This window comes from Mesoplodon bidens (genome assembly GCF_964165515.1).
Source record: "Mesoplodon bidens genome assembly, chromosome: 11".
NCBI lineage: Eukaryota > Metazoa > Chordata > Mammalia > Artiodactyla > Ziphiidae > Mesoplodon > Mesoplodon bidens.
In genome coordinates this window covers 68,012,511-68,154,627 of record NC_138167.1, presented here as the reverse complement: position 1 = coordinate 68,154,627, position 142,117 = coordinate 68,012,511, and the positions used below count along the sequence as shown (strand labels likewise).

At 54.6% G+C, this 142,117-nt stretch overlaps 2 protein-coding genes across 4 annotated transcripts; both read right to left on the bottom strand.

The window, feature by feature from the left end:
* Positions 1-72,061: 72,061 nt before the first annotated feature.
* Positions 72,062-87,304, bottom strand: MFNG (MFNG O-fucosylpeptide 3-beta-N-acetylglucosaminyltransferase). 3 transcript variants are annotated; one of them, XM_081248793.1, is made up of 8 exons: positions 86,841-87,304; positions 82,867-82,915; positions 82,354-82,456; positions 81,777-81,930; positions 78,579-78,664; positions 76,537-76,702; positions 74,701-74,786; positions 72,062-73,024 (listed from the first exon to the last, which is right to left on the bottom strand). In XM_081248793.1, exons 1-8 carry the CDS (start codon positions 87,093-87,095, stop codon positions 72,958-72,960), a joined length of 966 nt encoding a protein of 321 aa, XP_081104919.1. In that variant the 5' UTR covers positions 87,096-87,304; the 3' UTR covers positions 72,062-72,957. The 3 variants fall into 3 exon arrangements, with proteins under 3 accessions (XP_081104919.1, XP_081104920.1, XP_081104921.1); XM_081248794.1 differs by having other exon boundaries at positions 82,857-82,915; positions 86,841-87,077; XM_081248795.1 differs by lacking the exon at positions 76,537-76,702.
* A 2,867-nt stretch (positions 87,305-90,171) lies between these two features.
* CARD10 (caspase recruitment domain family member 10) lies at positions 90,172-115,875 on the bottom strand. Its single transcript, XM_081248692.1, has 21 exons — positions 115,788-115,875; positions 115,365-115,616; positions 114,363-114,500; positions 112,553-112,878; positions 108,423-108,614; positions 107,319-107,474; positions 106,442-106,567; positions 105,130-105,321; positions 103,827-103,961; positions 103,366-103,481; positions 102,546-102,574; positions 101,973-102,096; positions 96,420-96,579; positions 95,872-95,980; positions 94,973-95,216; positions 94,740-94,809; positions 93,606-93,708; positions 92,269-92,427; positions 92,060-92,175; positions 91,468-91,580; positions 90,172-91,217 (listed from the first exon to the last, which is right to left on the bottom strand). Exons 2-21 carry the CDS (start codon positions 115,597-115,599, stop codon positions 90,980-90,982), a joined length of 3,081 nt encoding a protein of 1,026 aa, XP_081104818.1. The 5' UTR covers positions 115,600-115,616; positions 115,788-115,875; the 3' UTR covers positions 90,172-90,979.
* Between the last annotated feature and the right edge of the window lie 26,242 nt (positions 115,876-142,117).

Here is a 142,117-nt window from a genome sequence, read left to right as displayed (position 1 = left end):
CCTGCATAAAATCAGGCAAAGGACAGTCTCTAAGCACCTCCTGGGTTTGTCAAAGTTGGCCCCGTCCCATCCTCTGCAAACTCCTTCGACCCTTCCCTGCACTTATGCGGCTTTCTTGGACTCACGTGACCCTCTGTTCTCCACAAAACAGGAACCAGTCCTCTCTGTAGTTTTCCTTATCCTCCCCCACCAGCAGCCTCTCTCACACCTGGTCCTGGGCCTGGGCTTTGTAGCCAGCATCATCTGTCCCTGAGCTAAGCTGGCTTGGCAGACCATATGTCCCAAATCAGAGAGGCTAACTGATGCTCGGGGCCAGCAAGGGTGGCCTCCAGCTACCACACAACAATAATGACGACACAACAACAATAATCATAATAGCGCCCATCATTTCCGGAGCACATACCATGCCCCAGGGCTTGGGCGAAGTCCTGGACTGCCTCATCCTGCTTAGAACCCCCTCCGCTTTACAGATGGGAAAACCAAGGCCAGTGAGGTCAAGGCCATCTCTCCAGCTCCTCACCGCCACTCAGGTCAGCTGGAGGTGGGCCACTCGGCCACCACCTGGCCCTGGCTCCATCCTTCCCTGACTGGTTCCTCTATACGCCAATTCCTGCCTAACGGGCTGCAGGCAACACAGAATGGACCCCCATTCCCTGGCAGATGCCCTGATCAATCTCCATCCTGCCTGGCACAGAGCAGAGGCCGTGAACGAAACGTGAGGATGCCGCCCCACCGCCCTCCCCCTCTGCTCCACGGGCATCTCTGTCGGGGGCTGCTTGCGGGGCTGCTGACGGGGCCGCTGCCTCGTACAAATGCTGGGCCTGAGGCTTCACTCCCTGGCTGTGGGACTGTGGGCCCCTTACCAAACCTCTCTGTGCCTCGGTCTCATTATCTGAATCACACCTGACTCCACCCTCTTCCTCATTCCTCATCTCCAATCCACCTTGACGCCTGCCCGAGCCACACATCTGTGTGCCCAAGCCACTGACAGCCTTCGTCTGGATGGCAACACTGCCTTCCAGCATCTCCAAGTGTCCCCTGGGTTCCTCCCCTACCCTCTGCTTAGCTGCCAGAGAGCCTCTCAAAATAGCCTGCTTATTGTGGACCCACTGAGGGCCCTCCCTTAAAGCCCTTCCAGAAAATTCCGTGGCTCCAGGCTGAAGCCAAAAGTCCTCCTAAAGGTCAAGGCCCTATGAGGCCTGGCCCAACCGCCCACTCCAGACCCTCCCTCCTGCGTTCCTCCCAAGGCAGCTCTCCACTCCGCCACAGTGACTCTGCTGTCTCTTGCCGGACCCTGTGATGGTGTCTGCCCCTCCCACATGGCCCGGCCGGTGAGCATAGGGTGTTTTCCGCTGCAGCTCCAGCACCACCCCCCCAACAGTGAGCCCAGCAGTGCTGTGGGCTGAACGAACACCTCTGTCAAGTCAAGACGGCAAACCCACGGGGCTGCATCAGTGTCAACAGGGAACCCGGAAGACCCGGTGAAGGCCTCACCACTCTTTTTGGTCTGCATGCAGACACAGCCCCCACTCAACAGGATGACGAGGTAAATGTCATCAGACCCATTTCTCAAGTGAGAAAACGAGGTTCAGAAAGACAAAGTGGGCTCCTGGGTCACCACTAGTAAGTGCTGGGGCCAGGATCAACCCCTGCTGCCTGGGCCTGAGCACCAGACACTAACTACTACACGCCAGACCTTAGTGAGGTTTTACATTAACTCATTCAACCCTCTCCACAGCCCTGCGAGACGGGCATGATTATATACCCATTTGAGAGATGAAGAAACTGCGGCCCAGAGCAGTGAAGCCACTCACCCAAGGGCACACAGCTAGGAAGTGGAAGAGCCTGGGACACACCAAGTTGTGGCCGTGGAGCTAGTCTGTTCCTCCAGCTCTGCTCAAATCTCCCCAGGCCTCCGCTGCCAGAGCTGCCCTGGGTGAGAAGCCCATTGTGGCTCCCTCACCAGCCCCGGCTCCATGGCAGCAAGGACTTGAGCTACGCCCTTCCCTTTCGAGCCCTGGATCCCTCATCTGGAAGAGGGTGACAAGACAACCCAGGTGTCCCTTCATCAGCGGCACATGATCCACACGCCTCAGGGCCTACAACGCACCAGGCCCTGAGCTGGCAAAAACAGTCTCTGGCCCGCAGGGGATCACCGGGGGGTGGGGGACCCCAGGTGGGAAGGGGCAGGAGCCTCATTCAGGGTTCAGGGGCAACAGGGTGCAAGTGCCTGCCTGCTGTCACCAAAAGCACCACAAAGCCAACAGGAGGCCAGAAGAGAAGCTGATGGTTTAACCGGGAGGGCTCAGGACCTCTGAGGGCTTGCTGCCACCCAAGGGGGTCAGGGATCCCCAAAGCGGCTGCACCCTGCCAACTAGACATTCCATATCTAATGAGCACCTGCTGTGTGTCTGGACTAGGATGGCACACAGTGGAAGAAACAAAGATGGGCAAGGAAGTCACGGGCCAGTAGGGGACCCACTGGCAAAGGGAGACCCAGCACCCATGCCCTGGGGATTTCTGCTATTTAAGGAAACCCTCCTGCATTTGCAGGAAAACAAAACAGAGAACCAGCCTCTAATTTCTCTCATGAAGAATCTGAATTTTCACAAATTAGGGTTGCTCAAAGTGGGGTAACACTCGTGGATTTCCAGGTGCTTCCTGACTGCACTCTCAGTGTGAGTGCTGAGGGTTTGGGGACCATGGCCAGGGTCCACTCTCCGCCCCAGGCCCCATCTTAGGGGCCTGCACGCAGAAGGTGCTCAGTAATTCTGGCCAAGCAAACTGTTAGTGTATAATTTCCGGACCCCGGTATCAAAGCTACTGCATGGGGGGACCCCCCAGTTCACCTCCCTCATCTACTTTCAGACCCTCTGGGGTACTTGAGAGAAGGTCAGAGCTGGCAGCCCCCTCAGCACATCTGAGCCTCTGACATGTAACAGGTGAGGAACCTGAGTCCAGCGAGGTAAGAGTGTTGCCCAAGACTCACGACCATATCCTTTCTCCTTCCAGGCCACCGCTTCCTGCTCCGGCCCCCCAAATGCTGCTGCCCCTCCAGGCTCTGTCCTCAACCCACCTGAGTGTGCCCCCTCTTCCAGGGTAGCCTCAGGCGTGCCCTTGGTCGCCCAGATCCTGGGCCTTTGCTTGCCGGATGCCTCCCCAGGGGCCCTCAGAGGCCCCAGGCTCAGTTGGCCCAGGTCATCTTCTCACCCAAGCCCACTCCTGCCCACAACTCCTCTTGGTCAAGGTCACCACCACCCTGTCTGCTTGCCCAGACCACAGATCCCACCTTCATCAGTTCCTCCCGCTCCTGCAGGAAGAGGATGATGAGACCAGCCACCGAGTCCGCCCCTTCGTCCTCAGAACATCTCCCGTTTGTCCTCTGCTCCCCACCTCGCCAGGATCAGCCACCGTCATCACTCGCCCGGTTGCCCGTCATGGCCTCCGTCTCCTCCAGCCCCTCCACAGAGAGGCCAGAGGGAGTCTTGCACAGGGCAGCCCTGATGCCTCCTCTCCTGCTCTGAATCTTTCTGGGGGTTCCCTGCAGCCCAAGGACAGAAGCTAAGCTCCTTCCTGGCATGCAAAGCTTCTGTGAAGTGGGTCCATACCTTCCCCACCTTCTACCCCAGCCACGTGGCCCTCCTCAGGTTCCCTGCCCACCCACCCCAACTGACATACGTCCTTCCTTCTCCCTGCCACTTGCCACCAGCACTGTGAACCCCTACCAGCTTCAGCTCAGGAATCACCTCCTCCAGGAAGCCTGCCCTGAACCCCAGGCCTGGCTTCATCATTCCACAGCACCCCCAGGCTCACCAGCTCCAAGTGGTGTCCCCCTGAACAGTCACCATTTTCCCTCCTGAGGGCCAAGACGGCACCACATGTCCCTCTGTGCCCCCAGTACCAACAAGAGGCCTGGCACAGAGGAGGTGCCTGGGGCATAGGGAATTGAAAAAGCACAAGAACCACACAGCCCCCAGGCATGTCGTGCCCAGCTGGCCTCTGCCCCCACCCGCCTGCCCACCTCCCCACTCGCTGAGTGGGCCCATTACTACCACTGATGACAACAGGGCCTCCCAGCTCTTTATCATCAATAATATGACCACTAGGGCCTTGACCAGTGCTGAGGTTCCCATGTCCACCCTGACCTCAGCCCGCTCAGGGCAGTGTGGTCAGGCAGGGGCGGAGGAACACGGAAAGGGAGGGAATGTGAATGGAGCCCCTACTGGGAGCCTCACCTGGGCCAGGGGGCTGACGTAGCTGAACTTGAAGGAGGCCCAGAGGCTCTTATCTGGGCACATGGGGCCTCTGTTTACAGATGAGGAGACTGAGGCTCCGAGGGCAAGCAGCTGATCTGGGGCCTCAAGGCCAGTGGCAGCCGAGTTAGGGATCAGAACCTGACTCCTGCCTACTCTCCTTTCACCTGATCCAGGGGCTTTCGAAGCCGAAGGAGGGGAGCAATTTTTCACCCAGTGTCCAGGGCTGTTACAGGCATTCCAGGAGGCCACAGGCACTGAGGACACAGCATCCAGACCGGGGTCCCGAACAACCTGGATTCAGACCCTTGCTCTGTACCCCTCCAGCTGTGTGGCCTCAGGCAGGCTGAAGGGCTTCTCTGAGCCGATTCCTCATCTGTCCCCGGGGATGGGAGGCTGCCCTGCGGGCCTGCTGTGAATGTTAAATGAGACTGAAATGACCACAGCCAGTAACTACAGAGCATCTCCCAGGCTGGGCAGCAAGTGGATTAACTCCCCTAAGCCTCGCAATGACCCCGCAAGAGTCAGGTTCTAACAATATCCCCATTTTACAGACCACGAAATGAAGGCACAGAGGACCTACCTGAAGCCTTGCAGCTGTACGTGTGGAGCTGGGCATGCAGCCCTGGGCAGAGAATGATCGCCCCGGGGCGGGGGCGGGGGAGAGGTCCTCCTTCAAAGGCATCCTGAATAGACTGGCCTCTCCCACCTCCACTGCAGCCACCTGCTGTGTCCTCCTCCCACCCCCACAGAAAGGAACCCTCTCACCATCTCCAGCCCGGATCAAATGCCACCTCTTCCACCGAGCCTTCCCTGAGCTCTGCCACACTCCCTCCACTCCAGGCCAGCCGGTAAAGCTCCCCGGACCAGATGAGTGCTGCAGTCTCCTAAGGAGACGCCCGGACGACCCTGCCTCTGCCCAGCCTCTGCACAGCTGCCGGAGGAAACTTCCCGAAGCAGGCTCATGGGGCACGGCTCTGCTTGGAAGCCTCCGGTGCCTCCCTAGTCCTTATCCCGCATTCAAGATCGGGCTTGGCCCCGTCTCTGCAAATCTGCCCTCAAACACGCCTCCTGTAATGAGGGTACAGTCAGAACAAACGGCGCCCCACTCCGCACACACATGCCCCTCCCACCGCCCTGCTCTGGGCCACCCTGTCCTGGGACTCCTCCCTTACTTGGGTCTCTCCCTCGACCCCTCCTCTACCACCACCAGCCTCCCAGCCCTCAACCCGACCCCAGAACAGAGAACCTCTGAGAACTCCCCTCCCCGGTTCCTCAGCTCTTGCCACTCCCTCGGTCCTGGATGGCATCATGTGCAGCCCTGTTTCTAAAGCCCCGGCATGAGCCCTGCTGCTGGAAGACGCACAGCCTGGACTCCTTCCCCGGCCTGCAGGGAGCTCACAGGCCTTGCCCTCCTCCCCAGACTCCTGCGTCCTCCTTCCCCAAGCTCAGGCCCTAGCACGGGAGCGTCTCACCCTTCTCACCCAATACCTCTGGCCTTTCCCCTTGAAATTCCCACAACCTGGTATGCCCTACCCGCCCCCCCTCCTCCTGAATGCTACTCCTCAGACTCAAAGCTGCCTCCTACAGGAAGCCCTCCAGCCCACCCAGGCATCAGTCAGCCTACTCTGCCTTCCCTTTGGCTGTGGGATCCCTGAAGGTAGGGACTGTTCTCATTCACCCCCAATCCCCCAGAACCCTGCACGATGCTTGGCCCACACCAGATGCTTGAGAACTGTCTGCCGAAAAAACACGCTGCTTCTCTCCTGAGCCTTCCCAGAGCTCCTGGCGGCAGAGGGAACAAGTTCATTAGCCAAGCGCGACCAGTGTGAATCCACCCGCTTCTCCCCACCTCCACTGGCCCCCAGCTGCACACCTGAACTACTGCAGCAGCCATCACCTTCCTCCCTGCTGACATGCTCACCTGCCTGCTGACTCCCATCACGTCTGAATAAAATCCACAACCCTGGGCTTCCCTGGTGGCACAGTGGTTGAGAGTCTGCCTGCCGATGCAGGGGACACGGGTTCGTGCCCCGGTCCAGGAGGATCCCACATGCCGCGGAGCAGCTGGGCCCGTGAGCCATGGCCGCTGAGCCTGAGCATCCGGAGCCTGTGCTCCGCAATGGGAGAGGCCGCAGCAGTGAGAGGCCCGCGTACCGCAAAAAAAAAAAAAAAAAAAATCCACAGCCCTCCCTGACTTCACGTCTTCACCTCTCTCCTCACTCACGTGCTCCAGCCCCACGAAAGGCCACCTTGCTCCTCTTGGGTGAATGAAAGAATAAGGATTTGCAGCTTCCTGATCCTTGACCCTCACTGTGTCTGCCTTTTGAATGCAGCCTCTAAGACCTTGGAGGGCAGGACTCCATCTTACTCCTTTTAAGAATCTCCATACCCAGCACAGAGAAGGAGTTCAAAAGTTTCCATGAAAAAAACAAATGAATGAGTGCTGGGTTCAAATCCTGACGCTCCTGCCTGGGCGCTTTCCGCATCGGGGTCCTTGCCTTGCCTTCTTCACAGGGTGGGGAAGCGGGAAAGGGACCGTGGAGATCAAAAGGTAGAGATCAAATGATGGCAGCAGCCTGAAAGTGTTTTAAAACCACAAATCACTACACGCCTGGAAGGGACTTTTCATTCCAAAGCAGTGAAAACAAGGCTGAGGTTAAGTATTTCACCCACTCATTCACTTAGTACCATTTCTCAAGCCCTGGGGCAGGAGCAGGGCCTCGCAGTGACCAAGACACAGGTGGCTCAGCCCTGAGGAAGTTCACAGCTCAAAAGTAGTAGTGCAGGAGACCAGTTATTTGGGGCAGAAAGTGGGGGTGTCGTGGGGCTTCAAGAAAAGGTGGCCAAGGCCTGCTAGGGGTATCCGGGAAGGCCTCCTAGAGAAAGGATCAGCCAGCTCTCAGTTCATCCAGCTCCACCGGAAACAAAGGGACCCAAAGAGCCATGTCAACTAGCAAAGGGGGCAGACCACCCCCACAAGCCAATGTCATCTCAGACGAGCATGTACTACTACTGTCCCCATTTCACAGATGAGGAAACTGAGGCCCAGAGAGCTAAAGTTGGGTCCCCCAGCTCTTGGGCAGCAAAGCTGGTGGTCTCTGGGCCTCCCGAACCTTCTGCAGCCCCTGGAGAGGCTGGAAACCGTATCTAGAACATTCAGCTTCTGAACGAAGGGCCAAGCCGCTCTGATGGCATCCAGGTCAGCTGCCCCCAAACACAGCAAGGACAGCCACAGCTGCAGAAGGCTAATGCCAGGCACACAGTAGGCCATCGGGAAACAGTTGGATCTGAAGAAATCACAGGAAATAGCCAAAACAAATCTTCCTTACGCGGGAGCAGCTTCCTGTGGGCTGAGGGTCATCTGCCCTGGAAGGCTGGTGAGGTTCCAGGTACAACACTGGGCCCAGGGAACCCACCCTTTAATGCATGCAAATGAACAGCATAAATTTCTGCTTACTTAACTTCACAAATGTTAACAAGCTCACAAAAAATAAGTTATTCTTCCTCAGCTCCACGACACCTTTCATTTGTTTAATTCCGTTTTCCTCCCTCTCCCAGCCTCCTGTGAGAGAAACAAAAAGCCACAGATTTGGGTGCTTCTGTGCCAAGTGGGTCTGCCCCCCACCCCCACCACTCTGCCCCTATGAGGCCGGAGGGGAAAACCCCCAATAAGGAATCCAAAGTTCCAGGGCAGGCCCTGCTCCCTCCCCCACAGCTGTGTGACCTTGGGATCTGACTTAACCTCTCTGGTTTAACTGGCTCATCCACAAAGTAGGAATTGCACTTGCGCCCTGCGGCCCTCCGGTTCCATTGGTGTGAGGATCAAACATGGTAATCCGAGTGAAGCGTTGAGTTTGCTCCTGGCACAGAGCAAGCCCTCAATAAATGTTAGCCCTTGTTCTTATGTAAAGAAGAGTTAAATATCCCCCTCCCAGTTAATCCATTTGTACAGCTTGCCTTCTGGGGCAAGCTGGCAGCTCCAAGTGCAGCCCACAGATCACTTCTGTTGGCAGTCTCACTACTGATACAAATCCGAGTTTGATGCCATTAGGCAGAGGCTGAGCGCTGTCGTTTACCACAGCCCCACCTCACCCTATTGCCTTCCTCTGCCCGGATGCACACTTTTCGTGATCCGGCCCCTGTGGGCATCTGAGTTTGCCACCCCTAGTTTTCGCTTCTCAAAAGCTTTTAGGGACTTCCCTGGTGGTGCAGTGGTTAAGAATCCGCCTGCCAGAACACTCTATGACATAAATCACAGCAAGATCCTTTTTGACCCACCTCCTAGAGTAATGGAAATAAAAACAAAACTAAACAAATGGGACCTAATGAAACTTAAAAGCTTTTGCACAGCAAAGGAAACCATAAACAAGATGAAAAGACAGCCCTCAGAATGGGAGAAAATATTTGCAAACGAAGCAACTGACAAAGGATTAATCTCCAAAATATACAAGCAGCTCATGCAGCTCAGTATCAAAAAAAACAAATAACCCAATCCAAAAATGGGCAGAAGACCTAAATAGACATTTCTCCAAAGAAGACTTATAGATGGCCAACAAACACATGAAAAGATGCACAACATCACTAATCATTAGAGAAATGCAAATCAAAACCCCAATGAGGTATCACCTCACACAGGTCAGAATGGCCATCATCAAAAAATCTACAAACAATAAATGCTGGAGAGGGTGTGGAGAAAAGCGAACCCTCTTGCACTGTTGGTGGGAATGTAACTTGATACATCCACTATGGAGAACAGTATGGAGGTTCCTTTAAAAACTAAAAATAGAACTATCATATGACCCAGCAATCCCACTACTGGGCATATACCCTGAGAAAACCATGATTCAGAAAGATACATCTACCACATTGCATTGCAGCAATGTTCATTGCAGCACTATTTGCAATAGCCAGGACATGGAAGCAACCTAAATGTCCATCAACAGATGAAAGGATAAAGAAGATGTGGCACATATATACAATGGAATATTACTCAGCCGTAAAAATGAACGAAATTGAGTTATTTGTAGTGATGTGGATGGACCTAGAGGCTGTCATACAGAGTGAAACAAGTCAGAAAGAGAAAAACAAATACCGTATGCTAACACATATATATGAAATCTAGGAAAATGGTACTGATGAACCTAGTGGTAGGGCACGAATAAAGATGCAGACTTTGAAAAGAGATTTGAGGACACAGTGGGGAAGGGGAGGCTGAGACATAGTGATAGAGTAGCACTGACATACATACACCAAAGGTAAAATGGATGGCTGGTAGGAAGCTGCTGCACAGGACAGGGAGATCAGCTCGGTGCTTTCTGACCACCTAGAGGGGTGGGATAGGGAGGGTGGGAGGGAGGCTCAAGAGAGAGGGGATATGGGGATATGTGTGTGCTTACAGCTGATTCACTTTGCTGTACGGCAGAAACTAACAACATTGTGAAGCAATTATACTCCAATAAAGATGTATGAAAAAAAATAAAGAATCTGCCTGCCAATCCAGGGGACATGGGTTCAATCCCTGGTCCGGGAAGATCCCACATGCTGCGGAGCAACTAATCCCATGCCACAACTACTGAACCCCGTGCACCTAGAGCCCATGCTCTGCAACAAGAGAAGCCACTGCAGTACGTGCACAGCAACGAAGAGCAGCCCCTGCTCGCCACAACTAAAGCCTGCGCGCAGCAGCAAAGACCCAACGCAGCCAAAATAAATAAATAAATAGATTAAAAAAATTTTAAACACTTTTTTTAAAAAAAAGCTTTTACAACAGGTGTTATCATTGATTGCATCATTAGGCCCAGCTCACAGATGAGGAAACTGAGGCTCAGGAGGGGCAGCAACTTACCCACAGTGCCTGAGGAAGGGGCTGTGGAGCCAAGGAGAGTTCCATCACCAGTCCTGGCCATTTCCTCTCCAGAGCCCCTGCCCCACCATGCCAGCTTGAGAGACACCTCCCTGGCACACAGAGGAGCAAATGGCCTATTAGACAGATGATGGGAGACCCAGCACTCAGCCTCCACAGGCTTAGGACCAGGTGGGAGGTTGAGCAGGAGCCAGGGCCTGCCCTGGGCCTCGTCCCAGCTCACTGCTGAGCTTGCCAAGTTCGGCAGAGTCCAGCACGGGGGACTCCAAAAGATGGGGGTTGGGGGTGAGAGCTGGCATTTTCCTCTCAGGTTCCCTCTATATCCTCCACCTTGACTGCACCGCCAGGAATGGCCCTGGCCAGACACTGCACCTCGTCTGCCCACACTGGCCCCCTTCTGCTAGCACAAAGCCTAAAAAGCCATGACCCCAACCTGCTTCAGTCAGAGTTACCACCAGCTACACCCCCATGATCTCCCATTTCACAGAAGAGGAAACTGAGGCCCAGGCAAGAGAAGCACATTCCCTACGGTTAAAACAGAAGGAGACTCAAGCTCCGGCTTTCAAAGACCTGGCTTGTGCTACCCTCCAGCCAGCACCAGCCAGCAAGATCCAGAAAACAGGGCCACGCTAGAAAGGTCAGCCCCTGAAGCACCAGCTACAACTGCCACCACCACTGCACCCCACGCCGGCCTTGATTTCCCCATCTGCAATGCCATACAGCTGAGCCTGACACGGTGAGCTGGTCCTAGAGAGAAGAGTGGTAGGGCTGGGAGCCTCAACGACCCAACAATGTGGCCATGGTCACGAGCCTCGACTTCCCCGAGAAGAAGGTGGGACTACTGTCCCCTGTACTCCCCACAGCCCCTCTCACAGGGCACCCCCTGGCCTGCGGCCAGCAGTGGCACAGAAGCAACCGGGTGGTTAGCACAGACTGAAGACTATGCAGGGGGCTTTCCACGGCTCCCTAGGTGGGGGCTCTTATGCCCATTTTTCAGACAAGGAATTGGAAGCACAGAGATGCTAAGTAACTTGCTCAGGGTCACCCAGGAAGAGACAGAGTGGGGTGGACTGGTGGACAGACCAACAGACAAGGATGGAGAACACGACCCTGGTTGCTGGTGTTCAGCCAGAGGGGTGCAGGCTCAGAGGATGAGAGGAAAGTTGAGATGGAGGAGGGGGAACTGAGTCAGAACCTGTGGCCAGGGGAGGTGGCCTCATTACTGCCGTCAACTGCAGCTGTAACGGTTCCCGTCACTGGACACCTGCCCTGCACACCCACTGCTGGTCTCAATGGTATTGCCAGTTCAGGCCACTTTCATCCTTCCTCTCTCACACATCTCTCAAATACCCCCGTGGTGCCCCTCCCCAGGTAAGTCGAGTCATAGCGTGGTTCCCAGTGGTTCAGGGCCTTGTCCACGCTCCCACCAAGCCAAGAGTGGCTGAGTGGGTTCTTGAACCCAGTTCTTAGATATCCCTACCCTCTCTGTCCTCGACTTTGGAAGAGTCTCCAAGGACACCAGGGCACCGCCAGCTGCTGGTGGGGGAGAGGGTGGGGCCAAAGCCTTGAGGGGTGGGGCCAAGAGAGGCAGGGGCGGGGCCTGGCAGGCGCGGGGGCGGGCTGGACAGAGAAGACCGGATCCCAGTTGCCCGGGCAACAGGATTAATTAATTCCAACTCTGGCTCCATCTGTGCCTTGGCTGGATGGGTGGTTTGGGCTCTCGGGTGTTTGTTCTGAAGGAAGGGGAGAGAAGCTGGAGGAGCCGGGGAGGCTGTGATCTCGGGGGGCTAGCGAGGGACTGACACCCCACCCCCAACGTTCACATGTAGCATCTCCACCCCCTACAGGAAGAGACAGGCTCCGGCCTCCAGAGACAATCTCGGACCTCTTCTCCCAAGGAGCCAGCAGCTCATCCCAGCCCAAACACCGCCTGGCTCAGACAGCAGACAACAGAGCCTGCACTGTGCGCACACGTGCACACACACACGCGTACAGACGGGGGAGAACACGGGCTCCATGGCGAGCGACTTGGGTTCAGATGCCAGCTTAGCTTTTTGAGTCTCAGCTTCCCCATCTGCAAAATGAGCAACACTGCTCCCCTCAAAGGGTTCTTAGGAGAATTAGAAGGCTGTCCCCAGTGCAGGGGCACCTGAGGGGTCTCATCTATCCTGGGGTCAAGGAACGTTCTGCTGAGGGTGATCCTGGTGATCAAACTGCCTACGCAGTACCCAGAAGACAGCACTTTTGAGAGACTGGAACGAGGCCAAGAGACAGGATAATGCTATGTGAGAGGCCCAGGGAGAGGGAGCCCAGAGGCAGGAGCCCCATGGCTGGGCCAAGTCCAGCAGGTCCCAGAAGCCAGGCTGATTCTGACTGGTACAACTACCAATCAAGTATCATAACTATACAACGCTGCAATTCTATGGCCTCCTCACTTAAAAAGCCAGAATCACCTGTATCATAAATAACCCAGTCTCCTGGATTTCAGCCCCAGGACAACGGGGAGCAGTGACATGCTAGGGAGCCCAGGACAACAGAAGGGTGCAGAATGAATTGGAGGGGGTGAGAGCTGGCCTTTGAGGAGGCTGCTGCAATGGTCCAGGCTCTCGATGGTGACTCAATGCAGGTGAGGGCAGCAGGGTGGACAGGTGATGGGACAAGAACAGGACTTGGTGACCTACAGGATGAAGATGGGAGACCAGGGGTGGAGTTCAGGGATGACTTCCAGGTCCAGATGGGTGGCCGAATGACGGTAGCGCCCACCCTGGAACAGGGAGCCTCAGGGAAGGAGCAAATGGGCTGATATGCAGGAGGAGAGAGGAAGAGTCCTACGTTGGACAAGTTGAGATTTCAGGGCCAGAGGGACACCCCAAAAGACATGTCCAGTCATCAGGTGGCCACACCCAATGCCCAACAGCCAGAGTCAGGGCACAGTGGAGGATGGAGACTTAGGCATCCCCACACACGGCTGATAAGAGGAGCCAGGGAAGTGGAGGCTCAGGCCAGGAGGATCACCCCTGAGGAATGGACATAGCTGGGAAGAGATGCTTGTGCTCAGGAGCCTGCCGCACGGCTGCACTTGGACCCAGACCACCTGGGTTCAAATCCCGGCCCCTTCACCTCACCAGCTGTGAGATCCTGGGTAAGTCATTTCACCTCTCCGAGCCTCAACTTCCCCACCTGTAAAATGGATATAAAAGTAATACCTACCCCACAGGATATTATGAGGGGGGCCGTCCCCCTGGACCCCTCGGCTAAGCCCCAGAGACACAGGTTCTCCAGGAACCGGCCCTTGCAGGAAGGGTGCAGGCCACTAACCTTTGTTGAGCACCTGCCATGTGCCAGGCACCTCCCAGGGGTTATACACCACATGGAGTGTCAGTCAAGGAGGAAGGGCCTGGAGTCAGATGGCTCCCGGCTAAATCCTGGGTCCCCGACTTACTAACCGGGACTGGGGCAGGCTCCTTACCTCCCAGCTCCTTGGCTTCTGTGAATGTGAAATGGGGTAATAAGGGTGTCTACCCACAGCTCCCGGGATTGCTGTGAGCATGAAATATGAAAACATGTGGAGCATTTGTCACCTGCCTGGCACACAGCAAGCACTAAACAAGTCATCACTGTTGCCATTATTACAGCTGTTGTTATTCCTCCTCCCAACAACCTGAGAAGGTGGATGGACTGATCCCCATGTAACCGATGAGAAGGACAAAGCCTCAACAACCCTGGTGTCCAGGACCTGGCCTGGCCACCATCTGGTCACAGGTTCCCCTTTCTCCCAGCCCAAATGGCTCCCTCAGCCCAGGGCAGGGCCTCGGGAGACCACCGGGGTCTGAACCCTGCCCTGGCCACTCCGACCTTAGATTAGTCACCTAGCCTCTCTGAGCCTTAGATTCCTCCCCTAAGAAATGAGGGTCCCATACCTGCACCATCGTCTGAGGACTGAGCAAGGCAATACGCAAACGGCATCCAGCCCAGGGAATGCACATAGCAGATGCTCAATAAATGACAGCAGCTATGATTAGTGATTGGATGTGAAGACCTGAGGGAATGAGCGAATGCAGACGAGCGCTCACAGTGGCGTCCCAGGTATGATGCCCTCCCAGAGCCATGCAACCACACCCCCAGAGGGCTGCAGCCTGGGGACCTGCCCGCGGGCGCGCCTGCCCTGGCATTCCTCCACCAGGCCGCCCCCGCCTGCGTGCCCCCCACCCTGCCACCCTCTGCAGAGGCACACAGCCACGCGTGCCCCCACCCAGCCCTGGGACCAACCCAGCAGCCCCTCCCCCTCCCCCACTCTACATCTGCTCAATTAGAGAAACTGGGGAGTGAGGAAAACAAAGACTTAACTTCTGAGCTAATCAGCCTGCCTTATACTAATTACCATCCTCCTGTACATTAGGGCAGACTTCCTGGGGGAGGCGGAGGGGGAGCCTGGTCCCCAGGAATGACACCCCTTCCCCCAAAGCCTGAGACAGCCCAGTGACGGGGGCAGGGATCAGGCTTGGGCAGGTGGGCTATCAAGGTGGAACTGGGTGGATGTGGCCAGAAGAAGGGGACACAGAGAATCCATTGGGCATAGAGCAAGGAATGCACCTGGGGCGGGGGGTGGGGGGCGGGATTCACTTGGGCAGGTTGCACCCTCCCAGGTTCCCCTTCCAGGACCCCTGCCCCTTCCTGGGGGCAGCCTCAGGCTGTGGGGGAGGCCCCAGAGCAGGTGCTTCAGTAGGTGTCCAGCCCAGGGCCTTGGCAGAGAGATGGACAGATGGACACTTTTAAACTACAAAATTGAGCAATGATCAGCGTGAAGCTTCTGAATCATGGCGTAGAGTGTGTGCATTTGTGTGTGTGTGTGCATGGGTGCCTGTGTGTGTTGCATATGTTCACAAATGCACAGAGGGCTCAGGGCTGGGAGCCAGGAGGCCTGGCTTCAGTGCCCGGCTCGGCCCTGGGCAGCTCTCCACCCCTCTGAAATTCAGACTTTCCCATGACAGAGTCGGAGGGGATGTTTCCTAAGGTCGCTTATTCCTCAACCAATGCTTATTGAGCACCTCCTGTGTACGCACGAGGCTCTGTGCTGGGGACACAGGTTCAGCTGTGAATGGACAGACAAGGTCCCAGTCCTCATGGCTTCCACTGTGGTGGACGAGCCAGGAAACAAGCCACGAAGTCGCACGTAAGCTGGTCAACAGACCAGCAAAAATGCCCTGCAGGGCATGGACCCTGCAGGATGTGGGCCAGTGTGGCCGGGACAGGGCCACTGTAGGCAGGGCTGTTGCTGCATTTCTTGGAAAAGGCCCCACCCACCAATGAAATTTCAGATAATCTGAACTCACTGTGGGTCCCAGTGCAAATCCCTTCCCCACTCCGGGCCTCAGTTTCCCACTTGCAACAAGGAGGGAGCAGGGTGAGACGGTATCCAGGGCTCATCCCAGCCCCCACACGCAAGGCTGCTCAGCTGCTTCTCCACTGTGCATGTGTGTGTGTGTGTCCCAGCCCCGAGCCCAGCTGCACAGCGGGCGCACCAGATGGACAGGTGTCCCCAGTGATGAGGGAGGCTGGCAGTATCCCTTCAGAGTCACCCTCTCCTAATCACAGGCTCCCAGGGGCACACACTGCCCTCTGCTGGCATGGGGCACCCCTTAAGCTGCCTCCCTCTCACCCTGCCATGGGGCCATCACAGCTGCCCACCACATGCTGAGTGCCCCGCACACCACATTGCACCAAATTCTCACAACAGCCCTGCCGGGCAGGTACTGTTACCCTGTTTTACACATGGGGAGACTGAGGCTCAGCTAGGTCAAGTGACTTAGTAGGTGACAAGATAGGGACTCAAATCTGGCCTGATCCCAAGCTGCCACACCTACTGTGTGCCAAGACCACCTTCCTGGACCACCGTCAAGGCTCAGACCAAGGCTGGCCCAGGCCCGGGCCAAGCACCACCCTCCACAGACTACCACGGGCATGCAACACAGCAAGGTGGCTTGGACAGCCCAGGGAGCCAGATGGCCCAGGTTCAAATACCAATCACATCACTGACTCACTGTGTGGCTGTGGGCAGGATCCTTAACCCCTCAGCGCCTTGGTTTCCCCATCTGTAAAATGGGGATAATGATATTTTGTTGGATTGTTGTGAGGATTTAATTTCTGTAAAGCTCTTAGAACAGTGCCTGGCACTTGGTAAGTGTTATACAGATGTTGTTAAATAGAAGGAATAAATGACTCCTTTTGATTCTACGGGCCGCCTGGGAACTGGGTCCCACAGAGGGTTAAGGGTAGAGCTGACACTCAAACCCTGAGCCCAGGTCTCTCCCGACAGCAGCGAGGTGCCTCCACCTCAAGCGAGAGAACAAAGAAGCCCTGGGACTGACCAGACTCAGGCCCCAGGGGGTGAGAGTGCAGGTTGGGGGCCAGGCCTCCGGACCCTGCCGCAGCCTCCTGTACCTCCTCCTTCTGTGGTGGTCACTCACCCCCCCTCCCCCACCCCCAGCTCCAGAAGGCATCAGGCACTCTTGTGCCACTCAGGGGCCCTGGGCATCCAGGTGGTGAAGCAGCTCCCCTTGGCACCGATGGCCCAAGGCCCTCTGGTCCTGGGACCCAGAAAGTGGGGATGGCACGGGGCAGCAGGACCCCCCAGCACTGCTACAGCCATCCCGGTCCCCAGCCTCCTGCTCCAGGGAGAGCCAGGGGCTTCCCGGCCCAGGCCCCCCACACCCCACCCCTCCCCAGGCCCCAGGGAGTCCCACAGGCAGGAATCCCATCCAGAATGGGGGTCCCGCCTAAAACCCTCAGCCCAGAGCTGCAAGGGGAGCCCAGACGTCCACACTCAGCCCCGGCATGAGACGCCCACAAACAAGCCCACCCCTGGCACAGGGCGGCCCGTCTGGGTCAGAGGGGTGAGGATTTGAAGTTGTGCACTACTGGTGAAAATGGAAAAACTGGGGCCAAGCCAGCCTTCCACAACACAGACACAGCCATGCGGGGAGACCCCAGGCCGAGGTGGGTGAGGATGGGCCCCATTGTGCCCTGGGGGAGGTGCCTGAAGAGCAGAGTCAGGGCCTCCTGGGTAGAGGCCATGAAGCAAATCACATGGGGAAGAAAACATGGCGTACAGGTGTCCGCCGGTGCCCAGAAACATGGGGCAGGGCCCCCAGTGACAGGGAAGGGGCAGCAGCCTATCCCTCTCTGTTTTACACACAGAGAGCATGTGTCAGGCCCCTAGTTAGAAAGGGGGTGCACACCCTCCAACACACAACAAACACACAAAACCACCCGGGGCACGTGTGCTCACACCCACGCACGCCTGGCTTTAGTCCATCCACCTCCCTCAGGTGGCTGAGGGAGAGACACGAAGGCTGCCATAAACAGACGGGGCCAGGCTGTTTGCGGGGGTGGCACAGGCCAGAGGGTGGGCAGAGGGAGACAGAGGCAGAGCTAAGAAAGCTCAGCCCAGGCCCCGGGTGACCCTGTCCAGACAGAGCCACTTCAGCCCGGCCCAGGGGCCATGGAAAGTGAGAGTGCCTGAGCTAGAAGCTACCAGAACACATTCTACTTTCAGCCCAGCCAGTCAGGGCAGGGTAACCCTGGGCCAGGACCTTTCTGGGCATCAGCCTGCCAGTGAGCACAGACCCTGCTGGCTGGGACTCTCCAGTGCTCTGGGGTCCTGATTCCCCATCAAAGCCCAGCTCCCAGACTTCCCTGGGGGCACAGTGGTTAAGAATCTGCCCGCCAACACAGGGGACACCGGTTCGATCACTGGTCTGGGAAGATCCCACATGCCGCGGAGCAACTAAGCCCATGCGCCACAACTACTGAGCCTGCGCTCTAGAGCCCACAACCACTGAGCCTGTGCTCTACAGCCCGCGAACCACAACTACTGAGCCCATGTGCCACAATGACTGAGCCCACATGCCACAACTACTGAGCCTGAACGCCTAGAGCCCATGCTCTGCAACAAGAGAAGCCCCCGCTCGCTGCAGCTGGAGAAAGCCCACGTGCAGCAACAAAGACCCAACGCAGCCAAAAATAAAATAAAATTAATTAATTAATTATTTTTTTAAAAAGCCCAGCTCCCAACCCTCCCCAAGTCCCTCAGCATCTGCAGCTGCCCTGGAGGCCCAGATGGTCCCCGAGGACAGCCCCCACCCCAAGCTCCCTCCTGAATCCAGGACGGAGCTTCTGGGTCAGCTGCCATCTCAACCAAGCTGGGAACTCCGTCTCCAAAGCCCCTTCCCTGCCAGCAACCTCAGCACCAAATCAGAGGGGAAGAGCAGGGCAGTTACAGGAGACAGTAGGTACCAACACGCATCTGTACAGAAGGAGCAGATGGATGCTGCCTTCCTGTATCCTCTCACTTAATCCTCATGAAGGCCCTTGATCCCATTTTATAGATGAAGACACTGAGGTTCAGAAAATGATTTGCTCAGAGCCAGGCAGCAAAGGGATGAATGAGCTGGGATGGAACCCACGCTGCCTACTCCGAAATTCATTGGCTCTTTCCACAGCATCTCGTTCAGCAGGCACTGGGGAGAGTGGGAAGAGCCACAGTGGCAGACAGCCCCACATTTCCTGGCCCAGCACCCCAGGCTTTGGGATTCCATAAGCCACAGCCTGTCCACAACAGCCTAAAAGGTGGTGGCTGGAATGGCCATGAAGCGCTGCCTGCCTGCTCCCACCACCAGAAGCAGAGTCAGCATTTATTGAGCACTCACTGTATGCCAGGTGCAGTGCAAGCACTTTATAGTTTCCACCTTATGAGGTGGGTACTATTTTTATTCCCATTCTACAGATGAGGATACTGAGGCACTTGTTATGGGCAGAATCAGGAGTTGACTCCAGGCCTGGGCCCACATGCTTGACCACTGTGTCACCCCCTTTTACAGCCCCAGGAGTTTGTCTGCTCTGACCTGCTGTCCCCAAGCCAGCACCCCAGAGTGTCTGGCAGAGGCAGGAAAGGCCTTGCTCCCCGAAGCTCTGCCTAGCTCCAGGGCCCCTGAGCCACCATCGTCTGGGGTACCTGTTCTGCTTTGCTGACCCCTCTCTGTGGTCTGTCTCCTGCTAGGATGCTCAGGGTCCTTGGCTGGCCCCAACTCCACCCTTGAGGGCCAGAGAGAGTGAGGGACTTGGCAGGGTCACACAGCAAGTTGGAGGCAAGAAGGAGCCCTTGTCTCCACCTCACAGCTCAGCCCAGAGTCTGCCCTCCCTCCTATGCCGGTAAAGATCGAAGCTGGGTTAGTTGAGCTGTGACCCCAGGTGGAGGCAGGGGGTGGGGGAATGGGCTTTCGTCAGCTTCTGGAACTCCTCAGGCCTTACTAACCATGCAGCCCCCAACAGCCCTGTGGGCCTACTGTCTACAGGTGCTCCTCCCTCCAAGCCTATCTCATCCCATCCCCTCCAGGTGCCCAGCAGTGTCCCCATTTCACAGGTAAGCAAACTGAGATTCAGGTGCACATGACCACTCAGAATCAGGATCTAACCCACCGGGCCTTGCTTCCAACCACAGAACAGGCTCTCCTGTAGGTGCTGCCTTGAATCCAACCCCTTCCCAGTTCTCAGGGACTGCCTCTTCCAGGAAGGCTTCCCAGAACTCAGGGAGACTCCACTCAGTGGTACCATCCTCTCCTCCTGCACTCAGGAAGCAGATGGAGCCCAGAACACCCACAGTGCCTCCGCCCTCAGACTGGGGCTCCTGGGAGTCGAGGCTCTATCTCCCCTCAGACTGGGCACTCCCTGGAGTCAGGGCTGTGTCTCCCTCAACAAGGATCCTGATGGCACGGTCTCTCCCCACTTCCCCTAACACCTGGGGCTCCATCAGGACAGAGCGACATGCTCTCCTTCCTGCAGACCAGGAGTCATGAGAGTGGGACTCCCACCCCCCTCCTCCTGCACCTCCATCCACACAGCCCCCCGCCCAAGACTCTGCCCCAGGCAGGACCCCAGGCCACACCCCAGCCCCCTCCTCTCACTCCCTCCTGGCCCTCCTCCAGGCCTGGCCCGTACCAGGCAGGCTACCCCCGCCCCGTCCCTGTCCATGAATCCCACCTCTGTTGGCCACCACAGACCCCCCTTTCTCCTCCCCAAACAAATGGGGTCTTGAGTGAGACACTGGGATAACCGCACACAAGGCCAGATCTATTCCCGGGGCTAGTGAGTCTGCCAGCAGTTGGGGTGGGGGGAGCCAGGCTGGTGGGAGTGGTCTGCCCATCCGCAACCCCTCAAGGTCCAGCCTCTGAAATCGGGGCCACTCTAAGCTCCATCCTGGCGGGGCTGAGACCAATAGCTCACTCCCTGGGTAACCCCAGAGCAGACCCATCCCGGGCACCTCCATCACTCTCTCCCCTCTTCTGAGACAGAGAAGACAGGAGCCTCCGAGCCTAGGTCCAAATCCCTGCTCCGTGCCCCATGGAGAATTTCCCCAAGCCTGAGTCTGGTCATTTGTAAAATGGGCATAACAACTATACTCTGCAGGGGCTGCTGTGACTGTGAAGGGGATACAAATAGGAATGGCTCTGGTGCATAGTATGTGCTCAATTAAAACCTTCTCTCTCCTCTCTGATCTTCTCTCTTTCTTTAAGGGAGGTGGGGGTGGGGTAGGACAAGAGAGCCCAGGCTGCTAGGGCAGAAAATGGCCTGTCCCAGGCACTTAAAATGTCCCCTGTTCAGAAGTCAAAATATCAAATTCCTCAGGGCCAGCAGTGAGGCCCTTGGGATCAGGGTGATTCAGCAGACTCCGTTCTTTCAACCCTGGGGAGGGGGACTTGAAGCCAAGGCTGCAAATCAAAGGTCAAAGCCCACTGCCTCCCAGAAGCCAGCCCAGATCAGCCAAGATAGTATCCCCATTTTATAGACATGTAAACTGAGACACAGAGTGGTTAAGTAATTTGCCTAAGGCCACACAGGTAGTGAGCAGCTGAACTGATTTCTTTTGACAATTCTGGCTGCTAACAAAAGGTTTTCCTTCAGGCAGGAGCCTTCCCTACTTAAAAGCTTTTCTGTGATTCTGCCTCTGTGTTCAGAATAAAGTCTAAACTCTCTAACCTAAAATGCAAAGCTTCCCAGCAAGGCGGTGTAGCGCAGCAGGAAAAGCACTTGACCCGGAATCAGCCCAATCTGGGGTCAAATGCCAGGTCTGCCACCTAATTCCAGCTTCATGTTCACAGGCAGTTTACCAGGCTTCCCTAGAGCCACTTTCCACATGTGTAAAATGGGAATGATGAGATGACTTCCCAGGGTAGCTGGCAGGGTTAGCCCACACCTTCACCACATATTTATTGAGCATTTACTATGTGCCAGACCCCATTCAAGGCCCTTAGGATGGAGCAGGGAACAAGACGGAAAAAGCTCCTGCCTTCACAGAGCTGATACTCTAAGCTCTCACAGTAGGAGGGTGGGTAATAAACAAGCAAACAAACAAAATAGCACAGCTTGTGGTAGGGGCTAGAAGGAAACAGAGAGAGGGAAGAACGAGAGCAATGAACAGTGTGGTCAGGGAGGGCCTCCCTGAGGAGGTGACAATGAGACAGAACAGGAGACAGCCACGCACACCACAAGCCTGCGGAGCTGCAACAGGCACAGAAGGAACGGCCACTCCTGTAGAAGGAACAGCAAGTGCAAAGGCTGGGGAATTCAATGACACCTGGAGCATGTGGGAAAATGCCTGGCCCGTAGCAGAAAATCACTAAACAGCAGGTATTGGTATTACTGCTACAAGCCCCTTAAGCTCCTTGCATCTTGCTTTCTTTCCTCTTCTGGAAAATGAGATGCTGTGAGGATTCAAGGGAATCCTAGGTCTCTTCCACTTACCTGAATTCATTTAAAGTACCCCTTGCTCTTGGGACTTCCCTGGTGGCGCAGTGGTTAAGAATCCGCTTGCCAATGCAGGGGACACGAGTTTGAGCCCTGGCCCGGGAAGATCCCACATGCCACGGAGCAGCTAAGCCCATGAGCCACAACTACTGAGCCTGCACTCTAGAGCCCGCGAGCCATAGCTGCTGAAGCCCACGTACCTAGAGCCCATGCTCCGCAACAAGAGAAGCCACCGCAATGAGAAGCCCGCGCACCATAACAAAGAGTATGCCTGTTCGCCACAACTAGAGAAAGCCTGCGCACAGCAACGAAGACCCATTGCAGCCAAAAATAAATTAGTTAATTTTTTAAAGATAAAATTAAAATTGGGCCTCCCTTGTGGCGCAGTGGTTGAGAGTCCGCCTGCCGATGCAGGGGATACGGGTTCGTGCCCCGGTCCGGGAGGATCCCATATGCCGCGGAGCGGCTGGGCCCGTGAGCCATGGCCGCTGAGGCTGCGCGTCCGGAGCCTGTGCTCCGCAACGGGAGAGGCCACAGCAGTGAGAGGCCCGCATACCACAAAAAAAAAAAAAAAAAAAAAAAAAAAAAAAAAAATTAAAATTAAAATCTAACTTTAAAAAAATATATATATATATATATAAAATTTAAAAAACAAAGTAACCCTTGTTCCATTATTATTCCTCCCATTTTGCAGGTGGGGAAACTGAGGCTCCCAAGATCCCACAGCCCATAAAGGGCAACGTTAGGATGTGAACCTGGGTCTTGTAATCCCAAACTCTGTGCTCCTGCCAGCCTTCTGTGGTCTCACTGTACTTACAGTGATCAGAACCTCCTTCTCTCTATCCTAAGACAGCTCTGTTAGAAAGTCTCTTGTGATGAACTGAGGTCTGTGCCTGGTTGGTCCCACTTCTGCCATTTGGTACCACCCAGGACGGCTCTCTCTCTCCTCTTACCCAAGTTGGCCAGAAAGGTGAGAAGGCTGACAGGTTAGAGAGAGCAGCTGCCGCTGCAGGAAACACCTCCCCAGGCACCAGGCCCAGTGCTTTAACTTCATTCCCCTGCCTCACATTGGCAAGGTGAGGTAGGGATTCTTATCATACCCATTATACAGATGAAGAAACTGAGGTCCAAGGACTTCCCTGGTGGTCCAGTGGTTAAGAATCTGTCTTGCAATGCAGGGGACACCGTTCGATCCCTGGTCAGGGAACTAAGATCCCACATGCTGCAGGGCAACTAAGCCTGTGTGCCACAATTAGAGAGCCCCTGCACCGCAACTAATCACCCTGCACACCACAACTAGAGAGAAGCCTGCGCGCTGCAACGAAGAGCTCACGTGCTGCACCGAAAAATCTTGGGTGCCGCAGCTAAGACCCAATGCAGCCAAAAAATAAATAATTAAATATGTGTATGTGTGTATATATATATATTTTTTAATTATTAAAAAAAAGAAACTGAGGTCCAGAAAGGTAGAGAAACGTGCCTAGGGCCATCCACCTAGACAGTGGCAGAGGCAGGATCTGAACTCAGGTCTCTGTCACTCAAAAGACATCCTGCTTGTCACTCCCCAAACCCCTAAAAAGTCCCTATTTGGATATCCTTTTCAGTCCCTTGCCTGGCTCGTCCCCTGGTGGTGCCAAGGTTGACAGAACAGACTTCTCCTGATACTCCCAGGGTACCACCAGCCAGGGCTGGCTGAGCTGGCAGAACACTGGGCCCTTGGGAGGAAGCCAGGAGGCTGGGGGCTCAGGCACAGCTCAGGGGACAAGGCCCACATGATTAAAGTGCACACCCAGGCCCCTGGAGCAAGCAGGCAGGGAGCACCGGACAGGGAGCCAGCCACACCTGGTTCCGTCCTGGCTCCATGACCAAGGTGCTGCATGACCCTCCTCCTCTCCAAGCCCCGCCTCCTGCTTCCTTGATATCAGGTCAATACCTCCACTGCTCAGTGAACACAGGAAAGGACAAAATGAGGCAAATCTCTGGTGAGAAGGCACCTTGTCCACCCCAGACATGTCAGAAAATCATTTCTTAAAGAAATTACGATGATGGTGGTAGTTACCGCTTACTGAGAGTCTACCAGGTGCCAGGAGCCAGAGCATCCAGATATTATCCCAAGTGACAGCAACCTCGAGAGGCATGTGCATCATCTCCATTTTACAGAAGGGGAAACTGAGGCACAGAGTCGTACAGCTGTAAGTGACAGAGCCAAGGTTCAAACCCGGAACTCTGTGCTCTTCCACGCTGCCTCCTACTGTTACTAAAATGAAATGAATACCTGGGGACTGAGGGAAGAGAGACAACTCTGAATGGCGGGAGGCGGGGTGGGGGGGCCCGGAATCCTGGGGGAGGAGTTAGGCCTGGTGAGTTGAATATCTGGGGAAGGAGGCACCCAGGGTCAAATCCCAGGCCCAGCACATGAATGCTGTGTGACCTTGGGCAAGTCACTTCCCCTATCTGATACCTCAAAGGCAGGCATCAATGCCAGGCTTCCCAGAGCTCAGCAAACACGAAGGATGGGGACGAAGTCATGTGGGGACAAGGAGGGAACATGCGTCCAGATGGGGGACTAGTATGCTCCAAGTCCCCGAGGAGGGAGAGGGCTCAAGGAACAGAGGCAGGAGAGCTTGGCCACGAAGTGGGAGGGAAGGATGGGCAACAGAAGGCCACGGGAGGAGGGATGCCAGTGGTGCAGCAGGGGCCCCAGTCTGGCCCGGACAGGGCAGGATGTGCAACGTAAGTGGGGAGCACAGCTCAGACCCACCCAGTGTGCCTCACTGCCCCCACCAAAGAACCCTGCTTCAGCCTGTGCCAGCAATACCAAGTCCACAGCAGTAGCCCCTCCCCCATCACCCCCCCATCCTCCATGGAGCACCCACCACAAGCCCCCTCTAGAGCACCCATCACCAGCCCTTCCCCAGGGAACCCCAACACCTTGGCAGCCACGGCCCCTCCACATGAGGACCACCACATCTTAGAAACGGCATCTCCCTCTCTTAGCAACCACCAACAGCAAGCCCAGACAGCCAGCCTCCTCCCTCCGTTTCCTCCTCTCTCCATGGAGACCACAATGCCACAGAGGCGGCTCCCTCGCCAAGGCAACGGCAACCACCGTCACTCAGCGCCCCGCCTGGACAACAGCTCCCTCCACGTGGCCACCACCAACACAGCCACAGTGACAGTGACAGCCTCAGCCTCTCCTCTCCAGGGCAGCCACCAGCCCCAGCCTGGACAGCTCCTGCCGGCGGCCTGCCTGCGGCCTCCTAGTGTCAGACTGCTCCCCTGCCTCCTCCCAAATTCAATGACACTGGATCAGGCCTGGTATTGACTCTGCCGGCACTTCCCCTGCTCCCAGCTCACTCCCGGCCCCTCCGTCTGCCCCTCTCTATGTGGAAAGGCCCCCATCCGAGACAGAAGGGGCCATGTTCTTCCAGGGCATCCCCTGGAGGCTGGTCCCGCCACCCCCAGCTGGGGCATAGATGCCCCCTGCCCTGCTGGGGTTCAGGCAGGCCAGGCTCAGGCTCTCAGCCGGGCAAAGGGGCAGGAGTGGGGTCTCTGAGCCAACAGGGGCTGCCTCCCCACCCTCCCCAGTGGACCTGTTCCAGCCCCCTGAAGGCCCACCACTGCCAGCTGCCTCCGAGGCCCTGTGGAAGGGAAGCTGGGGGCGAGCAGAGTTGGGGTGCCCGGCAGCTGGGGGCAGGGGTGAGGCAGGGCAGGAAGGGACAAACAGGAGGCAGAGGCTGGGCTACATCACGGGTTTTCAAGGCCAGGTCACGTGAGCCGTGCTCACAACAGCCACACACTCACACACCGTCAGAAGGACCCTGTCCTTACCAGATCTCTGCGGGCAGAGGGAGCCCCTCGGGTCAGCGAAGCTCTGTCCCTGGCCTGGTCTCAGCAGCGGCGGCAGCAATGGAGTCTCAGGTCCTGGTCCAGCTCGGGCGGCACCCAAGTCCTCTCCTTCTGTGAGGAGGAGGCGAGGGGGAGAAAGGGGAGGGAGGGAGGGAGAGGAGGAGAGGGAGGGGGACAGCAGGAGGGAGGGAGGAGGGAAAAATGCTGAAGTCTTGAAGGGTACACTCACTTCTTTCTTAGGTTTCCCATGGTAACCGAATATACCACAAATGAATATCAGTGTGAGAGAGAGGAGGGAGGCAGAGGGAGGGGAGGAATGGAGGGAGATGCAGAGAGATGGAGACAGAAAGAAGATGGGGCAGGAAAGAGGGAAGGGAAGGGCCTCAAGACCCAGATGGAGGGTTGGGGACTCCCCACCCTACCCCACAGGGCTCTCGGGTGAGGAGAGGGGCGGAGCCAGGGGCCGCAGGGCTTCTTCCAATCCCTCCATGGCCCCTGAGCAGGAGGTGCAAGCAACAGATGGAGAGATTTTCTGGGAGCTAAAGGGCCCCCACTCCCACCCAGCTCATCCCATCCCCGTGTTCTTCACCCCCTGCTGGGCCTCTCAGCCTGGATGGTCCTCCCAAGTCACTGTCCCAGCCCCACACTTCACTCCCGGTCACAGACACACACCCAGTCACAGACACACACCCAGGTGGGGATGGCCACACACACCCTCACGCTGACCTGATGCCCGGCACCCACACACACCCCTCCAACCAGGCCGCCCTCCTCTCGGGCACCCCAACACCCTCTCTCGGCCCACTCCCTCCTACAGCTGGGCCCCATCCCCTCTGCTGCAGGGAACAAGCACCCCTCTCCCACCCCAGCACATCTCTTATTCAGAACTTTGCAAGGACTGGCACACACCCCTGGGGCCCCCCGCCTGTGTGCCACCAGGGGTAATACCTCGGCCCCACCACCCGCCATAGGTGTTCACACACCCTTAGAGCAACGTACCTGCCTGACCTCCACGTGTGCAGACACACAGACTCCCAGACTGATGTGACTCGGCCGAATCTGCCCTCCATCTGTGCGCACACGTGCATACACACACACACACTCATCCCCTTCCCACAGAGGCCCCTCTCTCTGTCTGGCCCCGCACCCCATCAGGCCAGATGGTACTCTTGGCCCTCCCCCGCAGGCAGGGGCTCACACCTCGGCCCCCTCGACATTGCCATTCACAAACATATGTATACCCACTGAGTGCTGGCAGCCAGCGGCAGCGACAAAACAGAAACACACTCTCGGCCACCCCCCCAACCCGCCCCCCATCACGCCATACCTCAAATCCACCCACACCCAGAGGCAAAGGAGGAGGAAGCAGCCAGCTTGCTCCAGGTCCAGGTCCGGAGGGACACCCTCCCCCTAGCTACCCAGCTCACATTTGACCCTGAGCCCAGTGGCAGCAGGGATGGGACGCACCCCAGGCTGCACACTATATGCCCACACGCACACACACACCAACAGCCACAGGGCACACCCAGACAGCAACCAACACACCAGAATTTCACACTCCCTCCGACACACGTGTGCACACAGACTCAGATGCACTGTACCCAGCTGCCCACAGAACCCAGACACAGGGGTGTCTGCCCCAACTTGCAGACCAGCACATGTGCCAACACGCCTGGGGACACTGCACAGACACATGTCAACACACCCACAGAAATACACTGGCGCCCACTCACTGGGGACGGTCCCCCAACACACACACACACACAAACACACACACACAGTTTTCACCATACACACCCAGACAAACATGCCCACAGGCACAGGGGTCCCTGAAAAGACTCATAGGCCAACACATACATGCCCCAAGCTAGCTCCCAAAGGGGGGTACGGCTCCGGACACACATGGCCACGCCTGCACACCCGCCCCAGCTCTCCCAGGGCAGTTCACGGCGGCGCCCCGCCCCCCCGGCCGTCCACACCCACCTTACCCACACACCCCCTCGCCAACGACTCGGCTAGTCCTCGTTTCCGTAGCCCCCTCCGTCCCCTTCCCCCGCGCGCTGGCCGGGTTTACGATCCCGAGCACCGCGCCGAGCCCAGAGGCCGTGAAATTGGCTGCGAGCGCCAGGGGATGCGGCTGCAAATTCTAAGCACAGGGAAGTAAGGCGGAAACCCAGCCGGACCTGCCGCGCGGGGCGGGGGCGCAGCAGAGCGGCGGCCGGGGGGTCTGGGACCCCGCGGGGCCTCGCTGCCGCGCTGGCGGGAGGCTGGGGGCTCGGGGCGGAGGCCCGCCCACCCCGCACGTGCCCAGCGGGGGGCTGCGCCCGCGTGCACCGCGTGGGCCAGCCCGGGACGCGCAGCGGGGACGGACGCACCCCGCCTCCCGCCAGACCCGGACCTGCCGCGGGCAGGGCGCCCACCGGATGAACAGCCTCGGGCCACCGTTGCGAGCCTCTGCGTCGCCGCCTCCTCCGGGACGCCTTCCTGGCTCTCCGCCTTCCTCCAGTCTTCTCTGCTCCCCCCTCCACCCCCGCTTCTGGCCTCTGCTCACACGCACAGCCGCAGGCTCAGCCCCACCCGCGCCCTCGCACCAAAGGAAGGGAGACGGAGGGCATCAGGGCATCGCTCCGTCCAAGATGCTGAGGGAGGCCCTCTCCAGCCTCACTTCATCCCCACCGCATTTCAGGCCTTTCCCAGCAGTGAGGCCTTGAACTATGACCGCACAAACTGTGACCGCACACTCTGCCTCCCTTTCTCCTCTGTGCAACAGGGATGATGCAGAGGGTCGTTCTGAGGATTTACTGAAGGACTCCTTGAGCTTAGAACATCAGTCAGTGAACACGAAGATTATTGGTATTAGTCAGTGTCGGTCTCGGTCTTGCTGCTGTGTCACCCAAGGCAGGGCACCTCACTTCCTTGAGCTCAGGCTCCTCTGGAAGCCGGGTTGCTGCCTTCCAGGCTGCGTGGGAGGAGTCCGGAAGATCCCCGGGAACATGCAGCAGCCCCCTCAGCTGCCATCCACCCAGCAAACATGGGCGAATTCATCTTCTGGAAATGTACTAAAAATGCAGGTTCCTGGGCTCCACATCCACCGTACTGAATCCAAATCTCAGCAGGCAGGGCCCGAGGATCTGCATTTTAACAAACACCCAGAGACTCTGGCACTCTCTGGCAAAGAGGATAATGCTGGTTTTCTTAGTCCGGATTTCAGGGTTATTTAGGTTGTTGTGTGGTTGATCCCCCAACTACATGTCCAGACTCATCTTCCCAAAATCCACTCCGGGCTTTCCTACCTCCAGACCTCGGCTCACATGGTCTCCACCTGGCATGCCCCTACCCAGAGGCCGGCTGGACCTCTTCCACAATACTCCAGCCAAAATTAAACAAGATAATAGAGAGTGTTTCGCGCTGTGCCTGGCACGTAGCAGGTGTGCAATCATGGGGGCTCTACAGTGCCCAGAGCAGAAGTCGTCCCAACCTCTCCAGCCCTGCTTACAAGGCTGGCTCAGCACCAGCAACCCCGTCAGTCAGGCCACAGACTAACAGGGACTGCCTGTCAAGCAAGCCCTACTGTGTGCAGGCCCCACGCCGGGCACCTGGCAGATGGTCCAGCTGTCTCATGTCTCCTCAGGACAGGAGCTCATCTCTGGGGGTTTCCACCTCAGTCCTGGGCATAGCAGTTATCCTTGGGTGAGACATGCTTATAATTGTGTGTGTGTGTATGTGTGTGTGTGTATGTGTGTATGTGGACTGAATACAAAATATATCAGCCCATCCTCCATAGCACGTAAATGAAAGAAAGTTGCTCAGTAAGTATTCTTTGAGGGCCCACTAGTCTCTACCCATTTGGAGCTGACACGCTGCGGGAGAGACAGACAGGAGACCCCCCCACAGGTAATGAGAATGGCAAGGAAGGGAGGCTGGCAGGCAGGCTGACCCCACAGCCTGTGTCTCCCCAAGATCCAAGGGGAAGAGAAAAGATAGAAACAGGCCAAGGAGGGAAACTGAGTCAGGCTTGAGACACGAGATTGGGCCCTTGAGAATGGCTCCCCGCTTGCCCCTGAGAGAGGTGGTGACCAGGGTGCACACACACGCATAGACACACCCACAAAGACATGCCCTGCCGCCCCCAGCCCCTCTACACGCTCCAGCTGTGGGGTATGCAGCTCCCAGGCCCTTCTCATGCTTCCTTGGGCCCCCCAGCCTGGCTCCAAGAAAGAGTTTCTATGCATTTCAGGGGATGAAGATGGAGGCCAAAAAGAGAGGGAAGGATGGACACACACACATACACACACACACACTCGCAGCCCAAGCCCCATTCCAGGGAACCAGGAATGAATAAAGGAGACAGATGGGAAGGGGGAGGGAAATCATCTAATTGACACCTACTATGTGCCAGACACAATGCTATATGCTTGTCATTCTCTTATGTAACCAACCCGGGAGAGTTAGAAATTCAGTACCACTACCCTCACTTTCCATTGAGGAAACAGAACCTTCTGGAAGTGAATTCTCTTGCCCAGGACACACATCAAGGATGAAAAGAGGCAGAATTTGGACCCTGAGCCCCTGCTCTTCCACAAGCGAGACAGGGAGAGTGTGGCCGAGTGGCCAGGGGCCCCTGGCTGAGGCCACGACAGACTCAGGCCTGGGGAAGATACTGATCCTGGAGCAGCATCCCCTCCATCTCTGAGGGGAGCCCCTACCGAGCACCCACTGTACTCCCAGCACTGTGGGAGAACCGGGGAGCAAGGAGCTACCTTTGGGAACGTCACAGGTCACTATGGAGGGAGGGGGCACAGGAGGAATGCAGAGAGGGGACTGAGACCCAGGAGGCTTTCTGCTCCTCTCTCCCTGCAGCCACACCCACTGCTTCCTTACACTGCCCCCATTTACAGATAAGCAAAGCAAGGCCCTGAGAGGTCCCTCAGAGAGAGGGGCACCCAAGATGCCCAGGGTTCCCTAGCAAAGGGGTTCATCAATTAACAGTTAATGATGCAAAGAGTCCACCCGTGGGGCTTTCAGTCCTCATTCCACTGCTGTGTGGCTCTGAGCTGGTCTGTAACCTCTCTGTTTCTTATCTGGAAAATGAGGAATAATAATAGCTCTACTGCAGAAGGCTTTGTGGGGTTAAATGAGTGCCCCTATAAAGAGCTTCCCACCAGGCCTGGCTCTCAGTACACACTCAATGAATATTAACTAATATCATTATTATTATCACTATAATTATTGCTGTCAGCAGCATCATGCAGCCAGCGCCCTTCCTTTGGCACCCTGAATGTAAACTTGCCCGGGTGGCTCGCCAGCCCTCAGGGGCTCTCTGCGGCCCCCCTGGGGACTGTCTGCAGAGCTGGGACGAGGAGGAGGAGGGGGTTCTATCATTCCAACCCCCCGACACCATCCCCAGTACTAACGGCAGCGCCTCTGCCCCAGGTGCTAATTGAGCCAGGAGAAGGTTAATTTAATAGGGGATTGGGCTGGGACAGCAGGAGACAGGGGACTGAGTTAACCTTCTGGACTATTAACGCTGTCCCCGAAGAGGCCTGACTTGTTAAGGAGTCTTGGGCTTCAAGGCAATCTGCTTCCTGGCTGTCGTGTCTGCACAGTGCACTGTCGTTGCAGATTTGGTGGGGGGCAGGTGGCAGGAGAGAGGGCCTGGCTCAGGGGCACCAGAGCTGAAGCGGTGAGAGTAGCTGTGATGGGTGCACTCCCGACCCTGCACGGGGATGCCACACTCTCACACTCGCGCAGCAAGCCCACAAAGCAAGCAGCTACCACCTCGGAGACAGACAGGAGAGCTGATCCCAGCGTCACACATGGCCAGGACACAGCAGAGGTGTCACTGGAACGAGATCTACTTCCACAGCAGCCACCCCACCAGATATCAGGGGACAAGGGAGCCATACTGGGGAGCAGGCACAGAGCCTCCTATAAGCACCCCTGGCTGACCTCACTAGAGGTGGCTTAGCAGCTGGATGCAGCCATTTCTATCAGCCGGGCCATCTCAGAATCTCATGGGGTGGCAGAACAAGCAGACACTGGACCGAGTCAGGAGGCAGCCTGTACTGCAGCCACTGACCTCTCCACCTTGGGCCCCTCACCCTGGCACTTCCCACTCCTTGCCCCCACTGCACAGAGCTCCCTGTCCCTCCATTAAATGAGAGTGCCCTGCCAATCAAATGGGTCTCCCCACACCCACCAAGCAGGGGAGTTCTCACTAAGGAATGAAACGACAACAGCTTACTTTACCCTCTGGACCTCAGTTTGCTCATCTGTCAAATGGCCACATAATATTGCCAGCCTACCAGCCTCACAGGACTGCTGTGAGCATCCAAGGAGAGAAGAGAAAGTTGTTTACAAAGCCAGACTTAAAGCAAAACCGGGGAGCAGCTGCTCTGGGCTGGGGGACAGGAGGCTAGGGGATGGGGCTCATGTGGACTGACCTTCTATCATGGGCTGGGCATCTGGCCCCCCGGAGGCCCACGAACTCCTGTAAGCCCCCCTCGCCTTCCTAACCACTTTCCAGGTGACAGACAAGAAACTGAGGCCCAGAGAAGTGACAGGAATGCCTAAACCACAAAACACAGAGAGGCAACATGGGATTAGAGCCTAAGGTCTCTGACTCCCTCGCTGTGGCCGTTTTCTGTTGTCACCTGCACTTACACATACATTCACTCACCAGAACACAGTCGCCCAAGGGTCTGTGCGACCCCGTTGGGATGGGGTGGAGAACAGGAACTGGCGGGGTCCAAGCAGGGGAGGGGGAGGGGGGACACCACGGGTCAGGGGGTAGGCAACAGAGATGTGCTATTAGGGAGGCAGGCCTTACGGAAAGGGGTCCCACATCCACTCAGGAAATGGGACCTCTTGGGAGGGACTGCTCACTCCAAGGCTCCATCCCTCTCCCCTTCTCACCCCTCACAACACAGGGGATGTGACCACACTGAGCCACACCCCCTCACCGTGACACCTCCCTCACCCTCCCACTGACATCACCCGGTCCTTGGGGGTGACCCCTCACACTGCCGTCCCAGTGACGTCACCGGCAACCTGGAGCTGATGTCACACCCAGAGGTTCTCACTGACGTCACACACATAAACACACACACACACACACACACACACACACACACACACTGCTCCCTGATACCCCCTTCAACGACTCCTATTTCTTCCTGCCCGGGGCCAATGGCCCAGAGGTCCCCACCCATGTACACAGCTCATTCAGGACAAGCATTTACGGACGGTGCCTGTGTGTGTGCGCGTGTGCGCACGCGAGTGCGCAGACATCCCTCTCCTAGGGCACACGTTTACACACATGTGCAGGCCCCCATGCCCTGCTGATGGCCTAGACACGACACGTCCCACAGGTGCCCACAGGCCCTGAGAACAGGTGTTCGAGCCAGGTACACACATATACACATGCAAATTACTCCCCCGGTGAGGCAGCTCCCCAGATAAAAATGTCCCCCAGTAACTAAGTCTGGCAGCCCGGGGCCTGCAGCTTCCACCACATTCCTCCAGGTGCTGCCAGCACCTCCCTCCTCCCCGCCAGCTTCTCTCCTCCAACAGCCGCAGCCCGGACGCGCGCACACACACACACACACACATACACACTCCGGTCCAACACCTACCTGTGTCTCAGCAAGGGGATCGAAGCGCCCTCCAGAGGCAGCCCCTGGGGTGGGAGGGGTCCCGGTGGACGGGCCACAGCAGGGAGCCCAGAGCTGCAGAAAGTGCCCTCAAGTACCACGTTTCTCCATTTCTCCCAAGCTGAGCCCAGAGAGGGTGAGTGCCACCATCCCCTGTCGTCCCCCTCCTTGGGCACGCCGGACACACCACAGCCTGGCCGCCTCTGTCCTGGACACGAGCTCCCCGAGCGCACACACAGACAAACACACCAGCACTCTCCCCTCCAAACACTCCGAGGAAACCCTGCTGAGCCACGAACAGAGTGTGTGTGTGTGTGTGTGTGTGTGTGTGTACAGAGAGCACGGGGTCCACTCCTGCACACAGCCCCGTGTGCACACACAGCACACACATCCTTCCCCACGTGCACACACTGCCTCACCAGCCAACACACCCACCCCCCCGCCCCTCTCTTCTGCCAGTTGTTGGAGCCCACACATGCAAACACACACACACACACACACACACACACACACACACACACACCCCGGCTGTGGCCCTGGCCCTGCCAGAGCTGCAGTCTGCCGATTTCTGCTGCTTCCCTGGGCTGCCTCCCTGCTTGCCCCACACCAGCGCCACCAGAGAAAGGGGCAAAGCCTTTGCAAGGGTTCCCACCCCCTGGGAGCCTCCACTCCCCAATTCCGGTCCTCTTACCAAACGCATCGCCCTCCTGCGGGGAAGGGTGGGGGGAAGCCCCACCCTGGCCCCCTCCCGCTGGAGCTGTCATCCCGCACCAATCAAACCCCCCTTACCAGCTACGAAGATGAATCCCTTGACCCGGCAGCACTCCGTGAAAGAGGGGAGCAAGGGCCCCCGATTCGCAAAGATGGGGGCAGAGAGGTGCGCTGTGGCACTGGCTGGCACGACCGTCCACCATCAAGCCTCTGCACCACCCCCCGAAACTGCTCACCTCACCGACCGTCCTCCTCGTCCTCCCACCCCGCCTCCGCCCACCCCCCCCCCGCAAAGGGTGGTCCTCCGGGGGTCTCACGGGGATCCCCAGACCCAGGAGGCGCCGCGGGTGGCTTTCCCCGTCTCATCCTCCCCCGTCTGTGTCCCCCTCCCAAGCCCCACCCCCACTGGCGGAGGGGGTGTCCTCCGGTCCCAGCGCCCACTCCCACCGTCTCCGCCGGCCGCGAGCGCTCGGATCTGGAGGAATTCACTCACCTCCAGCCCCAGCCGGGCTCCTGGCCGAGCGCCGCCTCCGGCCGCGGCGGCTGCGGGGCCTGCGCACGAAGGCGAGTGTGAGTGCGAGTGCGAGCGCGGGGCGATGCGCGCGGCGCCCGGCGGGCTTGGCGCGCCGGCCGCGGCTCGATGCGTGGCGTGTGTCTGTGGCGCGGCCGGTGTGTGTCTGTGAGCCGCCGTGTGCGCGCAGACCCCGCCGCCCGCCGCCGCGCCTCTGTCTCGCCGGGACCCGCGCCCGGGAGGGGGCCGGAGCGCAGCGTGCGTCAGGGGCCGCGGCCGCGGTCTGTCCGCCGCCCGAGCCCTCCGCGCCCTCCGCAGGCCTCTCCGCAGCGAGACCCCTCCCGCCCCCTCTCCCGGCTCGAGGCCGCCACGGACACACGCACGCTCGCAGACACACGCCCGCCGGGCGGGGGCCGCGCCTGGCTCCTCAGCTGCACCCGCGGCCCCGCGGACGGCTGAGCCCCCGGCACGCCCCGGCCCCCAGCCCCGCTCACCCCGCGAGAACCGGGTCCAGCCGCAGCTGCCGCGTTCAACAGCTGGAGGCAAACTTGCTGCGGGGCGGGCCGCCGGAGGTGCGCAGCGCCCCCCAGCGCCCGCCCGAAGACGCCCGAGCCCCCTGGTCTTCCCACTACAGGTGGATCCCCCACCCCACCCCGTCCGTGGCAGCCGTCCGGCTCGCCCGTCCAGTGCTCAACCGCTGACAATCGGAGAAGTGTGGCTGCTGCGTTCCCATTTTACAGGCGAGACAACTGAGGCTCGGTGAGCGCAGTGACTCCTCCAAGGTCACACAGCGTGCTTGATAGCAGAGACAGTAGTAGACTCCAGGTCTTTCTACCCTTGGGCTAGGGCTCTGGGTTGCCGCTCACTACCTTTCCCCACCCCTCACGGAGTATGCCCAGGGGCACACTGGTCTCTGCTGCAGCCCAGAGACGCTTCCTAAGACCTTTGAGCCCTAGCCTCTCTCTGGCCACCGCCCCCCACGTAAACACACACAGAGGTGGGAGATGCAGAAAGAAGCTCTGACATCCGGGGCCTATACCTCCACCCCCACCCCCACCCAACACACACACACACTTGGGCACACAAGCACCTGGTGAGGAGATTTGGCTCATGTCACGTGCAGGAAGAAACAGGCGCCTTCTCGGCTCCTGGGACCCGCAAACCGACCCGTTGAAGCCCTGCCTGGGACAAGCCCTGTGCGTCTCAATCACTTTTACGGGGCCTTGTGCGTCAGTGCCTGTGCTCAAGTAGTGCACAGCAGAACGGGCTGCAGGAACTCCCAGAAGGAGCATCTCCCCCAGGCCAGGAATGGGAGAGACTCCCTGGAAAAAAGCCATTGCCTGAGCTGAATCTTGACGGATGAGTAGGAGTTGGCCAACTGAAGAAGGTGGAGAAGTATGTCCCAGGCCGCGGGAACAGCATGTGCAAAGGCACAGAGGCATGAAACCACCTGGTGTGTGCAAGGAACTCCAGGGAGTTAGATATTACTAGAGCAGAACCTCTGTTCAGAAATTCCTCCCTCCTGTCAACTGAGAACAGGAAAGCAGTTCCAGGATGAGGCTAGGAGGGTAGACAAGCGCTGAGACACAGGCCACTGAGGTCACGGTTTCTCCGAGTAGGAGACAGACTTGGGCGTTCCACCTCTGCCCTCCACAAGTGGACTCCAGGCTACCTGGCACACTCCTATCCACCCTTCAAGGCCCCTTGCTGCAGACCCAAACAAGCCATTATGTTGTCTCTGCCCTCTAAACTGAGCTCTCCTAGAGGGTAGGGGCCACATGGAATACATTATTCGTCCGCTGCATAGCGCCAGGCGAGAAGCAGGGTCCCAGCCCAAAGTCTGTGCTGGAAGGAAGGACTCGCTCACCGCCCCGCCCACCTCAGGCGGAAGCACAACGGCCTCTCCGCCCTCTGGCGGATCTAGGGAGCAACTGCAGAAATCTCCCCAATCTACCCCTGTGGCTGAGGCTCTCCCGTGCAGAGGCTTGCAGAAATGGGCACTGGAGGAGGTCCACCAGTTGTGCTCTGGCCCAAGAAACTGAGCAATGATTCCAAGGAACACCAGGCAGCGCGCAGCAAAACAGTCTGTTCTGGTTCAGTTTGCGTGACTTTCCCATCATCTGCCAAAGGGCAAGTCACACCCCTCTCTGAGCCTCAGTTTCCTCCTTTGTGAAATGCGAGTAACAGAAGCAGCCCTGTCCCCAGCACAATGCTGGGGGTCACCACAAGGGCACTCCCTTCCCCTTGGAACCTCCAGGCTTGGTGGATTAGCTCGGAGATGGCTTTAAGCTCTGAAACATTCTAAGAGTCTCCCTTCGGAAGCTTTGTCCTTAGTAGGCAGACATAAATCGGCAAGGCTTTCAAACTTAGTCACCACTACCAGATAGAAGATGGAGTTGACCTGGGCTAACTGAGGGTCATGATCTGGACACCCGACTCGGCCTTCTCTGGACAAGTGCCGTCCAATAGAAGTTTCTGCGATGGTGGAAAGGTTATGTATCTGCATCATCCAGTACAGTAACCACTAGCCACATGTGGCTATTGAGTGCTTGAAGCTGTGGCTAGTGGGACTGAGGAACTGGATTTTTAATTTTGATTTTATTAATTTAGATTTAAATGGCCATATGTGGCTAATGGCAACCACATGGGTTAGCACAGTTCCAGAAATACAACGCCTTTCTCCCCACAGTGTAGCCCAGACAGAGCTAATACACACACACACACACACACACACACACACACACACACACACACACACACACACACACACACACACACACACACACACACACACACACACACACACACACACACACACACACACACACACATGACCCTGAGCACTCTGGCCAGGCCTGAGGGGTGGAGATGAAGAGACTGCTTGGAATCTCTAGCTGAACAGGTAAGGTTGAGAAAAATGTGGGCAGCAACAATCCATCCCCATTGTCATTGCCCTAGGTTAGGACTTGCCGCCTTTCACCTGAACACCTGCAACAATCCTCCCTCATCACCCACCTATTTAAACCCTCCAGTAGCTACCCAGAGCCCATGCAGTGATGCAGCGTGTTTCATTTTGCATGATGATGCCAAGTGATTGGCAGCAGCTACCTGGGTGCTCCCCCTGCAGACAGTGTCATGATCGATTGGTGATGTCTGCCTTGGGTGCAGACGCAGACATGAATGGTACACCCTCTCTGCTAGGGAATAAAACCCAAACTCCTCACCTTGCCCAAATAAGGCCCTCTGCAGTCAAGCCCTTACTCTTCTAGCATCATCTTGTATCACCCCACACATGTTCTGGGTCCCAGACACCAATATCCGTCCTTTCCAGAACATACCATGAATCTCTCACCCCATAACCTACACACCTTTGTGCTTTTGAGCATGCTGTTCCCTCAACTTGGAAGACTTTCCTCCTTTCATATTCCTTCCCTACCTGTCTACTTCTAGTCTATCATCAGGTACTGCTCAAGGGCCACCTCCTCGGTGAAGCCTTCCCTGACCACCCCTAAGCTGAGCTGGCCAAGTTACTTATTCTTCCACTGGCCCCCAAAACAGTCTGTGCAGGCCTTAATGACAGCACACATCACATCGCATTGTTCATTCTCACATGTGTCCTCCCCCGAATTATTTCTCATTCCGTCACCTCTCTCATAGTAGCTAGCTTGTATGGGGCTCACTCAGAGCCAGGCACCGTGCAGGGCCCTTAACATATATTATTCTCATTAAAAAGTCACAAAGCGAACATTAGGGGGTTTTTGTGGGAACCCAGCAACTCTCCTCCCTCCCACCAGCCTCCCAATTTCCTCTCTCCCCACTGCCATGTACAGTCTTGGTGGAATTTGAATCAAGGTGCCTCCCCCAGCCCCTAGCTGGGCTGAGTCGTGAGTGGAGTGGCGTGTGGACATGAAAAACAGCCGAAGCAGAACCATCCCAAAAGCCTCGGTGCCAGAAGATGGGCAGGCATTTCCAGCAGCCTGGACCCCTGTCCTGAATCCCAGACCCTGGGACCTTCCGGCAGTGCCTGGGAGCTGCTTCTCACAGCCCACCAACAAGCACCCTTTGTCCTAAGTTGACCAGATGTGGCTCGCATCCAAATGACCCCACTGCCTGCGCCGTATCGCCACAAGGACATGTTTCAGGGAGATCTTCCTTTCTGCAGCCTTAGAAAACAGAGGAGTGAGAGTGTGAGGAACCCATAAATTGCTGAAAAGCTTCATGGGCTGTTTAAGGTGAATCACAAGACCTACCCTTTGTACTTAGGTGAATTTTTTTTCACTCGGTCTACATGGCATTTCGAGTTGATGCTAAGGAAATTAGGTTAAGTGGTTCTTTTAGAGAAACACACACACACATTTGACCGTGTATGGGGTGTCATATTCCTGTTTTGGATCCAGACCAAAAATCAGATTTTCTGCTGTGCTTCCAATGCTGGAACCAAGGGCTATGATCACAGAGGGCGGGAGCCAGTGATAAGACACGGAACCCAGAAGGACAAATAATGAAGATTCCCCACTAAAACCCCTGCCCCTTGCCCACCATGGAACCATCCCAAATTGAATATAAAGAGATAGATTCGAGCTGCCTTCTTGGGCAAGTGGGGTCACTTAGCTGAGGGCATTTTGGTTTGCAAGGCACTGTGAAAGGTCAAGTGTGCCGGGTTAAAAGTAGGGGTTAGGGAGCAGGTAATCACTGGGTGTATTAAGGATGAGAGGATTTGGAGCTGGGGATTGAGGAAAGGTGGGCAACATAAACCCCTCCCCCAACTTCAGCCTCCCCTACCACCTCTCCCTACCACTTTCTTCAGAAAAGTCTACATGCTTGTCATATAAATCATCTATTGCTACGTAACAGATTACCTCGAAGCTCAGTGGCTTCAAACAACAAAGGATAGTTATTATTTCACAGTTCCTGTGGTCAGGAATTTGGCAGCAGATGATTCTGGCTTGAGATCTCTCACAAGATTGCAGTCCAGGTGTTTGGCTGGGGTTGTACTCATCCGAAGGCTTCACTGGAGGACCTGTTTCCCAGATGGTTCATTCATACTGGCTGGCAAGTTGGTGTCGGCTGTCGGCGAGAGGCCTCAGTTCCTTGTCGCATGGACCTCTCACCAGGACTGCTTGAGTGTCCTCACAGCACGGCGGTTGCTTCTCTCAGAGTGAGAACAGGGAGGAAGCCACAATTCTCATATGACCTCTCCTCAGAAGGTACACACTATCATTTAGGCAATTTCCTATTGGTTACACAGATCTGCCCTGTTCATGTGGGAGGGGACGACACAGGTGTAAATTCCAGGAGAAAGGTGTCATCAAGAGCCATCTTGGGGGCCAGTGGCCTTGAGGTCGATAAATTATATTTGGAAAAATTGAGGAAGTTGCGTGTTCTGCATCCAGACTAGCAAAGGTAAAAACAGAACTAGGGGTACGGATACAGGAGCTGGAGGATCCATAGGATTCTCTGACTCTGAGAGTCTATCATCCTCCATGAATCAGGGGCAGCTCAAGGCCAACGGAGCTTGAAGAATGAATATAAAATTCCTTATGAGGCCAGACAAGAGTAAAGGGTGGCTGCGTGTGTGACGCCCATGAGAGGGTGTCTGTGAGGGCCAGAGGCCAAGACCACACCCTGGGGGATATTTTGAAATGTCCAGGTGGATACCCTTTGGCCCAGAGATCCAGTTATGGGAGGGGCCCCAGGGAACCTCATTAGGGGTGCCAACAGCATCATGCTTGCCTGGCTTGGAGCTGAGATTCCTGGAGGCTGAGTTTGGCCAGCCTGCCTCCCTGCCAGTCTTGGTAGAGCAGGCCCGGAACGTACCCTGGGACAAGGAAGGACTGTGAGTCCCCCTGTTGATACACCTCGTGCCTCCACTAAAATGTGAGCAGCTCCCAGACCCCATCGTGTCTGACCTGGTCGGTGCCCTGGGTGCCCAGCCCCTCGCCAGGCACAAAAGGGGCCCCACCCAATGGTGCAAGGGTCAAACCAAGGAGAGCCGGCTCCAACACAGGTGGGGTCTTCAGGCACTACAGCCCTATGACAGACCACCTGCCCCCAGCTTTCTGAGCCAGGATTCTCCTCTGAGGCACCCACCAGGGACAGCTGGAGGGGATGGGGGATGCTCAGGGCTCTGTGCGTCTATCTGACTTCTGCTGCCCACTAGCCGGAGGCCGCTGAGACCTGCACTGTGGCAGTGTCTGCCATTTGGGTCTAAGCACCCTTCCGTGGGGCTCCAGAATTCTGTCGGGTGGGGATCCTGCTGGAGTCTCAGGCCTGGGCCCTGTGGCCACAGCGTCGGGGGAGTGGGGGTGGCTTGAGTCTCAGCTGGCTCAGTGAGCCGGGCTCTGCCCGGAGTGGTGCTGGGGGTGGGGGTAGACTGGCTTCTACTGCCTGGGTCCGGAGGTGGGGCAGCTGGAGGGCTCTGGGAGCTGGAAGTCACTGGCCCTGCGGCCAGGCTGGCCACTGCTGACCTGTAGCCGGCTCCAAGGCTCCGGATGCTGCAGGGACTGGAGAGGTGCTGACTGCCTGCTTTCCTTGTGTTCTCCCTCTGCTCAGAAATGTTCAGGCTCTGACTCCATACGGTAAAATGCCAACTCCTTACACCAGCATCTGGAGTCTTCTGCAACCTGGCCACATTCTACCTAGAATCATAATAATCACTTAAAATGGAGGCATTTACTGTCTCTGTCAGGCTGGATGCCAAGTGTTCCCCATGAATTAAAGTCTCAGTGAATAATGAAAGCAATCTTATTAGGTACTTACTGTTAGTATTCCCGTTTTACTGATGTGGCTCAGAGATGCTGAGTGATTTGACCAAGATCACACAGCGAGAAAGAGGCAATGCTACAATTCACCCAGTTCTTCCTGCTGATGGAACCGTGCTGTGGCCACGGGAATTCTTGGGGTATTTTAGGCAGGTAGCCCCGTTGTTAGCCCCCATCTGGCTCGTCATTCCCAGCACCTTGCCTTTATACCTAATGTCCTCTCAGTCTAGAATCCAAGTGTGGGGGTGGGTTAGTGTTAGCGTCAGGGTTAGGGTAACTGTGTGTTCCCCAGGCTCTGTGGGGAAAGGCAGGTATATGAGGCTGCTTCAGAGTTACTCAGGCCCAAAACCCAGATGCCTCCTTGATGCCTCCTGGGCTCCCTGCAGATCTGACCCATCAACAACTCCTACCCGCTCTGCCTCCAAAACGTACCCTAAACCCAGCCCCTTCTCTCCCTCTGCCACAAAGGCAAGGGCAGGGTCCGTCCTATTCACCTCAGTTTGCTCAGGATCTGGCATGTAGCCAGCACTCCAAAAATATGTGTTGAATAAAATGATCAAGTTCATGCCTGAGTGGACAAATGAAGGAAGGAAGGAAGAGTAAAGCAGATGAGGAAAGAAAACATATGGGAACAGAAAGGCAAGTGAATTCAGTTCTGCCCTGCAGGCCGGTTGGGGGAGGGAGTGTGGTGGGCAAAAGGAATGCTTCGCACAAGAAGAGATGCTCTAATCTAAAAAAAAATACAACAAACTAGTGAATATAACAAAAAAGAAGTGGACTCACAGATACAGAGAACAAACTAGTGGTTACGGGAGGCGGGGCGGTGGGTAATATAGAGGTGTGGGAGTGAGAGGTAAAAACTCTTGGGTGTAAGATAGGCTCCAGGATGTATTGTACAACACGGGGAATACAGCCAATATTTTGTAATAACTGTAAATGGAAAGTAAATTTTTAAATTGTATAAAATTTTTTAAAAAATTAAATCACTGGGCTTCCCTGGTGGCACAGTGGTTGAGAGTCCACCTGCCGATGCAAGGGACACGGGTTCGTGCCCCAGTCCAGGAGGATCCTGCATGCCGCAGAGCGGCTGGGCCCGTGAGCCATGGCCGCTGAGCCTGCGCGTCCGGAGCCTGTGCTCCGCAACGGGAGAGGCCGCAACGGTGAGACGCCCTCGTACCGCAAAAAAAAAAAAAAAAAAAAATTAAATCACTGCAAAACAAAAGAAGAGAGAGAGATGCTCCAGCTACCTGTCAGCCTGACAGGTGGGGAGGGACATGCAGGCATACAGGTGGAAGGGACAAGGCACAGATGCACGAAGTGGCCAGGACAGCACGGGGCAACTGAGGCTCAGGAAGGCAACCCCAGGACCTGCCTCGTCCCTCCTCGGGCTGAGCAAGGTCCTTCCCAGCCCAGCTCCAGGGCAAGGTGGCTGCATGCCCTCAGTACTCTCCCTGGATTTCCCTGGTGGTGTCTCTGCCTTCCTGGCCCACAGCCCAGACCTGAGATAAAAGAGCGACTTCTGTCCTTTCTCACTCAAATCCTCCTGATTGCTCTGCCTGTGGTTTCTCTAAAACCTCCCCTCGCATCTCCTGCTCCCCCCGCCCCACCTCACACTTGGGGCCCATGGAACTCCAGTCTCCACAGGCCCATCATTTCATTTCCAGAACAAGCACTAGACAAACCTTGGCATTCGAACACTCAGCTACACCTTGATTTCACGGGGTCTGGCCAGGCCAGTGTTGGGATTTTGCCCCCCACTTCTGAGCAGGAAATTTTCTGCCAGAGGCTGAGTTCCATTTCTTCCTCCCTGATACCCTTCCCAGAGCAAAACCCAATCTCAGCTGCAAACTCAGCTCCCAACACCAAGAGGAGGAGGCCGGGAGCAGGGCCTGGAGCGGGGAGGGCGTGTGAAGCCAGATGGGCTCATTGGAAGCAGGATGCCCAACAGGGTACGTGGGAGCCAGGAGGGGAGCAAGGCAGGTGTCAGGGCCATAACCAAACAAGCTGAAGTTCATGGCAGGCCCCAGACTCCTTGGAGAAGAAAACATATCCCTCACCATTTGCAGGGTGACTGCCATGTGCCAGGTTATATGCAAACGCCATTGAATCTTCACACAACTTGAGAAGTTATGTTAGGACTCATTGGTTGCAAGTGACAGAAACCCAACGCGAGCCCAGTTTTAACTGATTTAAACTCAAACATGGATATATTGGCTCTCATAACAGGGAGGGCAGGAAGGGTCTACCTGAGGAAGGCTGGGAAGGAGGACGAGGCCACCTTGAAGGCCATCATCATTCTCTCTCTCTCTCTCTCTCTCTCTCTCTCTCTCTCTCGGCGGCTTAGTTCTTTTGAGTCACCGTCCCCACTCAGTGAAACCAGGAGACCCCAGGTTTACAGCCTTACAGATTCATGGCAAGAATGGGAAGAGATTTTCATCCAATTCCAAGCTGAACAGTTCTAGGGAAGGACTCTGATTGGCCCAATGTAGATCACATGCTTACCCCTTGGACCAAGGGCCAGGGTGATGAGGGCAGATTAATGGCCCAGGCTGGGTCAGGTACCCACACCCTTGTAGCCAGAGAAGGGCCCGTCAGCAGAAGAATGGGGGAGGGACACAGCAGACAAAAGCAGTAACAGTGGTGCAGGTTTGTTGTTTTTTTAATAAACATCTTATTTTGCAATAATTTTAGATTTATTTTTAAAAAGATGCAAATAGAGCCCAGAGAGTAGCTATGTACCCTTCACCCAGCTTCCCCTGATGTTAACATCTCACATCACCACAATGCATTTGTCAAAATTAAGAAATGAGCACGGCTACATTACAATTAACTAAACTCCAGATTTCATTCAGTTTCACCCATTTTCCGCTAATGTTCTTTCTCTGTTCCAGGATCCTATCCAGGATCCCACACTGCATTTAGTCATGTTTCTCCTTAGCCTCCTCTGACCTGTGACAGCATCTCATTCTTTCATTGCTTGTCTTGACCTTGACAGTTTTAAAGGGCACCGATCAGGTATTTTGGAGCATGGCCCTCAATTCGGGTGTGTCTCAAGTTTTCTCATGATTGGTCTGGGACATGGGTGGGGAAGAAGAGCACAGAGGTGTGGTGTCCTTGACATGGCTGCATATCAGGATATACAGGACCAGTGATTAATGTGGGGTCTAGGCCCACGTAACAAATCGGGAAACTGAGGCTTGGAGAGGCTAAGCTGCTCATGCTAGTCAGTGGTGGGAGGAATGCGAACCACGCCTGACTCCCATTGTCAGTTCTTTGGAGTTGCAGCCCAGCTCTAGGAATGGGAAGGTGAGAAAGGCTGCACCATGGAATCTACGTGAGGTTTGCAGCAAGAAGACTGAGCCCGGGCTTCCCTGGTGGCGCAGTCGTTGAGAGTCCGCCTACCGATGCAGGGAACATGGGTTCGTGCCCCGGTCCAGGAAGATCCCACATGCCGCGGAGCAGCTGGGCCCGTGAGCCATGGCTGCTGAGCCTGAGCATCCGGAGCCTGTGCTCCGCAATGGGAGAGGCCGCAGCAGTGAGAGGCCCGCGTACCGCAAAAAAAAAAAAAAAAAAAAAAGATTGAGCCCAAGTCTTCTTCTTGGGAGACAAGACCCTGGAAGGATTGGCCCGGGGGCCTGGAAGACACAGTAGACTCTAGCCAGGAGGGGCAGGGAAAATAGACAGGCTGGCACAGGCTCAGCCAGGTAAGAAGGATGAAGGAAGGAGGGAACGGCAAGCAGGATGGGCCAGAGCAATCCAGGAAGGCTCCCTGGAAGGGAAGGCTGCAATTGTAGGAACAGTCAGGAGGCTGGCTCAGGTGTGAGGTCTGTCCCAGGAGACAGGAGAGCAAAGTGTTTATGACCACAAGCCTTGGAGTCCGACAAGACTGGGTTCAATTCCTTGTGCTCCCTCTTCCTGCCTAGATGGTCTTGGGCAAGTAACCATTTTCCAAGCTGATTTGGGGCTTTCTAGCCTCCAGGCTTTGCCTGTCCTGATCTCCCTGCTGAAATACTCATTCCTGAGGCAGCTCTCAGGCCTCCCCAGCCTGGACCAGCTCCATAATTTGCGAGACCCAGTAAAAAATGAAAATGCGGGACACCTTGTTCAAAAATTATTAAGAATTTCAAGACAGCAATGCAGAGCATTAAATGAAATGTGGGGTCCTTTAAGGCAGGAGGCCCTGGGTGACTGCACAGGTTACATGCCCATGAGGCCGACCCAGTCCCCCGCCCTCAGTGACCATCCTGACCCTGTGCTCTGACCCTGCCGTATTTCCTCTACAGCTCCTTGGACATTAACCACAAGCTGCCTACCGATGTCGCTCAGGCCACTGTATCGAGCGGTTGCTTTGTTCTCCCATGGTTTTTCCTTCTCTTGCCCTGGGTGGAAGGTTGGATGAGATGAACTCCAAGGTGTTTCCAACAGTTAAATTTGATGTCCTCTAATTTTATGGCTCTAATATTTTCTTCCAGGAAGCTTCAGGGCTCCCATGCCTAAGATACTATGGGTCGAGAGGTGTGGGCTTCCCTCATGTGGTCTCAAAACCCTGACCTCCCTGGGCAGTTGGAAGTTTTTAGATGAAAGAGGAAAGGTTGGAAGAATTTCATTCACTTCCATTTTGCAAATTTGAAATGGAATATTAATTGTTATTTTTTTGCAGGTGCTGTAGCCTTGCTGGCACACTTTTTACATTTTGTGCATTTCTGCTTGTTGGTTAACTTTGCTTTCCCACATTGTTAAGAGGCAGAATATTAGAATCAGACTGCCTGCACTCATCTCTTATCTCTGCCATGAAAACGTGTGCAAGTTGCTTAATCTCTCTGGGGCTCAATTGCTTTAGCTGAAAAATCGAGATGAAATGAGTTCTATATCTTCTGGTTACTATTGCTGCTAAAAATTCTAGTGGTGAAAAAAAAAATCCCACACACAACCACTTTATTCTGCTCACAGTTTTGTGCGTCAGGAATTCTGGAAGGGCTCAGCTGGGCAGTTCTCACTGGGGGTTCTCACGCAGGCACAGTCAGATGCCGGCTGCGGATGCCATCAGCTGATGCATCATCTGGGCTGCACTGGACGTCCAAGATCGCTCACTCACACGGCTGGCATCTGGTGCCTGCTGTAGTTTGGCAGCTCTGCTGGAGCTGGTGCCTACATCCAGCATGGCAGAATCAGGGGAGTTGGTGGCTGGCTTCCTCCAGAACAAGAGTCCCAGGAGAACCTGGTAGAAACTACATGGCGTTTTTGCACCTGAACTTGGAAATCAGAAAACATCACTTTCACTGCCTTCTATTGGTGATAAGTGAATCAATAAGTCCAGCCCAGATTAAAAGGGAAGGGATGGAGATTCCAGCTCTTCACAGGAGAATTGTCCAAAAAATTGGGAGCATGCTTTAAAATTGACACAATATATATAAAGCACTTAGAATAGTGCCTGGCACATAGTAAGCCCTCAAACATGTTTGTGTTGTATTACAGCCCCAAACAAAATGGATTGATGATGCAAAATGGTTTGTTGAAACATGAAAGTAGTGATGAAAATATTAACAAAAATTCTATGATTCAGAATAAGGCATAACCATCAATAGTGACTAGGATTTTGATATGCCTGTGGAATGTGCTGGTTTGGAGAGGTATGATTTTGCACCAGCAAAGACAACAGTAAAAATAGAAAGTACAGCCCTATGTACCTGCCAGTGGATCTGTGTCATACCTGTGACCAGTGCGGGGTCTCTCATGTCAGGTTGTCCGGTGGTGGGTAGGAGCCTTTGAAGTTTTCACATCTGTTTCCCCAGAAAGCAATCAAGGCATCACTCTGGGAAACCATTGGAGTGTTTCTAGAACAAGCACAAAATAAAGCTTTCCAGTACAAAATTGATGACTTCCATCACTAACGGCAGCGAAGAGATCAAAAACACAGAGGCATTAATCAAGGTGGCTGGCCTCATAGGAAAGCCAGGTACAAACCATTCTGTTACCAGGACCATTATAAAGCCGGCCACACGATGACTAAGTCAGAGCAAACGGGTTAAGCTATTGGCAAAATTATTTTGTCTTTTATCAAATACCACTATTGGAGTTGGGGGTGGTGGTCCATGAAATTAATGGCCAACGATGTAGAAGACTTGTAATGATCACACATGCAGAGTGGCTGATACTTCCCTTTCTTTACAGATGCACAAAACCACTGGCAGGCAGAGCATAGCAGACCTTGGCACATGTATGGGAGGGCGTGGCAGACAATCCCCCTTCCTTCTCTTAGCTGAACCCTGGCTGCATTTCATGAGGCAGTGTGCCCTCCTCTCAGCCAATCTTGAAATCCTGTTCCTGATTTCCCAGCTTCCCTTGCAGCTAGGGGTAGCCACGTGACTCAGTTCTGACCAATGAGGTCTAAGCAGAAAGCAGCTGGTGGGTTTCTGAGAAAGCTTTTTCTTTTCTTTGAGGTGAGACAACTGGTGGGGCCCCACCTTCCTTCCACCTTCCTCCCACCTGGAATGCTGGCATAATGCTGGAGCCAGTGCTGGCAGCCATCTTGTCCCTCCTGGAGGCTTCTTGTCACGTGAGGAGAGCAGCCCCTTGGCAGCAGATGCGTAACTTCTCCTATGTCCCCAATCCTCCAGTCTCTCCTCCCCATCTTCACCCAAGCTACCAATGACCTTGTTTCCTTTTTCACTGAGGAAGCAGAAGTAATCAGACAAGACTCCACCAATGCCTGCATCCCTCTTTCTAAGACCAAGCCTCCATGCTGCTCTAGACCCAACCCCTCTCATTTCCTCAAGGATTCTCTTCCAGCATTTCCCTGTCTTTCTCCTTCATCTTCATTTTCATTTTTCCCTCTCTAAGATCATTCCCATCACCACACACGTACTTATTTCTCCATCTTAAAAAAAAAAGAGAGAGAGAGAACAAACGTATGGACATGAAGGGGGGAAAGCGGCAGGCGGGGAGTTGGTGATGGTGGGATGAATTGGGAGATTGGGATTGATATATATACACTAACACATATAATATAGATAACTAATAAGAACAAGCTGTGTAAAAATAAAATAAATTAAAATTTTTAAAAAACTGTCTTGACTTCACACCCCAATTTCTCTCCTTTTTTTTTTTTTTTTTTACAGAAAGAAAAAATACCCAAAGACCTGTCTCTATTCACTCACCCACCCCAGTCCCTCTCCAGGAGGCCCCTGCAGTCAGTCTTTGTCCCTCCTCTCCACTCCTTGTCAAGGTCACCAGGCTCTCATCTCAACTCTGAGTTGTCTGCTCAGCCACCTTAGACACAGCTGACGACTCCCCCTTGAAACTCTCCCCTCTTGCTCTTCTCCCACCTGACTGTGAGCTCTGGGAGAAACAGAACATTTGTTGTCTTGTTCACTGTTCCATCCTCACCCCCACAGGAGGTCAATGCTATTTAGTCACTGAGTTAATGAAGAGACTGCTAGTTATCCCCCAATATCCACACTCCCCTTCTTCCACAGTACTAATAGAAGTTTTGCTGAATACGTACATAGCTGCCCAGATAAAGACCACATTTCCCAATTTACCAGGCAGGTAAGTGTGATCCTATGACTGGATTCTGGCCAGTGAAATGATAGTAGAGAGGAGTTGTGCAGTTTCCTACTCATGCCCTCAAAAGGAAAGATGCATACCTCCATTTATCTTTCTGGACTTCCAATAGGCTGGAATACAGATGCAGTGGCAGGAGCTGGAGCAGCCATCTTAAACCAGATGGTGGAGCCACCTGTGGTTGAGGAAGGCAGGTAATAAAATAAAAAGCTGTAGCCTATCTGCACTGGTCACATTATGCTCAGACTGTTAATCAAGAGAGAAGGAAACTCAGACTTACTGAAATCACTGTTATTGGGCTTTTGTTATAGCAGACAGGCCGATAGTCTCAGGAATGCACCTTTATTTATTAAAGTACTCAGAGCTGGATTTTTTCCAGCACCTGCAGCCTGATTTGTACATATATGAGGGAAATGTGCTCCATGATTTATTTGGGTCCTGTTCATCACTCAACATTGATGCTGCAGGAGAGAACTTTTTTGGTTAAGTTGATGGTAACACTGTGAGCCACGATGTGGACTGGAAAGTGACACAGGGATCGGGACTGACTCTCAGCCTCCCTGTGGGCATCAGGGAAGGGCACAGCTCCGTGGATGGAGGCACTTGCTCAGGCATGCCAGCGCTCAGCGCTTGTTCACCGAGAAGCTGGCAGGCAACAGTGTACCTCCCGCTCTTCATTCAGCACCAAAAGAAATGGAGAAAATAGCAAGTACAATCAAACCAAGGCCACTGAGTGGATGTCTTTTCAGCATCTATCAGAAGAGATGGGCCAAGCAAAAGGCTGTTTGCAACCTGAGCAACGCTCGCTATTGAATAAAGGTGCACATCAAGATTTTTGAAATGAGAGACAAGATTGAAAGTCTTTCCCTACAAAACAATGATGCCAATGAAAACTGTACCTTTGCTTTTAAAAAACATGACCTGGCTCTACAGTCAGTACCTTGAATAATCTGTCTCTGTCACCTGGGGGCTACATCACAATGTTCACATTTGATAAAAGATACCAGGGTTTTGTAAGACTGAATGTGGGGCACATTTCTTGATCCCCAAGAGCTTGACTCTGTCCCAGCACTTGATGATTTTCTCCACTTGCTCAGGGGGAGAAATCGATTATACAGCAACAAACATATTAAAAGCCACATCGAAGAGCTCCATCTGAACAAGAAGGAATCCTCTCCAATGTGAAATGCAACAAAAGCCTGGGCCTGGCTGTTTGTCCCCACGTTTTCCAGCTCTCGAGGGTGGCGCCTTCTCCTCTGATGAGTGCTAAAGAGAGGCCTCCGTGAGAAATTGCTTCTTCGTCACCTCGGGCCGTGTCTAATCCTCAAAGCCAGAACCACCTAATAGCTACCAGGCACTTGTCCCCATCCCTGACCACCTGTGGCTGATTCATGGGTTGTAGGGTTTGGTGAAATCAAGAGGGAAAGAGAAACAGCTGCCTGACCAGGAACCCTGAGCCGCTGGTCAAGCTGGCGCCGTGCGGGGCCAGATGGGAAGCCTCGTTCGTTCATCCGCTCAGCAAGGGATGAGTGAGGGCCTGTTATATGCCGGGGACATGGGGGCCTGGAGGATCAGTGGTGGACGTTAAAAAATAAAAATAAAAAAGATAAGGGCTTCTCTGGTGGCGCAGTGGTTGAGAGTCCGCCTGCCGATGCAGGGGACACGGGTTTGTGCCCCAGTCCGGGAAGATCCCACGTGCCGCGAAGTGGCTGGGCCTGTGAGCCATGGCGTCTGAGCCTGCGTGTCCAGAGCCTGTGCTCCGCAACGGGAGAGGCCACAACAGTGAGAGGCCCGCATACTGCAAAAAATAAAAAATATTAAAAATAAAAATAAAAAAAGATAGAAGGATTACAAACAAAATCATCTATCAATGAAACCTTTTATTGTGCTAAAATATACATAACAAAATTGACCATTTTTAAATGTACAGTTCCGTGGCATTAAGGACATTCATACTGTGATACAACCGTCACCACCACCCACCTCCAGGACTTCTTCATCTGCCCAAATTGAAACTCTATACCCGTTAAACACTAACTCCCCATTCCTCCCTCTGCCAGCCCCTGACAACCTCTATTCTCCCTCTGTGTCTATGCATTTGACTATTCTGGGGACCTCATGTAAGTGGAATCATACACTTCCATGAGTGTATAATATGGAAAATCAAATTTGACTGGAATCGAATTTGGAAATTTGATTGGAAATCAAATCTGTCATTTTGTGTCTGGTTTTCTTCACTTAGCATAATGTCTTCAAGGTTCATCCATGTGGTGGCATGTAAATCAGACTTTTATTCCTTTGTTAAGGCTAATATTCCATTGTATGTATTTGTGTTGTATTTTTATACCTTTATATATGTTATGTATTTTGTTTATCCATTCATCTGCAGATGAGCACCTGGGTTGCTTCCACCTTTTGGCTGTTGTGAATAATGTCACTATGAACACTGGGGTACAAGCTGTTTGAGCTTCTGCTTTATCAGAGGATGTACTTTCAAACTCCTTTGGGTATATACCTAGGAGTGGAATCGCTGGATCATATGGTAATTCTCTGTTTAACTTTTTGAAGAACTGCCAAACTGTTTTCCACAGCGGCTGCACCATCTTGCATTCCATGATTCATTTTAAACTTACTTTATTTCGACTTTTTACATGTTGACCAATCTTTGAGGTGGTTGGGAAGGGACAGAAATTCCTGCTCAGCATCGCAGCTGGGCTGTGCAAATGGAGAGGAAGAGGCAAAGACGGGACAGATGGACGAGGAGAGAGAAAGTCCTGGGGATCCGCCTGAGAGAAGCCATGTGTCCCAAATACCCTAAGCTGGCTGAGGGCTGCCTGGGGCTGGCATCGTGTTTGGGCAGAGCTGAGAGAAGAGAGAATCACTCATTCGTTCAACCAACATCCTCCGAGCACCGGCCCCACCGCGAGCTGGCCTATGGAGAAGGGAAGACCCAGCCCCCCGTTGTGTCTGTACTTTCACCGTGTCTGACCAACCTGCTACTCATTTCCCCAAAGGATCCACACGACAATAGCAACCAGTCATTAGGGGTTCACCAGGCGCCAGCTGCATCCTAAGCACTTTACAGAAGTTAATATTTAATCCTCACAACAATCCCCATCTCACAAGCGAGGCGATAACTGCAGCTCAGAGGCGCTGAGTAGCTTCCTCATGATCACACAGCTGGGAAATAGAGGAGCCCACACTCCTCACCCCAGACTGCCTCACCCCCAACTGCCTCTCTCTCCAGCCTTTTCTGAAGATGCTGAAGGTGACACCAGCAAAGGGGTTAACATCACACACTCCACGGGATCCGATATTCTCCAAAGTCCCTCTTGGAGGCTGGAACGCCACCAAGGATTTCTCCCTCCAGCCCTCTCGGGTGTCCCTGGGTCCTCCTCCCTTCTGCCAGATTCCTGCAGTGCCCAGCCCCACCCTACCCCCAGCCCTCTGTGGTGACACACTTCTCCTTCTGGAAAGCAGGGATGACACACCCACTCCACCATGGCGGCCTCCACGGAAAGCCCGGCCCTCCAGATAGCAGCCCCACCTCCCCGAGCGCAGGCAGGACTGCTGAGAACAAACATTTTTCCCCTTTGTCACATAGAGTAACAGACTCTTGAAAAATCACATACTCAGAGGATCACAGCTGAATCTTATCATCTGAGGCTCTCCACCAAAGAACCTTAGAACCATCGACTAATAGAATCTTGGAGTCAGTGACTGGAGAATCCCAGAACACTACAGTCTCTCCATCACAGACTGGGCGGTGGCTGATGTCATGGAGGGGCCCAGGCCAGCAGGCTGACACAGAGCAGGCCAGGAGAGTGAGGGGGTCTGGAAGGAGAGGGAGCCTTGAGGGTGCAGAGGACAGGGTGTGGGTGGAGGAGGGAGGCCCCGCCTGTCATGCTAGAGGAAGCAGTTGGGGGGTGAGGCCTAGCTCTTGTTACTGATGGTTTTTAATTATGTAAATCAGCCCAGGGCCTGCGTCTGGCACAGGCTTGGCCTCTAGCAGCTGGCAGCCGAATTAATCAGTAAATAACCAGCTGGATGGGGCCTGTGACTAAGCACCCAGCCACCCCCCACCACCCTTCCAGAGGGGTCCTCTCAAGCTGGCGGGGGTGGAGGGAGTACGTGAGAGCTTCAGCTCACAGCTGTCAGTGGAGCTGCACGCACATACACACGCGTGTCCGCACACACACATGCACACTCGCGCATGCTCCGTATGTGCAGCTGCAGCTTTGGACGCACCGTGTATACGCACAGTTGGATACACCTGCACACACAGACCCTCGGCGGCGGCAGCCCCGTGTGCCCGGCACACATCTCCCCACGAAGAGCCCAGCACATGCCCAGGAACATAGCAGTAGGAGGCAGGTTCCTCATTCCCACTTCACACTTGTCACCTCCTGGGTGGGACAGAGCTTTGCAGCTCATGGCCATGGCCTTTCTCCTCCACAACCGCCCTGTGAGGATGGCCAGCTGGGCTGAGGCCCTGGTTTTACAGATGGGGAAACTGAGGCTCAGAGAAGGCACTTGCCCACGGTTGTATCCAGAGGTCTTTCCTCCCCATCCCATGCCCCAGTCAAAGGTTCAAAGAGGTTACAGACCCAAGAGAACTGGGGAAGAGAAGTGGGGGAGCCCCCCACTTCTTTGGGAGCCCCAAAGATATGTCCTCTTTCACTGAAGCAGGGAAGGCTGGGCAGCCCAGTGGGGGCCAGGCCAGTGGGGGTGCAGGCGGTGGAGGCTCTCCTCTCTCCTAGAGAGCTGTGAGGAATTGCTCTCTCCCTGCAGCTGGTGCCCTCACTCCCGCTGGGGTGCAGCGCTCCCCAGCGCTGCCCCGATAAATCTCAGCCTTGGCCGTTCATTGATCACTTTCCCTGATGGGGGTTGGGCTTTTGCACCATCCCTAGTGGCAGGAGGGGACTCGCAGGGAGAATCATAAAATTAACGGACAGGTTTCCTCTTCCCCTCTTCCTTCTCTCTGCCTCCGGCTTTCTGCTGGCTTCTACTTCACTCTGGTCGGGATCCCTTTATAAACACTGACTGAGGGAATGAACTGAGACATGAATGAATTTCTGAGACGTGGAGCCATGGGTCCCTGTCTGTGGGTCTGGCTTACTGTACAGCTGAGGTCAGCTCTCAGCATCTGCTTCCCTCAGCCTCAGCTGAGGGGGCTCCCAGCAGGAAGAGGAAGCAGGAAGGTGCCCTTTGTGGTCAGCAGGCCCTTGGGGAAGCTGGGAAAGGAACTTGCAAGCCAGGGGACCCCAGGGGGTCAGTCTTTTGGAGCCACCACTCCCTAGAGCAGCTGACAAAAGCCGGGGGCTTCTGAAAAGGCCAGGATGCACAGCACTGGGAATTTGAAACAGTTTAGAGCAGTGGTTAGTGGCTTGGCCTCTGGAGGCAGCCTCCCTGAGTTCGAGACCAGGCTCAGCCATTTAGTAGCTGTGTGACCTTGGGCAAGCAGCTTCACCTCTCTGTGCTTCAGTTCCTTTTGTGTAAAGTAGGGTGAGTAATAGTACCATAAGTGAGTGGGTATATACTCTTTTAGAAGAGTCACTGGTGAGCACAGTTAAATACTCTAAAAATTAGTAATTGTTACCATAAGTAAAGGCACTGGTGCTCAGACGTTCATGTGCATCAGAATCCCCTGGAGGGCTTTTAAAACACAGATTGCTGTCCCCCCTCATCCCCCAGAGTTTCTGCCTCAGTAGATGTGGGAAGGGGACTGAAGTTTGCATTTCTAACACTTTACCAGCTGATGCTGGGACCACTCGTCGGGGTCACACTTTGAGGACTCACTAAAGCCCATGTTGGTGTTTAGTATCCAGCTCAGCCTCCCCACACCCCCTCTATAACTTGGGGACTGAGGCCCAGAGAGGTGAGCTAGTGCCCAAGGCCACACACGGTGAGAGTGGCCCAGGCTTCAGCCTTCCAGGGGTGCAGCTCTCAGCAGCAAGGGGATGGTCCTGGAGGTAAAGGTGACTCCATCACTACCACCCCCCACCCACCCTAACTCTCCCCCCTCCCCCTCATGGCTCTAGGAGCAAAGAGGCAGAATTTGCCTTCCCTGCCAGAGGTAATCTTTTAATCTCTTTGGCTTTAATCTTGCAGCCCAGCATCAACCCAAATCCACATAGGGGAAGGAAGGGGTGGGAGACACAGATCTCGTGTCCTGGGGAGGCTTTAACCCTGCTCTTTCCCACAGATCTCCCATCCCATCTCTGCCTTCCTCACCCCCTGCTCCTGGGAGGCACTTCTAATAGAGGATGAGAAGAGCCAGAGAGAGTAGCCAGATGGGGCGAGGCCAGGTGGAGTCATATGTTAAAAAGACTCCTTTGGGAGGCAAAGCTTTCTTAAACAGGACACAAAAAACATTAATCAGGGCTTCCCTGGTGGCGCAGTGGTTGAGAGTCCGCCTGCCGATGCAGGGGACACGGGTTCGTGCCCCGGTCTGGGAAGATCCCACATGCCGCGGAGCAGTTGGGCCCGTGAGCCATGGCCGGTGAGCCTGCGCGTCCGGAGCCTGTGCTCCGCAACGGGAGAGGCCACAACAGTGAGAGGCCCGCGTACAGCAAAAAAAAAAAAAAAAACATTAATCATAAAAGAAAAAAATGTAAACTAGGCTTCATTATGATTAAGAACTTATATTCAGCAAAAGACACTGTTAAGAGAAGGAAAAGCCAATTCAAAGATGCAGAAAAGATAATTCAATACATATATCTGACATAGGACTAGTATCCAGCATATATAAAGAACTCCTACAAATCAATAAGGAAAAAAACCACACAAAACAATTTTTTAAATAGGCAAAGGATATGAACTGGCAGTTCACAAAAGGGAATATCAAAATGGCCAATATGCACATGAAAAGATACTCCACATTAGCGACTCTCAGAGATATGCAAATTGAAACCACAATAAGCTACCATTCACACTCACACAAATAGTCAAAATTAGAAAGACTGGTAATAACAGAGACACAGATGTAGAGAACAAAATTAGTCATCTTATTGATGAGTAATAAGAATCTGCTTATAAAAAAATAAATTTAAAAAATTCAAAAATGAAAAAAAAATAATTAATTAAAAAAAGACTGATAATATCAAATATTGGAAGGAAGTGAGAATCAACTCTCCTACTGTTAATCATTCAACCTCTTTGAAGAACTGTTTGGCAATTTCTTACAAAGTTACACCCATTGATCACCCACTTGTAGAGATTTACCCAAGAGGAGTGAAAGCATGTGTCTACAGAGAGACTTGAACATGAATTCTCACTGCAGCTTTACTTATTACACTCTGAACAGAAAACAGCCCAAATGGTCATCAACAAATGAATGAATAAGCAAATGGTGATATATCCCCACAATAGAATATTACTCAGCAATAAAAAAGAATCAACTACTGATACACATGCCACAACCTGGATGAATCTCACAGGCATTACGCTAAGTCCAAGAAGCCAAAAGAAAGAAAACATGCTCTATGACTCTGTTTAAATGAAGGGTAAGAACAGGCAAAACCAATCTCTAGTGATAGAGGTCAGGGTAGTAGTTGCCTTGGGGGAGGAGGGGTTAGTGACTGGGAGGGAACATAAAGGAGCCTTCTGGGGTGCTGAGAATATTTGATAAACATATGTAAATCCATCAAACTATACATTTAGAATCCAGGCACTTTCCTTTTCTGTATGTAAATTATACCTCAATTTTCTCTTAAGTTAAAATAAAAAAGAAATGAGGGAATTCCCCTGGCAGTCCAGCGGTCAGGACTCAGTGCTTTCACTGCCGGGGGCCCGGGTTCAATCCCAGGTTGGGACAGCCAAAATAAATACATAAATAATAAAATAAAAAAGAAATGAAAAGACAGTACATTTGGAATATGTACTCAGACCATCTTCAGAATCACCACCCACTTCAGAATCAAAGAACCTGGGACCCAGCCCAGCTTGATCACGGTGTGACTTTGAACCCAAGGTTTAGCCTCTCTCAGCCTCAATTTCCACATCGGTAAAATGGGGGTGAGACTCTCTGTCAACCTCACCAATATGTGGAGAGGATCAGTGAGGAAATGGAGGAATGTGCCTTGAGCAGTTAAATGTTCCCTCAGATGGTCAGGGCCCAGCAGAAATGGAGGAGCACAGACTTGGCCCCTGGGTCTGGGTTGTGGGGGGCTGGCTGGGCCTGCTGGAGTGGGTAAGGGGGTCTTCCCAGACAGGCCACCCACATCCTCAAGACTCCAGGCTAGGGCTTCCCTGGTGGCACGTTGGTTGAGAGTCCGCCTGCCGATGCAGGGGACACGGGTTCGTGCCCCAGTCTGGGAAGATCCCACATGCCGTGGAGCGGCTGGGCCCGTGAGCCATGGTCGCTGAGCCTGCGCGTCCGGAGCCTGTGCTGAGCAACGGGAGAGGCCACAACAGTGAGAGGCCCACGTACCCCCCCAAAAAAAAAAAAACTCCAGGCTACCCCATCCTGTCCTCCCAGGTGGATCACCTGGACCTCCCAACTCAGGGCCAAGCTGTACCATAACTGCTGCTTCACAATTCCTTCTGGAACATACCTGCAAGGCACAGAGACCCGAGCTTGGAAGCTTCCTCCTTCTCTCCCCCAAACTCCTCCATGGTTGTCCAGCAGAACCTGCCTCTCCAAGGCTGGCACCACTACCGGATACTATAAACCCCCGAACTAGCAGGCCCCTGGAGGGCCTGGGAACTGGCACTCACTGCTGGGGCTCCTTCCCCTCACCCTCTCTGGCTGTTTGGTTTGAAACAGTCACAGAACCTGGAAAAAGAGATGGACTTCACCTTGGGGCGCACAGGACTCTGCTGTACCCTGTGACAAAGACTTATAATATCCTGTCTCCCATTTATCTTAGTGACAAACACTCGCTTGGGCCCAGCCAGAAAATTCCATTTCCCAGCCTCCCTTGCAGCTAGGAGAGGCCAATGAGGGAGCGAGCATAACTTGTTAGGTGGGACAGAGGGGCACATTCAGCCAGTCTGTGCCCACCACACCTAGATAGTAGATGTGATACTGGAGATCCAGCAACCTTCTTGGATCATGAGGTGACCTTAAAGATGAAACCCACATGCAAAAGTTAGCGGGACTAAAAGAGAGACGGAGCCCAGGTTCCTGATGACACTGTTGAGTCCCGCACTAGTCCTGGACGCTTTTCTCCTGACATCCTTTATGTAAGAGAGAGATAAGCCTAAATCTGGTTTAAGCCAGTGTCGTTTCCAGTCTCTATTATCAGCAACGGGAAGCAATCCCAAACTAAAACACAAAAGCTTTGTGAGGTAGATATTACTGTGCACCCTCATTTTCCAAGTGCACCCCCAGCCTCCCTGCCTCCCTCTCAGATTTCCATTATGCCCAAAAGACCAGCATTCAAATCCCAGCTCCCAGACACTGTGAATAAGCCTTGGCCTGGGGGCTGGGGGCTTCCCTGGTGGTGCAGTGGTTGAGAATCCGCCTGCCAATGCAGGGGACATGGGTTCGATCCCTGCCGGGAAGATCCCACATGCCGCGGAGCAACTAAGCCCGTGCACCACAACTACTGAGCCCGCGTGTCACAATTACTGAAGCCTGCGCACCTAGAGCCCGTGCTCTGCAACAAGGGAAGCCACCGCAATGAGAAGCCCGCACACTGCAACGAAGAGTAGCCCCCGCTCGCCGCAACTAGTGAAAGCCCGTGCACAGCAACGAAGACCCAACACGGCAAAAAATAAATAAATAATTTTTTTTAAAAAAAAGCCTTGACCTGACCTGGAGGGCGCCCCACAACTCAGGGTGAGTGGTGCTCCACGCTGATCACTGCATCTGGAGCTGTCGAGACAAGTGTAGTTGAGAAAGCAAAGCACTGGGCTGAAACTCATGCCTGTTGTAGAAATAAAGGAGAAGCTGGAAAATATTTGCAAATCACAAAGAGCAAACAAACAAAACGAATACTAGCCAGGTGAGGTAAAAGTCTCTTTTAAACTTGTCCTCCCCTGTCTTTGCCATGTGAAACTAAGGTTTGTGGGTCTCCTGCAAGAGGGGAAACCATTAAACTCACACTGAGACCACCCTACAGGGCTGTCCTACAATTCATGGCCTAGCGGCTGGGTACTAAGCAAGGGTACCAGCCAGCCTGGGTTCAAGTCCCTGCTCCATGAACTGTGTGATCTCAAAGCAAATTCCTTACCCACTTTGTGCCTCATCTATAAGATGGGCACCATAGGTGGCTTTGAGGGTTTTAGGAGCTGACCTAGGAAGAGCTCAATCCTGATATGTAGGAGGAGATATTAAGTATCAGCCACTGTTGACATGTTCGTGCTGAGAACATTCTTTATCGTGTGTCTGTTATAGGAAACTGAATTTACTCACCAGCTTTGGAACATTTCATTCTCGGACTTCACACTCACTGCTCTGATCATAATTAACCCTGTGTAGAGCCTTCGGGCAAAAGGAAGAGCAACCCAAAGCTTTCCCTCTTGCTTAAGTTTATGCAAGTAAAACTAAGTGGTGATTATACATGGTTCATTTGTCAAACACAGGGTCAAGAATCTCAACTTGTTCATGTTACTAAGGCAACACCAGGAAGCACCCTATGTCCCAAACCATGCCCCCCTCTGACACTGACTGAAATGCCACCATTAGAGCCAGAGAACCCCTAGGAAGAGAAGCAATTTAGGAACAGAACGTCTTGGAGTAAATGCACATATCCAGGTCAGCCACGGGGAGCGAATCATAGCAAGGAAAGGGAGGGAAGGAAACACCATGGGAAAATTTTTGGAGCTTCTTTGGGGTAGGTGAGCTGTGAGCTCAGTCTCACCCATCTACCCAAGTGTGTGTGCATGCGCACACACACACATGCACACATACATGGATAATCGCTTTACCCCAGCAGTAGGGGCTTAAGCTGCTATCTAGGCTAGCACCACCCCCACAAGCTGCACCAGCCACCTCTGTCCCAAGGTGAGGTTCCCAGAGGTTCAGAAAGGAAATCCTGCAGGGCTGGAAGCTGAATCCCACAGAGCCAGTAGCTACCGGTGGTAGCTCTGTCACACACAAACACACACACACACACACACTCATGCACAGACACACAGTCAGAGACAAAACACCAGACACAGATGCACACTGAACTGTCCTCCCAAAGGCAAGACAAATCCAGCAAGACCACAGGGAATCGTCCTGTCTCAGAGAAAGCCACAACTGTGCACACCCAGAAACAAGGTGGACACGCATCCTGAAAAACACTCACCAACAGACCTGCTCCCCTGGGGTCTCCGTGCCCTGTGCCCCCACTCCTACCCCTAGCTAGCTCTGCCCCCATAGTCTTCTCCCCAGGAGTCAAACCCAATCAGGATTCCCTATCCTCACCCATCCCCTTTCCCAGATACGCAGACCCCCAGGAATATCCACCCTCCCACATGTCCTCCTTTAATGCAGCTCCCAGGAACAGGGCTGCAGGCAGTAGGTGCTCAGCACACCTCCCCCTCCCCCTTGCCTGGGGCTCACTCCTCATCTCCCCTCCTCCGTGGAGCTGGCGGTTCTTCTCATTTTCCAGCGAGTGGGTGAAAACATAGATTAGAGCAATTAGAGAAAAATCATCGGAGGGCAAGGCAGGAGCCACCACCGCACCTAATTGCCAGCTCCAGCAAGGCATGGTGAAGCACAGACTCGCTGGCACAGATTACAAATTCCAAAGCAGGAAGTGGTGGGGGAAGGCTCCAAGTTCCATTTTAGATTCTCTTGTTTCTGTTTAAACCTCTTCTTTGCTGTTTGCAGCAGTTTTCACAGCCATACTCCCAAGAGAGGCAGGCAGGGCAGAAATTATTTCAGTCCCATTTTACAGAAGGGAAAACTGAGGCCCAGGGGAAGAACAGTTGTAGAAGTTCCACCTGGACTGGTCTTCCTGGCTGGAGGTGGGGATCAGTGTGGCCTCAGACCCCAGGAAAGGCCCCCAGTGACCCCCATCAGCCCTCTCCTCTCTCTGGAAAGAATCAGCAAAGGGTTGAGGTACAGGGCAGGTTCTGGATTGGCCACAGGCGTGCTGTCTGGTGCTCATGGTGGGCAGCGTCTGCACATGGGGTAGCCTTGCCCTTCACCAAATGGCAGGATTATTTAATTGATGACTGCTGTCCCCAGGTTCTCCTGTGTAAAAAGATGTACTGTGTGCTCTTTTCCCCTGACAGGGAGGAGGTGAAATTTCCTAGAATCTGAGTGCAGGGGGCCCATTTCTATGCTTCCTTATCCCACAAGGCTCTTCCCAAGCCTGGCCTGGTCCCCGGCCCCAGCAGCATCCCAGGCATCCTAACCTTCCAGCTGGGGCCCACCTTGCCGGTCCCTGGCCTGGGGGAGAAGCCAGCAGTGAGGCAGGAGTGCCCCCTGGTGGTAACAGCCTACACTACCCACTGGGACTCCACCCCCAGGTCTAACATCAGGGCCTGAAGACATTTGGGATGGCTTCGTTCCTGTTCCAGCCGCAGGGAGCTCGGGAGGCTCCTGGGCGGCAGATGGACACTAGGTATGGTCAAGAAAGAAGGCAGGGGAGGATGCCCAGTATCAAGCATGACCCATCAGAGGAGCTCAGGAAATGTGGGATGGATGAATGAAAGAATGAGTGAACAAATGCGGAAATGAATTCATTGTTTCCTAAAAGGTGGTGTAAATATCACTAGTAATATACAAGATACCTTTTAGATAGTAGTGTACTTTTTAGATAATAATTCTTGTTTATTTTAAGAATTATGTACTTATTTTGATGTATGTTAGATGTAATAGATCTGGCCCATCAAATCCATTATATAAACTTTCTGTTTAAAACAAATGTCTTTAGGCACACAAAAAAAAAACCATTAAGTAAGTAACATATGGGTGTTCTCAGGACCTAGCATAGAAAGTGTTCAATTAATGCTAATAAATGAATGAGGAGATGACAAGCAGATTATGATGCTCTTTGTAGAGCAGAAGGTAGACAGTCCCAAACTTTGCTGTAAACTAATCACTGGGGGAACTTTTTAAAAAAAATATCTCTGGGCAGGTATGTGTCTTTGAATCTCCGGTGGCTGAGGAAGAAACCAGTGTGTCCTGGACAGCTCCCAGAGGAGGGGGAAGACACAAAGCACCCGATTTAGGTGACTTATAAGGAGCAGCGTGGCTTCGCTACCACTTGAGACAGTAAAACTCATCACTGGAGGAAGCAAGCTGTGCTTGGGTGACCTGGGACTCCTTTGCTGGGTAAGAGATTGGACTGGATGAACTTGACATTATCATGCAAGGAAAGAGAAGTGAGTTATTCTTTATGTAAACTAGCTTCTACATTGACACACAGTACAAAGTTAATGTGTGTTTACTATGGTTTTAACATACTAATTAAGTATTTCTCATTTATTCGCCCTGCACATCATGTTTTATTTGACATATGTCATTATTATCAGTTAATATAAATATTACATTAGTTGCCATACAGAGGATATAGAATTTGCTGTCCTGAGTTGATTTACAAGTTAGTTCATTTACGGGAGTTTTCTCTCCTGAAAAAAAAGAATCCCCTTCTTCTTGAAAACTGTGTCTAGTTAATTATGAACATATATTAATATAATGTAGTTAATGTGGCTACAATCTGTTTATCTGTTTTAATTGGATCCCAGTTTGATCACAACTTTCAGTTACTTTCTTAATTCGAAGTTGGAGGAGTGAGGTGTTTGGCGTTGGCTTTGGAAAGGGATGCTGTTTGCTTCTAAATCCACACGTCATCTAAAAAGCGCAGGTTAGGGCTTCCCTGGTGGCGCAGTGGTTGAGAGTCCGCCTGCCGATGCAGGGCACACGGGTTCGTGCCCTGGTCCAGGAAGATCCCACATGCCGCGGAGCGGCTGGGCCCGTGAGCCATGGCCGCTGAGCCTGCGCGTCCGGAGCCCGTGCTCCGCAACGGGAGAGGCCACAACAGTGAGAGGCCCGCGTACCGCAAAAAAAATAAATAAAATAAAAAGCGCAGGTTGAGTTACTATTTGATGCGTGAGTTGTTCCATTATCTTGTTAGATACCACTGATAACAGAAAAGAATTTCCCATCATGAATTTTCATGGCTATACCTCTGGGAAAATATTGATAAAAATAAATTGCATCCTATTTGGAAAGATTGGCATACCTATTGAGATTGAGTCTAATTTTTTATATCATTTTAATAGCATTAAGGAGCAGCTTTTTAAATTTTGATTAGATTTTTAAAACATAAAACATGAATAGATTTGTCATAGCACAGGGTCAAAAATCAGTTCTGTTGATGGCAAGTTATTCAATATTAATTCCATTTTATGAACAAATGCAGTTGAGTTGCAAATCCCTTAACAGAGGGCAGTGTTAGGCCAATGTTTTAATCGGTATTAGGAAATGTCAGACTAGCATCCCCAAGGAAGAAGAAATCTTTGGCACAATGCTGAAAACATATGTGTTAGTTTTAAAGCTGCACCTTGCTCTCTTACATAGCTACAGGGAATATAAATCGGTACATCCTCTCTCAAGGGCAATTGGACAGTATCTACCTAAATGATTAATGCAGCTTCTCTTTAATTCACCGATCCTACCGCTAGGAATTTATCTTTCAATATACTCACACATGAGCATAATAACGTGTACAAGAAAATTCACTGTTGCATTGCTTGAACAGCATATGATTGGAAACAACCTGAATAGCCATCAGTAGAGGACTGGTTAGTAAAAGAACTGTATAACTCTTCTTTGAAATGCTACATGGCTGCAAAAAAGAATGAGGGCTCATCTACAACAGAAAACAACCCAATTTAAAACTGGGCAAAGGACTTGAAAAGACATTTCTCCAAAGAAGACATACAAATGGCTAATAAGCACATGAAAAGATGCTCAAAATAACTAACCATCAGGGAAATGTAAATCAAAACCACAATGAGATGGTTCCCACCCATTGAGGAGACTTCACATGCATTACGATGACTAATATTTTTTAAAAAAACAGAAAACAAGTGCTGGTGAGGATGTGGAAAAATTCAAAAACTTGTGCATTGCTGGTGGGAATGTAAAATGGTGCAGCTGCTGTGGAAAACAGTATGTCAGTTCCTCAAAAAAAATGTACACAGAATTACTATGTGATCCAGCAATTGCACTCCTGGGTATATTCCCAAAAGAATTTAAAGCAGGAATGCAAACAGATATTTGTACAGCAGTGTTCATAGCAGCATTACTCACGATAGTCAAGGATGGAAGCAACTCAAGTGTCCACGGATGGATGAATGGATAAACAAAATGTGACATATACAGACAATGGAATAGTATGCAGCCATGAAAAGGAATGGAGTTCCAATACATGTTACAACATGGATGAAACATTACGAAGAAGTTTTGGTGGTGATTGCACAACATTGCGAATACAATTAATGCCACTGAAGTACACTTAAAATGGTTAAAATGGCAAATTTTATGTTTTATATGTATTATCTTTTAACACAATTTTTTAAATTAATAATGTAATTTCTTAAAGGCAAGGTGGGGAGTCTAAATCCCCTCTCTTTGAATATGGGCTGGCCTTGGTTGATGCTACTGGACTTCCTAAGCTGGGTCATAGGGGGCAACCCAGCTTATACCTGGGACCCTGAGCCAGCATGTAAGAAGTCAATCTACCCTGCAATGTCATACCAGAGAGGCCTCATAGAATGAGAGCAGCAATTTGAGTCTTCCCCAGCCAGGTGTCAGACACGTGGAAGAGCCTTCAGATCATCTCAGCCCCAGCCGGAGCCGCCCCAGCTGACACCAAGTGCAGCAGAGACAAGCTTTCCCACAAAACCCTTCCCAAATCTCAGATTCATGAGCAAAATAAGTGGTGTCACTGTTCTAAGTCACAAGTTTTGGGGTAGTTTTTTATGCAGCGATGGGAAATGGAATGGTAAACATATTACTTATGTATTAGAATTTATTTCAATTTAATTTAAAAATAATCAGATACAAATAAAACAGGTTTGGACTCCATAAATATCTCTTGCAAACCAACTGGTAAATTGGATGTTTTCACTCTCATGGTCTGTATCCTGCCTCTGTAAAGTCATTAAAGGTGCAAATATACTTTCTCCCAAATACTGAACAAAGCTGGGGTGGGGGGAGGCTCAGTGGGCTGGAGAGATAGGAACACAGGTCCATCTGGAGACTCTTTTCCCAGAAGGCCAGGTTACGGGAGAGAGGAAGGTCACTGGAGCTATGTAGCATGAAAGGACAGGTTTCTGACCCAGCAGGGCCAGATTAAAGACAAAACTTGGTCAGCAGGTCCTTGAAATAAAATCCAGAAGGTGGAGTTATGAGTGACATATATCACACAAGATGGGGTTTCAGGAGGCTTGAGAAGGAAGTTATATAGCCAAAGCTAGAGAATTTCAGACCTGGACCATTGAGGAGCTAAAGGTTTATCTTTTAAGCTTAGAAGAACTTAAAAATAAATCCATAATTATCCTCCAAACATTCCCCCACTGTCTCCTTCCTGTGTGTGGCTCTCCTCACTCCATCAGTTTCTAGAACTCCTGCTTATTTGTTTACCTGTTTGCTGTATCTCCCTGTATTATTAGTCAGGGTAGGCTAAGTGCTGTAACAAACATCCCAAAACCCAAGGGCTCAACTCAACACCAGTTTGTTTCTGGTTCTTCTAACACTTCAGTGCATCTGTCTGATGGACAGACTTCCACGAAGAGATTCTGGGACCTGGGCTCCTCCCATCTCCAGGCTCCTATAACGCAAAGTCCTCCCCATCCAGCCAGTGATGAGGACAGAGAGAGATCATCTCGTGGGGGGCAGATTTTATGGGCCAGGCCTGCAAGTGGGGCACATCCATCAGCCAGAACTCAGTCACATGGCCACCCTCTCACTGCAAGGGAGGCTGGAAATGTAGTCTCACTGGAGGCCAGGGGTATTGCCCTACCCCCCAGTTTACTCCCCCTGTGTGCCAGTTCTCATGCCCCTTGTTCACAGTGACTGTCACCATGCCTGGCATAAATGTGGAGTCTATGAGTGAATGAATGGTGCTGGGGCTGCACCGCTGGAACCGGGCTGAGTAGGCATGTTCCTTATAAATGTCCTGGAAGATGGAAGGACGTAGTCACTCCCATTTCTCAGATTAGGAAACTGAGGCTCTGAAAGCTAAACAGCAGGCACAAGGCCACACAGCTAGTCGGTGCCAGGGCCAGGTCTCAAATCCAGGAAGCCTCTTCTGCCACGTGTCTGTTCTCTCCACTCCCCTGGCAGCCTCTCCAGTAGGCATACTCACTGACTCCGGGTCTGGTTATCTTCGAGGCCGCTCTGCTTTCTAACAGTCAATGAACCATATTTGACAAGCTGCTGGTTCCTTGGTGTGGCAGCTGTATCTCACTCATCCCTCTGGCCCCTGGCTACCAGCACAGCCCTTGAACACAGTAGGTGCTCAAACCACGGTTGGGGGATTAATTTGTTCACACTGGCTCAGGCTTCATGCTTTGCTGCTTGCACAGTATGAGGGTTGCTTACAACTTACAAAAGAAATAGAGGGAATATTTATTATCCTGCCTTTCCCTGTGCAGTCAGAGCTGTCTCCCACAGCAGGACCAGTGTCCACCCCGAAACGTGCTCCTGAAGCAAAGACAAGGGCTGTGTCACTTGAGGGCAAGGCCACAGATGTCTCACGGCCCCCATCAGGGTTAGACCATTAATTCCCACCACATACATACACAGAATGCCCTCGCCCCATCTAGTCCCAGGAAGGAGAGTAGATAAAGGCAGCAGTGTGAGGTTCTGTCCATGGTGCTGAACGCACCTCAAATCCTTGTTCTCTAACCCAGCAGCCACTTAGATCCTCTTGGGAAACCAGGTAAAAATGCAGATTCCCTGGGCCCTTCTTTGGAGACTTGCATTCTGAGGATCTAAGATGGGGCCTTGGAATCTGTTTTTACCAAGCACCTGTGATTCTAATACAGCCAGGTTGGTACTAGCCTGAGGTTGACTCACCCACCTAAATAGTCATTGGTCTTCATGAAGTGCCTGCTATGTGCCCAGCGCTGTGCCAGATACTATAAGGCACAGAGCTGCATCGAGCAGGGTCTCCATTCCGGGGGGAATTTACAAAGTCATTCAGGAGGAGATGTAGGGAGGGAAGGAGGGAGAGAACTGGCTCTGTTTTATGTGGACACGGTGCCAGGTACATACTTCATCTTAGTCCCGCAAGGTGAGATAAGTAGGCACGTGAAAACAGTAATCACAACCATAACTAACATTTATCTTTCCGTAGGGTCTCCCTAGACCTATCTTCAAGGCAATATGTGATGCATTCTGTTCCTTCTCACCTCCTCATGCTCAAGACCCAGATCTCCCTGATTCCTGCTGCCCCTTACACCCCCTAGAATTTAGTCCTCCCTTCTTCTGTCCCGTGGTCACATTTCACCATCGATTACATGATACACCATGTTTTCACTATTGTCCCAACTGGGATTCGAGTTCCCTATTGAGGGCAGGGCTTACACTTGACTCCCCTGTGTAGCCTCTAACACCAGGACCTCCCCATGCCCCCACCAGAGGAGGCGAACAGTAAATTCTTATTGGATGGATGACTAGGGGGAGTGATAAGTGGGCAGAGGAATCTGCCCAGTGACTGTGCCCAGGGAAAGTGCTGCTGGGTTACGAAGCAGTTGGGACAAGTGCTCAGAACCAAAAGAAGTCAGGATGGGTCCCAAGGAAACCAGGAAACAGGCAAAATGCAAATCAGGCAGGGGCCAGCTTCTGGTCAAGGCCTGCCTCTCCTTTCTCTGGGTGTTTGGGAAGAACAGGAAGTAGACTCAGGACAGCAGTGTCTGATGAGAACAGATGTTCCCTGGGCCTGAATGTGGGGCATGGAGGAGGGGACAGGGGAGAGAGGAAGGGGAAAGAAAAGCAAAGGGGGAGGGCCATAGCTAGCAAAATGGAATATCCACAGGCCCTCTTATTTATTTAATTTTACTTTTTTTATGGAAAATTTCAAACACACACCAAAAGAAAGGGAATAGGAATAATGAACCCCCATGTGCCCATCACCCCATTTCAACAACCGTCCCCATTTTAACATCCTTATTTAATTCCTTCCCCCAAGCATCTCTTTAAAGAAAATTCCAGACAATATATCATTTCAGAATATATTCAGAATGTATCTCTCACATATTAGAACATTTCTGAAAAAGTAACCTCATTATCACACCTAATAAAATTAACAATTTCTTAATACCATCTAATGCAAAGTCCACATTCAAATTTCCTCATTTTTATCAAAAATGTCTTTTTAACACCCGACAGGAATCTGGGTTCATTGTGACAAGGGACACAAACCTTGTGGCCTTCCTATGAACAAATACCCAACACATATCCCCCCTGTACCTCCACGTGGCTGCTGGGCAGGACCAGTGGGACAGGGCTCAGTACTGGAAGGAAAGCGACAATATTTAGTGGGGGAGTTTGCCACCTACAGCCTGTCCTGTCCACACGTGGGTGGGCCATGAGTGGTCTTATAGGCATATAGGCTTTGAACCCCTCTCTTCAAAGAAAAACGAAAAACAGATTCCAACTATATGCCATTCTGGAAAAGGCAAAACAATGGAGACAATAAAAAGATCAATGGTTTCCAGGAGTTTGAGGGGAGAGGGGAGATGAATACACAGAAGACAGAAGTTTTTATGAGCGGTGAAAATACTTTATATGACATTATAATGATTTTATGTCATCATACTTTTGTCCAAACCCATAGAACATGCAACACTATTCATTACATAAAGTGAACCCTAAGATGAACTAGGAACTTTGGTGATTATGATGTATCAGTGCAGTTCAGCCTTGGTTAAAAAAAAAAAAAAGTCTTAAAAAGAATTAACACTGAGGGTAGACATTTTTGGCAAAACTTTTGTTTCACTTTTATATATGTATACATATTACATATGTGTGTGTTTGTTGGATTGTGATGTAAAATGTACTTTTTAGATTAAAAAAGTTTGCAGCCTACTGTAGTTATACTGGCAAATAAAAGAACAAATTCATCTAAAAAAAATGTCTTTTTAGGGTCCCTTTTTATGAACCAGGATCTAAACAAGGTCCATGCACTGCATTTTGTTGCTATGACTCTTAAATCTGTTTTAATCTCTAACATTCCTTCCTCCTTCCCTTTTTTATGTCATTTTACTTGTTGAAGAAACCAGGCTCTTTGTCCTGTAGAATTGTCCTCATTGTTGATTTGGTGAATTGAGCCCTGCTGGTGTCATTTTACATGTTTCACTGCCCACCCCCCCCCCCACCCACCCATTTCCTGGAAACTGATTTAGACCCAGAGGGTTGATCTGTGTAGAGTCAGTTATTTTGGCAAGCAGACTTCCTGGGTGAAGCTGTGTCCTTCCTAGGGCACCATATCAGGAGCAGGTAAGGTCAGATATGCCTTTTGTGTGTGATACTAAAAATGATCAATGTTACCAGCCTGATCCTTGCATTATAAAGCTTCCCCATCGGGCTTCCCTGGTGGCTCAGTGGTTGAGAGTCCGCCTGCCGATGCAGGGGACACGGGTTCGTGCCCCGGTCCGGGAAGATCCCACGTGCCGCGGAGTGGCTGGGCCTATGAGCCATGGCCGCTGAGCCTGTGCTCCGCAACGGGAGAGGCCACAACAGTGAGAGGTCTGCGTACCGCAAAAAAAAAAAAAAAGCCTCCCCATCACCTGGTCCCCAAGTGGTTTTAGCACCTTTCGTAAAATCTTAAAACTGACAAAGCTGGAATAGCTCTGAGAAACTCGTTCACTCATTTTTCAACTCATCCTATAAATATTTGTTCAGCATCTACTATGCACCAGGCAGTGAGCAGGAGTGAGAAAAACCACCACAATCCCTGGGATCACAGAGCCAACAGTCAGATGGGGGCGAACAACAAATACATGAGCGAGCAGGTACACCAACAAGAGACGTCTAGAGCCATGTAAAGAGCTACCCCAGAGCAAGGTGACGGTGGTCAGGCAGCCACTTTGTGGTGGGTGATCAAGGAGAGCCTCCCTAGGAGAGGACATTGGAGCTTGACAAGAGCGATCTAGTCATGCATTCCAGGGAGAGAGAGAGCCGGGGCAGGCAGAGAAGCTGCACACCCATCAGCAGTAATGAGGAGGCGAGTGTGCTCAGCACCAGTGGGCAAGGGTGAGGGGACCTGAGGGGATGCCAGCGAGGAGGCTGCTATGGTGACACAGGAGAGACTGACCATGACCCAGACCAGATGGCGGAGTGGAGGTGATGGCCAGGCCAGCGCCCCTTCCACCCCCTTTTACAGCCGAGAACACTGAGCTTGGGGAGGGCAGGGAGATAGTGGTTATTGAGTAACTACCCGCCACAGGAGTTTTCTGTGCAGCATCTCAAAACCGCCCCTGCACACTGTGTAGAGATCATTGTGCCTATTTCACAGGTGAGGCCAGTGAATAGTAGTGAAGTCACCTGCCCAAGGGCATAGAGGAAGAGGGGGAAAGGAGGAGAGAGCCCCGGCCTGAGGAGGCCCTCTGACCCTGCAGGGTCATCCCACGCTGTGATGACCACTGTAGAGTCTCAAACCTTGGTCCTGGCACCTGGAAGCCCTTGACCTGGACCAAGGGCTTTCTCTCTGTGCCTCAGTTTCCTAACCTGTAAAATGGGAATACTACTTGCCCAGGGTGCACAGCAAAGCCGAGACAAGGTGGTCCAACCTTGCTCCCAGTCCCTGCCTGTGGGGCCCACACAGGTCACCTTAGCAGAGCCTACAGGCAGCTTCACACCCTCCCATACGGACCCACAGAGGGTTAAACTCCGCCTCCCTCCTTCCTCCATCCCAATTCTGATCCTTGCTGACTCTGCTCCCCGCCCTACAGCAGCTATTCTGGGACAATGGAGGCAGCAGATGGCCCGAGTCCTATTCCCTCCACCCGACCCTCAGAATCTGGGAGCAACCTGCAAATCTGCTGCTGCTTCTAAAAGCGGTCCAGCCAGCAGCCTTCCACGTACAGGGTGGAGAGGACAGCGGCAGTACAACACACTATCCCATCCCCACTCGGCTCGCATCCCACAAACCCAGCATTAGGTCAACCCAGAAAGAAAGGAAGCCCTGCACCTAACACGCACAGAGCGGCCTCCCTCTGGGTCAGGCTCCTGCTTGGAAAAGAGGTGCTAAGGCTCCAGTGCTCGGCGGTTCCATCAGCCCAGACAGAGTTGCGGCAGGGACAAGGTCCTTCGAGGGCTGGAGGACGTGCTCCAAAGGAGCCCCCAGTCCCGGCTGCCTGGGTCAGAGCCCCTTTGTTCTCCCTCCCTCCTCCCCTCAGCCCTGAGCCCCACTGTGACGCCAATTCCCCAACATCTCTGAGCATGATGCTGGCGGGGAACAGACAACTTCCCTTCCTAGCCCTCCCACAGGTACCATCAGGCCTGAAATTTCACCATGATCACTTTCATTCAATCATGCAGCCTCTTTGGGACATGAAATTCTAAGGGCATTTACCTTTACTCAGCTCCTACCCGGGCTGTCAAAGTGCCCTTTTATCTGATACCAGAGGCTGAATCCCTTAGCTCCATTCAGCCTTCCTTGATTCTCTGGCCACGGCAACCCAGGCCCTGAAGACAGATAAAAGGAAGAATCGTCCCCAACAAACCAGCACCTCATAGAACACAGATATTCACACGCGTGCACATCACACACACCCAGGTGTGACACAGGCACAAACACATCCATACACCCCACGTATGTCCTTAGGCACAGATGAGCGTAGAAGGGTGTACGGCACATGCGCACTCTTATGTGCCCTGGCATGCAATGACACAGCACACACTACTTACCATCACTGTTCACTGAGCCATTTCTTTCTCCATGCTGTGCCCTTTACAAACTCTGCATCATTTCACCTACAACCCGCGAGGTAGGTATTCCTTTTCTCATATATAAAATGAGCAAACAGGCCAGAGAGACCAAGTGGATTCCTCAAGGTCACACAGCCAGCAAGGGTAGGGCAGGGCTGTCTAGCCGAGGGACCCAAATCAACACCACTGCGACAGACAGATCAAAGACCCTGCCCTGGTCAGGAACGACTTTGGCTGCACGTAACAGAAAACTGAACCAAGAGAGGCTTAAACAAATAAGGGTTTAATATTCTTACACAACCAGATGTTGGAAGGGACAGCTGTGGATGATTGTCTTGGCCTTTCCTTCATGGTTGCAAGGTGGCTGCCCTAGACCCAGACATCACACCTACATTCACAGCAGGCAGATGGGGTCTGGGGCTGCAAAACCTTCCCCAGAAGCCTCTCTATTGGCTTTGCTTAATTTGCACTAACAGACAGAGCTCTGGCTCTGGCCAGAGCTGGGTCATATAGTAGCTCCTAACAGAAAGGGAAGCTGGGAAAGTGAGCAAAAGGTTCATCATGATTGGCTAGGACCCATTCTGATTCATCATCTGGGTCTGGACATGCTGATGCTCCAAACAAAATCGGGTGGGGAGCAGGGACTGGAGACTGGTCAGCAATAACAGTATCAGCCGCAGACCCTGGATTCTGCCCTTCCTCTACCTGCGTCTCCTCGGTGGTTGGGGATCCAGCCGAGGAAGCCAGGAATGGGTGGCCCAGAACTTGACCCCGGGAGAGTGACTGAGGGACCAGAGGTGGGGGCTCTGACCACACCAAGGGACCCATATAATTCTCTGGAGAGTTAGGACTCCTGAGCCTGGGCAGCTCAAGAGCCCCTACCCTTGTTCAGTTCAGCCACCTAAGGCCCATGGAAGTCCAGCCCCTGAGGCCTCTCTGGCCCTCACATGGTGCACCTGGTCCTGGGCTGTCCAGCCCACCTCCCAGGGGTTTGGGATGCCTTTACCGCCAGCCACCATCCAATCCTGGGCCTGCCCACCACAGAGGCCCTGCCAGGGACTGCTGCCCACACAGGAACTGCCACGGGCCCTCAAGGCCACCTGGGAGGCTAAGGACAACCAACGGCTTCAGCTCAACCTTTGCCCGGAGGTTCAGGGTTCATCGGGCCACCAGCTGTGGGCACCAGGGAGTATCCGGGTAGAGGAGACAATGGAGGGAGCGGAACCTGTGGAGAGACCAGAAATGGACAAGACGGGTCACTCCCACGGGTTCCTGGGGAGCGCGTCACAGAGATGCTCTGGAGCACGGTTTTTCCACCTCAGCATGATGAACATTGGGGGCCAGATAATTCTGTTGTGGGGCTGTCCCGTGCATTGTAGGATATTTAGCAGCATCCCTGGACTCCACCCACTAGATGCCAGCAAGCATCCTCTGAGTCTTAACAATCAAAAATGCCCCCAGGGCTTCCCTGGTGGCGCAGTGGTTGAGAGTCCGCCTGCCAATGCAGGGGACACGGGTTCGTGCCCTGGTCCGGGAAGATCCCACGTGCCACGGAGCGGCTGGGCCCGTGAGCCATGGCCACTGAGCCTGCGCGTCCGGAGCCTGTGCTCCGCAACGGGAGAGGCCACAACAGTGAGAGGTCCGTGTACCGCCAAAAAAAAAAAAAAAAAAAAAAATGCCCCCACACGCTGCCAATTGTCCCTTAGTGGGGGGCGTGGGGGGGGAGTTTCAAAATGGTCCCTGGTTGAGAACCACTGGTTTATAAAGACTTCAAAAGCCAGAGAAACCATGAAGAGGCCTCAGCTGAGGCCACACCCTCTGACCGCACATATCTGAGTCCCCAGTTGGCTCCAGCACCATTAGGTAGCAACCTTTAGATTCTTAATCCTCAGGCTTTTGAGAGAATTTAACACCAATTCTTAAACGTCTTGGCAGTATAGCCATAGCTTGCACACCTCCACTGATGGGGAGCTCACTCTATTAGAAGACAGCTCCTTTCCTCTTAGAAATTGAGCCAAACTCTGTCTCCTTGTAATGTCCAACTTGTCCAACACAGCCCCGGTCCTGGCAGCCTTGGGATAGCTGTGAGTCCTCTGCCCCCAGCCAGACAGCTCTGCAGAATTTCAGGGGCAGGAGTGCTGGCTCCCCTAAGGATTACCCTACAGGTAAATCCAAAGTCCAGACAGAGACTACAAGGCCTTCAGGGGCATGGGGGAGGGTGTTCCCTGCCACCTCCCCAGCTGAATCTGACACCACTCCCCTCTCTCCTCCCACATTCCAGTCACACTGGCTTCTTTTACTTCATTAAGTAGGTCTTGCTCCCCTGCCACAGTATGTCACAGGCTGTGCTCTTAGCTGCCCTACAGAAATCGGGGCTGGGGGTGGGATGGAGGGGGCTGGGCTGAGCAGCCCTAATCCCCCCAGGGAGTCTTTGGGGACAGAACTGGAAGGTGCCTAAGTGGCATTCTAGCCCCCATTCCAACCATCTGTCCATCGAAAAGTATCATCAAAGAAACAAAGAGCCTAAGAAAGATTTTCTTTTCATTTCCCCATGAGTGCCTGGAGCTCCTCCATTAGCGCTTCACCTTTGCTCAGTGAAGAGAGCTCAGTCTTTCACAGTCTCCCAGAGGATCAGGCCTGGGAGAACCCTTCAGATCCACATCGCTCAGCCTCCTGTGTTACAAATGGGGCGACTAAGGTCCAGAGAGGGCAAGGCACCTGCCCAAGGTCACACAGCAAGCCAGTGACAGAGCGGAGACTGAAATCCACTCCCTCCACTCCCAGCTCTGCGCTGTCAGCCACTGGCCTCTCTCACTTGCCTCCCTCCCGGCTCCCCCATCTTTGGATGCCTGGACGCAGGCCCCACTCCTCCCATCCTACAGTTTCAGCCTCCAGACCCACCTGGAGGAGTCCTCCTCAGGGGAGAAGGGGCCGTGGAGCTTAATGACATTGAGTTTCCCCTCAAAGACGCCGTAGCTGAGGGTGACCTGCGCAGAGAGACACAGAGAAGAGAGTGAAGGGTGCAGGGCGTCCCACTGGCGACCCCACAAGGGGGCAGCATTTGGGCAGAAACAGAGAAGGCACAGAAGGCATTTTGAGGGGCACAAAAAGCCTGCCTCTGCACCTGAAATTCCACCGTCAGTAACGGGTGTTCCGCTGAGGGCCCCACCCCGCTCCCCTTTGACCATAATCCCATTTGTGCCCCCAACAGTCCAGTTTACTAGGGAGGCTGGAACGATTCCCTCATCTACAGATTGGGAAACTGAGGCTCAAGGGGTGAAAGCACCTTTCCAGGAAGTTGCATGCCTGAACGGAGGTTTCCTGAGACCCACTCTAGGGCCTGGGCAATCCATCTCGACCCAGAGCCTAAGGTCAGTCCACGAGAAAGGAGGATGCAGGATGATGACACCCGTCAAGAGGTAGTCAAGCACAGTGGTTAAAGACTGTGGGCTTAGGGGCCACCCAAGCAGGGTTCAAATCCCTCTCTGTCCTCTACTAGCTGTGTGCCACAGTTAGTTCCACTCTCTGGGCCTCAGTTTCTCCATCTGTAGAATGGGAATAATGTTAGGACTCACCCCCACGTCAATGCTGTGAGGAAGCAGAGAGTTAAAGAAGTTAAGGCCCCCAGTGTGGTGCCTGGCACAGCGAGAGATCTGAAAACCCCACCTTTAAGGTGCCCTGGTTTTGGCTGTCCAAAATCTGCCCCTCTTTCCTGGCTGTGATCCTAATGGGACCAATCTGCATCCCCGTTCTAGGCCTGGCCAATCAACTCTAACTCTAGGCACTGGTAGGAGACAGGTCATGTGACGCAAGTGGGCCATGTGACCAATGAGCACCAGTCCTGAGGTCTGGTGGAAGGAGGAGCTCTCTTCCCGTGGGTGGGGTGGAAACCAGGGGCTGCCCCCTTGCCAGCATGAGGGTTGAGCCTGCCTGAGAATGAGGCCAACGTGCGGGAGGGCACATGAGAGAGGACACAGAGTCTGAGCACCCAGACCCTGCCAGATCTAGCAAGTCAGGCCAAGCCCTCAGTTTCTCAGGTACGCGGGCCCATAAATGACCTTTCTGTTCAATTAGTCTGTTGCCTCTCTGTCACTTGCAGCCAAAAGGGCTCTGACTCACACCATGAGGCAGAAGATCCCAGGGGCCTCCCAGCCAGGACCCTCTACGGGGCTGGAAACCCATGAGTTGGAGGGCGTGTCTGCAAGGCAGAGCCAGTTGGACCTCAGCAGAGTCATTACTTGCCAGGTGGTGGGAGGGGTCCCTACCCCCCCCCCCAGCCTGACATTACACTTGGATGTCCCTACTGAAGACCTGGTCCTTCCCAGTGACACCTGGGTGAGAAGGAAAAGCAGCAATCAGTAGACGGGTAAGCTTTGGTGAAGGAGAGGGCTGCCGATAGGCAGTTGAAAAGGACTGGCCCCTTCAGAGGGTGTGGGGAGGATGGGAGGTTGAAGAGAGGAGAGAGGGAAGGAGGTAGCATGTGGCGAGCTGGGTGGTCTGAACCTCAAGACGAGCTTCATCTCATGTGTGCAGGTCCCTCCAGCTGGCATTTGGGAACCAGATCAAATAATTTTAGCATCATAAATGCAGACCCTTGAGGGTTAGAGGTGGAGAGAGCTGAGTCACTGCATGCCCTCAAGGGGATCCTTTATCACCCTGAGCCTCAGTTTCTCCATCAATAGGGAAAAGCCCCCACAAACACCTTCCCCAGTGCCACCTGCCCCAAGGCTGGCTCACCTGCTTTGGGAGCTGGGCAGCCCCCAGCAGCTGCAGGGTCTCCAGGTGGGAGTGGAAGAGGGGACTGGGCTGCAGGTGGCCGCCCAGCTTGCACTCGACGATGTAGCCCACAGTGCAGTCGTCAGGCAGCCGGATGAGGGCAGATGTGTCCACGAAGCGGGGGCCACTGAGGGACACAGTCATGCTGCAGCCACTGGCCTAAGGCCCTCGACACCTACAGCCCTCCCTGCCTCCCTGAAGACTCTGCCTCCGCCCGGGCCAGCTGGGAAAACAGAGCTTGCCTCTAGCATCTGCCTCTTGCATACTGTGTAGCCTTGTGCAAGTCATAAGCCTCGGGGAGCCTCAGTTTCCTCTTCTGTAAAATGGGCATGATAATGGCCCTGCCCTCACAAGGCTGTTGTGAGGATTAAGTGGAGGAAAGGTGAAATGCAGCCCTTTATAAATGTATCCTTTCTTTCTCTCTCTTTCTTTTCATTCATTCACTCACTCATTCATTCATTCTTGAGTTTGAGCATCTACCTGCTGCCAGCCACCATGACACAGAGGCTGAGGACAAAGAGTTGAGAAAGAAATGCTTCCTGCCCTCAACAGCAGCCCAGATTCTGGAGAGAGACAGATAGATGAGCAGGTCATTTCAGAGGACTGGTACTAAGTCAGAGGGAAGCACGAGGTGTGGGGACACAGGGAGGACAAGGTGGATTCCCAGAGGATGTGGCAGTCTTTGTTTTCCTCTTTACTTAGTCATGGCAGTAGCAGTTTTTAAACAGAGTCTTACAGGATGAGGTGGAGTCAGCCAGGTGCCGAGCAGGGAAGGAGCAGTGTTCCAGGCAAGGGCGTCACCTGACTGCATACCCCACGAACGCCGCGGGGGTGCCAGGCGGGGCAGCTTGTCCCGCTGTGTGGGATGCCTGACCGAGGGGTCGAGTGGGTGCAGAAACCCAGCCGTTGCTCCCCTCCCCAGGCTGCACCTGCCCAGAGTGGGTACATTTTTCTAATTCACACAAATGTACCATAGAGGTGGACAGAAGCCTCGATGGGGGCACCCCAGGCACAGGGGTGACCCCTGGTTGTGTGTACATGCCTGCTGTCCACAGATACTAGGACAGCACTCCTGCTCCCAGCCAGGGCACAAACTGCCCCCGGAGGACCTCTCCCGTCCAGGGCAGGGCACGGCAGGCTGGTGTAGTGACAAAGCACGCAGACCTTAGAGCCAAACCCAGCACCTGAGTGACCTTGAACCATTTACTTTGCTTAACCTCTCAGCACCTCAGTTTCCTCAGCCAAGTAGAAATAAGGCCAACACCCCTTCCTCCCTGGGGGCTGTGATACTCTTAGCAAAGCACAGGCCTGGCTCAGAGTCAACCCTCAATTCAAGGTAGCGACACTGATGTGGCTGTTAATAACAATAGCCTGCTCGGCAGACCTCAAGAGGCTAGACCTTTCCCACGTCCTCTCTAGAATATCAGTACCCCCACCAGGTACTGAGGGCTTCCACTACTCCCACGATCCCCCTCAGTCTGAGCCCTCTAGGACCATCCCAGCTCAAATTCCACCTCTTCCAGGAAGCCTTCCCTCCTTTCCCCAAGCAGAAGGCCCTACTCCCTCCTCTGAGTGCCCCTCCAGTTGGCCTTCACCTCCCCTGTGACAGTGACAAGTCAGAAGAGGGCTGAAAACGGGACCTAATGTTTGCCGGGCTCCTGCCAGGTGCCAGCCCAGACACTTTGTCATTTAACCCTTACAACAACCACTGGCCATTGTATTATCAGGTCCATTTTATAGATGGGGGCACTGAGGCTCCTGGAAATTACACAGCTTGCCTGTGTGTGGCAGAGTGCACTAGGCGGTGTACCCCCAAGGGCATGGTGACAGGTGGCTTGCTCACCACTAACTGTGTAACTCTGTGATGCAGTGGGAATGAGAGGTAGTTTCTCCTGAGCTCGCTCTCAAGCCCTTCCTGCTGCAAAGGCCCCACCCACAAACCAGCCAACACCCCCTCTCTGCACACCCCCACTTCTTCCACCAGTCTCTAGGTCTCTGCTTACCTGGCCCATGGGGCCATCTTCAAAGCCAGTTTGCGGTTGATGCAGAAGCCGGCGCCCCCGGTGGCAAACCAGAACTGTACCAGCCTCTGCGGGGAGAGACGGGGAAGGCCAAAATGTAGGGTGAGCCTGGGGTGGGGGCAACAGCCAGGCTCCCCCTTACCCCCAACCAGCATGGCTCAAAACTTTTTATTTCACATCTCACTAGAGTCTTTGTACAGCCTGACATTATTATGCCCATTTTATAGATAAGGAAACCGAGACCCAAAGTCACATAGCTATTTAAGAATGATGGGGACACCAATTAGACCCCAATCTGGCTGGATTTCAGTTAAAGAGGACACATATCATATTTGTCCACCCAGTTCACCTTATCCCTGTCCTCAGAGAAACATCCCCATGTGGTTCAGGAGGGACTGCCCAACACAGCACCTGCTCCCATAGGTCACAGATACAGGCAGGTGCCCCAGGAATGATGGATCACAGGACCACACCTTTGACCCAATGACTGGCTCAGCAACAGGCACATGACTCAGCCAGCCAATCAGAGTCCTCGCCTGAGTTCCATATGCTGTGAGGGAGAGATGCTTTTATAGGGTCACCAGTAAAGATAATCCTGATGCCATTTACACCGGGCCATGTACACTGGCCTCGCCACTCCCAACTCCTGGGACCAAGAAAGCTTTTCTGGGCTTCCCTGGTGGCGCAGTGGTTGAGAACCTGCCTGCCAATGCAGAGGATACGGGTTCGAGCCATGGTCTGGGAAGATCCCACATGCCGCGGAGCAACTGGGCCGGTGAGCCACAACTACTAAGCCTGCGCGTCTGGAGCCTGTGCTCCGCAACAAGAGAGGCCACGACAGTGAGAGGCCCACGCACCGTGATGAAGAGTGGCCCCTGCTCGCCGCAACTAGAGAAAGCCCTCACACAGAAACGTAGACCCAACACAGCCAATAAATAAATTAATTAATTAATTATTTTTAAAAAAAGAAAGCTTTTCTGCAAAAGGAGAGAATGAGGTCTCATGGAGGAGAGAGAGAAGGGCAGGCAGGCCTGTGGGCCCCAAGGCCAGCAAACCCCTTGGCATTTCAATCTCAGCAACCAATACCACCCCTTTGGGGTGTAAACCACTTTCTGCCCTCACCCAACATCACCATGGCCCAAGGCCTCTTCTACCTCCTCTGTGAGGACCTGTGAATTCACCCATGAATTTCTTTAAGCCTTTTGAGAAACACTGAACCTTTTCAGCTGTACCATCTCTTGGTCAAACAAGTGCCCTAAAGTTACCTTCTCCCAAGTACAGAGTTGGTGCTTCATTGATGCGTGTTGCATTGGGTTGGGTCACCTCCCATGATGCAGCAGTGAGAAGAGCCGTGGGCAGGGAGCTGGAAAGTGGAGAGGCCCCCGCCTCCTCCACTGCACAGCTGTGTAACCTTGAGAAAGTTCCTGCCCCTCTCTGTACCTCAGACTTGTCACTTGTGAGTACAACATTGGCTCCAGTTCTGAAATCCGATGGTTCTCCTGGCCCAGAGGTGTCCTCTTCCTAAAGACCTCTACGAGCTTACTTCTGGAAACTCTGCCCTCTTAGAGAGAGGTCAGGCCTCAACCAGGCAGAATGAATGGTTTCTTGAGGACCTGACACACAGGAGGCGCCCAATAAATGCTTGTTTAATGAAGTAATGAGGGCAGGGCTTCCACTCCCAGAGAACTGTAGCAACATTAGCAGCGACCATGCAAGCGCCTAACCCTGAGCACTGACTATGCAGAGCCCTGTGCTGCAGGTGAGGTGACCAAGGTGCACAGAACTGAGGTCACTTGACTGAGGTCCCAGAGCTGGGACTGACTCCAAGTCCGAGCCCTTGCCCCCTTTGCTGTCCCACCCTGGGGGATGCCAGGGTCTTAACAGGCCAGGACACTTTGGAGCAGAGTCCTGGGATCCCGTTGGTGGGGTGTCTGACAAGGAGGGCATTCATGCACGTTGTGAGGCTGGGGACTGGGTGTGCCCAGGACTGGGTGTGTCCTGAACCAGCACAGGAAGAACATAGTTCAGAGATGAGGCTGTGCTGAGTCGGGTGCTGATTGATAACACTTACTAGTGTCCACCACGTGGCAGATCCCGTTCCAAGCCCTTGGATAGATGACCGCATTTAATTCTTCTTTTGCTCACAACGGCTCTATGAGGTAGTGACTATTTTCACTGATTTTACAGATAAGGAAACCGAGGCACAGAGAGGTGAGGTGACTTCATCCAAGGTCACAAAGCCAGGAGGTAGCAGGGCTGGTGTGTGAACCCTGGGAGTCAGGTTCCAGGGCGGAGCTCTCAAACCCTTAGGTCAGGGGTGAGGGGGTGTGGGAGTCTGGAGGACCCCGCGGCTCACCTGGCATCAGCTCGCTCACACACGCTCCCCCAAGGCCCAGGAAGATTTAATTAGGGTTTAGAGGCTGATTAGCTGCAGATAATTAAGGTTCTGTGTTCCCTGCTCTTGGTTTCCCTAGTGAAGCAGATGGTGAACCCTGGGAGGGAGAAAACCCCACAACTGGCCCAGCTCCCGCTCCAGGCACCACGTCCAGAGAGGGGGACCCATGGCCTGACTCTTCACAGGGCCCAAGGGAGCCCTAGGGGCAAAATCTGGCGACCTAAACCTGTCCATTCAGGTCTGGAGTTGAAGCTGGTGCTGGGAAGGAACCCTGTTGTGCCAGGTGTCAACTCAGTTGCTGGTTAGTGAAATCTGGAGAGAGGAGGGGTGTCTAGAGGAGAGGAGGGGAGGGGAGGGTTCAGGGGCTCCCGGCAGCCACAATTTACTACCCGGCCCAGCAGATTCAGCATTTTAACAATCTGTACAACTACATGGTGATGCCAGGTGGCTAGGAGCCCCACCGTGGAGTCAGGAAGCCTCATCTCACCCACCCCCATGCTCACTGTGTGACCAGGACGACCCACTGCTCCTCCGTGGCCAAGGCCCTACTAAGTGCCAGTCTCTGTGCCTTACCTGCATTATCTCAATCTCCCCATTTCATAAAGGAGGAGACTGAGGATCACAGGCGAAGCCACCAGCCCAGACACACCCGGATGCAGCCAAATCTGAAACCCAGAAAACCCACCGGACCCCTCCACAGCCCCGCCCCCGAATGGCCCCGCCCCGCATGGCCCCGCCCCCGGGGCCAGCGGCCAATGCACAAAGGAAGCAGCGAGGGAACCGACCGTGCGGTTGTTCGGCTGCGGCTCGGAAGCGTGGATAGGCCGGTTCAGGCTGGGCCGGCCGATGTAGACGTCGCGGGTCCACGGGAAGGTTTTTAGCAGCTTCAGCAGCGCCCTCGGGTTCAGGTAGTTGTCGTCATCCACATGACAGAACCACCTGTGGGGATGGAATGCGGGACAGTGAACTTGGAGGGGGTTCCCAAGGGCTGCCAGCCAGCCAGACTCCGCCCTGCGCCCTCATAATCAGTCAACAGACTTATGGGGTGGGGGAGGCTAACATTGAAGGCACTGGTGTGTTCTGTGCCAGGCAGCGTCTGGTGTAAGCTCATGAGGAAGTTGTGCCCACTTCACAGGTGGGAACCAAGACTCAGGAAGGTTAAGACACTTGCCCAAGGTCACACAGCCAGTGAATAGCAGAATGTGAATCCCATCTGTCTGTCCAGAGACAGACCCCAGCAGGCCTTACATGTGATTAAATTCACAGGGCCCGGACAACCTTACTTTTTTGACAAGACACCTCATTTAGGAACTGGCCTGAGGCAAAGGTCACGCCTGCCCCCAAAGACCAAGGTGAACTCACCTCAGTCCACTGGCCAAGAAGGCATCAAACTCAGCAGCCATCTTGCAGGACAGGGCAGGGTGGCTGTGCTCCGCAGAGCAGTTGGTGACCACGAGGTGGGACCCTGAAGAAGGGAGGACAGGTCAGGGGCCCCTGCCCAGCTCCTCCCAACAGCCCTACACAGTGTGAGAATGCAGAGGAAGGCGGGGCCTCAGAAAGCCTGGAGCAGTGCATCCAGTCCCATTTTACATATGGGGAAGCTGAGGTCAGGGAGGGCTGACCTGCCCAGGACCCTGGAGCTAATGGACAGTAGGCTGGGCTGGGACCCAGGTGTCCAGGGTCTTGTCTAGCACAGTCCCTCCCCACACCCATACCCGTTTCCAGGGAAGAAGGCTGCTCCCCTCCTGGGCAAAAGGGGAATCCCCATGTGACAAGGGTGGGCAGCCCTGTTTCCTGGGGAACCCCAGGCCAGGGGACAGCCACCCCAGCTTTCCCTGGCAACAGCCGAGGGGCCCCCAACCCACCCAGAGTTACCCAGTCTCTCCTGGAGGCCTTCATCCAAGCTGTCGGTGAAGATGAACGTCTAGGAAGGAGAAAGGAATCAGGACTGGGGTTGGCCAAGGAGAGCCCCGGGCAGCCCACAGCCCACCACAGCCAAGTCCAGGTGGACACACACATGGCAGACCTCTGTCCTCCTTCAGTGATGGACACACACCCCTCTCACAGTCACACGCTCCTTTAGGACAACATGACTTTCTCAGCTACCCAACCCCCCCATACAACACACACAACCCAGCTTTTGTACAACTTCGCGGTATACACCAGCCCATCAGTCTCACACTCAGCCCCCTTACAGACCAGCACCCACAGGGTCCCTACCAGAGTCACACACCCTTAGCAGAATCACACCTTCATCAACCACACACACACACACACATCACATCACACACACACATCACACACACACATCACATCACACACACACATCACACACATCACATCACACACACACATCACACACACACATCACACACACACATCACAGTCTCGCTTGGCCCCTCCACATATACAGAACCCTAAACACTTGTTCAGTAGACAGACCCACACACTAGGACACCAAACTACTTAGGGAGACGGTCATGACTTTCACAGCCACGCAAACTCCCTGTGCAAGTGTCGGGGCCCTTACACATCTCTCAGATAGGAGAGGTGATCCACCAACAGCATTCATACACCTGGTCCCCCATGACCTCACTAAACCTCCAGACAGGTGTTACGATCTGTCCCCTTCGCAGATGGCAAAACGGAAGCTAAGTGATGGAGCAAGGCGGTGCGGTTGGCAGGAGGAGAGCTAGGATTTGAACCTAGCCTGGACCTCTCCCCGCCCTCAACTCCCACTACAGCCAGACTTTTCCCTGGGGGTCTAGCAGGCACCTCAGACTGAGGGCGAGAACCCCGAGCACCCAAGCACCCCCAGACCTGGGCTCCTCTCACTCTTCCCCATCTTGCTGGAACCCAACACCTTGGGGTCACCGTGCCTCCTCTCTTTCTCTCACACCCACATCCAGTCTGTCAACAAATTCTGTCCACCCAACTTTCCAACTGCCCAGGGTGCACCCTCTCCCTCCAGCCTCCACGGCCAGCCCTCGGTCCAGCCCACCCTCGTCACCTCCTGCCCGTTTTGCTACAGTCACCTTTTCCCTGCTCCCTGCTCTGTCCTGCCCCACCCCAAGTCTGTTTTCAACACAGCCCCCGGGGGAGCCTGTAAAATAAGTCAGACCTTTCTTGCCCTGCTCCCTGGCAAACTTTTGCCACCAAACAGTCACCCAGATAGCGGAACTCTCTCAAGTACGGAGCGTGGGCCAAATGGGCCAGGGAATGCCTGTGAATGAATCGGTGGGGGGAGGCGGAAGGGAGGGGTCCCCGCAGCAGGGCCCGGGGGCTGAGCAGGGTGCATGAGGCTGGTGTTTCGGTCCCTGGGAATCCTGAGGTTGGCACAGAGCGGCAGGCAGCTTCCTCTGAGCTGAAGGTTGCCTTTGATTTGTTCAAGGAGGGACTCTGACAATGGTTAAAACCTCGCGGGAAAACAAAGGGACAGACAGCCTGCTAGGGTCAGGGGAGGGGTGGCCGGGGGCCATCTGCTGCAGAGGAGGGGAGATGTGGGGCCATTGTTGCTCCCCCCATCCCCCACCCGCCCTCCTCGAGGACTGTGGGGAAAAGGAAGACCCCCCCTGAATCACAAAACGTGCCTCCCCCAAGCCCACCCCCTTTGCCTGGGACAAAGGCCCCACACGAGCCCAGCTCGCTGCCACAAAGGCCCACCTGCCACCCGGCTGCCTTAACCAGCTGGGGCGGGTGCCCAGCCCTGGAGTTAACCAGCTCAGGACCACTGCTGATAGCAGAGCTGAAAGAGGCTCCGAGACCCTCCTGCCCTGTGTGGCTGGGGAAGCTGAGGCTGAACGGTGGAAGGCCTTGGCCAAGGTCACAGGAAGAGATGAGCCAAAGGGGGCCCAGATGCAGTGGCAACTGTGGGTCTCTCTGTCTCCTCTCCTCTTCCTCTGAGTATCTTTCCTTTTTTCAACTCTGCCTTAAAGGACAAGATTTCTAGACTCCGCCCCTTGTGCTAGGGGCAGGGGTGGGGGGAGGGTGAGTGTCCAAATGAGTGAATTCATCTCCTACCTCTGCTTAACCTTGCTCAGTTTCCTCACCTGTAAACTGAGAATATCAATACCTACCACTCAGGTTACTGTGAGGGTTCTACAGAGTGATGCACCCGAAATGCTGTCACTTAGATGCTGAGCAGCTGGCAGGTACTCCCTCTGGCTGCCTGGTTAGCATCTGGGATTGAGCTCAGGGCACAGAGGGGGGCTGCTTGCCTCTCCTCTGCCGGCCTGGCCCTGCCAGGCCCAGACACCCAGGCTGGAGGTCCAAGTGACTAGGCAGCTCTGGGATCCCGGGTCTCAGCAGAGAAGGAGGGGCCCCAGCGGGAGATGGCAGCCGGGTCCTACTGGGCTCTGCCCCCTTAGGCCTTTGGGGCAAGCACTTCCTCCTCTCTGGCCTCAGTTTCCTCATCCGGAGCAAGCGCACCACCATAGTGATCAAGACGAAACAGGAAAGGGCCTCTGACCACGTGAGGCTGTGCTCCCGGGTACACACAGACACAGCACCATAAACAGGAAGGTCTGCAGGGAGGGCCAGGCTTGGCGGCTTCCGCAAGTGGAACCAGAATCGAGATCCCAAGATGAGAAGCTGTACAGAGCCCCAGGGAAGAGCCTGGGGTGCTGGGGGTACAGCAAGGAAAGGGTTAATCCAGGGTGCTAGGAAATCAGGGCAGGGGTGCCCCCTCCCCAGGGGGCCCTGGCCTCTTCCAGGCACCACCTCCCCCCTCCTTGGTCTCCAGGAGCCCCCAACCCCCTCCGAAGGCTCGTCACTTCCACTGGGCCAAAGTGGGAACAGTGTGTGTGTGTGTGTGTGTGTGTGTGTATGAGAGAATCTGCCTCTCCACCTCCCCCAGGGATGACTCCCAGCACCCCCGAATCACTGTCTTTGCTTGAGGAGGGCACTGGATGTGAGGAGGGGAAGAGCCAGAAGGGATTCAGCGTGTCAGAGCCACCTCCCCAGAATGACAGAAGCCACGCAGCCCTGTGACACACACACCTCTTGTCACGGCACATCTAACACTGACACTGGCTCCATGCAGGTGAGCATGCACGCGGGTGTACACACACACACACACACACACACACACACAATCCCACAGGCCAGGCAGACCTCTGCCCTGACCTCTTGCCCACCACTACCTCAGCCACCACCATCACAGCACACACCCCACCTCCCTCGCTCGGGAAGTGCCCCACAGGAAATGGAGCACAGGAGGTGCGGTGCCACCGCCCTGGGCACACCCTGGGCAGTAGAGGCGTGGGGGCAGGGGCTGTCAGGAATTCTGAAGGGATGCCGCCCCGCCGCTGTCCCCAAACAGGCCCCCCCCAGACTGTCCCCTCCTCAGCGGCTCAGTCCCTGTGCTCCACGCTCACAGCCAGGGCAGAAGGACAGCACCCAGGGCCTGGACAGGGGGCGGCCTGGCCTGGGCGCACGTCAGAGTCAGGACCTCTCGGGGGCCTCTGTCCCAGCTGCCCAACACCCCCCATTGCCCCCGATGCCAGGCTGGGCCAGGGTGGGCAGGAACGAAACCTGTGCCGGGACAACCAGGGAATAGAGGGACCACCCACCAGAAGGGACCCAGGAGCCTGGGGTAGGGGCCCAGCCTGGCCCCAAAAGAAATGAAGCAGTGGGCCTGAGAAGCACCTGGCTCCGGGGCCAGCAAGGGACACAGTCAGGGCCGCAGGAGCCCCCGATCCTCCCAGAAAGGAGCGAGAAGACAGCCCAGGGGCAGGTGGGTGAGCAGCTTCTCCCTCGAGGCCGCCAGGGACCCCAGCTCGGTAGAAAGTCCTCTGTGAGTCCCTCAGACCAGAGGCCACTCCTGGGGCCCGCAGTCACCCGCTTGTCACCTGTTCCCTGGTCCTGGAGACCCACGTGTCGAGCAGCAGCTCCAGGCGGGAGCGGTGGAAGGCCCGGGTTGTCTTGACTGCAATGAAGACATCGTGCATCTGCAGCTCCGGGGGCTGAGAGCTTGGTGGGCTCAGCCCGGGGGCCTCCGGCACGCCCTGCGGGGATGGGCTTGAGTGATACCGGAGGGAGAGGAGCCCCACGCACAGAAGGGTGAGGAGGACTCCAGCCAGGCCCCGGAGGAGCCGGCACTGCATTGGCCCTGGGACCCCAGACGGCTCAGCCCCCAAATCCCAACCAGACGGGGAGGGGAGGCTGGTCAGGCGGGAGCCCCGGCAAAGGCAAAGGTCTGCCAGGCATGGGGGGCAGGCCAGGAGGGGAGAGGTGGGAGTCGGTGCTCTGGACCCGGAGGCCGAGCCATGGCAGCCCCGCTGCCGCTGCCGCCAGCCCTCCACCTGCTCCCGGGCCCTCCCTCCCACTGCCGGCTCTGGGGCGCCTGGCCCCGCCCCTGCCTCCAGGGCAGCCCAGGGGCGGGGCCGGCCCAGAGGAGCCCAGAGGTGGCTGAAAAAGTGTCACCGGCTGAAGGGACAGCCCGGCCCTGCCCGCTGCTGCAGTGGGGGTGGGGGCAACAACAGCCCCTCCATGCCAGGTGGAAGGGAGGGGCCCTCCAGCCTTCCCACTCCCCAGAGACCCCCGGCTAAGCTCATTCAATACCCAGTATCTTCTGGTGTCCAGCCTCCCAGCTTTTGCTCACACTGTTCCTCGCCCTGGATGCTTTTCCCCAGCCCCCACCATCCTCACCCACGTTCCTTCCACCAGGCTTAATTCTATTTGGACTTCAAGGTTCAGCTCAAGGGTTCCCTCCTCCAGGAAGCCTCCCAGCCTCTGGGGCTCCCACAGTATTTAGCTCAGTTCCTCTGGTCTTCACAACAGTGTTAGAATTATTTCCAGTTCATAGCTGGGCACATAAGGCTCAGAATGATCTAAGATGATCCAGCAGCTCAGCCACAGAGCCAGGTAGAAGCCAGGTCGCTGGCCCTCGTCTGGCCCACCAGAGGCCCCTGAGGGTGCCTGTCCTGCTGTGGCCCACTGCAGCCCATCTTGCTCAGCAGTCTTTATTGCTGCCTCTCTCCCAGCCAGGCCAGTGGACAGAGGACCTTCTGCAGCTACCACCTCCGTCTTGTTTTGTACAAGATCACTCATATCTTGTCCTCCCTCCGCTAGAACACTGATGGCTCCCATCTCCCTCAGAACAAAAGTCAAAGATCAGACACCAGCCTACAGGCCCTGTGTAAGGGGGGCCCTGTTACCTCCAACCCCATCTCCTACCATCTTCCCCTTGCTTCCTCACTCCAGACCCAGTGGGCTTCTGGCCAGTTCAGGGACACACCCACCTCAGGACCTTTGCACATGTTGTTCCTGCCTGGGTCTCTCCTTAGAGATCCATACACCTCACTTGAAAGAGGTGACTCTTTCAAGTTTACACAAAAATGTCTTCTACGTGAAGCCTTCCCAGACCACTTCATTTAAATTGGAATCCCTTCTCCTCCGTCCTTCGCAGCCCCCCCAGGCCCCTTTTTCTGCTGTGTTTTCTCCATAGCACTTTTCATCTTCCAACATCCTGTATATTTAATTTATTGTCTGTCTTCCTCATGAGAATATCAGGGCAGGGATTTCTGTTTATTCACTGAATCCCCAGTGCCTAGAACAGTGCCTGGCACATGGTAGGAGCTCAATCAATATTTGTTAATTAAACACAAGAAAGTACCAGATGGCTGGTGAATTTCATTAGCCCCATAAAGGGAGAGGAAAGGAAAAGCAACCCTTTTGAGTCACCATTCTATGGGCCAGCCCCGTGCCAGGCCCCTTCACAGTCTGTCTTCTCAGGATGGCATCACCAAGGGATGATCCCGTGCTTCATGCCACACAAACCAGGGTTCAAATCCTGATTGGGGCACTCCCTAGCTGTGTGACTCTGGGCAAGTTACTTCACCTCTCTGAACTTCACTTTCATTTGTCAGATGGGGACAAAAATAAGACTTGGTGGGCTTCCCTGGTGGCGCAGTGGTTGAGAGTCCGCCTGCCGATGCAGGGGACACGGGTTCGTGCCCCGGTCTGGGAAGATCCCACATGCCGCGGAGCGGCTGGGCCCGTGAGCCATGGCCGCTGAGCCTGCGCAGCCGGAGCCTGTGCTCCGCAATGGGAGAGGCCACAACAGTGAGAGGCCCACGTACAGCAAAAAAAAAAAAAAAAAAAAAAAATAAGACTTGGTGAAGATTAAAGGATTGGTGGGCTTCTCCACCCCCATGGAAAGGGCACCTAAGATGGGACCAGCTACTGGGCTCCTGCATCTTCACCCAGACTCATATGTCCATAGACCAAGCACTAGGCCAGGCATACAGCAAGGAAGTGGGGAGATTTGTTTACCCAAATGAGCATGACCCAGTCTCCATGGCCAGGGAGCCCAGAGCCACCCACAGAGACCCACCATCCTGCCACAAAGCAGAGCATGGCATGGCCCAGGAGAATTCCCAAGGGCTGGGAGAATCAGGCAGGCTTTGCGGAGATGGTGTCTGAGCCAGACCTCAAATTTAAGCAGCCCCCGACCCCTGGACTTGGACTTCTCAGCCTCATTTCCTACCACTCCCCAGGTGGCCAATCTCAACCCATTTTCTGCCTCTGAGCCTTTGCTCTTGGGGTTCCCTCCACCTAGTATAGCCATTCCCCCAAAACCTCCTAGGAGTCTGTCCAAATTTATCACTGTGACTGAGGACAGTCATAGGAGGACCAAGAACATATAGGTATGTAAGTCCACTAACTGCTTCCTGAAGAAAGGAATCCCACAATGCAAGCTCAAGCAGCACCTCCTGCAGCAAGGCCACCTAGATTTCTCCCACTGGAGGTGACCGTCCTGTCCAGTGAAGCAGTTTCAGGGACCTGGTAATACACTGAGGGGACCTGGTAATACACTGAGGGTTTGCCCTTAGTCCCCTGGATTCAGCAGCTGGGCCCCTTAGCCTTAGACCACACCCTGCTGGCTTGGCATCCCCACTCCAGGGGACACTCCTTTGATGATCAGACACGAGCAGATCTGAGCGCAGGGGTGGCCCATCTGTGGGGCCCTCCTCCAGTCATTCCGGGGCAGGTAAGGTGATGCCAGCGCAGATGGCAGGCAGCTCCGGGATGAGTCAGGAGTGAAATGTGACCCTCCCCGCGGGACAGTGGGAACCTGAAAGGTGGTATCAACCTGAGCTTGTGGTGGCAACAAGTGGGGGGATGGAAAGGGGGCCCCGGGCCAGGGATGCAAGCAAGCAAAAGGCCACCAGCTTCTATGACAAACTGTTTAATGCTCCATAACGTGCAGCTTCTAAGTGAAAAAGGCCCGTTAAAAATCTACGAGCTGTACATTCTGTTAACGGGGCAGCCGGCCCCCTCCCCGGCCGTCCCTCTGAGAGGTGGGGCAGGGCAGGGCACAGGCGCCGTGAGAACATGGTCCTGGGTGTGCTCACCAGGAACACACGCGGGTCAGCGCCCAAGGGTCACGGGGGTGGGGGCATGATATTTACACAGGGGAGAACCATGGACACACGTGTGACCGGAAGACACGAGGGGCACAAGTGACAGTGGACCCGGGAAGCCACAATGCCCCCGTGGAGGTATACACAAGAGATGTGAGCTGGACGGGTGGGCACCACGCATGACGGGCTCAGGGCTCCTGTGAGCAGAAGAGGCTGTGGAGCCCGGAGACCTCGTGTGCCAGGGGGAGGGGCAGGCGCGAGCCGGCACCCTGGGAACTTGGGTGTGCAAACCAGTGCACAGGGGTGAGAATGCAGATGCTCCAAGGCGAGCGACGAGGGAGAGGACACAGATGTGTGCATGAGACCCACGAGATGGGTCCATGGAGACATGGGGCCACGGGAAGGCCCAGAGCAGCAAGTACAGGGATGGGAGGGAGCTCTGCCCCGGGGGCTCCTCCGGGTGAGAGAGCCCGGAGCCCAGAGCCAAGGGCCCCACGTCGAGCGTCTCAGGGTCTAGGGAGGCTCAGGGTGGGGAGGACCCAGCTCCACTGCACACACCAGGGTCCCCGCTGGGGGCCGTTTCTGAAGTGCGTGAGGAAGGCACAGGCGTCAGAGGGGACTCCTCAGGCCTCGCTGCTGCTGCTGCTGCTGCCTCTGCCACTGCCGCGCTCCACCCACACGAGGCGGGCCTGCTCCTGCAGGATGCGGCCACGCACCACCTTGGCCAGCTCCTCTGAGTGGCCCCACTCGTGGGCCGTCACCTGCACCCAGGAGCAGGGCAGCCCCCAGAGCACCTGCTCCGAGCCTCGGCATTGCCGCAGCAGCTCTGAGTCCCGCCAGCCCGGCCGGCCCAGCAGACCCCTGCCGAGAGACAGGAAGGTGGGCGGTGGTCAGAGTGGGGGATAAAGATGGACAGTGAGACAGAGAGAGAGGGACAGACTAAGGAGAGTCAGAGAGAGAGGACGGAGAGCGGGAGACAGAAAGAGAGACAGAAGGCAAACAAAGAGATGGAGAAGAGGAAGAGACGGAGAGAGAAGGACAGAGACAGAGACACAGGCACCCAAAGAGGAGGAAGCACTGGGGTCCTCCCCATCCTCCCGGCCCATCTCACCTGACTTCCCGGACATTCTTCTCAGTCACCTCCACGTGGATGACGATGGGGTAGATCTCGTTCCGGACCAGCTCCCGCACGCCCCGAGCACCCAGCTCCAACAGGCAGTGTTTCTTCTCAGGGGGTCAAGGCTACATTTTACTCTCAGGCCAGAAACCCTAAGCTCCCTGCCCCCTGAATGGGCCCCATAACACAGCCCCCTACAGGGTCCTGCTTCTGCATCCAGGGGGACCTTGGCAACAAGGAAAGAACTGGAGGGGAAGGGCCAAGACCCAGGGAAATAAGTCACTTCCCCCCACTGGACCTCAGCCTCCCTCTCTGTAGGATGGAGCTGACCCCAGCAGCTCCAGCTCCCAGGGAAGAGGCAAGTTTGAAGGCAAAGACAAACAGGTGAGATGTATCAGCCAAATTCTCCAGGGTGACCCACATGAGGTCAACTGCCCCAGGCCACCCATCTCACAGGTGAGGAAACAGGCCCACGGAAGGGAAGGGACTTGCCCAGGGTCACTCTGCAACTGAGCGGCACAGGCGTGCACTCAGGCTCTGCTCTTGGGCCCAGAGGGCACCCCCCTGCCCCACCCCAAGCACCTACCTTCCCGACAGACTCCTGGATGGCACGGATCCTGCTGCCCAGCCCAGGGGTGGCAGGTCGGGCCTTGGGGGCTCCGGGCGCTGACGATGTGCACTGTTCCTCCCCAGAGAGGCTTTCTGCAGGCAGTGACAGGAAGGAACGAAGGGCCAGTGGGCCTGGCTGCCCCAGGGTGCCACCCAGCCCTCCCCTCTCCAGGCACGCAGGCTCACCTGCTGGGCACACTTGGAAGTCCAGCCGGGAACTGGGCAGGTCTAGGAGGTTGCGGATGAGCCGGGGCGCCAGGCATTCAGGCAAGAGCACCACGGGCCGCAGGGCAGACACCAGCAGGGGCCGTACCAGGCTATAGGGTTTGAGGCTCCGCTCTGGCTCTGGGCAGGGAAGGGGGTGTGAAGAGATGGGGGTGCAGGCAGGGCCCCAGCTCCTCTTTCCTGGGGTAGCCAGTCCCCTTGATACTCTCAAGGCCCCTAACTTTTTTTCCTTCCTAAGTCCTGCTGCTCCTCCTACACACAGCAGAGCTGCCCCCGCCCTCGCTGGGACCTGGGACCCTCGCAGGAGGCTCCACCCCATCCCCTGCCTCACCCTTGCCCCCTACAGGCCATTATCCTCTCAGCAGCTGCAGGGACGCTTTAAAACTGAGGTCAGATCCTGTAACTCCCCTGCTTTCAACGCACCAGTGACTCCCCACAACTCTCAGGAAGAAAGCCACATCCTCCACGTGGGTGAGCCAGCCCTGCGGGAGCCTGGAGAAGCAGCGAGCCACGTGCTCCCTCACAACAGACTCCATTCCTGCCTCACAGCTCAGCAGCTCCAGTCACAGGGCCTTTGCATGCCCTGGGGTGGCCCAGTTAACTCTCCTTTCAGAGCCCAGGTCATGCTTTCCCAGGTCCCCAGGTGGGCGGGGAACCCCCTCCCCCTCCCCTCCCCCTCCCCTCTCCCCTCTCTCCTCTTCATTGCCACACACATGACAGAGTTATGCACTTGCTGTACTCAGTGTCCTCCAAACACAGTACATGCCGCCATGCCTCTGAGCCTTCGCACAAGCTGTGCCTTCTGCCTGGCACAAACTCCTCTTCATCCATGAAGGCCCCAGTTCAAACAACCTCCCTTCCAGGAAGTCTTCCCTAACCACCCTCTCCTCCTTGCCCCTCAGAATTGCTATTCCCTCATCTGAGCTCCCCCAGCCCCTCTTCCCTTCTCTGGCCCAAGGCCTCACCCTCCTGCCTCCAGAAACTCCCTCTGGGGTCGTCATGGCATCTGCCACCACACACAGGCAAGAAACACAGCTACACATGCTTTGCCAGATAAGGAGAGGCCTGTGCTCGTGCGTGCCCTAAACTCACCGAGACCCACAATCACACCTAGACATAGACAGAGCCCTCAACCCTGGTGGCCCATCTCCCACCAGGCCCCTGGCATGGGCCCTGCCCCCCACAGGAACCCAGGCCCTTCCAGGCCAAAGGGACCACCAAGGCCAAGGACACCCAGAGGTGCACACTCTCGGACCCCGTGAGCAGCGCAGGCTGCACCTTCACACCTGTGCACACACCTGAGCAGGGCTCCAGCAGCAGCTGCTCCGGGGAGTCCCCAGCAGGACTCCCCACATGCTTGGGCTTCACCAGCCGCAGCTGGTCCAGGGCTCGCTTCTTCAGCTGGGGAACGGGCAGGGAAAGAGGGGCACCTGAGAGCTCAGCTCCATCCCACCCTCAGGGAGAGAGAGCCCCGCTGCCACTACTGTCCAGGCTCATGGGTCAGCACAAGAGCCCCCTCCCCACCAGGCTTTCCCCTGCCCCTACCCGGCCCAGCACAGCCCCCGAGGCAGGGAAGGGCAACCATCACTAGGGACCAAGGGAAGCAAGACTGTCAGACCCAGTTAGAGCTAGAGGAGCCTTAGGTCTGCCCCCACTTAGAGATTGAGAAACCGAGGTCCAGAATAAGACATAAGAGACAAACTCTGGGGTCTCTTCCAATGAATGAGCAATGTGACCCTGGGTAGGAAGATTACAGAAACCAGTATCCACAGCACTAATTATACCAACAGCTGACAGGTGTTGAAAACCTACAATGTGACAGACACTAACTAGATCCCACGTGCATGAACCCAAGAGGCAGGCAGCATAATCCCCCCATTTTACAGATGAGGAAACAGAGCCTCAAGGGAGGGTCCCGTGGTTGTCCAAGGTCACAGGCTGAGAGGAAGCAGAGCAGGGATGCAGATCTGGGTGGCCTGGCTCCAGAGCCCAGGCTCTCCACTTTCTCTCTAGCACTGCGGGCTCTTGAGACCGCTTTAACCTCTCTGAGCCTCACTCAGCCCAGGCGCACAGTGGGGGCCGTCACCCAGCCCAGCCCTGGTCCAGAGATTAGAGAAGGGGGTGTGACTGTTGTTCCGTTAAGTGCTCACCACGTGCCACGCGTGCTCCTGGGCAGCGGGCACACTATCTCACCTCCCCCTCTCAACTACCCAGACAGGAGCCCTGTTGTTCTCTTTGCTGGACACATCGGAGAGGATCAACCAAGTCTGGGTGGAGAAGCAACCAAGGAGCTCACCGAGAAGATGAGCAGCCAAGCGTGGTTGGGGTCTCCTCCCCCGGCTCCCGGATAATGGAGCCTGTCCTCTCCCTTTTGGGGCCCCCCTCAGTACCCCTTCCCCAGGCCCTCGTCCTGCCCCCCCAACCCTGCTTACATTACTGCGGGGCCCCCGGTGTCGGCTGGAGGGCAGGCATTTCTCCTGAACTTCTAGGAGCTGCTGGGCTCTGTGCAGGGGGGGTCGTGTCATGCGTTTGTAGGGAGAAGGGGAGCCCCTCACCTTCTCTCCTCCAGCCCCCCAATCCTGTCCCAGAGGATGGTGAGGGACTGAAGGAGGGAGAAAGAGTCCCCCATCCCAGTCCCAGCTCCCAGGGCTGCTGGCAGTGTCACCTCTGATAATTGGGCACAGTGCCCCGGTCCAGGTCCCGCAGCGTGAGGGGGTCAACCCGCGTGCAGAACCACTCCTGCCGCCGCTTGTACGCCGGGTCCACCAGCCGCAGGATCTCCTGGGCTTTCACGCACAGGGCATGGGGGTCGGTCCGCTCAGGCAGGGTGAGGTTGGCTCGAATGTAGAAGGGCTCGGCCCCCGGCCTCTTCACCCAGGCGTCTAGGGCCTCATGGAAGGACTGGCAGGCTGGGCATGGACAGGCAGTGGGCAGCAAGGAGGACAAGGAGAGGGGAAAGTCAGGCATCAGCCTCAGAGAGGCCACAGATGTGGCCCTCTCGATGCCTGAGCAGCCAGGACCCCACCTTCCCCTTCTTTTTTTTAAATATTTATTCATTTATTCGGCTGCGCCAGGTCTTAGTTGCGGCATGCGGCATCTTTAGTTGTGGCACGCAGATCCAGCTCCCCGAGCAGCCATCGAACCCGGGCCCGCTGCATTGGGAGCGAGGAGTCCCAGCAACTGGCCCACCAGGGAAGTCCCCACCTTCCGCTTCTTAAAGTGAGAGTCCAAGGCCCAGAGAGGGTGGGGGCTGGCCCAAAGCCACCAAGCCCACTCGGGACAGAACCAGGACCCGAACCCAGGTCTCTGGACTCCTATCCAGTGCTCCTTTCACTGTAAGCTGTTTACTGAGGACAAGACAGAGGAAGGGCACAAGAGCAACCGGCAAGAAGGCAGCGGCGCAGGAGGGGAGGGAACTGCCAGGGGTCAGGAGGCGGAGCATCCCCCTCTCAGGCCTTGGCTGTCCCACCCACACTATGGACCAGATGAGCCTTCTCTTGGGCCCTCAGTCCTGACCTTCTAGGACTCCCGAGTCCTCAGTCCCTCCCCCCAGGCCAGATTTACCCTTGAAGTCCATCAGAGGGAGTGTGGATGTCTGGTTCCAGGGCAAGGTTCTCTGCTGGGCCTCGCCTTCCAGGCCTGCCCGCTCCAAGCCAGCAGCCTCTGCCCTTGGCTGGGAGAAAACCCAGGCAGGGAGGGAATTGAGCTTCCCAGGGCTTCCGGAGACAGCCCTGGGGCTGGAGGACATTGGGTGTGGGGGTGACCATGTCTCAAAATTCAGCTGCCCCCCAGCTCACAGTGTGGTGCCCAGTCAGACACTGCTCTTGGCAACTGGCCTCCCCACCCAGCCTGGCTCAGTCTGGTCTTTCCCACGTGTAAGGGTGGGGATCTGTCCAGGTTCAGTCAGTCTGCCCCACCTCCCAGCCCCTGCCCAATCAGATTTCACTTGATGCTGGCTGAGGCGGGGCAGCCAGCCGCTGGTCACTGAGCCCGCCTCAGCTTCGGCCAATCCGAAGAAACTCCGCCCAGTGACCTAGATCCACCAATCAGAGGGCATCCATCCCCAACTAAAGCACTGACTCCTCCCCCAGCTCAGAGGGGCGGGGCCTCACCTCTCTTGGTTCCACCCTGGCCGATCCTGGCCCAGAGAGCACCCTCCGAACGACAGCCCCAGACCAGCTGTCCCCGAGGAATGACAGGCCGTCTAAGCCCTTGTCCTGGGGCTCAGGCCCCCCCGGGGGGCTCCAGCCAGACACTCGGATGGCCAGAGACCTGAGAAGAGAGAAAGGAGATGGGAATTAGCGTTCAGTATTTTGATTCAGTTCAACATTCTTGGAGAACCATAGTGATTCCCCAAGGATGCCATGACTCCCACCCCGGGCCACTGCACCTGCAGGGAATGCCCTCCCCCTTCTTCTCTGCCTGGCAAATTCTGCTCGTCCTTCAAAGCTCAGGTCAAAAGCGACCTCTCCCTCCCAAACCCCTGCACATGGTGAGGCGTAGCTTCCTGCTGAAGCCCCGCGTTTTTGTATCTTCCCATTTGTTTCCTCGCTCAGAAAGAACGCCCTGAGAATAAGCCTGCTGTCATGTTCAGCTCCAGATCTCTACCACCAAACACAGTGTCTGGCACATAGCAGATGACTAATATAAGCTTGTTATGCTCATAGTCTAGGGCGGGAGGTCACCTTTAGATCACAACAGATCAGAGATGGTTACTGCTGGCAGTGGGAGCACAAAGGGGAGGGGCTTCCCAGAGGAAGCAGCAGCTGGGCTACATACATCATGGTGAAAAATAGAAGCACTTCAGGACTCGACAGAGAGTACACGGTTCCAGGCTGAAGAGCTGGCATGGGCAAAGGTGTGGAGGGCAGGATACAGGACACAGCGTGGAAGAACTTAATAACAACAATAATAATAGTAGCAGGAAACCCTGGGTGCTTCCCATGTGCCAGACACCATGCTAAGCTCCTTGCCCTAATTAACTTCCAGAACAGGCGAGCTGGAGCCAGCCTATGGAGGGCTCGGAATGAAGGCGCCTGGCCTTCCTCTCATGGGAAGTGGGTACCACTGACAGGACAAAGAGTCACCAAACCCCCATCATGGCAGGGCTCTGCCTGTCCCTGGATGAGAGGTGGTGAGGCCCTGTGGCCAGACTAAGTGACAACTGACCACAAGTCTCTCCATGGGCCCCCACGGTTCTGGGGAAGAAGAGAGACCAGGGTCCACGGGTGTGCCCCAGCTGGAGAGGGGGCCCAGGAAGAGCCCAGGCGTTCACTCGCCTCCCCACCCACCCTGGCAGCTGCAGCCACAGGGCCACACTGCCCCCTGCTGCCAGCCTGGGGTGGGCAAAGCTGCAAAGACCTTAACCCAATCAGCACCCATGAAGGGGCGGAACCCTGGCCCTGGGGAGTCCGACTTGGCTCCTGCCCCCTCCGTCAAAACAGAGAGCCAAGCGCCAGGGGCTGGGGCTAGACATGGATGCTAGAGGCATCAGGGCTGCCTTTACAGGCTCCTTCAGCCCCGGGACTGTCCTGGCCACATCAGTGTGGCACAGAAAGGCCTTGGCAGAGACAGGAGGCCTGAGGCCAGGCCTGGCTATGCTGCGCAATGGCCCGATGGCTGAAGCCACACGGTCCAGCTCCAACCCCAGCATTAGCTGTGCCCTAGCCTTGGACAAGCGAGCTGGCCACTTGATTCTGTCCCCACCTCCCTAAAGCAAGAACGATGATGGCACCCGTCTCCCACTGTGGGTGTGAGGGTCAAATATAGAGAAAATGCAGGTAGAGGTGGAAACCAGAGGGCTGCAGGGCCTTCCAACTAAATGGGTTGTGAAATTCACTGGGTCATGACCAGCACTGTTTTTTAATGGAATGGAATAGAAAACATAAGCCTGCCTCCCTTCAAGTAAATCCAACTATCTTCCTGTAACCCTTTTGTTTCAGGCACATGTACTGGGTTTCTCGCGTGGAGGGCTGTGGTCAGAACAGTTTGAGAAAAGTGGCGTGGAGGGCGCCAGCAGGAACTCTGGGGCCAGGCGGCCAGGCTGCTTGCCTCGTTCTCAGTGGTCCCACCTGCAGCTACCTACCTCATTGTACAACTCAGTGAGTTAAAACATGGGACATGGGACTTCCCCGGTGGCGCAGTGATTAAGAATCCGCCTGCCAGTGCAGGGGACACAGGTTCGATCCTTGGTCTGGGAAGATCCCACATGCCGCGGAGCAACTAAGCCTGCGCACCACAACTACTGAGCCTGTGCTCTAGAGCCTGCAAGCCACAACTACTGAGACCACGAGCCACAACTACTGAGACCGTGTGCCTAGAGCCCGTGTTCCGCAACAAGAGAAGCCACCACAATGAGAAGCCCGCGCACCGCAACAAAGAGTAGCCCCCACTCGTCACAACTAGAGAAAGCCCGTGCACAGCAACAAAGACCCAACGCAGCCAATCAATCAATCAATAAAATAAAATTACTTTTTAAAAAAATGGGACGTTGTTGGAACAGTGCCCAGTGAATCTAAGTGCTCAGTAATAGACATTCACTGTCATCAGGTGTGATTCAGGACTAGTCACCTCTCTGTGGCCCCATTTCCCCACCCATTTCAAACCCACAGACGACTGACCATCACGGCTTCCCCAGTCGAGGGCCCAGCGGGCAGCCTGCATCCAGGCCCTCCAGGACCGACCTGCTCACCACCCACCCCTGCCTGAGCACGCCCCCTCCCCTCCCTGTAATTCCAGGATCAGGGCAATTTCTCAGCCACCCCAGGTTTTCAGGCTTTTCTTGCCAATTCCTGCTGCTCTGAGACCCAGCTCAGGCATCTCCTCCTTCAGGACGCCCTTGCCCACCTCCCCAAGGGACCAAGTGGCTTCTCTGAGCCTCCACAGCCCCAGGCTACTACCTGGCGGTTCAATGGGGGCAGGGTCCAGGCCAGGTCCCTCAGCCCCAGGCCTCAGCAGACAAGCGGGTTCAGAAGAGAAAGGAATGCGTAGGGGGCAGGGGCTGCCTGCTCCAGCCTCTCAGGACTCCTGGGTCTCGGGCAGCACACTCTGATTGACCCCAACCCTGCCTGTGGGGGGTGGAAAGGATGGGGTCCCAGGACACTTCCCCAGTGTCAGGTCAGGAGTTGGGTCACAGGGGAATGGGGCCAAGTCCTTCACTCTGCCAGCCCTGAGCAGTGATGGGCTAAGTGGGCTGGATGAGTGTTGCCCCACCCCAGGGCACTGTGGGAAGATCCCTAGGCAGGCCAGGGACCTTTGAAGTTGACACTTAAGCATGTCACACAGATTGCCTCACTGAATCCTCCCGACAACCCTTCAGGAACCGCCTGTTATTCCCCCCACATTAGAGAAGAGGGAAACTGAGGCCCTGGGGAAGTTATAACTTGACAAGGGTTACACACGTGGTGGGTGGTGGAGTCAGGTGATGACCTATCCAAACCCTCCCTGTGCAAGGTCGGCCAGTGCTGGAGACCCTATGTCTACGTGACAAGTGTGGACAGGGGTGGCCCTGCCCGGGAGACAACACCCCAGTACTCTCCCAGTGCCCGCCCCATTCAGCACCTCACTTTCACTCTTTTTCTGCCTGTCCATCCATGTCCCCCATCCTGCCCTGCCCCAAGGCCCTGGGAGCCAAGAGGGGCAGGTGAGAGCAGAGGGCTGAAATGCCCAGAGCACAGTGGGCACTCAACACAGGCGCGAGGTTAAAGTAGCTTCGACGGGCGGAAGGGGCAATAGAATCCCCAGCTCCACCACCAAGTGGCCATAGGACACATTCCTGACTCTGAGCCTCATTTTCCTCATCTGTATAATGGGGCTTGCAGGGCTACCCTGAGGATTAAGCCACAACAGCACCAATAATAATAGCTAAGAGCTAGCTTCCCGCTCACCGCGAGCCAGGCACTGTACTAAGCGCTCTAGTAGGAGTACCGGAACCCCCAACAATGACTCCAGGGGACAGGCACTATTGTGAACCCATTCTACAGAGCAGGAAACTGAGGCACTGAGAAATTAAATGACTTGCCCAAGGCCCCACAGTAGCGAGTGACAGAGCCCGGACTTCAGCTGGCTCCCAAGTCTGTTCTTCCCCCTATGCTCTGAGCTGTAACCCTGCCCCAGCCCAGGACACATGCAAACAGCACTCGCCAGCCCGTTAGGGCACTCGAGTCCCTGACCTCCCATCGGTCCACCCCTTTCTCTCCCAGTCCACCTCAGTCTTCATTCTTCCCCCATCTCCCTCCTCCCCAGGAACTTCGTGGGCAGCAGAGGTGGCCCCACGTGATCATGGGGCCCAGATGGGGGCTGGGCCAGAACTTCCAGCTCCCTCTGCTGCATCCCAGCGCCCCCTGGACAGCAGCCAGGACCCCTGCTGCAGGCCTGAGCGGAGGAAGGGAGGAAGGGCCGAGGCAGGCAGGAAGGGAGGCGCCTCCGCCCCTTCCCCCAGAAGCACGTCCTGCACAGTGAGAAACAATGTCGCACTGGGCCCTGTGCCGGAGGGTGAGAGTGGGGGCAGGGGCCTGGCCAAGCTGCTTCCAGGAGGCAGGAGGCCCCTGGCTCTGCTGTGCCCTGATTTCTTGTGTGACCTGCACTCTGTGACCAGCATCCCCGCATTCCAGCTCTGACACCAGCGCTTCCTATGCCCCCTCCAAAACGCAAATCTGATCAGGTCACTCTGCACCTTGGCCCTGGCACGTCCCAGCTGTGTGACCTCAGGCAAGTCAGTTAACCTCTCTGAGCCTCGGTTTCCTCCTCTACAAAACAGGGGTAATCATAATAATGCCTGCCTCCCAGGACAGAGGGAATGCTGTAAGGCAGCCAGGAGCCGGCCCTGCATTTAGTAATAGCTAAGCTCCCCCAACCACCACCAGGTCTCCCAGGGTGCAGAAGCCAAAATCCACACTTCCCCATCCTGACTCACAAAGCCTGCCCCAGCCTTTCGCCTTTCCCCTCCCCCACCCTCACACTCTAGTCACCACCAAACTCCAGGTCCATCCCTGGACAGATTCTGTTCTCTCTTCTTCCACGTCACCCAGAGGCCCCCCATGCCTGCTCCTGAGTTCAAAGGCCACATTCTCAGACCGGCCTCCTCCATCTCCTGTCCTCCTGAGATCACGGACAGTCTTGAGCAGGGAGACCACGCATCCACCAAAACGGACAGAGCACATGGTCTGCAGCGTGCTCTGAGCCGAGGCGATTTATGACTCCAGTTGTGGGCCTGGGGCCAGCCCAGCTGCAGGGGCCCCACCCCACCCTCAGCGTGAAGTTTGCTGGGAGGCTCAGTCCTGCTGGGAACCCCAAGCCGGGAGGACAGGCAAGCAGCACAAGTAACAGCTACCATCTACCCACCACCTGCCTGGCAAAGTGGGGTGCTTTACTGCCACGCGTCCTAAACCTCCGAACACCACCTGTGGAAGACATCACTATGGCCCTTTAGCCAGTGAGGAAACTGAGGCCCAGGGAGGTGAAGTGACCAGCCCAAGTCTCCCAGACGATAAGCAGTGGTGACAGCATATGAATCCAACGTGTGACTCTGTCTAAAGACCTTAATGGTCTGACAGCCGTGAGGCGAAGGCTTCGCTGCTGCTCCCTCCCACCTCACCCCTGCTCCCCTCTCGCTGGGAACCCGAACCAGCCCCCCAGCTCCACACCCCCCCAGGCAGCTGCAGTACCTGTTGAGGAGATCCAGGCCACAGCCTCGGGCCAGAAGGCCCTCCGGCTTTCCCAAAGGCCACACGCTGTCGGAGGACGAGGACGAGGAGAGACCAGGGGACCAGGGCTTAAGCGTCACACTCCCTGGGGAGGAGGAGTGAGGTTTAGGGGCGCCAGACTGAGCAATGGGGTAGGGCCCGGGGTTGAGCCCCTCAAGCCCTGGGATGGCCCATGGCCCAGAGGCCTGGGGACTTGGCAGGTTTGAGGCCCCTGGAACACGTTGGATTCACGGGGCTCAGGGCTGGGCCTGGGCTGGCCAGGGTGACCCTTCAGTTTCGCAGAAGAGGATGGAGGACGGGCTGGAATTGAGGAGCCCCATAGAGCACAGCGGAGACCAGGAGAGAGGACCAGGGTGAGCTCGGGGTGAGAGGTGGGAAGCAACTCCCCCAGGGCCTCTCAAGCAGAGCCTCCCTGCCCGGCCAGAGGACAGCAAAGCCTCAGGGAGGGGGACGCAGGCCAAGGGCAGAGCAGGCAGCATAGCCCTCAGGTGGGCACCCAGATGAGCCCTCCCCACGGAGTCCCCAGGCCTTTACCTGTGATGTCCGACATGCTGCTAAAGGACCTGGGCAGAGAGAGGGTGAGAGGGGCCCGCACTGAGCACAGTGCTCCTGTGCCTCCAAATGTCCTGCACCCCCCAAGCACGTGCAGGCTAGACCCCGAGAGGGGTCTCAGGCACGGTGCACTCGTGCCACCCAGTCCCCTAAACACACAGGACAAGAAGCTAACATCCTGACCTCTGCCCCGTTCTTCCACCTAGAATGCCCTAGCCTGTCCTTTAATGCCACCCCCTCCCGGAAGGCTGCCCTGACCTCTCACGCCTCATCTCAGCCTCACTTTCTACCTTTGTCATTCGTGACTCTGGGGTCTGCCTCCCTCCAACACTAGACCATGACCTCCCCATCACACACCTGTCATGGCAAGTTCATCCGTCGGATCAAGCCCGTGACGGGGACACATGCCAGGAGGCGTCTCCTGCCCTTGGTCTTGCCATCAGTGATAACGGCTCAGTTTTTTCTGGCCCCCCTTTTCTGCTGCTGCTTGAATCTGGGGCCTTTCTTGCTTGAGGTCCCTGACCCCTGGGAACTTCCTCCATGTCTCCTAGCCCTGAACCACCCAGGCTTCCCCCTGGATTAAGGATCTTTGAGGCTTGACCTCCAGTGACCCTCATGTCAAGGTGCTCAGCAGGGACTGAGCCCACTCTGCCCTTTGACCTTGTCTTAACCCCTGACCTCACTCATGCCTATGACTCCTGCAACCTGGGTTTCCAGAGCTCCAGCCATTTAAGGGCAGTAAAGGGAGGTGACAGTCTGGACCTGACTCTGGCATCAGGGATTCTGGGAGGAAGCTGTTTACCTCTTAGGGGGTGCGGGGTCCTCCTCCCGCTGCCGGCGGAGGATGGAGCCGGCGCTGGGGGGGAAGGGTAGGATGGAGAGCCGGTTGATTTCCTTCTCGCTGTCCGTGGCCTCCTCCTGCAAAGCCACAGCAGGGCCTGGTCACCCCCACAGGACCTGCCCACAACTCATCGTACCTAGTTTGTGCCCATTTCACAGATGGGAACTAGGGCCCAGAGCCGAGGGGTAGGCTCTGCAAGGTTATGGGCATGTGAGTGGCTCCCCAAGTCTCCCGGTGCCCAGGCCCAGGCTCAGCACTGAGCTGGCTCTGCGTGAGCTTAAACAAGGCATTTGGTCTTCATGGGCCTCGATTTCCTCTCGTGTGAAACCGAACTGTCAGCAAACTGGAGAGTACTCTACGTGTCAGTAATTCTACGATGGCCATCCGTACCCTCCACGTCCGGGCTAGGGCAGGTGTCTTACCGAGGTGTGGGGCTCAGATCCCCCCGTGACAGCCGCTTCCCCAGCTGTTTCAGGGCCTCCCAGCGGGGAGGGGAACTCGCTCAGGCTCCAGGTGCTGCTGAGGTTGGAGCACAGGGAATGGGAAGAGGCGCAGGCCTGGGAGAGGAAGGGGGTGGGGAGAGTTCAGCAGCCCTGGGCCAGGGCCAGGCCCTGCCATTTTCTCAACACCTGCTGGGAACAGGGATGTGGTGGGGAAGGAGAGCTGGATCTCTGCCCTTGTGGAGCTCACACCCTAGCGGAGGAGATAAGCTATAAACAAGCAGATACATGAAGGAAATAAGGCTCAGCAGCCAGGAGGGTCAGGCAGGAAGGTACCCAGGGTGGGGAAGGCACTCAAAAGCCCCACCCAGCCAGGGGCATCAGAGTGCTTTCCAGAGAAAGTGTGGTTGGAACTGAGAACTCAAGGATGAAAGTTGGGGCGGATGGTCTAGGCAGATGGAACAATATGTGCAAAGGCCCTGAGGCAGCACTGTGACACATTCCAGGAATTAAAAGGCTGAGACCGAGAGAACCAGGCTGGTGGCGGGGGGGGGGGGGGCACCCTGTAGGGCCTCTAGGGCATGGTAAGGGGTTTTGCCTTTACCTAAAAGCCACTGAGGATTTTTAAAAGTCAGAAATCACAGATTCACGCTTCCTTTGTTCTACTTCTTCAAGCATTAAACTCAACTGATCATCTTTAAGCAAACCCAAGATAGGAAAAGGCAGAGTTCCAGGCAGAGATCTGAGAGCCAGTGTCTGGTTTATAAGGGATCTGGGGGCTCAGCTCCACTGTTGGCTGGCTGTGTGATCTCGGGCAAGCCTCTGACCCTCTCTGGGCCCTGTGCAATGAGGGAACTGGACTAGCTGGTCTCTGAGGGACTTCTAGGGCCCACATTTTGCATTCTAAGATGCTCACGGGCCCTCGGGCAGCCGGGCTTCTCCAAGTATATGCTAAGCCAGGCTTCAAACTATTTTTTGTGCCCCAGGTGCAACCCCAGAAACTCAGAGACTCCCATGCTCCTGTCTTTTCCCTGATACACCAACCCACAACTACCCGAGCTACATTTTGTCCACCTTGGCCAACAGGGCCCTCCAAGACTGGCACGTTCTTGACCTTGGGTGAGGGCTCCAGCCAAGACCCATGTATTTCCTCCCAGAACCTGCAACTTCCCAGGCCCAGCTGAGGACTCCCAATGGGTCCCCCATGTCCCCACCCCCGGCTGAGTTCTCCCACCAGGTCCCACCCTGGCCAAGAGCTCCAGCTTGGATTCCTGACCCTGCTCACCTTGAGGTAGGGGCCACCGTGGAACCGCTGCAGCTGCACCTCCAGCAGGGCCTTGGCACCCTCCAGGCTGGTGAGCGCAGTCAGCAGCTCATCCCGCTCGGCCTCCAGGCCCCGGACCTGCTTCCGGTACTGGTCCTTCTCAATGAGGCTCTGTGAGTACTGCAGCTGGATCCGGTCTCGGCTCTGGATGGCCTGGCGAGAGAGGGCGGGGAGGGTGTTGGGCCAGCAGCTAAAGGAGCCACATCGGCTCAGCTGTCCTGGCCGCTGACCTCTCAGATGCAGGGGTGGCAACAGGAACAGCAGCTAACGTTTATTAAGGACTTCCTGTGAGCCAGGCCCTCTGTGTTAAATATCAGCTCATTTAATCTTCACACTAACTCTCCGACTTAGAGAGTCTCACTATTCTCATTTTACAGACATGGACACCAAGCCAGCAGGAACAGAGTTGCAGAGTCCAGGCTCGTACCGTTTTCCCAAAACCACTTAAAACTCTTCTGTGGGACCCACTGGGTGCAGGGGTCTTTATTCCCAGCCTTCAGGGTTCAAATCCAGCCCAGTGCACCCAAAGTGCTTTTCCCCACAGTGAAGACCAGGGTCCCTGAGAGGTAGGCCCAAGGCCAGGACCTGCTACCCATTGTCTCAGAGGGAGCTGGGGCCAGAGACCCACAGGCTGGGAGCAGGCAGGTGAAGTGCACATTCCTGAGCCCCCCCCAGACCACATGAATCAGAATGTCTAGGGATGAAGCCTCAAATCTGTGTTTTCACCAGGCCCTCCAAGGGATCCTGAGGCCCATTCTCACGTGTACACTTCAACTCCTCTAGTGGGATTCAAACGTGGTCCAAGGACAAAACCTCCTGCCCTTCCCGCTGCATGGGGAACCTCACGCAAGGAGGGCTGCGGGCCCGGAGGAACTGGCCCGAGGTCCTCAGCCTACCCTATGGCCTCAGGAGATGAGGGCTATGGTACCCAGGGCCTGGGAGCCAGAACTTTTGAGGATTTCTTCACCAGCAAATATCTGTAAGTACCTCCCCCTGTGTAGGCCTTGCCCTTGAGGCAGGGAGAACAAGGGATTCAGATGCAAGGGCCACAGGACCAACTTTCGTACCTGTCACAAGAGCCCAGTGAGGCAGGTGTGTTGAGGGGGTGGGCTGGCACATCTCAGGTCCCCTGTCTGTTTCTCCTGGCCTACTTGCCCCCTCCTAAACTGATAAGTGCACTGTTCATCTCTGTCTACAATTCCAGTCCTGTCTGCCTCTCGTCATCTTCCCCTGGACGAAAACCAGGGCCGGGCACACAGCAGGCCGGGCTCACCTGGTCCCGCTCCTTCTCGATCTCCTCCAGCTGGGCCAGGATGGTGGCCATGCGGTGCTTATACAGGTCACAGTCCTTCTGCAGCGTACGGTGCTTCAGCCGCAGGTCCTCCATCTCCTGCAGGTACTGTGGGCAGGTGGAGCGGGGTGGGACACGCCCAGGCCATACCCCAGGGCTGGGGACAGGGGCAGCTGACCAGCTGGTGTCCAGCAGGTCCAGGGAGAGAGGCCTGAGCCTCAATAATGAGTGCCCACCTCCCCAGCTGGGTGCCTGGGCCACTGACTGACATCACCTCACTGGGCCTCAGCTGCCTGCTCTGTAAAATGGGGATAACAACCCCGTCCCAGCCAACCTGGGCCTCCCCATTTCAAGTGCAATCTGCCTCCTTACCCCACTCTACTTGTTTCACAGCACTCATTGCCCTCTGTGACATGAGGTAACGGACTGCGGATTACGTGTATGGTGTCCTGTTTGTCTCCCCTGCTAGAATCTTCCCTCCCCAGGAGCAGGGACCTTTGTTCCATTCACCGATCGATCTCAATACATATTTGAGAGCAAACGAATGCACAGCTCTTGGCACAGGACTTGGCGTACAGCGGATGCTGGGGGAAGGCTGGCTGAAGTAAACTGGTGATGCCCTCCCCAGGCTGTTAGCAAGAAGGCAGGTGGGAGGGTGGGAGGGTGGGAGGGAGGGAGACGCCAGAGGGAAGAGATATGGGGATACATGTATATGTATAACTGATTCACTTTGTTATAAAGCAGAAACTAACACACCATTGTAAAGCAATTACACACCAATAAAGATGTTAAAAAAAAAAAAAAGAAGGCAAGTGGGGGCAAGGGAGGTGCGAGGGGAGGGGGGAGATGTGGACACTACCTTGTCCCGCAGCTCCTCGGCCCACTGCAGCTCCCCCTGCACAGTGTGCAGCTTCTGGCACAGCTCCTGCCTGCTGTCCTGCGCCTCCCGCCAGTCATGCTCCAGGATGTCTAGGAGGATGCGCTCTGAGCCTGGGGCCCCTGGCCGGCTTGCCTCCTGTGGGGTCACAGTTCAGGGCTGCCTCAGCCCCTGGCTCAGGGCCCACCCTGAGTGTGGGGTAAGGGGGACAAACAGCCCTCAGCCCTCAGCCCCACCCTACTAGCTCTGCCACCTTGGCCAAGGGCCTTGACCTCTCTGGACCTCGGCTTCCCCCTCTGTAGAGTGTGTGTGGCGCCAACAGCCCTGCCCACCCTCCAGGGAGCATCTGGGGGTACAAATGAGGTAAGTGGATGAGGGCGTGCTCAGACAAGTTGGACCAGGACCATATTCTTCAACAAGAACCAGGCCTGTTCTCTCTTGCTCTGGGCCCTACCTGCCACCCAGGACAGCAGACGGGTGATATTTCCAAGGCCTATTCCCCCCGCCCCGACAATGGGTCTTCACAGGGTCTGAGCCTGGCCCAGGGAGGTAGACCGAAGGCTTAAGATCCAGCCCACAGACCCACACCCCAGCCGGCACGCCCAACCCTGTGAAATACACCAGAGCCCCGGCTCCCTCCCCCACTTCCTATGAGGAGCAGTGGCCAGGTGGCAGGCCCCCACTGCCACCGACCTGCCACAGGACACTGAGCAAGCTCCAGGGCCACCCAGGGGTCTCAACCTTTCCAGGGTCAGACTCCTCTACAAATCCAAGGAAAGCTGAGGCCCTCTCCCCAGAAAAATGCTCACACACAAAATCGGGTACACAGTTTCAGGGAGTTTAGAGGCTTCCTGCCCCACCCGACCCCACCCCCGCCGGCAGACCCCAGACTCAACACCCAGCACAAGCTGAGTACTGAAGGCCCTCCACTCAGAGCTTAAGACAAGGGGCCAGCCAGGATTCCATCCAGATCTCAGATCCCCGGATCTAGAATCCTCGTTCTCCAGGCCTCAGGGGGACGAGTGAGCAGTGGGAGGGTCTGGCCTCCCCCCGCCCCCCTTCACTGCCCCCCTCTGCCTCTCATACCTGCTGCAGGCCCTCCTGCAGCTCCTGCAGCGATGCCGCCAGCCGCTGGTTCTCCGCGCGCAGCTCAGAAACCAGGTCCGCGCTGTCGGGCTCTTTCTCCTTCTCCTCAGCCCCAGGGAGTGGCCCCCTGGCCCTTCGCAGCAGTGTGCACTCTTCTTCCAGCCGGCTCACCTTGAGCTTCAGCTGGTCCACCTGGGGCCCAGGACAGGGGTCAGCTCAAGGAGGGAGCACCAGCCAGGCCAGAGAGGAGAGGTCCTGTCCCACACTCCTGGGTGCCTCCCAGATTCCCAGAGGGGCCCAAGCAGGTGTCCTCCCCAGACGTGTCTAGGAAGAAGGGACAGGCTGGACAAATACAATGAGGAAGGAAGGGAGGCAGCAAGGCCAAGCCACCCGCCCAGGGGAATCTGCCTCAAGGACTTGTGGGTGGAGGGGCCGTATCATAACACGCTCTTCTGTCCCACACTTCTGACACTGAGCACAGGACCAGCATAACGGAGGGGAAGGAGGGCTGCATCAAGAATAGGAGGACCGGGCTTCCCTGGTGGCGCAGTGGTTGAGAGTCCGCCTGCCGATGCAGGGGACACGGGTTCGAGCCCCAGTCTGGGAAGATCCCACATGCGGCTGAGCGGCTGGGCCCGTGAGCCACGGCCGCTGAGCCTGCGCGTCCGGAGCCTGTGCTCCACAACGGTAGAGGCCACAACAGTGAGAGGCCCGTGTACCGCAAAAAAAAAAGAATAGGAGGACCCAGGGGCTGGGCCAGCTCGGCCTCTAACTCAGTGTGGCCTTGGGCAAGTCACAGCCCCTCTCTGTGCTTCAATCTCCTCATCTCCTTGTGGGGGGAAGGAGGAGGAGGAGGATTCTGAGGGTTTCACCCAGCCCAGGAGCCAGGATGTCCCCCTCTCACCCAGCCTCCCCACTCAACATACACTCACGGAACACATGTGAGTCTCACCCTCCCTTAAAGATATTCCTACCAGAGCCTCCACTTGGGAAGATTATGAGGTTGGTTCACCCCAACATGAATTCCAAGTCCGGGATCCATATTTCAATTGTACCATTTTACCCTCTGTCATCCTGAGCAAGTCACTTACCTCCTCTGAGCCTCAGTTTCCCCATCAGTAAAATGGGCCCATTCAATCCCCCTGCTGCACCACCTGCCTCCCAAAGTCATTGCAGGAATCAAACAAGACAGCAGGTGGACGGAATCCTTTAAACTATGGAGCTGTGAGGGTGTGACAGTGGCTATCTTTACAGCTTTAAATAAAATCCTAGGACCCCAACTGTCACCGGTTCAGTGTGGGCAGCCAGAAACTGGCCAAGGGTGCTGGGTGGGCGGCTGGGTGGTGGCCGCCTGGCAGACAGCAGATATGCATGGCCAGTTTGCTGGATTATGAATGCACTCAGTCAGAGTGATTTTCCAAATTCATGCAGGGTCTGGTGTCCAGCAGGTCCAGGTGGATAGACCTGTGGTGGCTAGACAGTGACAAGAGGAGAAGCAGGTGGCAGGCCACAAAATGAAGTCACTGTTGGAAAAGGGGCACAATGACCTCTGGGGCTATACTCAGGCATGCTGATATCTGGTGCCCTAGGAGTGCCCTGGCCTCGCTTGGAAAGGACTTGCAGCCCCACACCCCCAGAGCCTGGCATGGCACCCCCCTCCTACCCACCCCCCCACGCAAGGGTCTGGAGGCTGGGTCAGGCAGTTCCACGAATTAACAGCCCACTCCTCCTCCGCAGAGGACTCAGAAAGAAATTCATGACTCTCACATTCCTTTCCCCTCACAAAACACGCTTTGTGAACTGCAGGAGAAAGACAGCTAGTTACAAGGGCAAATGTGGTCACACCCTCTCCAGCAAACCGCAGCCACACACCATGGCCTCCCGCCCAACCCATGGCCAGCAGGCTCCCCCGATGAGCTCAGGGGACAGGGCACCTGGGAGTCTCCGCTGAACGCCAAGAAATACGGATGCATTTAATCCTGGTGTACAAACTCACTTAGCACAAACTTATAGCGTTTGTTCCTTTAAGTTTATGTTGCTTAGAAATAACAGCTCATTACATTTGCACCTTATAAAACACAGTATTAAATCACAGCCACTGCACACCCGTCCACAGGGTGAGGGAACCCAAGCTGCCGAGAAAAGCACCATCAGCTGCTCTGTTCATTTCCATCGGCAAAGCCTTTGTTAATTTGTTGCCAAAAAGCTCCAGTAAGTTAAGGCAAATGTAGGGTAGCTAGATAAGAAAAGCTTATCTATTAATTGAATTTCATCCCTTACCCTCCATTGCTAAACTGGGAAAAAGCAACTATAATCTGCCTACTGGCAGATTGCCATACCCCTAGGGCCATACTGTGTGCACCTACAGCTGAACCGCAGACACACAGAGAACCTCCGACACCTCTTCTACATCCCCCTACCCAACCCCAGGAGACTCCAGACAGCTGCACACACACACAGGGCATCCCCCACCCCAGTCACATGCACATATCTGCCACCTAAGGGGACCAAACTCAATCACACGCAGCCCAAAGGTGAGACCAACCGTGCAGGCCACAGCCCCTCCCAACACCCAGGGGCGCCGGTGGCCATCGTGGAGCAGGCTCTCCCCACCGGCCCCCACCCCACCCCACTCCCAGCAGTGCCCAGAGCAAAGTCAGAAATGCTCAATCTTCGAACCCTGGGAAAGTACTCCAACCAACCTCTCTGTGCCTCAGTTTCCTCATCCATAAATGGGGATAATAACAGTTCCCCGCCAACCCCCATTCCAATGGAGTTGCTGGGAAATTAAAGGAGTTGATGGACGGCAAGCCCAGAGGACCATGCCTGCTGCACAGGAGGTGCTGTCTTGCTGTGATGTCATCCGCATCCATGACCTTGCGCTTCAAGGATGAGGAAGCTGAGGCTAAAGTAGGCCTGACAGCCTGGGCCTGTCCACCTGTGGCCTCAACACCCCCAATCAGAACTCATTTCCCCAGACATCAAACCCCCAGCACGCACAGCTGCAGGCTCCAGAGCACCAGTGCACCCGCACTGACAGCCTCACACTTGCCACCCATCATCCACGGGCACCTGTCACCCCCTGGGGTGCTCCAGCCACAGCTGAGGCTCATGGGGTCAGGGGGCTTCAAATCCCACAGTCAGAATCCCCCCTGTGGAATCTCTCTGGGTATGACTGGGGAGAGCCTACTGTGTGCCGCGGGCGTTGTCAAGTCCTTGGGACAACTCTCTGCTGCAGTAAAATCCCATGCGAAGCCCCAGTAAGGAACCAAGAAAGAGAGGCTCAGTTTCTCAGCCTGTAAGAGGCATGGCCTCACCCATTGATGGAAAAGAATTGGGTGAGATTTCACCTGGACAGGAGCAAACAGAACAGCATCATGGGGCGGAGGCCAGCGCTGGAGCCAGGTGGACCTGGTTCAAACCCAGGCTGTGCCATTTCCCAATTTGCAGCCTTAAGCGAATCCCTTTACAATCCTAAACCTGTATTTGTATTTCAAAATGAGAACCTGGTGCATGGTGCCTTAGTGAGATTACATGACAGGATGCACGTAACCTGTGTGGCATCGAGTAGCACTTAAAAATGATATCAATAACAATGGCTAACGAAAATCCAGGTTTTGAGCACTAACTCTGTACCAGGCACTGTACATGTCTTAAATCCTGTGACTTAAACTCAAGGAATCCTCGTAACCCAAGGTTGCTCTGGCTCAGCACTTGCTGACATTTTGGACTGGACAATTCTTGGTTGTGGAGGGCCGTCCTGTGCAATTAGGATATTTAGCAGCATCCTGGGCCTCTACCTACTAGATGTCAACAGCACACTCCTGGCTGTGACAACCAAAAATGTTTCCAGACATGGCCAAATGTGGTTTTTTTTGCGGGGGGTGGGGCGCAAAATCGCTCCCAGTTGAAACCACAGTCATAATTCAATGAAATAAATGCTCCCATAATAAATCAACACTCCCATGTTACAGATGAGAAAACTGAGGCACAGGGCAGGGAAGGGACTTGCCCACAGTCCAATATGCGACAGATGGTGGCTTTGGAACACCGGCTGTCTACCATATGACCGTCATTTTTTGCAAAGCTGCCCCCTTCCCATGGCACCCCCCCATCTCCCCAGGGCCTACCGCCAGCTGCAAGTCCCGGCTGCGCAGCACGGCCGAGTTCTTCTCCTCACTGAGCTGTGCCAGGCGCATGGCAATCATGTAGTTCTCGTCCTTAAGCCGCAGCAGCTCCAGGCTCCCCGCCTCCCAGTCCTCCCGCAGCCGCTGGCAGCGCTCCTGAGCCTGCTGTTGCTCCCGCAGCCGCTGCTCCAGCCCTGCCCGCTCTTCCTCCAGCACCCGGCCCCGGGCCTGCAGCTGCTGCTCCCGCTGCAGCTGGCTCTTGCGAGCCTCCCTCAGCCGCCGCACCTCTGTCATCAGGAATTGGGTCAGGCCCTCGGGTCCCTCCTCATCTGCCAGGGGCAGGGGAGAGAAAAGACATAAAATAAAATCCAAGGGGATTTTATAAAATTGAAAAGTCAATAAATAAAATCCAAGGGGATGACAGACTTCACAGAAAAACCCAAACCAGAAGAAAACTAGAAGGAAATATTGGAACCAATTTTTACAATTTGGGGACAGGGAAAGCCTTCCTAAACAAGGCACAAAATCAAAGAGCTATAAGAGATTTCTAAACGATGACAGATATAAGAAACAAAGTTAAAAGACAAGCAACAGAGTGGGAGAAAATATAACAAACGACTCAGAGCCACAACATGTAAAAAGCTCCTACAAATCAATAAGCAAACAACCAAATAAAAATGTGGGCAAAAACTATCAATAGGCAAATTCCAAAACAAAAATGGCTGGTAAACACAGGAAAATACGTTCCAACTCACTAGCAATAATAATAACAATAACAATAATAGTAGTACCACTAACAATTGACTTTATTCTTTGGCCTACATACATATATTAATTTATTTAATCTTCACAACAACACTTAAGATAGGTACTATTTATTGTACCCATTTTAAAGCCAGAAAAACCGAGGCACGGAAATGTCAAGCCATTTGCCCAAGGTTGACTAACTAGTAAGCTGTGAACATCTCTCAACAAAGTACAAACTTAAAACAACAACATTATTTTTCACATATCTGACTGCATAAAATGTTTTAAAATGATCCCCAGGCTGAATGAGGGTACAGCAAAATGGGCACTCATACACTGCTGGAGGGATGTATGCTGATTTAACTTTTAAAATACACATTCTCTAAGAAATTTGACTTCTCAGAACCTCTCCTCCTGAGACACACATTTGCACAAAGATGCACCTAGAAGGATGTTCCCAGCATTGTTTGTAATGGTGTAAACTGGAAACAACCTAGATGTCCATCAACAGGGGATGGGTTAAATGACTGGCACGTCACTAATAAACACTACGCAGTCATTTAAAACAAGTGTAATGGATGTGGAAGAAACACAAAAATTAGTTGTTCTGAGAAAAAGTGAAACACAGAGCAAGACATGTAAGATGATTCCCTGTGTGTGTGTCTGTGTGTATAACTGCAAAGAGAAAGGAAACTCGCCAAACTGATACCAGCAGAGCAGAGCTGAAGGAAGAAGTAAAGACCTTTCCTATTTACTTTCAAGTCTCCTGGAGTGTTTGAATTTTTTACAGAAGAAACTGTGACCTGGTACATGCCTGACACATCTTTGGGGGAAAGAGCTGCATTAAGTGTGTGGGCTCTGAACTTAAGACTATAACTGCATTAGAATCGCAGCCCCACACTCAGCCTGCTGGGGAGGGCCTTGGGCAAACCGGTACAGGTCTCTCTGTGCCTCAGTTTCCCTATCTGTTCAACAGCGACAATGGGAGTGCCTCCCTGACAGGGACGGGGTAAGGAACCTCTGCACTGGTGTCCGAGGCGCTGGCACCCACTGCGGACCCACTCACCGAGGATCATGGAGCAGCGCTGGGCAGGTTCTTGGCCAGTGAGCAGCGTGAAGTGCTCGGGGTAGTAGAACTCCAGGGCTTCCAGGAAGGCCTCGTAGCCCCTCTTCCCGCGGCAGCGCAAGATGTCCATCAGGCGCCCTGAGAAGTGGGGCGGGGGCGGTGCCCAAGAGTCAAGGTGAGGGCTTCTCCCCGTGCCTAGTTGCTTTCTCCCCCCTTCCCCACGCCCCGCCATACTCCAGGGCCCACGTTCCCCAGATTTCTGAACCGGTGACACACACAGGGGCCTGACTCAACACATCAGCGGGGAGAGCCCGTCTGCCACGGCCAGGAAAGCCAGGACCCAACCCCCTCCATGGCACCCCAAGCCGCTGCCTGCAGCCCCCACAGATATAGGGCCAGCAAACGCAGCCTGCCTTTTCAATGGCACAGGGAAGCCCCCTCCATCCCCAAACGCAAAGAAAAATATTTCTCTCGTTGACCAACGCCTGAAATTCCACCATTAGACCCTCATCCCTTTGCCAGCTCTGTTCAAAGGCACAACTTATGGAAGAAGCCACCCTCAGAACGCTGAGATGGGTCTTGAGCACTTGAGGAAAACGCTCCCAGGAGTGTGTAGCACACAGAATTGGGGGGCGGGGGTGGCGAGCAGAGAGAACCGAAGAGATCAAAGGACACAGGAAAGCTGCCAAATCCACCAGCTGTGATCGAGAGGTCCCAAGCCCAGCCTGCACCGGCAACTACAGCCAACCCCTTGCTCTAAGGGGGGCCCAGGAAATGGGAGAAAAATCCAGACGCGGTCTAGGCACCGCGGACACGCTGGGTCACGCTGTGGTTCAGGAGGAGGGAGGATGGTGGGCACACCAACCATCCCACTCTACCGATGTGGAGACCGAGGCCCCGGGGATCGGGGATCGGAGCCCTTGGCCCGACGGTCCCGAAGAAGGCCCCAGGGAAGGCCGGCACCGCCCGCTCAGGCCCGACCCCGAGCCCCCCACGGCTCACCGGTGCGGTTGACGCGGCACGGGAAGCGGTAGGTGCTCAGCACCTCCTCCTCGTCCTGCTCGTCGATGACCCGGCATTGGCGCAGATACGGTGTGAGCTTGGCCGGGTTGAGGGCGCGCGTCAGCCGGTGCCGGACGCCCTCGATCCGCTCCCACAGCGCGTCCTCCTCTGCCTCGGACCCGGAGCCGGCCCCGGCCTCCTCCTCGGCCTCCCCTGCCTCGGCCCCGCCCGGCATGACCGCGTCTTCGGGATCTGCGGGCCAGAGGCGCGCGGGGGTCAGCGCGGGCGCCGGGGGCGGGGTGCGCCGACCGATCCCAGCACTGGGCGTCGCCCGCAGGACCAGCCGCCCGTCGCCGCCGGAACCCCCCCTCCCGCGCCCGGTCCGCCCGGCGGGTGCCCGGCCCCCGCGCCCCCGGGACTCACCCCGCACGCCGGAGCCGTCTCGGACTCCCAGGTCAGCGCTCTGGCGGCGGCTCCGCCGGCGCAGGGGGGCGGGGTCCGCGGCGCCCCTGGCCCCGCCCCCGGCCCCGGCCCCGGCCCCGCCGCCGCCCGGGCTGCCCCGGCCTCCCCACATCGCCGCCCCGGCCCGGGCCGAGGAGCGTCCGGCCGGCCAACCACCCGCACGTCCGCCAGCACGCCCGGCTCCCCGCCGTCCGGCCGCCGCGCGCCTCCCCCCCGCTTCCTGTTTCCCGCCGGCTCTCCCGGCCCTGGCTCGGCGGGGTCCCGACGGCCCGCCCACACCTGCCCGGCCTCGGGGCCCGGCGGCGCGGGAGGGACATGCAACCTCTCACCCTCTCGCGTGCGCGCGGGGCACGCGGCGTCGGCTCCCACGGCGCACCGCGCGCCCCCCGCGCCCGGCCCGCGGCTCCCACCTGGCACCTGGCGCCCACCTCAACACGCAGTCTGCACGACGGCCAAACGGCGCACACGTCACATCAGCAAGAGGCACACGACATCACACCAGCGCAGTGTACTCAGGACTCAAAGGTCCCAGACAACCCACATGTCACACCAACCCTGTGCAGATGCCACACACCCGGTCACAATCTTATCTCCTCCGTCTCTCAGAAAATGACCATGCAGTATGGGGCAGGGCTCCCACGCTTCTGAGAACTCCCCCAGATCTCTCCCCCAGAGCTGTCCCAGGGTCAGAGCACTTCTATGGCCCAGCTGAGCTGTGGGCCTACTGGGGCCCCTCGTGTGAGAGCACTGCCTGGGAGCAGGAGATCCTGATCCCAGCCAGGCCTCTGACCTGCTCCTGACCCGGGTGAGTGCTTGCCCTCCCAGGCCTCAGTGTCCCCAAGTAGACTGCCAGCTCTGGCACCTTCCCTCAAACTAAAAGGCAGCCCCTGGATGGGCCGCAAAAGACAGAAGTATGGCTGCGTTCTCAGAGATGGGAGTCTGAACTCTCAGGGCACCACTGCCGATCCCCTCCTACCTAAAGTCTCATGGCAGAACACGAAGACCAGGGATCCATTCCCCAAAAAGGGTGTTCCTCCAGATGCTAGACCCAGAAATGCTTGGGAGTGGTTCTGTGGTCAAGTCAAGGAAGTTTGAGAAACGCTGCCTCCATGTTCCCCCCTGCCACCTTGGGAAACTCATAGTCACTTATCATGATAAAGTGTGCACCCATATCTGCTGGCACCACGATAGCATCTCTCCATGGGTTAGAAACTGCCAGTGGGGCGTGCTGAAAGTGAAGAGCGGAAGGGCAGGAAAGAGTTCTAAGCTCCCCGAACTCCTTCCGTACCATCTGAATTAAATGCCATGTGCATTTGTGTTATTTATCCAAAGAAATAAAAGTTTTCAACAAATGAAGGCTCTGAAAAGCCCTGCGATAAAGAAACTGGTTTAACTTTACAAATCCTAGTGTTGTTTCCCAAACTTAATTAACCATTTTTTGTTTTGTTTTGGAGATCACCAGTTTACATGGGGGGAAATGCTTTGGAAGTACTGGATTCTAGTGCAAATTCCTCAGTTCACAGAGGAGGAAGCAGATGCCCAGTAGGGCAACGAACTTGCCCAAATTCACACAGCAAGGAAGAAATGGGACCAGGCCAGAGCCCAGCCCCTGGCCCCTCTGTCTCCTCAGCCAGGCTCTGAGCCCAGGCACACACCAGGCCTTCCTCCCAGTGGCTCCAGGTGCCCTCGGCTTCCTGTAATCCTCCCGCCAGCAGCCCTGTTCTTTGTCAATATTTTTAACTTGGCCAGGATAATGGGATGAAAGTCTTTTTGAAAATCTTTCTGTGGTTAATTATTTCCTCATCAAGAAGCCTAAGCAGGGCCTGGAGATAAGGCACAGAAACCAAGGGGCCTGCAGGTAAGTAGACAGAGAAGTGATGGGACACTAACTTGAGCAGGGGGTCGCTGGATGCCCAGCAGTCCTGGAGAACCTGCAGTTCCCATGGGCACCATGCTCCCATATTCACATGCCGTACACACCCACAGACACACTCACATACACTCACCCACAGAGGGCATCCAACCAGGTGGGAGACAATGGGGCACACACCTGCCCTCCCCACAAGGCAGAGCTTCCTTGAGCATCCACAGCACCGAGGGTGGGAGAGTGCAATTAAACATTACCTCCTCAGGATTTCCCTGCTGGTGCAGTGGTTAAGACTCCACGCTCCCAATGGTGGTGGGGGGGGGCGGGTTTGATCCCTGGCCAGGGAACTAGATCCCACGTGCATGCCGCAACTAAGAAGCACACATACCACAACTAAGGAGACAGCGAGCCACTACTAAGGAGCCCACCTGCTGCAACTAAGACCCGAAGCAACCAAATAAATAAATTAAATTAATATTTTTTTAAAAATCACCTTATGTCCTCTTGTGGATTCTGCTACATTCATCTCTCTACAGCCACACCAGGAAGGCAGGAACTGAGGCAGGGAGACAGAGGGTCTAGACCTCGCATCAGGGGCTCTGGGTCTTAACCCAGGCTGATTGCCACGAGTGCTGTTCTTCTGAGCCTCAATTTCCTTGTCTGAAAAGGCAGGTGATGAGTAATTCCAGCCACACCTAGAGAGGAAGACTGTCTAGAAGCAGAGAAAGTGCCCTATGGACTTTAAGGCACATTTGACCTTAGTTATGTCTCCTTGGACAAATTCCTTCCCTTCCCAATTTCTACATCTGTAAAATGGACATAATGGTCACCCTATGCAGGGACTGCCTCTGAGCTACAGTTCCTTTATTTGTGAAATGGGCACTGGGCAGTCAGTCCCCTTCCTGTTTCAGAGCAAAGCATGTCCCCATATCGCAAACCAATCCATGTCCCACCACCTCTGACCCTGCTGGTCCAAGCCACTAACCTGCCCACCCACAGGTCGCTGGACTACAGTGCACTCTGCAGCCAGAGGGATGGCTTTAAAAACAGTTAATACCCTCCAGAGGTTTCCCACCAAACGGGAATATAAAGCAAGTTGCCCCCCAGACCCTGCCAGCTGCCCTGCCCCATCTCCTCCCACTGCCCCCCTCGCTCACCAGCCTCATTCTGTTCCTGGAACCGGTCAGCTCTTCTCACCTCAGTGCTTTCATTCAGCCTGTTCCCTCTGCCTGAAACGCTTGTCCCTCAGCTCCTGGCACGGAGGGCTCCTTCTAGCTATTCAAGTCTCAGATCAAAGTTCACCTCCCTTGGGACTACCCCGGCAGTCTAGTGGTTAGGACTTCACCTTCCAGTGCAGGGGCTGCGGGTTCAATCTCTAGTTGGGGAGCTGGGATCCCACATGCCTTGTGGCCAAAAAACCGAGACATGAAACAGAAGCAATATTGTAACAAATTCAATAAAAACTTTTAAATTGGTCCACATCAAAAAAAAAAATCTTAAAAAAAAAATTGGGCTTCACTGGTGGCGCAGTGCTTAAGAATCCACCTGCCAATGCAAGGGACACGGGTTGGAGCTCTGGTCCAGGAAGATCCCACATGCCGCGGAGCAACTAAGTCCGTGCACCACAAGTACTGAGCCTGTGCTCTAGAGTCCGCGAGCCACAACTACTGAAACTCTCACACTCTAGGGCCCGTGTGCCGCAACTACTGAGCCCGTGTGCTGCAACTACTGAAGCCCGCATGCCTAGAGCCCGTGCTCGGCAACAAAGAGAAGCCACTGCAGTGAGAAGCCCGCGCACCACAACAAAGAGTAGCCCCTGCTCGCCACAACTAGAGAAAACCTGTGCGCAGCAACGAAGACCCAACGCAGCTAAAAATAAATTAATTAATAAATAAAATTTAGTTTTAAAAAAAGTCACCTCCCTTGGGACAGGAGCATCCACACAGGCAGAGCTCCCCCTGCACGGTTCCCATGCACCCCCTCAAGCCGTTCTGTGATGTTTTCTCCATTGCATGTTTTCTCCATCAGACATTTCCCCATTCTTCGATTACTTTACCTGTTTGTTGCCTGCTTCTGCTCCAAGAACAGAAGTGTCTTGGTCAACAGGAGTGGGCTGGAATGTTCCAAGAACAGTGAGGATGAGGTGTGGAGTCGGACAGGAGAGGAGATTGGAGAAGGCAGGAGGATAGGGGAAAGGATACACAGCAGAAGGCCATACAGGTTATTGTCAAGACTTTGGCTTTCCCTTTTTTTTTTTTTTTTTTGTGGTATGTGGGCCTCGCACTGTTGTGGCCTCTCCCGTTGCGGAGCACAGGCTCCAGACGCGCAGGCTCAGCGGCCATGGCTCACGGGCCCAGCTGCTCCACAGCATGTGGGATCTTCCTGGACCGGGGCACAAACCCGCGTCCCCTGCAACGGCAGGTGGACTCTCAACCACTGCGCCACCAGGGAAGCCCTGGCTTTCCCTTTTATCAGTAGTAGTACAGTGAGCCCTTGAACAACACAGGTTTGAACGGCACAGGTCCACTTATTTGCAGATTTTGTTCAGTAAATATGTACTACGGTATCATCCTTTGTTGGCTGAATCCAAGGATGTGAAACCTGGGATACGGAGGGCCAGCTGCAAAGTTATAAGAAGATTTTCAACTACACGGGAGTTGGCGTCCCTAACCCCCATGTTGTTCAAGGATCAACTGTACCAGATTATTATTGTCTCCCCCAAACCAGCCTCAAAGCCCACAGAGGCGGGCATCTACTTTTTCGTTCACCCCTTCAGGGAGGCCCCCAACACTGGCACCTTCTCTGTTCCTCTTAGGCGGCCTCTGATTGCATCCCAGGAATCAGAGCCTTGATTTCTCTCTCCTCTAGACTGGAAATGTGGGTGCATGGTGGACCTGGGCTCCCCGACCCCAGCCCCCAGGCTGATCTCACCTTGTCTGGCCATCTCTTCACCAAGAGCAGGGCCTGGGTCCCATAGGTGCATATGTGACAGCACCCAGCATGGGACCTGGCACACAGTAGGTGTTCAGTAAGAGGCTGGTGAATGGACCTGGCACTGGGGAGAATTCCTTTTGATGGGATGCATGACACCAGAACCAGACCGCCCCAGGGTTCAAATCCCAGTATAACACTTGCTTGTGACCCTGGGCAAGTCACAATTTAACTTTTCTCTACCCTTCATCTGACGGGCCTAAATGCACATGATCAATTGAATTCATCTAACAACATCTCTTTCTGTCCCACTGCCCAGTGTCCCCCTAGGGTCACTCTGTGCAGTAGGCCAGGGGGGACCTGCTTCCCTGGGACCTATTCCACGGAGATGGGGAAGGAAGGAGGAGGCTGGGGAGTCTTTTGTGGCCAATCGCAGGAGTCTGGGCCAGAAGGGCCTGTAAGACTATCACCTTTCATTAGCTGCGAAAAGGAAGGAAATCCTAACATCTGCAACACCATGGATGGCCCTGGAGGGCATCACGCTAAGTGAAATAAATCAGACAGAGAACACAAGTACTGTATGATCTCACTTACATGTGGAATCCAAAATAACTGAACTCATGGAAACAGAACAGATTGGTGGTTGCCAGGGATGGGGGCTGGGGCATGGGAAATGGGTGAAGGGAGTCAAAATGTACAAACTTCCAGTTACAAGATAAGTGCTGGGGATGTAATATACAGCAGGGTGATTATAGTTAACAATACTGTATTGTATATTTGAAAATTGCTGAGAGAGTAGATCTTTAAAGTTCTCATGGCAAGAAGAAAACAATTTGTAGCTATGTGAGGAGATGGATGTGAACTAAACATATTGTGGTAATCATTCACAATACATACATGTATCAAATCATTATGCTGTACACCTTCAACTAATGCAACATTGTATATCAATTATATCTGAATGACACTGCGGAAATAAGACTACCATTTTACAGAAATTGGGGCAACTGAGGCCCGAGGCTTTGGTGGCCTGGGTGAGCCCTGGGTTCCCCAAAGCAGGAACAGCTGGGCACCCTGAGGCGGAGGAAGGAATGGCCGGCAGGAGCCACCCTCCAGCATCACGTGATTGAGCTAGAGACTCCACAAGGGTCAGGAGGAGAATGGGTGGCCGTGTGCCCCCCCCTTCTCTTTCCCCCATGACTACCCTCAGCAGCCTCAGCAGCAGCAGAGCAGAAAGGCGACTCACCCTCATTCCAGTTCAGATCAATTACAGAGAGATTTGTGCCTGTCTGACCTTGGGCTCCCAGGGGCTGGGAGCTGGGCTGGGCTGAGGGGTCCCATTCAGGAGGTCCAGGGCTTGGCTGAGAAAAGACAGAAGAAGCAGCCGGAAATTGAAGCTGAGCTTCTCTGGCCCACCCTTACCCCCAAGCATGGCTGTAGCACCCTGCCACATCACAGGTCCTCTCTGCCTCGGTTTGCCCCTCTGCGCCACAAGGTAATTGGAGGGAGATGGCCATCCCAGCAAGTCACTGACCCTCCTCCTGAGAGAAGATGGAGACCCCAAGGGGGACACACCTGAGGGACACACCCGAGGCTGCCATGGGAACATGAGCCGCCTGCCAGCTCTCCAGGGAGTGCATCCAGGAGAAGGCAGCCACTCAGGAACGTTGCCTGGGGGCCCTGAATTCCACAGAAAAGCCCGCGGAATTGCCTGGGCTGAGTCAGTAGGAAAGGGCGGGCCAGGGGACCTGCCAGCTCTGAGTCACTGGGGCCCCACTGGCTTGCGTGCCTTCCTCTGCCGCCTGCCAGGACCAAACGCGGGATCCTACAGACCCGGGTTCAAAGTCCAGCCCAGACACTTCAGTGAGGTCATGACCCTGGGCAGTGGAGACAATAATGGTTGTATGTCATTAAATGAATGGCTTTATGGAACGTGCTTGGCACAGAGTTGGCACTCAATAACAACAATAGCCAACAGTTTTGAGCACTTGTATATGGGACATACTATGTACAAACTGTTTCCAAAATTAGCTCCTTAAAATCTTAACAGGGACTTCCCTGATGACGCAGTGGTTAAGAATCCGCCTGCCAGTGCAGGGGACACGGGTTCGAGCCCTGGTTCGGGAAGATCCCACGTGCCGCAGAGCAGCTAAGCCCGTGCGCCACAACTACTGAGCCTGAGCTCTAGAGCCCGCGAGCCACAACTACTGAGCCCGCGAGCCACAACTACCGAAGCCTGCGCGCCTAGAGCCCGTGCTCTGCAACAAGAGAAGCCACCGCCATGAGAAGCCCACGCACCGCAACAAAGAGTAGCCCCCGCTCGCCGCAACTAGAGAAAGCCCACGAGCAGGAACAAAGACCCAATGCAGCCAAAAATAAATAGAATAAAATAAATAAATTTATTTTTTAAAAATATCTTAACAAACAGCTAGACATGTGGACTCACATGAGTGAGGTTTTTGGTGCTGTGCTAAGCATGGAGGGGAGAAATCTGCCCCCCCCCGCCGTGTGAGCCTCCTTTCCCCCTCCCCCAGGCCCACCTACCAGCACAGTTCCCTGCACAGCCCCGTTTGGTGCCCTGGGCCAACCACTTTAGGTTAAGTCGCTCACAGTGGTAAGAAGGGGGAGTCCTCTGCCCAGGGGCATCAAAAACTAAAGCTGAGGAAGAGGCAAGAGAAGGAAGGGCAGTTCAGGCAGAAGGAATAGCCAGTACAAAGGCCCAGGGGCAGGAAATCTCACATTCTGTTCCCAAAGGGCCCCTCATTTCCCTCACCTGCTGGGACTTGCACCATTCTGAGCCATCAGTGCTGCTCTGCATAGTCCCCATGACTCAGACACCACCAGGGGAGGAGGTGAGTTGCGGGGCGGTCCTGCAGGCAGGCTGGTGAATAATCATCCCACTGGCGTAGACCTCAGACCCAGGCAGGGTGCTGAACTCCTCCATCTCACACAAGCCCAGGGGGCAGGGCCTGTTAATATCCCAGGCTGGGTGAGGAAGCCAAGGCTCAGGTAAGACCACAGACAGAGTTGCCTGTCCCAACCAGGAACTTGTTGACTCCAACACGCTCTTGGGAGAATGAGCGACCTCAGTGTGGACAAGAAAACCCGGTTTAAATCCTACTCTGCCTCTCATTTGCTACCAGACTTTGGGGAGCCAGAACCTCCTTTCTTGGCCTCATTTTCTACCCTCTGTGCAGTGGGGGTGGCCTGATGAAATGAACCTGCAGCATGGTGCAGGCTCTGGAGCCAGATTGCCTGCATTTAAACCCCTCTCGGTGCCTCAGTCTCCTTGTCTGTAAAATGGGGAGGAGAATAGTACCTATCGGATGGGGCAGTTCTGAGGATGAAATAAGTTAATATACGTAAAGTGCCCTGCACACAGTAGGCTTTCAGGATAGTGATGGCTGTTGCAATCCATGAGGGCTCTATCTGCTGGGAAGATCCTGCCTGCCTCCCTCCTCCCCCACCTCCATACTCATCCTGCCCCACGTCCTGGCACACTTGGATCCCACAGAAGCCTCTGCACTGGTCCCATGTCTGGCTGGAAGGCTTTTCCCTCCCCTTTTCTTGTAACTGACTCCTCCATATCCTTTGATTCTAGCTCACATGACACTTCCTCAGAGAGGTTCCTTTGTCCACTCTGTGGAAAGGAGGCCTTCCACCACCACTGTGTGCTCTCATGAAGATGTGTCAACTCTTTGATGTACTTGTCCACTTCCATCCTCCATAGAATGTAAGGCCCTGAGGACAAAGGTGGCGTCCACTTCCTTCATCACTGAATCCCTAGTGCCTAACTCTGTAGCTGTCACACAGTTGGTATTCCAGAGATATGGGCAGAATGAATGAATGAATGATCCATATTAGGTTTCAATGCATCTTACACACTGAGGAAGCTCCCAGAGCTCCGAGAGGATAGGACCCCAAGGCTCGGGCAATAATAATTGCCAGCATTTCAGAGTGCTTGCTGTCCACCGGACCATTCTGAGTGCTTTCCGTAGATTAATCCCTTTAATCCTCACCACAGACCTGGGAAGTAGCCACGATTACTACCCCATTTTATAGATGAGGACACTGAGGTTCCAGTTAATTACCCTGCCCAAGGACACCCAGCTGGGAAGTGGGAGCTCTGGAATTTGAACCCACACACAGTCTGGTCCTGGAGTCAGCTTGTTTTGTTTTGTTTTGTTAATAGACTTTATTTTTTAGAGCAGTTTTAAGTTCACAGCAAAATTGAGTGGAAGGCACAGACACTTCCCATATAACCTCTGCCCCAGCACAGGCATAGCCTCCCTCATTGTCACCATCCCCCACCATCAGCTTGCTTATAAACACTTGCTTATAAACTGTCCAACACTGCAAACCGGAAGGCTTCCTGGAAGAGGCAGGGCAGAAGCTGTGTCTGGAAGAGGGGAGCGGATTCCTGCACCACAGACAGGGAGCTGGTGCGTGCAGTAGGGAACTGAGTGCACCCAGATATGACTGGGTGAGTGGCAAAGAGAGGGCCTGGAGAAAGCCCTGGGGAATAAAGTTACCAGATGTTCCACTTACCTAATGGCGCGTATCAATCCACCCCAAAACGCAGCACACAACGACAACCACCACTTATGTAGCTCATGAATCTGCACTTGGGTGGCTCGTCTCTGCTCACATGGCGTCAGTGGGGATCAAAGAGCATCTAGAGGCTGAGAGCTGGGGCTCCTCAGGCACCTCACTTTATCTTTATCCTGCACTCCCAATGGAGGGGGCATGGGTTTGAACCCTGGTTGGGGAACTAGGATCCTGCATGCCACACCGAGTGGCAAAAAAAAAAAAAAAAAATCCCAGAAGTTTTTCCCCTGAAATTAACAAGCAGATTCTAAAATGTATATGGATATGCAAAGGAAAAGCCATTTATATAAAATACATAAATAAAGAACAAAACCAGAGAACTTACTGTACCAGACATCAAGAACTATTGTAAGAACAGGAATTTGAACAGTGTGGTGTTGGTATAGCAATAGGCAAACAGACTAATGGTCCAGAAACAAACCCACACATATGACACATGTGACACCGCAGTGCAGTGGGAGAAGGATGATCTTTTCAGTAAATGGTTCTTGGTCAACTGGATAGAATATTGTGGGGAAAATGCATCTTGACCCCTATAATAACTTCCTGTGGCTGCTATAAAAAATTACCACAAACTTGTGGCTTAAAGCCATAGAACTGTATCCCCCCACAGTTCTGGAGGCCAGAAGTCCAAAATCAGTTTCACTGGGCCAAAATCAAGGTGTTAGCAGAGCCAACCTCCCTCTGGAGGCTCCAGGGGAGAATCTGTTGCTGCCTCTTCCAGTCTCTGGAGCTGCCGGCATTCCTTGGTTTGTGGCTGCATCAGTCCAATCACAAGGCCAGCAACTTCAAACCTCTCTGTCTCTCTCTGCTCCATCTTCATAAGGGCTTCCGTGTGTGTGTGTGTGTGTGTGTGTGTGTGTGTGTGTGTGTATGAAATCTCCCTCTGCCTTCCTCTTATGAGGATGCATGTGATTGTATTTAGGACCCAACTAGATAACCCAGGATAATCTTCCTATTTCACGACCTTTAACTTAATCACTCTGCAAACACTGTGTCATATAAGGTAACAGTTCCAGGAATTAGGAGGTGCGCATCTTGGGGAGCCCAGTTTTCAGCTTAACATAACCCCTACCTCACACCATAAACAGAAATAAATTCCAGACCTAAATGTGAAAGAGTAAAATAATAAAGACTTAGAAGAAAGCATAAGAGAACATCTTCACAACCTTGAAACAGGCAAAGCTTTCTTAAACAATAAACAAAGGAGCTAATCATTTTTTAATGGGTTGTATTAAAATTAAGAACTCTCTGCAACAAAAAAATGCATTTCAAAGAGTTAAAAGACAACCCACAAAGTGGGAGAGGATATTTGTAATGCATATATACAGCAAAAAATTCTGTTTGAAATATACATAGAACTCCTACAAATCAATACGAAAAACACCCAATATAAAAAGACACCAGAATAGAAAAATAAGCAATGGACTTGAACAGATCAAAGAGGATACCCAAATGGCCAATAAATACGTGAAAAGGTGTTCAACTTCATTAGTAATCACAGAAATGCAAATTAAAACCACAGTGCAATAGCACTATACACCTACCAGAATGGCTAAAATGAAAAAGAAGATATCAAGGGTGAGTGAGGATATGGAGTAATCAGAACTGGTGGGAAAGTCAATTGTTACCATCACTTTAGAAAACTTTTTGGCAGCTTCTACTAAAACAGAACATCCATAGACCTTTGACCCAGCGATTCTGCCTCTAGGTATAGATCCAACATGTTCACCAAAAGACACGTACCACGCTAGAATATTCATAGCAACACTATTTGTAATGGGCAAAACCTGGAAACTATCCAAATGTCCATTAATAGTAGAACGCATAAAATAAAGTGTGGTATAGTCACACATTTGAGCGTTACACAGCCATGCGGATAAATAACGTACAACCACAGGCAACAACATGGCTGGATCCCACAAACAGAATGTTGAGTGAAAGGAGCTGCAGACAAACGAGGACATGATGCCATTTACACAGAGAACAAAAATTTCAAAATCTGAGAGGTCAGGATAGTGGTTCCCTTTGCAGGGAGTTGGAAGTGGGCACAGAGTGGGCTCATGGGGAGCTAGTTGTGCTCATGTCTTTTGTGTGTGTGCGTTCATATCTTTATCTGGGTGCTGGCTACATGTTGTGTTCACCTTGTATACATTTATGATGTAGATATAGATATATAGATATAGTTATAGATATATGTTGTATTTCAATAGAAAATTGTACTCCCCAAAGTAAATAATATATATATATATTGTAATCATATGGATTAAATGCAAAAATGTCATTAAGTGACAAAAGCAAATGCAGAATGTATATTGCATGTCACTGTTTTTTTTAAATGGGGGTGTGTGAATATACATGCATGGGTGTGTGTATATACTTATGTGTGTGTGTATATATATATGCATATGCAGAGATCATTCCTGGAAGAATGTGGAAGAAACTGACCTAGCTTATCGCCTTTCAGAGGGGAACTGGAAGTAAGTATATATTTTAAACTATTAAATAGTTCACACTTATGAAAATGTTTAGAGAAAAACAATAAACACCTTAATTTTTTTTTTTAAGACCAACGTTTGAAAAGTATAGAGAAGCAGCGAGGTCCACAGACTACCTCAGCGAAAAGCTGAGTTCTGTGTTCCTCGGGTTTCCCTGCAAGGGGCCACCTAAGGGGCTCATGTGCGCGTCCCCGCCCCGCTTACAGCTGGGGAAACGTAGATCTGGAAAAGCCCCGCAGCCGCCGGGGTCGACAGGTCCCGCCCCGCGCCCGGTGCACGCGTCTAGTTTTTATGGTGCGGCTTTGGAGTCAGACGGGAATGGAAGTTGTGTGACCCTGGCTAGTCATAGCCTCTCTGAGCCGGCGTCTCCTGGTCTGGAGAATGGGGATGATAACCCCCACTTCACACTGAGGCCAGCAGAACCGATGTGTGTGGAGTGGCTGGCGGACAACTGGAGCACTGTAAGTGGCCGCGTGCGCCTCTTGTCTCAGGGCAGGAACCCGGCTGGACCCTACGACCGCACTGCTCCCAAACAGACACAAGGTGGCGCTCACCCCCCACAGGTCCGGCCAGGTCCCCGCCTCTGATGGCGTTGGCTACCGGAAGGAGGGAGACGGGGCGGCTGCTACTTCTGCACACGTGTCCAAACGCTTCTGGGCCCTGGAGGTGGAAGGGTGAACAGCGGGGCGCCCTCCCTGCTCCAGGGGGCAGGACTGGAGGGACTGGGAGTCCATAAGGAGGAGAAAGGGGAAAGATTCTGCACCTGGGATGGAGCACTGGGATTAGAGTTTAGGATCTTGTAGTGTGTTGAGTGGTAACCTCTCCCCACCCCAACCCCCAAAAGATAGGTCCACCTGGAACCTGTGGGGGTGACTTGATTTGGAAAAAGAGTGGTTGCAAATGTAACTAAGATAAGGGTCTTGTGGGACTTCCCAGGCGGTCTAGTGGTTAGTACTCCTTGCTTCCTCTGCAGGGGGCACGGGTTCCATCCTTGGTCCCGGTACTAAGATCCTGCAAGCCGCATGGCCTGGCCAAAAAAAAGAAAAAAGATAAGGATCTTGAGATGAGACGATCCTGGATTTTATCCAGGTGGGCCCTGAATCCAATGACAAGCATTCTTATAAGAAAAGACACTGTCACAGAGAAGGCCATGTGGAAACAGAGGCAGAGATTGGAGTTTTGCAGCCGCAAGTAAAGAACACCTGGAGCCACCAGAAGCTGGAAAGAGCAAGGAAGGATTCTCCCCTAGAGCCTTGTGAGGGAGCACAGCCTTGCCGACACTACGGTGAGAGAATAAATCTCTATTGTTTTAAAGCAGAGTGCCTTAAGGAACGCAGTTTGTGGTCATGTGTTTCAGCAGCCACAGGAAACTAAGAGATGTTTATATTCTCTTCCTGTTGCTCAGCCTGCTGACCTGCCCCCAACCCCCAATAGCCTACAGATGGCACCCAAGGCCCCCCAACTCCTGACCCCATTATTTCCTCCCCAAACCCACTGCTTTCACACTTCTGCTTTTGGTGCCCTCTGTCTGGACAGCCCTTCCCTCATGGGTCGCCTGGACAACTCCTATACACCCTTCAAGGCCCTCCTTAAACACCCTCTCCTAAGTATATTAGTATGTTCCAGATCAGTGGCTCCCAGCACACCTGAACTCCTCCATTCTCCTCAGCACACTGTGTCTATTCCTTCATTGTATCACCACCGTCAGTTCAGCTAGGTGTCCCCCTACTGGTCCTCATCTCCAGGTTTCTCCATCCCCACAGCTACTGTGTGAGTTCAGGCCTCCCCATGTCTCACCAAGACCCTGTGCCACCTCCTCACAGGTCTCCCTGCCCCAATCTGGCCCTCCAGCCCATCACGACTCTGTAGCCTTGGTGCTCAGATCTGCCATGTCACTCCTCTGTTCAAAAGCCTTCCATAGCTCCCCACTGCCCTAAGGAGAGTGTCCACAGGGAATGACAATACTTCAAATGCCCCCTCCCACCTCTCACCCCACCCCACCGATGTCCATCATACCCATGTGCTGCACACCCCTGGGCCTTTGCACAGACAGTGTCCTTTACCTGAAAGCCCTCTCCCTGTCTGCCAGGCACGCTCTGACCCGTGTGATGACCACACACCAGAAGCTGTTCTCAGTGTTTTACATGAGTTAACCTTTTGAATTCTCATAACAACCCTAGGAGAAAGGCTCCATCGCTGTGCCCAGTTCACAGGTGGGAAAACTGAGGCCCAGATGGGAGAGGAGCCATTCAGAAGTGGCAGAAGGATCTGATCCCCACCCACACTGTCATTCCCCCTGGTAGGGGCCTCAGAACTGCTGAAACTTCCCCGATCCATGCCACAACCACCCAACCCCAAATTAATCGTTCTCTCCTCTGTGGGCTCTGAATTTTGTAAACCTGCTCCTCATTGTGCTGTGCAGGAATGAGCTGATCATACAGTAATCTCCCCACCAGGAAACTTCTGGATTACTTCACTTTACTTCTCTAGGTCCATGGTAACTGGCACAGTGTAAGGGGTTCAATAAACTAGAATGAATGAGTGAATCGTTTCCAGGGATGTCAGGTACTGAGCATTTCTCACCCTCCTCAAAGAAAAGAATACTTTATGCAAATTCTCTGGGGCCAGACCTTTTCCCTTCTCCCTCCCAGGCTCCCTCCTCCTAGCCCCACCCCACCCCATCCCCAGTTTCTGGGAGGGCACTGGGCTCTCCAGAAAATGCCCCAGGCTCTCTAGTGGTGCGCTCCCTGATTACTGATGAAACCAGGGCTTAAAGCTGGTGAATCATGAGCCGCTGCCAGCCAGGGCATGTTGGGGTGCCAGGCAGGGAGGGAGAAGCCAGGCTCCCCATCAACCTCTCTTCCCATCACTATATGGCCTCCCCAGCCTCTGGAGTCCTGGTGACACTAGCTGGAAAAGGACTAGCCCTGGATGCAGGTGACTGGAGCAGCTCCTAGACTGTCCCCAGTCCTCCTACACCCCCCTACCTCGGCCACTCCCAGGTCCCAGAGAACACACAGCCCAAACAGTTCACAAACCCCTACCCATCCTTGGTCTGGTGACTCATTGACGACACCCAGGGAGGTGGTGCATCCCCATTTAGAGGTGGGGAAACCAGCTCAGGGAGACCAAACTACCGGAGACCACCCGGAGGAAGTAAGCAGGGCACAGAAAGTTGAATCCCAGTTTTCTGCCTCCCAAGGGGGTTCAAAGCAGGACCGGCCACTTCTTGATTCAAGGGTCACACCCTTAGAGGACAAAGGAGTGAAAAGTATGGATTCCCAGCTCTGGCCCTGAGACACCTGGAGGAATCTTATCAAACATCGCAGGAACTTGAGGCAGGTGGGGAAACTACAACCCAGTGGGTAAGGGCTTATGTCCAGGTTCAAGTCCCAAGTTGACTCCTGACAAGTCACAGAGTTCCTGCGACCTTGGACAAGTTTTTTAGCTTCCTCAGTTTCCCCATCAGTAAGATGGGAGCAGCTCTGAGTACCTACACGTCACAGGATTATTGTGAGGATTGTATGAGTTAACACAGAAAGACCTTAGAACAGGCAAGGCATACTCAATAAACAGCAAATATTTTTAAAGGGAATTTTGAAGGAATTGTTTCCCCAAGGAGGAAGCATTTGGAGTGAATCCTTGTTGTCATCAGAGAGGAACGTTCCCCATACCTGCCTGGTAGAAGGTTCAGGCCTGAGGCCTCCTTACAAATCCCGAGTCCTGTCGCACCTCAGACCTACCAGGTCAGAGACTGGGGGTGGGAAGCTGGTATTTTTAACAAGAACCCCAGGGGGTTGCTTGGATCAGGCAAGCCTGGGAATCCCAGGGGCTGAGTATCGTGCCTTTTTTGTGGTCTCTTTTGGTAAAATACCTTCCACCCACCTGTCGGCATGTCCTTGGAGGGAAAACCAACTTTCTCTTTTTTCCCAATTATTTATTTTATTTTTTTTATTTTTTTGCTGTACGTGGGCCTCTCACTGTTGTGGCCTCTCCCATTGCGGAGCACAGGCTCCGGCTGCGCAGGCTCAGCGGCCATGGCTCACGGGCCCAGCCGCTCCGCGGCATGTGGGATCTTCCCAGACCGGGGCACGAACCCGTGTCCCCTGCATCGGCAGGCGGACTCTCAACCACTGCGCCACCAGGGAAGCCCTCTTTTTTCCCAATTAGTAATAATATTTAGCTGGTATTAAAGGCTCACTAGTGCCAGGTGCTTTGCTAAATTAATTCCAACTACCAACAGCCCTCTGAGGCAGGTCCTCTCTTTAGCCTTTAGCTCCATTTTATAGAGGTGGAAACTGAGGCCAGGGAAGTTAATAACTTGCCCAAGGTCACAGAGCTGGGACGGCAGAGCCAGGACTGTCTTCACCACATGGTATGGCCTGTTCAAGCAGCCCCAGCACCTTGGGGAAATGCCTAGATGCTCCGGCAGGGCAGATCTCTCAGGAACTGGACAGCCTGCAGTCTTTTCCAGGCAGCTTCACAGAGCTAGAGGCCAGGGTCCCAGTCCCAGGCCCCAGGCCCTTGCCCTCATCAGGTCCACACAGACACATTGAATCTCAATCTTAGTGGTTCCTTTACCCGACTCCCCTCCGCCACCTGGCCCGGGGCAAAAGAGGGCGCTCCAGAGCCAGGGAAAGTGCAGGCTTCGAGGCCCTGAGGAATGATCTCATGCCCCACCCCACCCATAATCTCCCATTGCTCCCTCAACCGCACCTTTTTCCAGGCCCATCATGTCACTAGCATTTCTCTGGAAATGCCGTGTCTTTGATCAAGCTCTTTCCCAGGCCAGGCACATCCTTTCCCAATTTTAGGCTTCCATGTTGAGAGGGTGGCCTCCTCCGGGAAGCCCTCTCTGACTGCCTCCTCTGGGCTAGCGGGCTCCTTGGTGCCCCCGTCGCCCTCCAGGGGATGACTGCCTTAAACACTAATGAGGTTGTGTCCTAAAGGTCTGTCTCCAGGTACTCTGAGCTGGGGGTGGGATGTTAGGGGAGGGGAGACAGAGGACAGGTGTCGCTGACCTCCTTCTGGGTTAGGTGGGGGAAGAGGAAAAGGGCAGGTCTCCCTCTGCCCGGCCTCTTCCACTGACCATGACCCTCGGGCCCTCAATCAGTATCTCCTGTTGGGTAACCACAGGCAGGATTGGCTGGGGCTGTCTGGAGGTGAGGAGGGCAGGGCTGTTTGCTTTCCCCTGGGCACCTTTGGCCAGCCCCGCCCAATGTCTGCCCCCCCACCCCCACCCCAGCTCTTAGGACCTGGGGCTTAGAACAGGGAGGGATACTTCTTGAAGGTGTGAAGTAACATCTTGGTCCCAGTTTTCTCCTGGTCCCAAGCCTCCTAGCAGCCCTGCCCCATCCTCCCGGCACGGAGGCCTCAGGGCAAAATGCGGTGGGTGCAAGATGAGGCTGATGGAGTTACTGGCCCATCACCCCCACCCAAAGATGGGAGACTGAGGCTGCCAGAGCCTGGTCAAACCAGAGCTGAAGCCTTGTGGCCCCACTGGGGCAGGATGGGATCTGGCCTCCTCCTTCCCGACTCCCTCAGGCCCTCCACCGTCAAAGCAGGGGAGGGCTCTGGGGTTGGGGGAGGAGAATGGGGAGGGTCACCCAGACGTGGTGGGGCTGGGCCCTGGAGCCAGGGATGCTTCCTGTGGACACTGGACTCCCACATTCCTGGCCATTCCGAAGACTCAGTCCTCCTCCCTTCTCGCCCTCCCCGGGATGGGGGGAGGGCAGTGCCTGGGTCTGAGCTGGCTGCTTGTAGGGGGGACCCTGAAGGGAGGGACTGAGGTTCAGACTAGAGGGGCTGCCCAACAGGCCTGTCCAAGGCACCGCCCTGGGGGTCCTTCTGACTCTCATAAACAGGAAGTCCGTCGTGTCCCCCCCCCCCACGCCCTGTCGACAGGCCCCTGTGTATGCAGACGCTGGACTCTGGAGGCCCAGCAGCCCTTGACCTCTCCGGCTGCTTCCTGTTAGCGGGGCCAGAGGAGAGAGAGGCAGACAGAAATGGCCTGAGGGAGTGTGAGAGCAGAAGAGAAAAGCGCTTAGAGGCTGAAAGGAAGGAGGCCAGAACAAGCCTGGCACATAGTAGGCGCTCAATAAATCATCCGGCCTGAGGTCGGATAAGGAGGAGAGGGGCTGCTCTGGGAGAGCAACACAGTTGGGGGAAAGAGAGGCTGGAGGTTCCCACCCCGTGGTCACTGAGGCCTAGCACACAGTAGGTGCTCAGTAAATATTTGAGACGGATGTCTAGGATAGGCATAGGATAGGCGAGGAAGGAGAGTCCTTGGGAGAGCAGCACTGGTGGGGGGCAGGGAAAAGGGCTCCCCCGGCCTGGTTGCTCCCTGTGGGTGGACAGCCCCTAAGAATCAGCTTCCCATTGTCCCTGTCTGGCCCCCACCCCGCCCCACGGCCGGCTGGGCCAGGCCACTGTCTCAAGGCCCTTTATTTTTAAAATCCCTGCGGTGTTCCCACCCCAAACCGAAAGAGCAGTGCCAGCCACAGATCCGCCTGTGGCCTGGGCTCAGGGCCCAGAGGCGCCGGGGGTGGGGCATCCGGCCACCCCACAGCTGCCGCCGATGCAATTCTGGGAGGGCTACTAGGCTGGCCAGCCTGCCTGCGCAGGGTAAGGAGGCCCCTGGCACGACCCCCGCTCTGGGCCCAAGATGTTAGCCCAGAGGCCTGCTAAAGGAGCAACCAGATATGTACGTCGCATCCGGTGGCTTATTCTTCTGTAAAATGAATCTTTCCAGAAGATTCGCTTTACAGAATCTTCAGAATCTTTCCCCACATTCCACCAAACAAATACATGCACAGCACCTACATGTGTAAGGAGGGAGGCATGGGCTCGACTACATGGGGGTGACAGGTGGGGCCTGAGGAGGATGCAGGCGGTGCAATTGTGGGGACAGTTCTGGAAAGAGCCCCCCGACCGGCTCCATTCCTTCCAGTCTCTGTGACCTTAGGCAAGTCATTTGGCCACTCTGAGCCTCGGGCTCCTCCCCTGTAAGATGGGACACTAATAGCTACCATGGAAGGCTGTGGTCCATCTCCAGACACAGCAGTGAACACTGTAGTCATGGTCCCTGCCCTCAAAGAGCCTAACGTCCTGGGGGAAGATGATCCCCCCACATGAACAAGGTCACAGCAGTCATGAAAGACACAGAGTGGAAGGGAGGGTGCTGGTGGGGTGAGGGGTCGGGGAGAAGTTAATTTGGATGGGTTGTCTGATAGGCTTCTGAGGAGGTGACACTTGAGCTGAGAGGGAAGCAGCCTTTCACTCACCTGGGGGAAGAGTGTTCTGGGCAAAAGGAACAGCAGTGCAAAGGCCCTGAGGCAGGGGAATGGGGGTGACCTGATGTAATGGGTATGGAAGGACTTTGTAAACTCTCAAGGGCTGTGTACTTGGAAGGAGGGGGGGTTATTATTGTTATTGTCACTATGTCAAGTTTGGGGAGGAGACAGGGATGTCAGGCAGACACATGCCACAGCTGAGAGCTGTCCCTGCCTCCCTTCCTGTTCATATACTCAACCTAGAGAATGCCCGGCTGGCAGGCCAGCAGACGTGCCTGGGTCCTTGAACTGCAAATGGCATTCACTCTGACCAAACTCGTTTTCTCCTTTGATCCTCCCAGTAGCTATGAGGTAGGGCTGGCAAGGCTTATTATCATCATACCCATTTGATGGACGGGGAAACTGAGGCACGGGGTGGACACAGGAAGGTGGCAGTGGCTTGCTGAGATCACCTAGCTCACTAATGGCGAAGCTGAGCCACATGCTCAAGTAGCCCAGTTCTCAGGCTAGGCTATCCCCCTGCCTCGCCCCAGCATCTGGCCCAGCACCCACAAACCAGCACACAGCCTCCACCAGGAGGTGCCAGCCACCCCCCAGCCTCCAGCCCGAGAAGAATGCGGCCTGAGCCTCCCCGTGGGAGCTCTGGCCAGCAGGCCTTGGCAGGAGAGAGGCCGGCTGAGTCAACAAGAGGCTGGCAGGGGCTCAAGCTGCCCACCGAGGTGGAGTCAGAGACCTAGAGGGGGCTGCCCACCCCCCACCCCTCACTCTCCATGAGACCCTCCCTCCTGCTTGCCTGAGTGCCTGCCAGCCCAGTTAACCCCTGCAGGCCTGACAGGGGAATGGCCTGGTGAGTATCAAACAGTCAGTCACCCTGCAGAAAAGTGCTGTGGGACCTCAGGTAGGGCACTTCACCTCTCTGGGCCGGTTTCCTCACCTGTGAGATCCACTACTTATCCATGAGGATGGTGTCAAGAGTCTTTATGAATTAATGAAGGTTACTCTGCACATAAACCTATGCAAGCCATTGCATCTCCCCTCTGCGAGCTGGGGTGCAAATTCCTGCGTCCAGAGGCAATGGCTATGCCCTGTTGCCAGGTGCTGAGGCGTCACTTAGTGAGTGCTTGTTGTGACGTGACAGGTGAGTTCAGGAAACAACTCAGGAAAGTACAAGGAGCCTGAACATCTGCAATCATTATGATACACACCCCCAGCCTGTGTCTGTAAAGCTTCTTTTCCAGCCATCTTCTTTGACGGCAGCATTATGATTCCCATTTTACAGATGAGAAAACTGAGGCACAGGGAGGCTAAGGAACTTACCCAAACATCAGGGGACGGGCCCAGGAAGTGGAGGGAGGGGCAGTGAGCAGAGGTTATGGGGAGTTGATTTCTGCTCCATTTCAGGGAGAAATTCCTTGACCAGCAGAGCTGTTCTCTTGGAATGAGCTCCCAGTCACCAAAGAGGTATAAGTAGAGGCGACATCCATCAGTCAGGGAGGCTTCTGAGCAATCCCGGCCCCAGGAAGATGTGTGTGCAACACGCGGGCTTCCTACCCACATCCTCACACTGCGAGGACAGCGTCCTTTCGTGGTCTCAGAGCCTTTGCCCTCAAGGCAGCAGGGCAGTGTGAATGCCACAGACTGAGGTTTGAATCCAGTGGGACCACTTCCGAGCTGCAAGAGTTTGAAGAAGTAACTTGACCTCCTTGGCCTCAGTTTCCTTATCTGTATAATGGTGTTGTGAGGATTAGGGCTAATGCAAGTAAAGCACCGAGCCCAGAGCTCAAGCTCGCGTCTGGCACTTAGGAGGTGCTTAATTACTGCTCCCCTCACTTCAGCTCATCCTCCTCTTATCATACTCCAGGAAAGGGGGGAGGAAACCAGGAGCTAAGAAGCTGTGTGGGAAGGGGGATCATCGGAAGAACCCAGGACCCAGAGCCGGGAGCACTGGGTTCGACTCCCAGCTCTACGAACAACAGGCAGGGGCCGTGGGCCAGTGGGAAGGGCTTTCCCTCCTCTGTTTCTGCGTCCACAACACAAAGGAGATCACGTATGTAAAAGCCCTGCATCCACCAAAGTGGGCTGGCTTTTGTTAGAAGAAAACAGATGGACCCATGCATCCAGGAATGAACCCATGATTGTGGGGCTGAGGAAGGAGCCCCACCGGACCTAGGCAGGACCAGGTGAAGCCCCAAGGGCTGGGATAGGCTGGGGGAGTCAATGCTAGCGATGGTCAGGGCAAGGCAGGGCTGGCCTCCAGCCCACAGGCCTATCTCTCAGGCCAGGCTGGGCAGCAGAGAATAGGCCATTGTTTCTGCTCCTCAAACACTTTTCCTGTCCCCCCCTTGCCCCTGCTCTCTCCACACCGGCCCCTCCTCATGTTGAGAACAAAGATCTCCTGGAGGACCTGCCCACCCGTGCAACACTGCCCTTCCATCCAGGCCCCTGGCCACCTGGCCCAGGTCTGAAGAAGCCAGCCTCATCATCCCTGAGATGGCAGGGTCACCTGGCCCTGGCCCTTCTGCTGTGCCTCCCCACCCCCTGCACCTACAGGCACCTCAGACCCCCACTCCCCACCCCCCATCCATGCATCTGACTGTCCTCCTCAGGGGCGGGGCTGGAGGAACTGACCCCACATCCTTCCTCAGCCCCCCTCCAACTTCTTGTCCTGTTCTCCAGGAGAAAGGGAGCCTGAGGGGCCGGTGGGGGGGGCTTCCCTTCCCCCATTTCCCTGTGGAGCAGTGAATAAGGAACCAGAGCTGAGTTGGCCTGGAAGGCTCCGGCTGAGAAAACTCTTCCACGCGGCCAGCCCTCTTTCCAGAGACTGGAATTCCAGAGGCGTTTCCGGCCCTGACAGCTGCCTGCTTCTGGGAGCCATGCTCTCCCTGTGGGCCTCACAGTCCCACCCTCTAAAATACCCTTGGGATTAACTCCCATCCTGACCCTGCTGCTCCCAAGAACCCACTGACACCCAGGCATCACCTCAAGAAACAGCCAAGCAGGGACAGCCAGGGACTAATCTGTCATCACCCGGCCCCCAGGCCACCCACCAGCCCCAGGCCAGGCCCGGATGCCCCAGCAACTCAGTCATCACTCCAGCTGACACCCCATGGCACACACACCCATGTCAGACACACACATTCAGTGTACCCAGCCTGGCTCTCACACCTTCTGGTTCGCACAGCTTCACACGTCTGTGTAGAGCCTTGTCCCACCTCCTCCAGGCAGCCTTCCTGGAAGCCCTGCCAAGTCCGTGCTCTGTCTGAGCCTTAACTCTCTGTGAGCCTGTCTGCTTCATCCTGTTAGGCTGGGAGCTGGCACACAGTAGGTACTCAACACATGCCCATTCACACTGAAGGCAGCCACGGGGTGTGGGGCGGCCAAGGACTCCAGCTCCACAGCTGACTCGCTGTGCAGCCCCGGCAAGGCCTACCCTCTCTGGGCCTCAGTGTTCTCAGAAGCCCACTGAGGCCCTGAAACTTCCACCAATTGTTGACTCTTGGGGATTTGGGGTAGGCGGAAGGAACTAGGAAGGAAGGGCTGAAGGTTCCTTCCAGGAAAGTCTCCGTCCCCTGGCTCCCCTCAGAGCACGTTCCTGTCCTCAAGGTCAACCAGGGAAAAAAACTTGGGGCCAGGTTGCCGCAGGCCTCTGCTAATGAGAAACCCCAGTAAGGATCCCAAGGCACCTCAGGGTCTGTGACACCTGAGGGCAGCCATTGCTGGGGAAAGGGCAGGGGCCCAGACTAGCCCACACCACAGAGGGCCAGGCACAGCATTCAGGGCCTCTCTCCCATCCTCCACAGTAGACCCTCCCCAGCTTATCTTCTCCCCCCTCGAGACCAGCTCTCTCCCCAGCTCCACCTGTGGGCAATCTTACCCCAAGGCACAAGGCCCAGTTCAAATGCCACCTCCTCCAGGAAGCCTCCCTGGACTTCCTCAGTGAGTCCTCTGCCTCCCTGGACCCTTCTACCACTGTTTTGGCCTTTCAGTCCTACCAGTTCCCTGGCCTCTGTCTTCCTCACCAGACAAGACAAATCTCTGAGAGCAGGGACTGCATTCCTTACTCACCACTGCCTCCTCACAGGGTACCCAGCCCAGGGTCTGGCCCACAGCAGGCGCTTACTTAATGTGTGTTAAATGAAGTCGCCTCCTGGGAAAGGAAAGTTCTAACAATAGTAATAATAATAGCTACCCTTCATTGACCATCACCTACAGGACAGGTAGTGAATTTTATGGCTCATCACAAGGCCCAGGCGAGGAAGCGGCTTAACCAAGGTCACTCAGCTAGTGAGAGGCAAAGCTGGGATTTGAACTCGCGTTGGTCTGACTTGGAAATGCATGCTGGGTGATAGAAGTGAGAGCATGGGGTAGCCCCCTTCGCCCCACTGCTAGTCTCCCCAAGCTGGGGAACTAGCCTGCAGTACAAATCACTTGGAGAACCCAATGCTGCCCCCTTCCCTGCAACGCCCAAGTGTGTCTGAGCCCCTGCCGGGAGTCCAGCCCATGGAGAGTGTCCCTGGAGTGGTCCCAGAAGGAGGACACCTGCCCTCATGGTGGTTGCAGTCCAGTTGGGGTGAAAGGGACCCCCTTCCTATGCTGGCTGTGACCATTTGTTCCCCAAATGCGCCAGGAGCACAGACATCACTGTCTCATTGGAGAGCTAGCTCACAGAGTAACCGATGCCAATATGGACGAGGGACCAGGAGCAGGGGAGAGGCTCACTCTGAAGGAGGGCCTCCAGGAGGAGGTGACATTGCAAAGCAGCCTTCAAAGATGTTTTGCCCAAGGGCAACCAATTGATGAACGTGAGGGAGGTGTGTGCCTGAGAAAGATGACGACATGCTCAGAAACTCACGTTGCTCAGCAGAGGCCAGGTATGAGTTGATGTAAGATCACGAACAGGGAATGAGTGGGTGGAGGGACCCATGTAGGTACAGGCGGGTGGGTAGATGGCTGTGGGTGTGGGCAGTGGAACAAGGGATGCTGGATGGATAGAGTGCGGGGGGGGGATATATGGGTGGGTAAATGGATAGGGGTGGAAGGAGGCATGGGTAGGGAGGTGGATGGATGGGTGGGGGGTAGCTAGATAATGGATAGGGCTGTAGGCAGTGGGTCAACTGAGGTGTAGTGGGTAGTAGGATGGCGTAGTGGATGGGTAGTAGGTTGACGGATGGGTAAATTGGTGGTTAAATGGATGTGTAGAAGGGTGGGTAGATGGATGGATAGGAGTGTGGGTGGTGGGTGGGTAGATGGGTAGTAGACACTCAAAAGACAGAGGACTGGGGGAATTTTCTGGCCGTCCAGTGGTTAGGACTCTGCACTTCCACTGCAGGGGGCATGGGTTCGATCCCTGGTCCAGGAAATAAGATCCCCCATGTCTCGTGGCACCACTAAAAAAGAAAAAAAAAAAAAAAGACAAAGGACTGAGAAGAGCAATCAGTGGGTCATTGAGCAGATGCATAAACTGACCAAAAGCTGAGCCAGACTTTGGGATGGAAATGATGCATCCTCCTAGGGAGGGGCTGGGATGGGGGCTGATAGATGTGGCCAACTCACTCAGCTCAAGGCTCCCACTCCAAACCTCACTGGAGCCTGGTGGGCAGCCACTGGCATTCCTAGGTCCCCAAGAGGGAAGTGACCCCTTTAGCTGTGCCCTGCCCCCTCCACCCTAGCTCCATAAAGGACTCCCTGCCCAGAAACTGCCTCCTTTCCATAAGCCCCAGGCCTCAGCCCACCCAGTCTGCAGGGTGAGCTGAGGCAGCAGCTGAGCTCTGTGATTATGGCTCAAGGGGCCTGGTTCCTCAGCACACAGGAAGAGAGGGGGCCTCCTGAACTCCAGGCAGCCGGTCCCACCTAGCGGCTCCCAGTCCCCAGCTGGGAGGCATTTGTTCTGCATTCTGCACGCTGATTACAGCTCTGCCAGGGTTAACCCCTGCGCTCCTGGGCACAGTCTCTTGACAGGGAAGGAAGGGGACCACAGGAAACTGGGAGAGGAGAAAACCATGGGAAATGGGGACTGCCCATCCCTGCATCTTTCACAAGGATGCCCAGACCTCTCCCTTTCTCTCATTTTCCAGAAGGAAAAACTGAGCTGGATCCTTAAATCAGGAGTGAAGCCAAGAACAGGAATGCAGCCTATATAGAGAAGTACTGTTCTTCTATCTGGAGAGAGGCTTAGAATGAGGGGAGAGCGCCTCTCAGCCTCAGTTTACCCATCTGTAAAATGGGGCAACGAATTTCTAACTCACAGGTTGCCTCACAGAGAGCTAGCAGAGACAAAGTGACTGGCACATAGTAGGAAAGTTCTTGTTGTTCCTTGCCTGCCCCTGAGCCCCGAGCTAAAACAGATAGAGAGTATGTACGGCAGGTTGTAACTTTCTCCATTAACACTGCTCTCTCAGCCATATCTCTGGAGCTCTCAGCAAGTAGTAAATACCCACGAGCAGCAAATTTCCACGCTGGTATTATACCCATTTTACAGACAAGAAACTTGAGGTTCAGAGAGGCCAAGTGCCTTACCCATGGTCTCAGGGCCTCTGACATCACACCAAACTTTGCCAGCTGCTCCGGGGATCTTCTGACTAGATGTGTAATTTATGGTCTAACCAGGTCACCTTTGAGAGTGAAAGGAAGTGCTATTAATAATTACGCTGGGGAAAAAAAGAAAAAAATTATGCTGGGACAGTAGGCATCATCTGGGACCGTCCTGGGCAAACTGGGAAGTATGGCCATCCTGCCACAGTTGGAGGCTTTGGGAAAGTCACTTTGCTTCTCTGCAAAATGGACATGATGGTAGTATTGTCCCTACAGGGATCTCATGAGGATTAAATGTGATGATGCATGTGAGGTGCTACAGGGCCTAGTATGCATTAGATGCTCAATAAATACTGCTTATTACTACTGCTGTTAAGGATGATAACCACAGAGCGCTAGTCCCTGCCTCCGTCACTGTCCTTCACAGACGTTCTTGGCTCACAGCAAGAGCTTCCAAATTCACACTTGATCACACTGCTTGCTGGCTTGGTGAGGCAGGACACCTGGCCCAAGTTTAAGCCCCCAACGCCTGGCCCAAGTCTCTCCCAGCACTTGACTGTGTCC

Excerpts from the sequence above, each read along its gene's own strand:
- CARD10 (XM_081248692.1), bottom strand. The coding sequence starts at position 115,599 with ATGCCGGGCGGGGCCGAGGCAGGGGAGGCCGAGGAGGAGGCCGGGGCC. Across the intron at positions 102,097-102,545 it reads CAGCATGTCGGACATCACAG|GGAGTGTGACGCTTAAGCCC; the intron begins GTAAAGGCCTGG and ends CCTCCTCCCCAG. Across the intron at positions 95,217-95,871 it reads CCCTCTGATGGACTTCAAGG|CCTGCCAGTCCTTCCATGAG; the intron begins GTAAATCTGGCC and ends GTCCATGCCCAG.
- MFNG (XM_081248793.1), bottom strand. The coding sequence starts at position 87,095 with ATGCAGTGCCGGCTCCTCCGGGGCCTGGCTGGAGTCCTCCTCACCCTT. Across the intron at positions 82,916-86,840 it reads TCTCCAGGACCAGGGAACAG|ACGTTCATCTTCACCGACAG; the intron begins GTGACAAGCGGG and ends TCTCCTTCCTAG. Across the intron at positions 81,931-82,353 it reads TTCTTGGCCAGTGGACTGAG|GTGGTTCTGTCATGTGGATG; the intron begins GTGAGTTCACCT and ends CCATCCCCACAG.